The sequence below is a fragment of the Doryrhamphus excisus genome, chromosome 13 (assembly GCF_030265055.1).
Source record: "Doryrhamphus excisus isolate RoL2022-K1 chromosome 13, RoL_Dexc_1.0, whole genome shotgun sequence".
NCBI classification, from domain to species: Eukaryota; Metazoa; Chordata; class Actinopteri; order Syngnathiformes; family Syngnathidae; genus Doryrhamphus; species Doryrhamphus excisus.
Window position 1 is genome coordinate 4,698,175 of NC_080478.1, and position 115,786 is coordinate 4,813,960.

A 115,786-nucleotide genomic window follows, 5' to 3' on the forward strand; every position below is an offset into this window, starting at 1 on the left:
GAGTTTTGTTTTTTGGATCATTTCTGTGTTTCCGTCTCCCACCGTAGAAAGGCAAATACTGATCACATAGAATAATAATCTTTAAAATGATAATAATTATAGCAATCTCTGGTTAAAAAATACCATCATTTTAAGACAAACATTGTCCATCATTTCAGACATGATCTCGTTCAATACCTCTGATACTTATCGCCATAAAACTGCATTCATAATTACTTACATACATACGAAAATTAAACTTAGCGTAAAGTATTATTACACATATCACTCAGGAAACACGTCTCACGTAGAATATAGCATGGATTTGTAAGCATATTGCTGAATGGTTATTACATTCACAATTTTTTTGATAAATAAAAACATTGTGTTCATAAATCCTTCCGTGTCTGCATATTTTATTTTTTTTTTTTTACGCATACCGTCTAGAAAACCCACAAAAAACGCACCGCTCACACACTCTTAATTCGCTTGACGTGTTAAATGCGCCTATAAAATACAGTCATGTTCTAAAGGAGTACTTTTAATAAGTTAGTAAAATACATCCATATATATATATATATATATATATATATATGAAATAAAAAGGCCTGAGTCACGTTCCATTTATAGATGTCGGCCTCCTTTTGATCGCCCTTCAACTGGCTAATATCGACTTTTTATATTTCTAATATGGTTTTAGACTGGATCCTTGTTATGCGTATTATAGTCCCATACAGTACAAGAAAGTACAGAGTATAAAGAGAATATGTAAAAATGTATACAATCCACCAAACCCTGTTATGGTTCTGAAAGTCAAACTCTACCATTGGCTGTATTTTCCTCGTCATCTCAACCTGAGTCTTTTATCGTTTCATCGCCGTCGCACTCGTCATTGCACTTACCGAAAAAAGAAACATCGTAAACCAGGGGTGTCCAAAGTGCGGCCCGTTTTTGCAAAATTTTTTGGCATTTTTCATTGGCTCTTTGTATATGGATACAAGGATGATACAAGAGTCTTGAACCAGTCATGATGTGCTATATATATATATATCACTATATTGACACTTACTATGGTACCCATTATGGCATTGGATGCTCATATCACCGAGTACTTCGGTACGGGGTACATTATTAAAAAAAAAAACAAAAAAAACTTAAAAAAAAAAACTGTATTATGGAAAGCAGGAAGTGAACAAATGTAACAGTTAGTGATTGTAAAAGTACCAGATGGAGGGGTAGGATTTAATAAGCTTTGCTTCTTCCTACTCCTTTTGGACATGTGGAACTGGGAACTGATTATGGGATGCATTCAATTGTAATCTGATGCATGTTCAAATGAAATTAAACCATTAAAAAAACATTTAAATTAAAAAAACAAATACATTTTAATATGTTTAATTTAAAACATTTAAAAAAATAATTTTTTAAAAAATTAAAAAATTTAAAATTTAAATTAAATTTAAAAGTTAAATAAAAAACTTAAACTATATTAGGAAAGCAGGAAGTGAACAAATGTAGCAGTTAGTGATTGTAGAAGTACCAGATGGAGGGGTAGGATTTAATAAGCTTTGCTTCTTCCTACTCCTTTTGGACATGTGGAACTGGGAACTGATTATGGGATGCATTCAATTGTAATCTGATGTATTTTCAAATGAAATAAAACCATTAAAAAAAATTAAAAAAAATAAAAATCGAATGAATTTTTAAATTTAAAAAAATTAAAAACATTTTTTTAAATTAAAAAAAATATAATTAAATAAAATGAAATTATATTAGGAAAGCAGGAAGTGAACAAATGTAACAGTTAGTGATTGTAAAAGTACCAGATGGAGGGGTAGGATTTAATAAGCTTTGCTTCTTCCTACTCCTTTTGGACATGTGGAACTGGGAACTGATTATGGGATGCATTCAATTGTAATCTGATGTATTTTCAAATGAAATAAAACCATTAAAAAAAATTAAAAAAATAAAAATCGAATGAATTTTTAAATTTAAAAAAATTAAAAACATTTTTTTAAATTAAAAAAAATATAATTAAATAAAATGAAATTATATTAGGAAAGCAGGAAGTGAACAAATGTAACAGTTACTGATTGTAAAAGTACCAGATGGAGGGGTAGGATTTAATAAGCTTTGCTTCTTCCTACTCCTTTTGGACATGTGGAACTGGGAACTGATTATGGGATGCATTCAATTGTAATCTGATGCATGTTCAAATGAAATGAAACCATTAAAAAAAATTTAAATAATTAAAAAAATTTAAAACTATTTTTTTTAAATAAAAAAATATATTTTTTTAAATAAAAAAAATAGTTTTGTGCATTAAAAAAACAAGAACTCGAGACTGGTGTCTTGAAAACCGAGGTACGCACTAAAACTGATGATTGTGGCGTTGTACCGTTTGTCACATACATAAACGTAAATAAAACCAAGCTCTGACGCGGAGGTTCTCCTGAAAACATCTAAGCATTTCTTGACCTCCACCGGACGTTTGGACACCCCTGATGTTTGGTCATGTACAAATCACATTTTTTATGTAGCTTTATGTAGCAATAATGGAATAAGCTAGGTACAATATTAATAACATTCATGTTCATGTAAATATGATCGTTCAAGTCGTTAGAGAAACTCTACCTTTTTGGAACCGACTCAGCTTCGGCGTTGAAAAGCTCCATCCCGAAAAAGTGCTAGGTACTAGCCCGATGAGGACGAGGATGAGGAAGATGATGAAGGTGATGAGCACAATGGCGGGGGTGCGTACTCGCCGCCTCCACCAAATTCGGTTATCCTCGCCAACGATGTCACTTCCTTCTCCTTCCTGCTTCCCGTGCAGACTGACCTCTGGGCTGGTTTGAACTGCCATGTGACCTTCTTGGTCGAGGACGACAGCTCGCTCGGGTTTGATGCCGTCTCAGGCTGATTGGCCGATGTTGCCGTCGCGTGGGACGACCCGCCGGTAGCCGTCGTCATGGCTTTGCTGTTTTGGTCTTGATCGGCGAACGGCTCATCCGGGACGTTATGATCTGCGGTATCTCCAAAGGAGTCCCAACGCCGTTTGGGTCGCGCCGCCCCGGCGGCTTTGGGCCCGGCAGCGGCGACTCTGAAGGGGCGACAGGGATCCGAGTCAGACAGGTCTGAATCCCAGTCGCTGTCTCCTGCCACTGAAGCACAACCCAGTACTGACTCGTCAACGGGACCAGAGTCTGAGTCAGAGTCTGACTCCCTAAAAAAAGATAAGATAAATCAAACAAACCTTTGACTTTTCAGTTCAGTTCAAACTTCCTTTAAAGTCCCTTAAAATGATTCATGTCATTTGCTATGGCAATATACAGGATGTTGGAATGCTGGAACCTATCCCAACCATCCCAACTATCCCAACTGTCCCAATTATCCCAACTTGCCAACCAAAAATCGGTTTCAGATTTGATGGATTATATTGCCGGTGTAATCTGCATATGTTCTGCATATTCATGAAGGCAAAATGGACCACGATATTTCTTATTTGGTTGATGCCATCCTCGTTGTTAGTCATTTCTTATAATAATAATAATAATAATAATAATAATAATAACAATAATAATAATAATAATAATAATAATAATAATAATAATAATAATAATAATAATAATAATAACATATTATTATTATTATTAAGATTCATGAATAATAATAATAATAATAATAATAATAATAATAATGATAATAATAATAATAATAATAATAATAATAATAATAATAATAATAATAATAATAATAATAATTTAACAACAAATTAATAATAATAATTACAAATGATTATTATTATTAAGATTCATGAATAATAATAATAATAATAATAATTTAACAACAAATTAACAATAATAATAACAAATTATTATTATTAAGATTCATGAATAATAATAATAATAATTTAACAACAAATTAACAATAATAATAACAAATTATTGTTATTAAGATTCATGAATAATAATAATAATAATATAAAAACAAATTAATAATAATATTACAAATTATTATTATTATTAAGATTCATGAATAATAATAATAATAATAATTTAACAACAAATTAACAATAATAATAACAAATTATTATTATTAAGATTCATGAATAATAATAATAATAATGTAAAAAAACAAATTAATAATAACAACAAATTATTATTATTATTAAGATTCATGAATAATAATAATAATAATAATAATAATAATAATAATAATAATAATAATAATAATAATAATAATAATAATAATAATAATAATAATAATGATAATAATAATAATAATAATAATAACCACTCGATCATCATGCAGCCAAAACTAGATTAAATTCTGTATTATTTTTTACTGAAAAACTTTGTTTTCGGATTGCTCAGGCCTCACAGCTAGGAGACCCGAGTTCGATTCCACCCTCGGCCATCTCTGTGTGGAGTTTGCATGTTCTCCCCGTGCATGTGTGGGTTTTCTCCGGGTACTCCGGTTTCCTCCCACATTCCAAAAACATGCTAGGTTAATTAGCCATTCCAAATTGTCCATAGGTATGAATGTGAGTGTGAATGGTTGTTTGTCTATATGTGCCCTGGGATTGGCTGGCCACCAGTCCAGGGTGTACCCCGCCTCTCGCCCCAAGAAGACAGCTGGGATAGGCTCCAGCGAGGTAGAAAATGAATGAATGAAGAATAAACTTTCTTTTCTAAAAATGTTTCCTCATCACTTAAGCAAACATGAACCCTCTGAGTTCCAGCGAGGTAAAGAAAGCCGTTCTTGATCTGCGGTTGCCATGGTGAATCCTAGTATCCGTGCTTTTATTGTGGTCGTGCACACGCTTCACTCTGAGTCAACATACTCGGGATTGATTGAACTAACTCACATCAGCTGTGTTTCCATTCTCGGGGGGTCGATAATATTTACTGCATCTCCTACCCGAGATACCACCCACACGTTCATTCACTCACTTTCTACTCTTCATCCTGTTCACCGGCAAATCCACAGTGTCCAATTGATCTACTTCTTCCCTGAGATCATATTTCTCCTCTCTTGTATTGAATGACATTTTTAGCTAATTGCTTATTTTTAGCCTTATATAAGAAATAAGAAGTTAGTATGTTCTCTGTAGGCGGCATTATGAATTATCCTTACTGGCCTTTTTTGGAGTACATTTTCTTTTTCTTTTATGAAAAGATAAAAAAAATGTATCTTTTCATATTCCAGGTATTCCTCAAAAAACATGTTTTTGATCATGCCGTTCACAATTTTAACTTACCTTTTAGAAATTTTAAGAAATTTTAGTTTTTGTGTTACTACCCCAACCTTCTATAAGAGGGTCAAAAATGACCCGGTCAGGTTGTTTTCTTGAAATATCTTTGTAATGAAATTTTTTTATCATTTCATATTCCAGGTATTCCTCAAAAAACATGTTTTTGATATCATGCCATTCACGTTTTTAACTTACCTTTTATACATTTTAAGAAATTTTAGTTTTTGTGTTACTACCCCAACCTTCCATAAGTGGGTCAAAAATGACCCGGTCAGGTTGTTTTCTTGAAATATCTTTGTAATGAAATTTTTTTATCATTTCATATTCCAGGTATTCCTCAAAAAACATATTTTTTGATATTATGACATTCATATTTTTAGCCTACCTTTTTATACATTTTAAGAAATTTTAGTTTTTGTGTTACTACCCCAACCTTCCATAAGTGGGTACTTTGTCTTACTTTGTCTTCCTTTCCGATTCAATTTCAAACCTATTCTTATGTTTAGAATTAATCCTCCCATTCTGTGTGGAAGTGGTACATTTTTTAGCTTGTTACTTTGTCTTCCTTTCCGATTCAATTTCAAACCTATTCTTATGTTTGGAATTAATCCTCCCATTATGTGTGGAAGTGGTACATTTTTTAGCTTGTTAATTTGTCTTCCTTTCCGATTCAATTTCAAACCTATTCTTATGTTTAGAATTAATCCTCCCATTATGTGTGGAAGTGGTACATTTTTGGCTTGTTACTTTGTCTTCCTTTCCGATTCAATTTCAAACCTATTCTTATGTTTAGAATTAATCCTCCCATTCTGTGTGGAAGTGGTACATTTTTTAGCTTGTTACTTTGTCTTCCTTTCCGATTCAATTTCAAACCTATTCTTATGTTTGGAATTAATCCTCCCATTATGTGTGGAAGTGGTACATTTTTTAGCTTGTTACTTTGTCTTCCTTTCCGATTAAATTTCAAACCTATTCTTATGTTTAGAATTAATCCTCCCATTATGTGTGGAAGTGGTACATTTTTGGCTTGTTTCTTTGTCTTCCTATTCTTATGTTTAGAATTAATCCTCCCATTAAGTGTGGAAGTGGTACATTTTTGGCTTGTTTCTTTGTCTTCCTATTCTTATGTTTAGAATCAATCCTCCCATTATGTGTGGAAGTGGTACATTTTTGGCTTGTTTCTTTGTCTTCCTATTCTTATGTTTAGAATTAATCCTCCCATTATGTGTGGAAGTGGTACATTTTTGGCTTGTTCCTTTGTCTTCCTATTCTTATGTTTAGAATTAATCCTCCCATTATGTGTGGAAGTGGTACATTTTTGGCTTGTTTCTTTGTCTTCCTATTCTTATGTTTAGAATTAATCCTCCCATTATGTGTGGAAGTGGTACATTTTTGGCTTGTTTCTTTGTCTTCCTATTCTTATGTTTAGAATTGATCCTCCCATTATGTGTGGAAGTGGTACATTTTTGGCTTGTTTCTTTGTCTTCCTATTCTTATGTTTAGAATTAATCCTCCCATTATGTGTGGAAGTGGTACATTTTTGGCTTGTTTCTTTGTCTTCCTATTCTTATGTTTAGAATTAATCCTCCCATTATGTGTGGAAGTGGTACATTTTTGGCTTGTTTCTTTGTCTTCCTATTCTTATGTTTAGAATTAATCCTCCCATTATGTGTGGAAGTGGTACATTTTTGGCTTGTTTCTTTGTCTTCCTATTCTTATGTTTAGAATTAATCCTCCCATTATGTGTGGAAGTGGTACATTTTTGGCTTGTTTCTTTGTCTTCCTATTCTTATGTTTAGAATTAATCCTCCCATTATGTGTGGAAGTGGTACATTTTTGGCTTGTTTCTTTGTCTTCCTATTCTTATGTTTAGAATTAATCCTCCCATTATGTGTGGAAGTGGTACATTTTTGGCTTGTTTCTTTGTCTTCCTATTCTTATGTTTAGAATTAATCCTCCCATTATGTGTGGAAGTGGTACATTTTTTGGCTTGTTTCTTTGTCTTCCTATTCTTATGTTTAGAATTAATCCTCCCATTATGTGTGGAAGTGGTACATTTTTGGCTTGTTACTTTGTCTTCCTGGATGGATGGCGTTGTGCTGTGAAGGTAAGGAACATACCTTCCGCTGTACGACGTCGATCCTTCAGGCCCCAAGAGGAGGCAGGCTGGAGCAGCTAGGTAGACGAAGCTGTCCGTGCACAAAAAGTCTCCCTCCTCCGGTTTATGGGGGACAAAGTGAGACGGCCTGGCATCGGGTTCCATGTGTGATTTCCTCTTGTCAAAGTGTTGGTGCACGTTCTCTTGTTTGATGTCACGGGTGGCAAAATCCGTAACCATGGGGATCTCGCCAGGGGGTCCGGCGGACACGGCAAGGTAAACGAAGCTATCGGGTTGGACGTATGGATCGATGTCGCCACAGTCCAGTCCTGAGCTTCGAATCGGTTTATGATACGGATCGATAACATGCTTGACGTGCTGCTTCAACGGGGACGCGGGAAGAAGGGGGTCAGTCGCCATGACGGTAACTTTTCTGCTCGGTCGCGTTGCTTCATTTAGATTTGTGTCATAAATTGAAACCACTTCTCCTGTCTTGTCGTCTCTCCATCCATTCCCATCACTCTCTTCCGTGCCACAAGCATCCTCTTCAATTTGACTATTCCCGTCGACGTCATCGCGCGGGGAGGCGTCGAGGAGCGAGGGGTAGCACCACTGGAGGTCAGCACTCTCCTCCCTGCCCCATTCTTTTAAACTTCCGTCGTCCTTATCCAGTGACGTGCTGCTGCTACCGAGGTCGGAGCCGCTGATTGGCTGGTCGCTGTCAGACCCGCCTTCCTCCTGGCTCTGATTGGACGACAGGAAAATGCCGCTGGAGTCGGATTCCAGAGTTAGGTTGGAGTCTGGAGAGCTGTCCTCTTTATACGGGCTGGAAGAAAGATAGCATCGCTTACCGTCACGGTGACATTACATCTGGCCTACATTGCTGGGTGGAGGACTAGAAATTGCTTTTGTCCGCAATACCGCCGCGCCATTTGTTGGTTTGATGAAGACAGGAATTGAGTGGATTTACTAGCTAATCGTGTATATTACTGTATGTCAGTTGACTTGTCCGTCAGAAGCAACCGAGGGTGTCCAAACTTTTACCATATTCAGAAAAATTTTGATAATTTTTATATGGCCATTTTGATACATTGTAATGGTAATGGTTTAATTTCATTTGAACATGCATCAGATTACAATTGAATGCATCCCATAATCAGTTCACAGTTCCACATGTCCAAAAGGAGTAGGAAGAAGCAAAGCTTATTAAATCCTACCCCTCCATCTGGTACTTTGACAATCACTAACTGTTACATTTGTTCACTTCCTGCCTTTTTAATATAATTTAAGTTTTTTTTATTGTATATTTTTTTAATTTAATGAATTTTTTTTTTTTTAAAGTTTTTAAAAAATTTTTTTTTTTTTATGGTTTTATTTCATTTGAACATGCATCAGATTACAATTGAATGCATCCCATAATCAGTTCCCAGTTCCACATGTCAAAAAGGAGTAGGAAGAAGCAAAGCTTATTAAATCCTACCCCTCCATCTGGTACTTTTACAATCACTAACTGTTACATTTGTTCACTTCCTGCCTTTTTAATATAATTTAAGTTGTTTTTATTGTATTTTTTTTAATTTAATGATTTTTTTTTATTTTTTTTTATTTTTTAAAAATTATTTTTTTAAATTTTTTTTAAAATTTTTTTTATGGTTTTATTTCATTTGAACATGCATCAGATTACAATTGAATGCATCACATAATCAGTTCACAGTTCCACATGTCCAAAAGGAGTAGGAAGAAGCAAAGCTTATTAAATCCTACCCCTCCATCTGGTACTTTTACAATCAGTAACTGTTACATTTGTTCACTTCCTGCTTTCCTAATATAGTTTAAGTTTTTAATTTTTAATTTTTAATTTTCAATTTTTGATTTTTGTTTTAAAATGTTTATTTTATTTTTATTATTTTTTTTATACTTTATTTTTATTTGTTTTTATATTTTTATATATTTTTTAAAACGTCAACAGCAATACAAACACACTCAAAACAAAAAGGGGGCACTGGACATAAACAGCACACAATTTGGCTATCCCACATTCCCTGTCATGGTGCAATTTTAATTTTAATTTTAATTTTAATTTTAATTTTAATTTTAATTTTAATTTTAATTTTAATTTATTTTTATTTTTATGTCACGTACCAAAGTACTCGGTGATATGAGCATCCAATGCCATAATGGGTACCATAGTAAGTGTCAATATAGTGATATATATATATATAGCACATCATGACTGGTTCAAGACTCTTCATCCTTGTATTTAGCAAACATCAACTGCTTGTATTGTTTCTTGAATTGGCTCATCGTTGTGCATTGTTTGATGTCCTTACTCAATCCATTCCATAGTTCGTATTAAAGATGCTAAAGCTAATCCAATGTAGGTCAGTATATGCTAAGATATAGTATATGTATGTATCTAGGGCTATGTTATATCGAGTTAGGGGCTGTAGACACTCACACTGACCTTGTGCCAACAGAAGAAGCCACAGTAGAAGATTTAGTCGACCATCCCACGGGGTCGGGGTCGGTGTCAGTGGTAGGTAGTAGAGCTTTAGAGCTGAGCTCAAGATTGACCAGGAACCTGCTCCTCACTCCTAAATGACAAACACACATATTAAGCAAATCATGATTCTTCAATTAATGAATGAATATAGTAATTATGGTGGTGGTTTCTTGGGCGACTATAGCCTATTATAAGTAAAAAAAATATTGAAAAACAAGTCATTAATTTACATGACCTTAGCCTTGCAGCCATGGATTCTTCGAGTCCGACATGACTCGGATATGAAAAAAGTTATCCTCCCATTCTGTGTGGAAGTGGTACATTTTTGGCTTGTTACTTTGTCTTCCTTTCCCATTCAATTTCAAATCTATTCTTGTGTTTAGAATTAATCCTCCCATTCTGTGTGGAAGTGGTAATTTTTTTTGTCTTGTTACTTTGTCTTCCTTTCCCATTCAATTTCAAACCTATTTTCATGTTTAGAATTAATCCTCCCATTCTGTGTGGAAGTGGTACATTTTTGGCTTGTTTCTTTGTCTTCCTTTCCCATTCAATTTCAAACCTATTCTTATGTTTAGAATTCATTCTCCCATTCTGTGGGGAAGTGGTACATTTTTTGGCTTGTTTCTTTGTCTTCCTTTCCCATTCAATTTCAAACCTATTCTTATGTTGAGAATTAATCCTCCCATTCTGTGTGGAAGTGGTACATTTTGGGCTTGTTACTTTGTCTTTTTTCCCATTCAATTTCAAACCTATTCTTATGTTTAGAATTAATCCTCCCATTCTGTGTGGAAGTGGTACATTTTTGGCTTGTTTCTTTGTCTTCCTTTCCCATTCAATTTCAAACCTATTCTTATGTTTAGAATTAATCCTCCCATTCTGTGTGGAAGTGGTAAATTTTTTGGCTTGTTACTTTGTCTTCCTTTCCCATTCAATTTCAAACCTATTCTTATGTTTAGAATGAAGCCTCCCATTCTGTGCGGAAGTGGTACATTTTTGTCTTGTTACTTTGTCTTTTTTCCCATTCAATTTCAAACCTATGCTTATGTTTAGAATTAATCCTCCCATTCTGTGTGAAAGTGGTACATTTTTGGCTTGTTACTTTGTCTTCCTTTCCCATTCAATTTTAAACCTATTCTTATGTTTAGAATTAATCCTCCCGTTCTGTGTGGAAGTGGTAATTTTTTTGGCTTGTTACTTTGTCTTCCTTTCCCATTCAATTTCAAACCTATTCTTATGTTTAGAATTAATCCTCCCATTCTGTGTGGAAGTGGTACATTTTTGGCTTGTTTCTTTGTCTTCCTTTCCGATTCAATTTCAAACCTATTCTTATGTTTAGAATTCATTCTCCCATTCTGTGTGGAAGTGGTACATTTTTGGCTTGTTACTTTGTCTTCCTTTCCCATTCAATTTCAAACCTCTTCTTATGTTTAGAATTAATCCTCCCGTTCTGTGTGGAAGTGGTACATTTTTGGCTTGTTTCTTTGTCTTCCTTTCCCATTCAATTTCAAACTTATTTTCATGTTTAGAATTAATCCTCCCATTCTGTGTGGAAGTGGTATATTTTTGGCTTGTTACTTTGTCTTTTTTTCCCATTCAATTTCAAACCTATTCTTATGTTTAGAATTAATCCTCCCATTGTGTGTGGAAGTGGTACATTTTTGGCTTGTTAATTTGTCTTCCTTTCCCATTCAATTTCAAACCTATTCTTATGTTTAGAATTAATCCTCCCATTCTGTGTGGAAGTGGTACATTTTTGGTTATCCATACCTGTTGAAAGGGCCCCTTTCTCTCTCTGTGGCCCCGGGTGGGTTTGGTAGGTGTCGGCTCTCTCCTTTGGAGACTCCATCTGTCTCTGGTACTCATCCTGGTCGTCTCGACGGGGCTGAGAGAGATCCAGGTGCTCCAAGTCAGAATCCAGTTCTCTGGCTCTCCGCTCCAACTCCGTCAAGCTGAGCTCAGACGCCGCAGACGAGGGCGGATGGGAGCCCCCGAAGCCCACCGGGGGCCGGAGGAGAGGCCAACGTTGAAGAGAACCCGATAAGGAATCCGTATCACCGCCTACCGCTCCACCTTTTTCCCAGCCTTCGTCCCATAATGTGTTGACCATGTCCAGAACTGAATCCCAACTCTCCACTTCCTGTTGCTCTCCGAATGTTCCTCGGTGAGTTCCTTCCATGAGTTCTTCTTCTTTCTTGACTTCCATTGCGGTTCTCCCCTCTTTAAGATTTATTTTTTCAGTTTTCTCGCAGATCGGGAGATTTTCTTCCAGGACTCCACCATCTTGGACTTTTTCTTCCGAGCTTATTTTGATCTTCTCTTGTTTGATTTCTTCCACTGTTTGCTTCCCAACTTCTTCCTCGGCTTTATCGGGAATCTTCTCATTTTGGTCAATCTGTTCTGTTCCTCTTCTCTCCTCGTTATTGTTTATGTTCTCCTTACTCGTGTCTCCTTCTTTCTCCCTGCTCCTGGATCTCCTGGATTCTTCCTGGTCTCTGTAGACTCTCCAGTGTTCCAGGTTCTGCTCTTTCAGGGAAGCTCTTCCCACTAAATTTGTACCCTGTACTTGTTCCTGATGGGACGGCTCTTTCAGAGAACATCGGCCTGTAAAAATGGTGAGATCCGTACTAAGCGGGTTCTCCGAGTGGTGACCCGGGCGGGAATGGAGATGGGCGTGCGGGCGCCGCTTCTCCAAGGCTGATATCACAGAGGGAAGCGGTGGGAGGATTGGGAGGTTATGGATGGCACCACCCTGACGAACCGTCCTCTTTCTGACCATGATTCGACGAGGCCAAGTGGACTCAATGCCTTCATCGGGGCCGGTGGACTCCAGGTCTGCGAGACCTTTTCGAAGTCTCGGGCTAAGCGCCCCGGGTCTGAGACCTGTGGCTGTACCGGGTCGAATTCTGGAATGGGATTTCGATGATTTGGTCTTCTGGCTTTTGGATCCCTTTCCGACGGGGCCAGGTAGTATTTTGGAGTCCACAGGGGATTTCTGAGACGGTTCTGCAGGGGCGGTTTCAGTTTGATCCCCAAGCTCCACATTTACCGGAGTTTTATTTGTGCTTCTGTGGTCTTCAACGGTAGTCTCGGAACTCGGAATTTTATCCTCCTGTTCCTGAACCGACCCAAGGTCTAGAACTGGTTCACTTGAAGACACAAACTTTAACTCCGTGTCAAGTTTAGGTTCTGGTGTTGACGCTTGTGTTGAGCTAAAGTCCTGACTAGCTTGAGCTGTTCCGGGATCGTTAATCTCAGGTCCGGTTTTAATCTCTGGTTTCATTTCCGAATCAGACCCAGATCCGGGAAGGTTTTTGTCTCCAGGAACAACATCATGAAAAGTTGATGGTACCGCCTCAGCAATAGGTTCCGGTTTGGTGACACCTCTTAGGAGTTTTTCTCCACTCCTTGATCCCCCCCTTTGTCCTTCCCGGTTGGGAGCTTTAGACACATGTTCTACCTGGACTCCGGATTCCACTTTTCCTTCCAAATCCCTTCCTCCGGGTCTTGTTTTCACCTGTGAGCCCATTCGTTTTTCAGAGCCATTTTTAATACCAGCTTTGGATCCATTTTCGTATTTGCCCCAACTTCCGACTCGATTTTTCCCTTGCATTCCGATCATGATCTCAGCCTCGGATATGCTCCCCCCGCCGCTGACTAGTCTTGGTCCACAACCAGCTTTGCTGTCAACAAACCCCAGGCACATATTCCCGTTGTCGGTTTTAGAAACCACGCTACCGCCAACGGAATCCGAACCGACCTTTGACCCAGCTCTATTCCTGCCCACTGCGCTCGTACCCATTCTCGGGGCGGCGCTCGGTGACGGCGAAGGTCCGGACTGAGTCAGCAAAAGAGGCGTTGTGTCTAAAACGTGATCGGTTTCTAAAAAGACCGAATCTCTTTCCGAAGGAACCGGTCGCCCGTACCCGAAGGACCCGAAACTTGACGTGTCCCTCCTTTCCCGTTCTCTTGCTCGCTCCCTTTCCAGCCGCCCCCTTTCCCGTTCTCTTTCCCACTCTCTCTGCGCCCATCCTCTTTCCATTTCCCTTTCTCTCTCCCTTTCCCATTCCCGTTCTCGCTCACTTTGACCCCATCCGCCCTGGTCTCTCAAGTCCAGCTCAAGGTCATGAGCTGATAGTTGGACCAACGGTGCTCGGTAAGGGGAACGTCTGAGCTCATGAGGCGGGGACATTCTTAGGCTCTGCGTTTGGGAATAATGTCTGGGTTGGAGGACATGCGGAGGTGAGCAACGTAGACTCTGACTTTGACTCGGACGAGGTTTTGCAGGCGAGAAGAAGACCGGAGTATGGTAACCAGACGAGAGAGGCGACCCGGAGAAGGGTGATATAAGGGGGGATGTCAGAGACGAGGACTGGCCCCCGGGGTGTGAATAGTGGGCTGGGTTCAAATACCCTCCTGTTCCTCCTGTTCCTCCTCGGTCCATCATGTCATTTGTTGTGATGTCCAAACACTCCAAGTGTTTTGGAGGAGTGAGAACTTTCCACGAGTGGCGGCCATCTCTGCTCTTTGTGCTGTCGCCATGATGATGGTGATAATGATGTGGGTGCTTCTTCGATGACGTTGACGACACTCCTGGAGCCGAAAACGAGGACACGGCCGGAGAAACTGAACGGTTAAAATGTCCAGGCGAAGAGCATCCGCCGGTATCCGGAGCACCGAGATTTAGCGAATCGTAAATGGCGCGTTCGTCCAGACGGCGAACAAACGAAGGGTTCGGAGTCAAAGAACACGGCTGAGAATCGAACATTTCGGCCGGGGGGGCCCTGCTGACCCGCAGGGAGCCACTCGCGGAGTAAAAACTCCCTTCGCCTCCAACGTCTCGTCGCGTGGACCCCCCTGCGTGGTGGTGGTGATGGTGGTGGTTGTCTATTTGTTGATTAATGCACATGGTATCGTAGATGGAGCGTTGCGGAACGTAGCCGTCGCCGTATCCCGCTTCCATGAGGCCATCTCGACCTCGAACTCTTTCCCCGACTCCATGTTTCTCCAGGCAACAGGAGCTCTTTCGGAAACAGCCGGGACGACTAAGTGGTTTTCCCATGTTTTGTTGGATGGCCGACGGTGGTGGGAAGGGTGGATGGGAGACACGTGGGAAGTTTGAAGGGTCAATCGTGAAGTCTTTTGGGTGTCGGGATTTGAAGAAGGTTGTTAATATCGATGGGAGGAGCTAAACAGACTCGATTATGTTAGAGGGGGTCTTGTCTTTCAAACATTTTAGTGGCCCCCCCCCAAAAAAAACCCAAAATTTCTAGGTTCTTTGCTTATTTGCTAATAAAAAAATGCTTCTTGCTTAGTATTTTTTTTCAATTCATTACAACGAAAGCCGGTTGAGTTTGATTCCACCAGAGCGTTTGGAACGCAGGCACACAGTGAAGACGGAAGACTGGATGCAGTCAAAGCTTGTCTTCTGTTTGTTGGCCAAAGTCGCCCATCTGTGAAAAACAAATAACAAAAAATGGATGCAGTATAGCTTGAAAGCATCTTTTCACAATTCTATTTCCGTATAATCTAGATCAGGGGTGGGCAAACTTTTAGACTCGCATTGATATAACAAAATTTCCGGGGGGGGGGCAGACTATATATTTTACACGTAACAGTCCACCTGGTATTATTGTATCTGTAAAATTGTCATGCAATCTATTATTATTGCATGCATTATTGCTATTATTATTTATTATTTTATATTTATATTTAAATATTTTAAAAATAATAAAATATTATAATAATAATTTTTTTAAAAAATTATTTTTATTTTTTTATAATAATAATAATTATTGAATTATTATTATGTCAAATATGCAAATATAACAATATTATTATATATAATTAATATAATAATTATATAATATAATATTTTTTTTATATTAATATAATAAATATAATAATCATAATAGTTATAATAATAATATAATAATTATTATTTACATTTTTATTATTATTATGTGCTTGTGTCTCTTTTTTCAGGAGCACTTTGTAAACAACAGACCATGTCAAACAACGAAATTGATACAACCATCAAAAGGTTGGCTCAGGCCATGATGCCAGGTTGTATGTTGAGTTTAAATGAAATACTTTGGAAAGATTGGGCGGGCCGTATTCAAACACTTGGCGGGCCGGATGTGTCCCCCGGGCCGTAGTTTGCCCACCCCTGATCTAGATAATCTAATCTAGTATATACAGTAGATCTACTATATATTTTTTCTGTTACAATGACGACTAATGGGATGTTGCCTTAGTGACTAATCTCTTACTCCATTCTAGATATTACAATGAATTACACAATTGGTGCAATTGGAACAATATTGGGGGTCGAGTGGTTAGCATGCAGACCACACAGCTACGAGACCCGAGTTCAATCCCACCCTCTGTGTGGAGTTTGCATGTCCGTCCCCCCCGTGCATGCGTGGGTTTTCTCCGGGTACTCCGATTTCCTCCCACATTCCAAAAACATGCTAGGTTAATTAGCGACTCCAAATTGTCCATAGGTATGAATGTGAGTGTGAATGGTTGTTTGTCTATATTTGCCCTGTGATTGGCTGGCTACCAGTCCAGGGTGTACCCCGCCTCTCGCCCCAAGAAGAGAGCTGGTGACGACCCTTGTGAGGATAAGCGGTAGAAAATGAATGAACATTATTCCAACAGTAAAATATGGTGGTGGTAGTGTGATGGTCTGGGACTGTTTTGCTGCATCAGGACCTGGAAGACTCACTGTGATAAATGGAACCATGAATTATTGTTAATATGCAAATATGGGCTGCACGGCGGACGAGTGGTTAACTCGATAGCCTTACAGCTAGGAGAGCCGAGTTCAATTCCACCCTCGGCCAATATCTGTGTGGAGTTTGCATGTTCTCCCTGTGCATGCATGGGTTTTCTCCGGGTACTCCGGTTTCCTCCCACATTCCAAAAAAAAACATGCTAGGTTAATTAGCCACTCCAAATTGTCCATAGGTATGAATGTGAGTGTGAATGGTTGTTTGTCTATATGTGCCCTGTGATTGGCTGGCCACCAGTCCAGGGTGTACTCCGCCTCTCTCCCCAAGAAGACAGCTGGGATAGGCTCCAGCACCCCCGCGATGAATGAATGAACAAGCATAATAAATATGAAGTGCTAGTGACCACAGTACTATGAAATACGTATACATCCAAATATTGATTGACAGTATTGATACTTGAATCAATACTAGTGTCTAATATGCTTATACCTGAAATCTTGGGTAGATACCAAACTTTGCAGTATCGCCCACCTACTTTTCACAGTAATGATGTCACCGCGTTGTGTTTTATAAGTATTACTGGTGTGTGTGTGTGTGTGTGTGTGTGTGTGTGTGTGTGTGAGTAGGTAGAATAAGAAGTAAAACCAATAATTTCCAATTCATACTTTGGGGTTGGATGATTATTTTTGTTTTTCATCATAAAAAAAAACACAAAAGCAAACCGTGTGGAGTCACACATTAAAATGTCACATGATCATTCTATTGAAATATTGTTATTATTTTGTATTTAAACATATTTGGGGAGCTTAAAAAAATGAAATATAATAATTCTCCTCAGCGTATTAGTCGTATTCCACGCAATACCAACTCGTAACCAATTCCGCTAAGGCTTGGAGTACTTCGAGTTTAGGTGATATCTGGATTTGACCGCCATCAATGAACTTATAATTAAATTGGAAATACACAAAAAAAAACCACAAAAACGACACATAATATGATAAGCATATTTCATAGAGGAACATAAATTAGTACACAAATGAGTTGTCCTCCATCAATAAGCTGACATCTATTCATCATTCTGCCCTTCTCCGCATCCCTCTTTTCCATCACTTCCCCAGCCACCTGCTGTATTTTGCTCCGGAATATTTCCCATCATCCTGAATCCAGCCTCCATCCCATCCCGGGAGCAAATGGCTCCTTGTGGATTTGTTGTGCTTACCGGAATCGTGCCCAAGCCGTCCCTCGTCTCGTCTCACATCTTCATCTTGACCGTTGTTTTCCTCTCTTTCAGACGCTCGTACGGCTCTCCACCTACTCTCTCCTCTCTCTCTTCTCTCTATCGCTCCTCTCTCTCTCGCTCCGCTGTGAATCATGCCTTCTGTCAGAGGAAGGATTTTTTTTTTTTTTGACAAGCGTTCTCTCTGCCAACCAATACACCAACGCAAACCCTTCTCCTCCTCTCACATTTTCTCCCTCTCTCCCTCCATCCCCCCTCCCTCCCTCCCTCCCCGTGGAGCTGTTCTTCTCCTCCATTCAACCTCACTCGACTGCTCACCCTCCCTCACGTTACAGATACGTACGTATACATAAGTATACATAAGTATACATATATACATATATATACATATATACATACATACATATATACTTATATACATACATACGCTCCATGCCAGGCTTCACAGGTGGAAGAGATGAAACTTTTTGTCTGGTTTACCCATCGTCCATCTATCCATCCATCTATCCATCCATCTATCCATCCATCTATCCATCCATCTATCCATCCATCTATCCGTCTATCCATCCATCGATCTGTCCATCCATCCATCCATCTATTTATCTATCCATCTATCCATCTATCCATCTATCTATCCATCTATTTATCTATCCATCTATCCAGTATCTATCTATCCATCCATCCATCCATTCATCCATCATCCATCCATCCATCCATCTAATTATCTATCTATCCATCCATCCATCCATCCATCTATCTCTCATCCATCTATTTATCTATCCATCCATTCATCCATTCATCCATCCATCCATCTAATTATCTATCTATCCATCCATCCATCATCCATCCATCCATCTATCTATCATCCATCTATTTATCTATCAATCCATCCATCCATTTATCCAGTATCTATCTATCCATCCATTCATCCATCATCCATCTAATTATCTATCCATCCATCCATCATCCATCCATTCATCTATCTATCTATCATCCATCTAATTATCTATCCATCCATCCATCATCCATCCATCCATCTATCTATCTATCATCCATCTAATTATCTATCCATCCATCCATCCATCGATCCAGTATCTATCTATCCATCTATCCATTTATCCATTTATGTATCCATCCATCCATCCATCTATCCAGTATCTATCTATCCATCCATCCATCTATCTATCATCCATCTATTTATCTATCCATCCATCCATCCATCCATCTATCCAGTATCTATCTATCTATCTACCCATTCATCCAGTATCCAGTATCCATCTATCATCCATCCATCCATCTACGTATCTCTATCTATCTATCTATCTATCTATCTATCTATCTATCTGTCTGTCTGTCTGTCTGTCTGTCTGTCTATCTATCTATCTATCTATCTGTCTATCTATCTATCTCTCCATCTCCCACACAGTTTTCCTAGTCTGAGTCCCTCCTGTAGCCATCTCAGCTTGGCCTCTACCTCCCACTCTTCACCTCTGCATTAATGCAACATGCATCGCTGTGGAGGCGGCAAAGGTAGTTAGCACAAGTAGCATCAGCATCAGCAGCAGCAGCAGCATCAGCATCAGCAGCAGGAGGAACAGGAGCCCCAATGTTGGACACCAAATAACCAACCAAGCAGAAGGAGCTTGTTTGATTGACAACAGCAGTGAAATCACCACAGCACCATTTGTTTCACATGATTTACTCCAGGCACTAAAACGCATCACAGGGACGCCAGGCAGGATTGATGGGGTAGCTCTCGATCATGTCATGAAAAAAACGGATAATGTGCTTACAAGGAGAGAATAACGACAATGACGCACATCCAAGTAATACAAGGAAATACAGCTGGAATAGGTGTATATTCTGGAAGATCTAGAAAGTTTTCTGTTCAGGTTATTGTGTGTAGCTGCTCTATAGGAGTACACAATTCAATACAAAGCGTTGAAAAATGAGCATCATAGTTTACTTTAAATATTGGGGGGGACATAGGGAAGTGTCGGGGGGATCATTCCGGTTCATTCAGTAAAAAGATCCGTTCATTTCGTTCAATTCATTCATTTTGTTCATTTCGTTCATTTCCGTAATTTCGTTCATTTCGTTCATTTCGTTCATTTCATTCATTTCGTTCATTTTCGTCATTTCTGTAATTTCGTTCATTTCAATCATTTCATTCATTTCGGTCATTTCAGTCAATTGGTCGTTGGGATCATTCCGGTTCATTCAGTAAAAAGATCCGTTCATTTCGTTTATTTCATTCATTTCCGTTCATTTCCGTAATTTCGCTCATTTCATTCATTTCGTTAATTCGTTCATTTCAATCATTTCGTTCATTTCATTCGTTTTGGTCATTTCAGTCAATTGGTCGTTGGGATCATTTCGGTTCATTCAGTAAAAAAATCCATTCATTTCGTTCGTTTCCGTAATTTCGTTCATTTCGTTCATTTCCGTCATTTCTGTAATTTTGTTCATTTCGGTCATTTTGTTCATTCATTCATTTCAATCATTTCGTTCATTTCAATCATTTCGTTCATTTCATTCGTTTCAGTCATTTCAGTCAATTGGTCATTGGGATCATTCCGGTTCATTCAGTAAAAAGATCCGTTCATTTCGTCCATTTCGTCCATTTTGCTCATTTCGTTCATTTCTGTAATTTCGTTCATTTCGTTCATTTACATAATTTCGTTCATTTCTGTAATTTCGTTCATTTCAATCATTTCGTTCATTTAATTCGTTTCGGTCATTTCAGTCAATTGGTTGTTGGGATCATTCCGGTTCATTCAGTAAAAAGATCCGTTCATTTCGTTCATTTTAGTTCATTTCGTTCATTTCGTTCATTTCCGTAATTTCGTTCATTTCGGTCATTTGTGCATAGACCCGGTCAGCCGTATCGAGTCAGTTCGTTCACTCATGTTCACGTTCATTTCGACTCAACAGCGCAACAACACGTGATGACGTACCTTGAAATCTCCAGTCAATCAAAAAAAAAAGCATGAACGACTATTTCAGGGGCGGTGACCTCGGTCATTTCGTTCACAAAAAAGAACTAGTTCTTTTGAGCGGTTCGTTCATGACCGACACACCACTATTGTATGCTTTCAAATTCACTCTGCATAGTACAGATATAGAAATAGAAATACATTAGCGGTTTCTCATGTTGGAGGGGGGTGGGGGTGGGGGTGGGGGTGAAAACATTTCATGACAGAAAATAATTGACAAGCACCAGGCTGACAGTGATAGTGCCAAGGAGAAGCCAGTGTCATGGGAACCTCTTCTGTCGTTCAAGTGGACAACGACAAGTGGACAAGAAGAAAGCAGTATTGTTCAGTGGCGATGGGGAACATCTACAGAATCTACCTTTTGTCAGAGATGAGCATTTCACTCCTTTGACTGTCAAAGGTAACGCTACCAACTGTCACAAAAGTATCCTGCTGACTCACAACAAACTGTGTGTGATTGACAAAGGGAAAGACTGACTCATACTCTTCATTGTTGTATTTGTAGAGATATCGGACATAACTCCACTGGTGTTGATTCAGTGCAGACGGGATAGAAGATAGAATCCAGCAAACAGAAGCAAGAGAAAGCTCACTGAATGAAATGGAAGGCCTGAAGAATAGCAACGGAATTTGATAACAGTCAAAAAAAAAAAAAACGCATTTATTAAAAACAAAAAAAATTAAAAAACGTCACTTTGGTTCCGATTTTCTACAATAAAAGCTCTGATAAAACATTCCACTGTTCTCAAATATCTTACTTTTTATTTTTCTACACAAAATAAGATGGAAAATAAATAAACAAATCAAGAATAAAGAAAATCAATAAATCAGTAATAAATAAATATAATAATAATAATAATAATAAAACGGCAAATAATAAAAACTTAAGAAACCACATATAGTTGGTGGGTAGACAAATGATTTTTTTCAGATTATTTCATGCATGCATGAGGAGAACATGCATACTCCACACAGAGGGTGGCCGAGGGTGGAATTGAACCCTGGTCTAAATTTAAAATTTAAAATTTAAAATTTAAAATTTAAAATTTAAAATTTAAAATTTAAAATTTAAAATTTAAAATTTAAAATTTAAAATTTAAAATTTAAAATTTAAAATTTTAAATTTAAAATTTAAAATTTAAAATTTTAAATTTTAAATTTTAATTCCAAAAACATGCTAGGTTAATTGGCCACTCCAAATTGTCCATAGGTATGAATGTGAGTGTGAATGGTTGTTTGTCTATATGTGCCCTGTGATTGGCTGGCCACCAGTCCAGGGTGTACCCCGCCTTACGCCCGAAGACAGCTGGGATAGGCTCCAGCACCCCCCGCGACCCTCGTGAGGAAAAAGCGGTAGAAAATGAATGAATGAATTTAAAATTTAAAATTTAAAATTTAAAATTTAAATTAAAAATTGTTAAAATAAGATGAAAAATAAATAAACAAATCAAGAATAAAGAAAATCAATCAATCAGTAATAAATAAATAAATATAATAATAATAATAAAAGGGCAAATAATAAAAACTTAAGAAACCACATATAGTTGGTGGGTAGACAAATGATTTTGTTCAGATTAAAATGAACAAAGCATTATTAGAGCCCTGTAGACATGACAAAACACGACTATAGTCACATTTATACTCTTTTTATTTACAACATATTGCGCAACTGCAGGGTCTTGAGACACATGCTAACTCGCAAACTAGAGTTAGCTAGCGACCTAAACGGTAGCCTCCAAGTTATTTCCTTTCAACTTAAATAGCCAAAAACATACCACTTCCACACGGCTAGGGAGGATAACTATTAACAGTTATTTAACCTTTAACATGAACATGAATCAAACGTAATAATTTTTTTCTGGGTACATGATACCATACAGCATCCATATCAAACTTGCGCGGGCCGCACTAACATTAAACTTTCATATCAAGGCGGGGGCCTCAAATTAGTGTCCTGCGGGCCACATTTGGACCGCGTGTTTGAGACCCCTGTTTTGAGCCTCAACGTCTCATTCGCCTAAGTCAGCACAACAACAATCAGCATGCACGAGAGGAACCGGTTTTCTACATTCTGTCTCTCGCTCTTAAAATAAACCAACCATCAAATTATGGACTGTTCATGTCTTCAGAAAAGGATCAACAACTCCCACTTTATACCGATTCCGATATTTAAGCGGAAACTTTTCGCCAGTGAGACAGTCAAAGTTGTTCCAGTCTTGCTAACCACCGAGACCCCAGAAACACAAAACATGCCTGGAAGCAACCGTCGTCCAAACTGGTCCAAACACAGTGAATTGGAAATGTCGACTAAAATATGATGAGGGTACCGACAGGGTCATCAGAGAATTTTGTGTGTTTTGATTTTGAGTATGGCTGCACGGCGTAGGAGTGGTTAGGCCTCACAGCTAGGAGACCCGAGTTCAATTCCGCCCTCGGCCAGCTCTGTGCGGAGTTTGCATGTTCTTCCCGTCCGGGTACTCCGGTTTCCTCCCACATTCCAAAAAAACATGCTAGGTTAATTAGCCACTCCAAATTGTCCATAGGTATGAATGTGAGTGTGAATGGTTGTTTGTCTATATGTGCCCTGTGATTGGCTGGCCACCAGTCCAGGGTGAAGACAGCTGGGATAGGCTCCAGCAACCCCCGCGACCCTCGTGACGATAAGAAGTAGAAAATTTATGAATGTTTTCCTAGAGTGGCTGTACGGTGGTAAAGTGGTTAGCGTGCAAGCCTCACTGCTAAAAGACCCAAGTTCAATTCCACCCTCGACCATCTCTGTGTGGAGTTTGAATGTTTTCCTCGTCATTCCCCAGTTTCCTCCCACATTCCAAAAACATGCTAGGTTAATTAGCCACTCCAAATTGTCCATAGGTATGAATGTGAGTGTGAATGGTTGTTTGTCTATATGTGCCCTGTGATTGGCTGGCCACCAGTCCAGGGTGTACCCCGCCTCTCGCCCCAAGAAGACAGCTGGGATAGGCTCCAGCGGTAGAAAATGAATGAATGAATGATTTTGTGTAGTTATTAAACCCTCTTGCGTTAAATATTTCTAAGAAATGAATAGTCCTTCTCTGGTTTTATATTTGATGAATATAATTTGTGGTTACTGTACTTCAAAACACTGCAGCAGGGCCCCGTTTCACGAAGCAGGTTTAGTGAAAACTCGGAGTATGTTAACCCTGAAATGAGGGAAACTCTGAGTTTTCCGTTTCAAAAAGGGAGGTAAGTCAAACCAGAGACAGAGGAGTAACTCCAGCCTGTTTCACAGAGAGAGGTAACTTAACCTCGGTGTCAGTTACTATGGCAACAGACTCTGTGAACATAACCTGGTCGGGACCAGGTTTTCTTCAATGAACCTCGAGTTTCTTTCTGTCTCCGGTGTGATTCATTCATTGTCGCGACTGTTTAAAGCCAGTTTGGTCGTTTTTCATAATCACCATCACCAACAGCAGTAAAATAAGCAGAAAGACAAAAAAAAATTTATTTGGTCTTCTTTATTTCCTACAAATAAGAAAAAAAATGGTTTCTTACTTTTTAATTGTTACAATCATCAACACAATTCACCTATGACCATGCACCCACCTCTAACTTGTGTTTTAATAATTCAATTTCCAGATCCGTTTTAGTTATCTGGCGGTCCAGCAGCACCATTTCTTTTTCTGTTTTTTGTACTGTTTTTAATAAATGCACTTTGTAGATTTCTTTTAGTGGTAGCTGGGAACACATAAGGATGACATTATACAGTTGCACATGAATTCCACTGAATTAACCTCTGGAATTTACTGAATACGTATCTCACTGTGTCAATCTGTGCTGTGGAGGTTGAGGGACCCTCTTCCTGCTGCCCAGCCATGCTCTGCTAAAATGGATAAGAATCCGTTAATACTTCAGTGTAGGCTAAAAGTCACTATAATCCACATGTAAGCACATGTGAATGGAGAGGAAATCAGTAACATCAAGATTTTACCTCTGTAGGCCTCTCAGGCTCCCTCTCAGACACCACAGAGAAGGCAGCAGACATTGTGGTCCCATCATCTTCATCATCCTGTTTAGAGTGTTGTGTTTCACTATGCTATACTTTAAATATGGCATCATCTCTGGACTATTGGCTACTTACAGTTAAAGTGGCACATGGATCCACTAGACCAAGTACGTCTTCAGAATCTGTTGAGACAAAAGAAAAACACATGAAAGGGAAATTAACATTGAACTATAGGCCCAAAAGAAGTTTGAGGCCTAGGCCTATTGCATCTTATCAAGGCTGGTGGCTCCTGTGTAATCATGTCCGAGGATGAGGTTCCTCCAGGGATCCCCTCTGCGACTGGCCTCCCGACAGTCTGACTCATGGCCAGCTCCTCTGCCTCGGTCAGACGTGGTGGGGGTGGTCCTCCGCCAGTTTTGCGGGCAGATGCCCGCTTTCTGTTGGCTGAGTAGAAGTTAGATGTTGCTTTTCATATGTCTGATTTAACTGTATACAGGCGAGGACATTTATGTGTGTGAAAACAATATTATGTTGGAGATAATGCACACTGAAACAGCTGCTGAATCATATTTAGTGGTAAACATGATTAAAAAAGCACCCTGACTGTTATGCTGAGGGCTTACCTGTTTGAACAATGTTTTTATATTTCATCTTCAGCTGCTTCCACGTTCTTTTTTCGCCGGTGGGATTACATCTAAGTGACATAAATTGTAGCTGTAACACCATTCTACTTGTTTGCATCTGTAGCCTAATATTATTGTGATTGCATAAATGTATATAATAAATTTAAACTTACGCATTGACTCGAGCACTAATCTTCTCCCACGCCGACTCGCGTTCTTTCGCTGCTGCAGCCGTGTTGCTTTTCTTTTTAAAAACGCTTTCAATGTTGCTTTTCTTTTTAAAAACGCTTTCAATGTTGCTTTTCATTTTAAAAACGCTTTCAATGTTGCTTTTCTTTTTAAAAACGCTTTCAAATTTGCCGACCGCATTAATATATCCAGTTCCAGAGGACTGAAATACGACGATCTTTTCTTCTCACTCGTTGCCATGGTGAATCGAGGGAACAGGGCTCCATTGATCAGGGCTTTTTAAAGTTGTGGTGCACGCGCTTAACTCAGAGTGAACAAACTCTGTGTTGATTGAACCAATTGAAATCACCTGTTCTGAAACCCGTAAGTCAGAGTTTCCTGTCTCAGAGTAGATCAACTCAGAGTTCAGGGTTAGACTCCAGAGTTGGTTGAACCTGCTTCTTGAAACGGGTCCCAGAACACTGGCGGATTACTGTCTTGTTCAGTGTCTTTGCTCCACCCAGTGGCAGTTTACTGTAAGTGAAAGTACACAAACATACGCTGAGCAGAGCATGGTTCACTGCCGGTGGTGTTTACACAGGAAGCAGATGCTCACTGGTTAGTGTGGACGCGGGCATTGACTTTGACTAACCACACATGCATGACAAAGTACCGTATGTACTGTATACAGGAAATGACAGGACTTGACAGGAAATGGACCTCAATGACTTTTGACCATCTGTTTGTCAAGAATTAAAGGATTGTATCATGATTGCAACCTGAATAAAGTACACAAATATATTTGTGAACAATAAATACAGCAATATAAGGCAATGTAATAGTATCCATAAAATCATAAAACTGTACCCTTAGGTCACAGAGGTCACAAAAGACCCCACAATAACATCCTAACAACTGCAGGCCTCACTTGCCTCAGTTAAGATCCGTGTTCATGAATCCACCATAAGAAAGATCCTGGGTAAAAACTTCCAAAACAAACATCAAGAGTATTACGGGCGTTTTCAATTTTGCCAAAAATAACATCTTAATGATCCTTAAAGACCTTGGAGAAAATACTTTTCAGAAAATTTCAGAAAAAGAACATCATACCAACAGTAAAATATAGTGGTGGTAGTGTGATGGTCAGGGCTGTTTTGTTGCTTCGGGACCTGGAGAACATCTCTGTGTGACTTCAAGCTGATACCAACTTGGGTTCACCCTGGACTGGTGGCCAGCCAATCACAGGGCACATATAGACAAACAACCATTCACACTCACATTCATACCTATGGACAATTTGGAGTGGCTAATTAACCTAGCATGTTTTTGGAATGTGGGAGGAAACCGGAGTACCCGGAAAAAACCCACGCATGCACGGGGAGAACATGCAAACTCCACACAGAGAGGGTGGAATTGAACCCTGGTCTCCTAGCTGTGAGGTCAGTGCGGTAACCACTAGACCACCGTGCCACCGGGAATGAAAATCCATTCATTTATTTTCTACCACTTTTTCCTCACGAGGGTCGCGGGGGTGCTGGAGCCTATCCCAGCTGTCTTCTTGGGGCGAGAGGCGGGGTACACCCTGGACTGGTGGCCAGCCAATCACAGGGCACGTATAGACAAACAACCATTCACACTCACATTCATACCTATGGACAATTTGGAGTGGCTAATTAACCTAGCATGTTTTTGGAATGTGGGAGGAAACCGGAGTACCCGGAGAAAACCCACGCATGCACGGGGAGAACATGCAAACTCCACACAGAGATGGCCGAGGGTGGAATTGAACCCTGGTCTCCTAGCTGTGAGGTCTGCGCGCTAACCACTAGTCCGCCGTGCCACCGGGAATGAAAATCAATATTAAAAAAACTGAATGATTATATAACGAAATTGTACTTTTTTCTATAATATGCTTATATATTATGAGTAGATTATCCATCCTGACTTTAGGAATGTGCTGTGTTTTTCTTTTTTTTCCAACTTTCCAACTTTCCGAACCTCTCAAAAACCACTTTGGCAGAGAGAAGAAAGACGCCAAGTAAGCAAAGTAGATTATAATGAAGGCCGTAAATAAGAAGTGATGGGATTTAAATGTAAAATATAAAAGGAGGAGTTGGAAAAAGGAAGGAAGGGAAGAGTCAACATGGAATGGGCGTGCCAGAAAAAAGGGAAACATGAAGTTTTACATTCCACAGTGTGAAGTTGGACGCATCTGGAAACCTTTAAAGGACATGGGAGTGGAACAAGGAGGAGGAGGATCAGGAGGAAGAGGAGGAACTAGCAGCTTTTGAATATGCAGACCACATGACAGCAATGCTCACATGACCGCCCGTCGTCTTATATTTGGGTTTGTATTGTACTCATGGATGGTACAACAGGAAGTTGAAACCAGAGCTGACACATTGAGAATGATTTTTTTCCCCTTTGAATTACAAGTCGACGCAGGACTTAGCAGAGAGGAAGAACCAGGGAGGGGTGCAGAGGCCAGAGGAGGCGGGTTTTGGGTGAAGCTGAAAACCGAGACCGAGAGAGGAAGAGACATAGACTGTTCAGTCCGACAGTCTTAAAGACTCTACCATGGAAGCCAGCGTTGATTCTCAAGAAAAAGGGTGAGTTGGGTAGAAACTTTACTTGGGGGACTTTGCGAGAAAAGGAACCCGGGAACCGTATTTAGTGGAGAGCAAAGGAAGTTTGTGTCCTAGAGGGGGGGCGGGGGTAGTCGGTTAGCCACAGCAGCAAAAACAGATGTGAGTCACTTACTAATAAATAGGTCAGGGGCTAAGACAGGGGTGGGCAAACTTTTTGACTCGCGGGCCGCATTGATTTAACAAAATTGACGGGGGGGGGGGGGGGGGGCAGACTCTATAGTATTTTACAAGTAATAGTCCATTTTTACAAGTAAAAGTGTCATACAATCTGCTATATGTGCACTTTGAGATCATTTATTTGATGTAAAGTGCATTATAAATTACATTTATTATTATTATTATTAGGTTAGCGCGCAGACCTCACAGCGAGGTGACCAGGGTTCAATTCCACCCTCGGCCATCTCTGTGTGGAGTTTGCATGTTCTCCCCGTGCATGCGTGGGTTTTCTCCGGGTACTCCGGTTTCCTCCCACATTCCAAAAACATGCTAGGTTAATTAGCCACTCCAAATTGTCCATAGGTATGAATGTGAGTGTGAATGGTTGTTTGTCTATATGTGCCCTGTGATTGGCTGGCCACCAGTCCAGGGTGTACCCCGCCTCTCGCCCGAAGACAGCTGGGATAGGCTCCAGCACCCCCCGCGACCATCGTGAGGAAAAGCGGTAGAAAATGAATGAATTATTATTAGGTTAGCGCGCAGACCTCACAGCGAGGTGACCAGGGTTCAATTCCACCCTCGGCCATCTCTGTGTGGAGTTTGCATGTTCTCCCCGTGCATGCGTGGGTTTTCTCCGGGTACTCCGGTTTCCTCCCACATTCCAAAAAACATGCTAGGTTAATTAGCCATTCCAAATTCTCCATAGGTATGAATGTGAGTGTGAATGGTTGTTTGTCTATATGTGCCGAAGAGCTGTCTTCGGGTGAGAGGCGGGGTACACCCTGGACTGGTCGCTAGCCACTCACAGGGCACATATAGACAAACAATAATTTTTGGAGCCCAGTGAGGATAAGCGGTAGAAAATGAATGAATGAATGAATGAATGAATGAACAGACCACATCAAATAACAAACTTGATAAAACAGCCACTTCCACCATCAAAAGGTTGGCTCAAGCCATGATGCCAGGTTGTATGTTGAGTTTAAATGAAATACTTTGGAAAGAACAGGCGGGCCGTATTCAAACACTTGGCAGGCCGGATGTGGCCCCCGGGCCGTAGTTTGCCCACCCCTGGGCTAAGATTTGCGGGACTGATCTTAGTATGGTGCCATTTTGTTTTCATCTTATTACCCTCAAATCACGTTTGTAACGTGATCTGTGGCAACACTAGTGAATCCTCTTAAAGAAATTTTGGTTTAACATGTCGTGAAAGTATGCAACCGCCTGACCATGAGAGATGACAGACCAGGGGGGGTCCAAAAAGGAGGCCCCGAATGCCAGACCATTGCTTGTGGCATCATCAAAGTGTAAAATGTATGCTTCAATTTTTTCCTGGAAGTCGTCCTTGGAATAGGTTTGGGAAAAAAAAACATGTCTCTCACTGAGAGTGATGTACAGGAAAAATTCCGAGTGGTTATTAGATGACGGTCATGTGACTATCCCAGGTTATGGCTTCCCTTTCCATACAGATTTTGATGTCAGCGTTTTTTTCAAGGCACCCAAAGTGCTTCATAATGAAATGAAGCCACCTCACAACACTGGAGGCAAGATGAAGTGTCTTGCTCAAGGACACAACAACAGTGACTGAGTGGAGGGAGGGATGTTGACCATATTTTGATGATGCAGCACCAGCAATGCGCAAAGTTTGCTTACAATTTCACGGCATTGAACTCCGCCTCCTCGGTTTTAATACATCATTATTCATTCATTTTCTACTGCTTTTCCTCACGAGGGTCGTGGGGTATGCTGGAGCCTATCCCAGCTGTCTTGTACACCCTGGACAGGTGGCCAGCCAATCACAGGGCACATATAGACAAACAACCATTCACACTCACATTCACACCTATGGACAATTTGGAGTGGCTAATTAACCTAGCATGTTTTTGGAATGTGGGAGGAAACCGGAATACCCGGAGAAAACCCACACATGCACAGGGAGAACATGCAAACTCCACACAGAGATGTGGAATTGAACCCCGGTCTCCTAGCTATGAGGTCTCTATGCTAACCACTAGACCACCATGCCGCCGTTTACATCATTATTATAATACAAAATTTCATCTATAACCATTTTTACATCCTTACTTATTTTATTGATAAAAAACTTTTTGCAATTAATTGTGATTAATTATGAGTTAACTCTGGCTTGAATGTGATTAATCGTGATTTAAAAAATTAATCGACTGACCGCTCCATTAGCTAATTTGCTACCAATGACAGATGGATGCGTCCCCCCCCCTGCCCTCAAACGCCTGATCCCAAAGACTGATGTATACTTATTTGATGGGGTTTTTTTGCACAAGAGGCAAAAAGAGGTGACGACGCGAGTGCAAAATAGAAGTTATTTTGTGCAAAGCCATAAAAACTGCCACAAGGTGCGCTTGATAAGAGTTCGGTCGGGCTCTTTTTCATGTATTAGCACGCTCCTCACGCACACATCTTTTCACATAAAGCTGTTTTTCTTATCTTTTTTTAGTCGGTAACTGCTATTTTCCTGAGACTTACCTATGTTCTACTGCTGAGTACTAAAGAAGAGAAAACTAGTCTAAGATATGTTTGGGTATGTTCCATGTTGATATATCGCTAGAACACAATTCGTTTTTTCCTCACGAGGGTCGCGGGGGGATGCTGGAGCCTATCCCAGCTGTCTTGGGGCGAGAGGCGGGGTACACCCTGGACTGGTGGCCAACCAATCACAGGGCATATATAGACAAACAACCATTCACACTCACATTCATACCTATGGACAATTTGGAGTCGCTAATTAACCTAGCATGTTTTTGGAATGTGGGAGGAAACCGGAGTACCCGGAGAAAACCCACGCATGCACGGGGAGAACATGCAAACTCCACACAGAGATGGCCGAGGGTGGAATTGAACTTGAGTCTCCTAGCTGTGAGGTGTGCGTGCTAACCACTCGACCACCGTGCAGCAGAACACAATATTCTATGAAATATATTAATTCATTCATTTTCTACCGCTTATCCTCACGAGGGTGCGGGGGTGCTGGAGCCTATCCCAGCTGTCTTGGGGCGAGAGGCGGGGTACACCCTGGACTGGTGGCCAGCCAATCACAGGGCACATATAGACAAACAACCATTCACACTCACATTCATACCTATGGACAATTTGGAGTGGCTAATTAACCTAGCATGTTTTTGGAATGTGGGAGGAAACCGGAGTACCCGGAGAAAACCCACGCATGCATAATTAGTCTTAATAATGTACAGTAGATTAATTGTTTAGGTGAAGATTAACTACAAGAAAAATAGAGTCAAATGTGCTCTGAATAACAACCATGTCCCCGTGTTGACCGGAACACGATGTGACAAAGTAACTTTAACCCCGAAGCTTATGCACGGTAGCAAACTATTTTAGCAAAACATTGGGAATATCAGCGTCTTCCTGCTTCCTGAAACAATGGAGCACTGTGACGGAATACACACATGAGTGTTGTGTCTCGAGCCGAACTTGTCAGCATGGAATTTTACGACCTTCTGTTTGTCCTTCACAGCCACGGCAACAATCCGACGGGAGCACACACTCCTCAGTCGTCACCCCTCTCGCCTCCTTCCACGCCCTCCTCCCTTCCCCCTTCAAGGCCAGGCAGACCCAAACCGCCACCTCCGACCGCAAAGACCTCCCAGCTCCCTTTCCGACCTCCTCAACCTCCTTCTTGTCCGTCGCTCCCTCCTGCGTGCAAACCCAACCCGCCTCCGTCGCCTCTCGTCCCCGATACATCGCCTCCTTCTCTCCCGCGACCTCTCTCCCCCGTCCCCATCTCCGTGTCTCCCTCACCGACCCCGCAGACGTTTAACGCAGCCGACCTCCCACCCTGTTTAACTCCTCTTCCTTCACCCTGCAGCCCTCCCCCACTTGTCATCCCACCTCCTTCTCCAACACCTCCGCTGCTGAGCTTTGTAGATCGGCTGGTAGAAAGCGCTGCCGTGTGGTTGACTAAAGGACTGAACCAACAGCAAGTCATTTGCATCCTGGAAAAGGAGACGTCCGGGGTGAGAGATTCAAGATTTAAGATGGATTTTTGCTTCTTAAGACGTTAATATCTCGGGAAAAACAAGCTAGAGCAGGGGTGCTCACACTTTTTCAGCATGCGAGCTACATTTAAAATGACCGAGTCAAAATGATCTACCCCAGGGGTGCTCATTAAGTCGATCGCGATCTACCGGTCGATCGCGGAGGTGGTACTGGTCGATCGCTGGTCGATCGCGGCGTGACATTAAAAAAAATATCATCCCAGCATCAATGCCGTCACTTGATTGATATACAGGGCAGCCATTCAGATGACAACTGAATGTTGCCCTTCGGGTGACCAATCAAATCAAACAACGTCTCTAAGTGCAGCAGAACTTACGATGTCAGCCTATCATCCATCCCCGTTACTTGATTGACATACAGGACAACCAGTCAGATGACAACTGAATTTTGACCTTTAGGTCACCGCTCATGCGTAAACAACGATGCAAAGTGCTAAGCTAGTCGGCGAATTGCGTCAGATTTTAAGCCCTCGCTAAAGTTTATGGTCACTAAAATGAGTGAAGGAGCTGGACCAAGTAAAAAGGCAAAAACTGGACCAAGTAAAAAGGCAAAAAACATATCACTTCCATACGGATATGGAATATTATACGGATATTATGATACGGATATTATCCATGACTGATAAACATTTGGAAGTGTGCTTGAGGCTGGCTATCAGCAGCTACTGTCCGGACTATGCATCCCTGGCTGGTTCAATTCAGTGCAAGTCATCAAAGTAAACTCAGGTAATTACAAAAAATGTTAATAGTTAATTATGTGTGTTTTGCAATATTGGCTCATTTGGTTATGTAAGGTACATCAACATACATTGTACGTACAAATAATCCTCAATACATTTGAAAATAAAGAGATGTTTTGCATTTTTGTAGTGGGTAGATCATTTTGACTCGGTCATTTTAAAAGTAGCTCGCATGCTGAAAAAGTGTGAGCACCCCTGATCTACCCACTACAAAAATGCAAAACATCTATTTATTTTCAAATGTATTGAGGAGGACTTTAGCGAGGGCTTAAAATCTGACGCAATTCGCCAACTAGCTTAGCACTTTGCATCGTTGTTTACGCATGAGCGGTGACCTAAAGGTCAAAATTCAGTTGTCATCTGACTGGTTGTCCTGTATGTCAATCAAGTAACGGGGATGGATGATAGGCTGACATCGTAAGTTCTGCTGCACTTAGAGACGTCGTTTGATTTGATTGGTCGCCCGAAGGGCAACATTCAGTTGTCATCTGAATGGCTGCCCTGTATGTCAATCAAGTGACGGCATTGATGCTGGGATGATATTTTTTTAATGTCACGCCGCGATCGACCAGTACCACCTCCGCGATCGACCGGTAGATCGCGATCGACTTAATGAGCACCCCTGAGCTAGAGTATTTGTTTACGATATTGACTTCACTTTACTGTCACACCCGAGTTTATACTTTTAACATATACCAATATATTCTTCTTAATTTGTCTTTGGAACCTCTCACTCTGGTACTTGAAGGCATTCCTGGTTGAGAGTACTGACGACCAAAACATGACGCTGTCCGTGCACTTGCCGGAGAAGCAGGAGACATCGCCCGTGCAGCACCTGAAGGTCAAACAGCACAAGACGTGTATGTTACTGTTTTTGAACATATGAACTGAACTGCAAGTCTCGCTTATACGTACATAACAATAAAAACACTCTCTAATGGTTCCTTTACTCAGTTCTTCACTTGGACGGTTCCACCCTAGTTTTCGATGACATCTACAAACTTCTCTCCTTCTACTGCGTCAGCAGGTAAGACACGCAAAAACACACGATTCACATGGTAGAACGTGTACTTCCACGTGGAAAGAGTCACTGAGACACACCTCTTAATTAAGGCATTAAACAATAACAGGTTGGGCTCCATAGACTGGTACTGGTTAGTATTAATGGTACTGTTACTGCCCCAGCATGGCCGTACCACAGTCCCAAAAGCATGCTCGGATGTACGAGGGTCACCAGGGTGACCGAGGTTGGGTCCACCCTGGACTGGTGGCCAGCCAATCACAGGGCACATATAGACAAACAACCATTCACACTCACATTCATACCTATGGACAATTTGGAGTCGCTAATTAACCTAGCATGTTTTTGGAATGTGGGAGGAAACCGGAATACGCATTCACGGGGAGAACATGCAAACTCCACACAGAGATGTGGAATTGAACCCTGGTCTCCTAGCTGTGAGGTCTGCGTGCTAACCACTAGACCGCCGTGCCGCCGTTTACATCATTATTATAATACAAAATTTCATCTCTAACCATTTTTACATCCCTACTTATTTTATTGATAAAAACGTTTTTATCTGCAATTAATTGTGATTAATTATGAGTTAACTGCGGATTGAATGTGATTAATCGTGATTAAAAAAAATTATCGACTGACCGCTCCATTAGCTAATTTGAGATGGCCGGGGGTGGAATTGACCTCGGGTCTCCTAGCTGTGCTAACCACTCGTCCACCATGCGGCCGCTTGGTCGTATTTCATTCATTCATTTTCTAACGCTGGAGCCTATCCCAGCTGTCTTCTTCGGGCGAGAGGCGGGTTACCACCTAGATTGGTCGCCAGCCAATCACAGGGCACATATAGACAAACAACCATTCACACTCACATTCATACCTATGGACAATTTGGAGTGGCTAATTAACCTAGCATTGTTTTGGAATGTGGGAGGAAACCGGAGTACCCGGAGAAAACCCACGCATGCACGGGGAGAATATATATATCTCAAATCTAATATTTTTGTACTTATACTTACATGATGGACTTATATGATGTACTAGTATATGATGGACATTGTGGACTTACTTCCTGAAATCCAAAATCCATTATTGGTCACTTTCCGCAAACAAAAGTAAATACAAAAGTGCATGAATGGAGACATTGATTCCACAGCTGTCATGTCCTCATGGACCTACCCACTCAGGAACTGTGTCATTTTTTTTTTTTGTTGATTCCAATCAGGGACATCCTGGCTGCACCACTGAAGTTACCCCGAGCCATTACATTGGCCAAACAGAGACAGGAACTGGAGATCATTGCTGCTATGGGTACAGGTAAATATAAATAAGTTGTTTTTTTTTAAATGGGAATAATATTTGATAATAAGTAGGGCTGACAAAGTTAACGGAAGTTCCCTCTAAAGGCGGCAAATGTTTTGACGCGCCATTAGCGTTTCCTGTTTTGACCTTCGACCCCTACCGTAGTTTGGTTGAAGCACAGTAACTCTGTAGCTACAAGCTAAAACAAATATTGATGGGAAATTGAGAAAAAAAAAGAGTATTTAGATTGGTAAAGTTATCTTCAAAGCCCTGGCAGATGGCTCTTGTAGTGATAACCAAAGTTATTTGTATCTACTGTCGCTGTGTTTGATTTATCACGGATTACAATGGCCTGCCAGAGACCGGAGCAGTGCAGGTATTGTTTTTATTGTCATATAAGTGCTACCTTGGCATAAAAGTGACCCAACTAACCAGTGTTTTTCACATTTTTACATCTCTCTGATGATTTTTATATTGAACTGCTAGCTAAACTGCACTTCCGGCTGCTATTGACGGGCTGTGAATGTGATGACCGTGGCTAAGTCCAGTGTTTTAGCTAGCGTTAGCGATTTAGCATCGAACTACCACAATGATGAACATTAGCACTAAAAGTCATCAAATCTTACCTTTATGTATTCCCACATAGTATCAGCATTCGGGAGCAAGTATGAGGTGAAAGAAAAAGGGGGGAAATACAACCGAAAACATTCTAAAATACATCCATACAGCCCTCTTTGCGTCGGAGATCGGTGCGTGGGTGCGTTCAGTGACCGTCGAAAAAGTAGGACAAATCGGAAATCGCATTAAACATTCAAAAACTGTGGAAATAGTTCGAGTATTGTAATAAAAGAATATTTACTGTACTATAATGATTAATTTCTATGTATTTCAATGTGTTTTAAAAGAGAAATTAAATGACCTTATGTTTGCAATTTGGATGAAATGTTTTATGACTGTTGCCTTATGTTTTAGGTATTTTCATTTGTACATTTCATGAAGGAAAGGTGCATTTTTTAAATAATAATCATTTCTTAATGTTCCTAAATAGGCTTTTTACTCACAAACATTCAGAATTTAAAACCAGTATCATAAATAAACAAATCTTATTTTGAGCTGACACAAATAAACAAAAACATAGTTAGTGTGAGAGGTCTCACTTGCTCACATTTTGTATTTGCTGAACATTTGAGGGCGAGTTTAAGAGCTAATATGCTAATAATAAAGAAAAATAGTAATACAAAAATATGCTTGCTGACTGTATTTTTTTTTTGCAGACTTCTGGACATCAGATATGAATGAGAAGACGATGAGCCGGATTCTGGATTTGGATCAGAGCCACAATAATTACATGTATGTCAACGCAGTCGCTTTGGAGGAGAAACACAACAAGGAAACGAAAAACTGTGACGATTCCGCAGCAAAAATCGAAACCCCTGAAAGCATCGTATTCTCCTTGCTTAATGGAGAATCCCTACAGAAGGAAACCCCAGAGATGAAGACCGCGCCGAGCCGAGATTCTAAATTCAAGCGGCCTCCACCCAGGCCCCCCAGCTTGGGCACCGGGTCTGGCACGGGCCTCCTCTTTTCATCTCCTCCCTTGGACAAAAGTTCACCTTCTTTAACATCTGCAGCGGACAGAATGGAGGAAGGAAGAGTGGGAGGAGGCGACAAAGAAGAGAGGAAGTCAATGTTGACGTCACCTCCCCCGTTAAGGCCTCCTGTCCCACCGCAGAATCGAGCCGGACCCCCTCTGCCTCCTGCACCTCTCCGGCACAGCTCCTCCAGGAACAGTACTGATGGACTCGAGAAGGAACAAAAACGTGTGAGGGGAACAGAAACGGAAGGATCGAGAGAGGAGGAGAAAACACAGCAGGGTGACGATGCTGAACTATTGAACAACAAATACGTGAAAGTGAAAGATAGAAAGGATAAAGAAGGTGACAAGCAATCCAGCCCTCAGACTTCAGTGAAGAAACCCACCCGACCGGTACCTCAGCCAAGGAAAAAAGTCTGGTCCTCGGAGAGACATGGAAGTCCCAACCAGGCTCTAACAGCGTCAGCACATCAGAATGCCGGGATGAAGGGAGGCCCTCCCGCCCCGGCAAAGCGGCCAGATGTGTCACTGTACTCTCCTCAAGGGGGCACTGTCCTTGGAACCGACCCGGACTCCTACTCTAATAGCAGCACTGAAGAAGAAGGAGAAACCAACCAGGAGCAAGATCAAAACTCGAAGTAGGAGAATAACAACGATATTGTCATTTTTTACCGATTATCCGCACGAGGGTCGCGGGGGTGCCGGAGCCTATCCCAGCTGTTTTTTGGGGGCGAGAGGCGGGGTACACCCTGGATTGGTCGCCAGCCAATCCCAGGGCACATATAGACAAACAACCATTCACACTCACATTCATACCTATGGACAATTTGGAGTCGCTAATTAACCTAGCATGTTTTTGGAATGTGGGAGGAAACCGGAGTACCCGGAGAAAACCCACGCATGCACGGGGAGAACATGCAAACTCCACACAGAGATAGCCGAGGGTGGAATTGAACTCGGGTCTCCTAACTGTGAGGCCTGCGTGCTAACCACTCATCCACTGTGTAACCTTGATATCTATTATTCATTCATTCATTTTCTACCGCTTATCCTCACGAGGGTCGCGGGGGTGCCGGAGCCTATCCCAGCTGTTTTTTGGGGGGCGAGAGGCGGGGTACACCCTGGACTGGTGGCCAGCCAATCACAGGGCACATATAGACAAACAACCATTCACACTCACATTCATACCTATGGACAATTTGGAGTGGCTAATTAACCTAGCATGTTTTTGGAATGTGGGAGGAAAACGGAGTACCCCGAGAAAACCCACACAAAACTCCACACAGAGATGGCCGAGGGTGGAATTGAACTCGGGTCTCCTGGCTGTGAGGCATATAGAATGTTAATAGTATGGTGCAAAAACAGGTGCGTAGTAGTAGTAGTAGTACAGTAGTACGCATGGGTACTGGAGCCTATCCCAGCTGTCTTCTTGGGGCGAGAGGCGGGGTACACCCTGGATTGATGGCCAGCCAATCACAGGGCACATATAGACAAACAACCATTCACACTCACATTCATACCTATGGACAATTTGGAGTCGCTAATTAACCTAGCATGTTTTTGGAATGTGGGAGGAAACCGGAGTACCCGGAGAAAACCCACGCATGCACGGGGAGAACATGCAAACTCCACACAGAGGTGGAATCGAACTCGGGTCTCCTAGCTGCGTGACATGCGTGCTAACCACTCGAGCCCGTTACGAAATAACCGATTAATTTTGGTCCAATTTTGGACCAGAACTCGTGAAGATGAAGTGAGGGGGTAAGTTACTACTGATGCACTACACTGCTGATGGCGAAGTCATTCTACTTGTAATGTAAAAAAAATCGATCCAACCGATGAACCGCGCACATTTGAGGTTTACCAGGTTAAAGTGGCAGAAATGTACTGTGTACACAAAGCAAGTATTTTGTATTAGGAAATGTAAAAGTACTCATCATTCATCCTATTATTTTGATTTCCCCCAGAGTGACGCTTGGCCAACACTACACGTATCATAGAAAGGTGGGCAAGTCGGCGTGAGACATTGGACTTGACTGCACCTCTCTTATTAGTAACCTTTCAGAAAGCCGTGGACCCAAAGGAAAGCGAACATCAACCACCATCATGTTGGACAAAGCTCGTTCCCGCCTGTCGACTGTTATTACCGGCCTCATCAGTCACGATCGGCGCCTCTCACAACGCATCGTGGAGCTGGCCAGAGATCCTCTGAGCTATTTTGGTAACCTGGTAAGGAGGACTTACCTTTGGCTTGTATCTTGTACCGTCCTAGTTTTTAAACATCCAACGCATAGAATCAAAGATCGGGTTTTGGTGTGTGTGTGACTTGCAGGTGAAAGAGCATCGCACCTTCACCCTCGAGACCATGTCCAAGCACTCCACGTCCACTGAGCTGTTACAGGAGATGAGGCAGATGATGACTCAGCTGAAGAGTTACCTGCTCCAGAGTACTGAGTTGCAGGCCATGATGGAGCCACAGCATCAGTATTCACAAGACAAACTGGGTATGTAGTTTGTATTCAGCTCTGCCCCCCCCCCCCCCCAAATTTAGAAGAAAATGAGCGGAAATTCCCATCGGAAATTGCAATATAACCGCCTGACTCTTACAAAGAGCACTAAACTCATCACACAGCAACTTAACACTCATTTGCTCTGACCTATATGGACAAAACTACCCCCCCCCCAATTTAGAAGAAAATGATCGGAAATTCCCATCGGAAATTGCAATATAACCGCCTGACTCTTACAAGGAGCACTAAAATCATCACACAGCAACTTAACACTCATTTGCTCTGGCCTATATGGACAAAAATACCCCCCCCCAAATTTAGAATAAAATTATAAGAAAATAAAAAAAAATGTTGCAAGGCAGCCAATCATGAGCGATGAGAAAACCCCCCCAACGAGCTTGTCAACCCATCGGAAATTGCAATAACCGTCAGACTCTTACAAAGAGCACTAAAATCATCACACAGCAACTTAACACTCATTTGCTCTGACCTATATGGACAAAACTACCCCCCCCAAATTTATAATAAAATGATAAGAAAATTAAAAAAAAATGTTGCAAGGCAGCCAATCATGAGCGATGAGAAACCCCCCCCCCCCCCCCCCCCACGAGCTTGTCAACCCATCGGAAATTGCAATATAACCGTCTGACTCTTACAAAGAGCACTAAACTCATCACACAGCAACTTAACACTCATTTGCTCTGGCCTATATGGACAAAACTACCCACCCCCCAAATTTAGAAGAAAATGATAAGAAAATAAAAAAAAAATGTTGCGAGGCAGCCAATCATGAGCGACGAGAAAACCCCCCCACAAGCTTGTCAACCCATCGGAAATTGCAATATAACCGTCGGACTCTTACAAAGAGCACTAAACTCATCACACAGCAACTTAACACTCATTTGCTCTGGCCTATATGGACAAAACTACCCCCCCCCCCAAATTTAGAAGAAAATGATAAGAAATTTTTTTAAAAAATGCGGCAAGGCGGCACGGCAGTCTAGTGGTTAGTGCGCAGACCTCACAGCTAGGAGACCAGGGTTCAATTCCACATCTCTGTGTGGAGTTTGCATGTTCTCCCCGTGCATGCGTGGGTTTTCTCCGGGTACTCCGGTTTCCTCCCACATTCCAAAAACATGCTAGGTTAATTAGCCACTCCAAATTGTCCATAGGTATGAATGTGAGTGTGAATGGTTGTTTGTCTATATGTGCCCTGTGATTGGCTGGCCACCAGTCCAGGGTGTACCCCGCCTCTCGCCCGAAGACAGCTGGGATAGGCTCCAGCACCCCCGCGACCCTCGTGAGGAAAAAGCGGTAGAAAATGAATGAATGAATGACTGAATGTTGCGAGGCAGCCAATCATGAGCGATGAGAACCCCCCCCACGAGCTTGTCAACACATCGGAAATTGCAATATAACCGTCGGACTCTTACAAAGAGCACTAAACTCATCACACAGCAACTTAACACTCATTCGCTTCCAAAGATATATTTATACCGTACATCCTTAGCTTTTTTGGACGCATTTTATAAGAGCTCGGCCTGAATCTCTCCCAATGAAAAGGCACCATGCTATGTAATGCCAAGGAGACTACGCAGTGACGGGAAATTTTAACAATCATTTTGTGTGTTGTTTACGTTGTGGTATTGTTGTTTAGACATTTTGGCTAAATTTGTGTCATGACCCCCACAGAGAGCATTGTGGAAGCAGCTCTATGTAAGAGTGTGCTGAAGCCACTGAGGGAGCCGATTTACAACAGTTTGGAGAAACTGCACAGCAGCAATGGCAGCCTTAAGCAAATGGCACAGAACCAGGTATGGCAATATACATATATATACATATATATATTTCCATTTTGAAGTTGAAAGTCACCACGTGCGGACATAACAGCATGACTGAGGTCTGTGTCATTCCGTGTCAATCAGTCTATCGTTCTTGGAAGTACCACCACAGCTCTAGGGGTTACCACTGCCGTCCCCGAAGCCTCAGCAATGGAGAAGATTAGCATCAAACTTAGCAATCTCCATCTTGAATACTCTCCACAAAAGAAGATTGAACTGTTGCTGAAGGCCTGTAAGATCATCTATGACTCCATGTCTGTCAGCTCTCCAGGTAAGGGAACAAAACAAAAATAAGATCACAAAAATAATTTTCATTTGCTTGGAACTCTATGCAATTTACTCCATGAAGAGGAGGAATGTAATGAACAGTAAAGGGAATAACGTTACTTTTTTTCAGTAACTGGTAATCTAACTAATTACTTTTACTGTCAGCATAACGCCGTTACCATTTTCGACACCCCGTTACTGAAGCCGCTTAAAAATATATCCCAGACTTCATAACTAATCTGCAGCGCAAGTGAGAGTGTTGCAGAGGGACAAGGAATTGGCTTGGCTTGGATTGGCTTAGGTTTGAGTAAAATTGCGTCTTCAGCCAATCAGAGAACTTGAGTGGGCGGGTGTTTAGAGCACATAAGCGATGAGGATTCGCTAAAATTGAGTCGTCAGCCAATCAGAGAACTTAAGTGGGCGGGTGTTTAGAGCACATAAGCAATGAGGATTCGCTCAAGTTTTAGTAAAATTGCGTCTTCAGCCAATCAGAGAACTTGAGTGGGCGGGTGTTTAGAGCACATTAAGCGATGAGGATTAGCTAAGATTGCGTTTTCAGCCAATCAGAGAACTTGAGTGGGCGGGTGTTTTCAGAGCACATAAGCGATGAGGATTCGTTAAGATTGCGTTTTCAGCCAATCAGAGAACTTGGGTGGGCGGGTGTTTAGAGCACATAAGCGATGATGATTCGCTAAGATTGCGTTTTCAGCCAATCAGAGAACTTGGGTGGGCGGGTGTTTAGAGCATGTCCAAATAGTGTTTGCCAAACGGAAGTACAGACACTACTTTAACCTCGTTGATGTCAAAAGCTAAAATGTACATTATATCCCCGAAAAAAACTTTGTACACGTCTTGTGTGAGCAACTCAAACCCACAGAAACACACTTTTTTCGAAGTAGTTAAGTAGTTACAACAATTAACTATAACTAATGACTTTTTTAAGGTAACGTGCCCAACACTGGTAATGAAAGCATCTGTCCTCTATTGTGGAGGAAACATGACGGCTTGTTTGTTTAGGGCGGGCCCACGGAGCTGATGATTTCCTGCCTGTAATGATGTACGTCCTGGCTAGATCGAATCTGGCAGACTTAATGCTGGATGTGGAATACATGATGGAGTTGATGGATCCCGCACTAACAATAGGAGAAGGTACTATGTGTTCCCTTTCGGAACCTAATGAGCCATTTAGTTCCCTCATTGACTCTATATATATGTGTGTGTGTGTGTGTGTAGGTTCGTATTATTTGACAACCACCTTCGGGGCTCTTGAGCACATTAAGACGTTTGACCAACAGATGTCAGCACCACGACAGCTCAGTCGGGAGATTCAGGACTCCATCCAACGTTGGGAGAGACGACGTACGTTCAACCAGGACGGTTGTGCCCAAAACTCTGTTCAGGTACACGTGAACATATACTCAAAGTTGCAAAAAAATGTTTACAAAATAATAATAATAAACGATGCCAAAGCGTAAGTGAGACCTGAAAGTCCGGAAGTCCTCGGGAGCGCTTGGGAGCGTGACCAATCACAGAGGACGGTGGGTGCAGGAAATCAAACAAAGCATTTGAGTTGATGTGATTGTAGCAGGAAGTCCATGGAAAAACTACAGGAATAGGTGCACAATATGGAAGATCTAGAAAGCTTTTAAATTAAGCCTAATCCACAAATGTCGGATCCTGCGTGAGGGGTTGTTTGTTTTCCTTTATTATGCCTCAGTTCCTGTTTGCGCTTTTATTTTGTCATGACTTCCTTTCAAATGTACTTTGAGATCATATTTCTCCTCTCTTGTAGAGAAGTATTGGATGACATTTTTAGCTAATTGGTTATTTTTTAGCCTTATGCATGATTTTAGCTGTTTGAAGATGAACTATATCAGCAAGTTGAAGTATTTGTGATTTTAGAAATAATTAGTATGTTCTCTGTAGGCCGCATTATGAATTATCCTTACTGGCCTTTTTTTGCAGTACATGTAAAGTGTATGCAAGTTCTATTTGTATTACGTCTTGAGAAGATACATGAGATGTGTACTCACTATTGTGTCTCTCTCGTGTAGGACTTTTTGACAGTGTGCTGTCCTGAAATCGGAAGTAACCCCAAAACGTTGGGCGTCTTTCCCACCACTACGGTGCAACAGCTGGCTGAACAGTGTGCCTCACGCTTCCAACAAGGTAGTGTGGGGTTGGAAATGCTTGGATGGATGCAATCATGTAACCCAAATGTCCACTCCTTGCGGTGTAACATCCTCCCCTTTCTGCCCCCCGCCCCCCGTCCCCCTTTCCACACAGACTCGTACATGCTTAGCATCCACATAGATGGTGTCCTTCGGTCCCTGGACGATACAGAGCTGGCGCTGACTGTGAAGAACAACTGTCAACCGGGAGCATACTGCTTCATCTATCACCCCAGGGACCAACCCAGCAAGCCGTCAGGACGCACGTGCCCCACCGGTCCGCCCCCGCGACCGCCCCCGCAGAGCATTTTACCAACCCGGGAAGCAGAGCCAAGTCTGATTAGCTTGTAGCTGCAATCGGAAGATGTAAACCGATGGAACAAAGTCAGCTCAGGTGTACACTGAAAACATGACAATCAGTTGAATGTTCTTACAGCTAATTTTGATGCATTTGTATTTCTAAAGATGGAGTCTGGGACTCTAATCATGTTTGTCTATTTTTTAGTATTATTATTTTTTACTGTTGTTAAACTTCCAGTGGTGTTTCCGGAAACTATAGAAGGAGAAAATAATCCATCAAGTCAGTAATATAGCAACTCTAGTTCAGGGGTTGGCAAACTTTTGGACCGGGGGGGGGCACACTATATATTTTACACACAACAGTCCACCTGGAATTATTGTATCTGTAAAAGTGTCATGCAATCTGCTATATGTGCACTTTGAAATCATTTATTTGATGTAAAGTGCGATATAAATTACATTTATTATTATTATTATTATTATTATGTGCTTGTGTCCCTTTTTTTCAGGATCAAATAACAAAAATTGATAAAACAGCTACTTCAACCATCAAAAGGTTGGCTCAAGCCATGATGTTGAGTTGAAATTAAATACTTTGGAAAGAACGGGCGGGCCGTGTTCAAACACTCGGCGGACCGGATGTGGCCCCCGGGCTGCAGTTTGCCCATCAATGCTCTAGTTAAGCGAAAAGTCGATTACGCGATCACTCCTCACTGGAGTTGGTGGGGTCGAGCACTTAATCTATCACATTAAGATGCACTATGCGAGGAAGGCATGTTTATTATTACCGTATATGATTGATCTGCTTTATATTTATTTTCATTTTTTAAATATAGTATTAACTTGTTTAAAGGGACAAAGGGACCAAAGGTTTCGTTTCTGATCCATAAACCACAAACCGGAATTCATTATGTTGAAAATGAAGTGCCTTTGATAATTAAATTGCTTGCATTGAGGTCAATGGCTATTCTGTATGTGCTTTCTGGAATCTAATAATAATAATAGTAAAATGCTAAAAATGCTACATGTGGCTACTTGAAGGTACAGTAAACCTCGGATATATCGGATTCAATTGTTCCCACTGGTTTTGTCCGATATAAGCGAAATCCGTTATATGCATATACCGGAAAATGTCCGTTTTACGCATATATGGGATTTATATCCGGTATATGCGTAAATGGGATTTTATCCGTTATAAAAAGGCACTTCCTTGACTATGTTTCCAATGTACCTGGACGCACAGGCAACGCTGCAAACGCTGCAAATGACGTCGTGTAGCGGCCTGTCACGATTCGGCGAATCGGAACACCACGATGCGGCGATATATCCGATATATGCGAGGGAAATTTAATGGAAATGCATTGGAACGGGACTGGAGATTTTGTCCGAAATAGGCGAAATCCGTTATAAAAAATCCGATATATGCAATGAATTTTATTGGAAATGCATTACAGAAAAATCGGTTCTTTTTTATCTGTCCGTTGTGAGCGAATTTCCGATATATCCGAGTCCGATATATCCGAGGTTTACTGTATCAACATTGTCCCATTCCAGGTTAAAAGTGGAAAGGAGATGCGTTAATAGCACCCATACTATTTTATTTCCATGTCATTTATGGTGTTCTACACAGTACACACACCATTTTTGGGGTGTTTTTAGTAGTACATTTGTTCTCCAAACAAATCAAAACAGCCATTACTACTTTCATTTTCACAGTCATACATCATTATGTACCACTACATGGAAAAAAAACAATATTGCAGTGCGGTTTGAACATAAAAAAGTGAATTAGACCTACCCAACATGATGTTTACGGTGGTATCAGCACCACTTCATCCAGCTTTCCAATCATGTCCTGCAGCTGCATCCTATTGGTCAGTCTCTGTCTGTCCCGCCTCTTCAGCAGCTGTCTCTCCATTTGATGAAACAGTCGTGCAACCTGAGATGCTGACATTTCCTCCGCCTCCTCCTCCGCCGGACGGTTGTGATGCTTGACTGGCCTTTGCGCTTGGAATCTGGCTCGGTATGCCTGGGACAGGGCCAGCGGGGTGGACGAAGACAAGAAGGACGCCTCGTCACGGGCGTTGTCTCCTTTGTCTTCAGCGTCCCCTTTGGCTGCTTTTGGTCCTTTCTGGGACAAGAGCTGTAAACCGTGTACATAAATAAACAAGGCAATAGTATATTATCATGTACATATTGTATAAAACATACAGTATATATGGTATACAATTGAAGCCGTTTAAGTCCTATGGTAATTTGTTGACATTGGACCAGACCATTGGGCCTGTCACAACTATATTAGCCAACCATATTAGCGGAGCGTCATCACGTCACGCACAATTCCTACTCCTGGTGTCAAAAGAACTACACACACACACACACACACACACAAAGAAAAGCAATAGGTGGATAAAAACAGACAATACACTACAAACATATAATGCAGAATATATATATTTTTTTAAAATATTGACATATTAAAAAAATATCGATATCTCCATCATCGTGACAGGCCTATCGACCATATATGTCCACAATGACTTTTTAAAAATAATAATAATAAGAAAGCAGTGGAGTTAACAGGAATAACATAAGCGGATTTCTCAGCATCTGACCAATTAGCCGCCTGCTAACTTAATTGGCGACTCCAAATTGTCCATAGGTATGAATGTGAGTGTGAATGGTTGTTTGTCTATATGTGCCCTGCGATTGGCTGGCCACCAGTCCAGGGTGTACCCCGCCTCTCGCCCGAAGAAGACAGCCGGTGACGACCGTCGTGAGGATAAGCGCGTAGAAAATGAATGAACATTATTCCAACAGTAAAATATGGTGGTGGTAGTGTGATGGTCTGGGACTGTTTTGCTGCATCAGGACCTGGAAGACTCACTGTGATAAATGGAACCATGAATTATTGTGAATATGCAAATATGGCCTGCACGGCGAGCGAGTGGTTAGCGCGCAGACCTCACGGCTAGGAGACCAGGGTTCAATTCCACCCTCGGCCATCTCTGTGTGGAGTTTGCATGTTCTCCCCGTGGGTTTTCTCCGGGTACTGCGGTTTCCTCCCACATTCCAAAAACATGCTAGGTTAATTAGCGACTCCAAATTGTCCATAGGTATGAATGTGAGTGTGAATGGTTGTTTGTCTATATGTGCCCTGTGATTGGCTGGCCACCAGTCCAGGGTGTACCAAGTATCAACTTGCACGAATCCACACGCACCTGCACTGTAGTCAGTCTGGAGCGTATGCCCTCCAGTTTGTCTGCACACAACTTTCCAGGGTGGCACGCAGCTGCTCTCTTCGTGAGCGTGTGTGTGGGCCTCTCAGCGACGGCATCTGTCACATGGCAAATCACCACACTGTCCTACAAGAGCACACCACACAAATGAACACAGGTTTTTTGGGATGTGCATGTGTTACATTTAACTTACCATCCAAGTCCAGAAAACAGTCTCCACCTGCTTCCAGTTTAAGTACAACTCAAAAAGATCACAAAGCTCCTGCACACGGACACAACTCTAAGAGAAAAACAAAAGGAGTACATTACATTTGATTTCAAGTAATGGTTTAATTTCATTTGAACATGCATCAGATTACAATTGAATGCATCCCATAATCAGTTCCCAGTTCCACATGTCCAAAAGGAGTAGGAAGAAGCAAAGCTTATTAAATCCTACCCCTCCATCTGGTACTTTTACAATCAGTTTACTGTTACATTTGTTCACTTCCTGCTTTCCTAATATAATTTTAGTTTTTTTATTTTATTTTTTTATTTTAAAAAATGTTAATTTTTTGAAATTATTTTAATTTTTTTATGGTTTGTTCACTTCCTGCTTTTCTAATATAATTTAAGTTTTGTTTTTTTTTTTATTTAAAAAATGTTTTTAATTTTTTTTTTAATTGTTTTTAATTTTTTTTTATTTTTTTAATTTTTTTAATGGTTTGTTCACTTCCTGCTTTTCTAATATAATTTAAGTTTTGTTTTTTTTTGTTTTAAAAAATAATTAAAAAAAAACATTTTAAATAGTTTTTAATTAAAAAAACTTTTTGTTAATTATTTTAATTTTTTTAATGGTTTAATTTCATTTGAACATGCATCAGATTCCAATTGAATGCATCCCATAATCAGTTCCCAGTTCCACATGTCCAAAAGCAGTAGGAAGAAGCAAAGCTTATTAAATCCTACCCCTCCATCTGGTACTTTTACAATCAGTAACTGTTACATTTGTTCACTTCCTGCTTTCCATAATACAATTTAAGTTTTTTTTGTTTTTTTCAAATGACATTTTTAGCTAATTGCTTATTTTTAGCCTTATGCATTATTTTAGCTGTTTGAAGATGAACTATATCAGCAAGTTTTAAGTAAGTTGGAACAAAATCGGTCAGCACACACCTCACTCAGCACAGTACAGCGTTGACCCGAGGAAGAAGACGATCCAGGAAGTTCGCTAGCAGAATAAACCTGAGAAATTTGTAGGAAAATAATTTTATAATGAATTCTCAATGTCGGCCACACCAGCAAAATTCCAAACCTTCATTCAACTCAAACACAACATGAAAACTGTAATCTTCTGTTTATGTGAAATATGAGTATGACAACAATAATTCAATGCGTTACTATATTTATGGTACGTTATTTCAACATTTAAAGTTGATATTTTTCGTATTAAATCTCGTTTTTTTTCCGTATAAAATGGAAATAGGCTGCATGGTGGTCTAGTGGTTAGCGCGCAGACCTCACAGCTAGGAGACAAGGGTTCAATTCCACCCTCTGCCATCTCTGTGTGGAATTTGCATGGTCTTCCCGTCCGGGTACTCCGGTTTCCGCCCACATTCCAAAAACATGCTAGGTTAATTAGCGACTCCAAATTGTCCATAGGTATGAATGTGAGTGTGAATGGTTGTTTGTCTATATGTGCCCTGTGATTGGCTGGCCACCAGTCCAGGGTGAAGACAGCTGGGATAGGCTCCAGCAACCCCCGCGACCCTTGTGACGTTAAGCAGTAGAAAATTAATGAATGTTTTCCTAGAGGCGCTGTACGGTGGATAAGTGGTTTGCGTGCAAGCCTCACTGCTAAAAGACCCAAGTTCAATTCCACCCTCGACCATCTCTGTGTGGAGTTTTCCTCGTCATTCCCCGGTTTCCTCCCACATTCCAAAAACATGCTAGGTTAATTAGCCACTCCAAATTGTCCATAGGTATGAATGTGAGTGTGAATGGTTGTTTGTCTATATGTGCCCTGTGATTGGCTGGCCACCGGTCCAGGGTGTATGTGGACCTAGTTGATTTACTGACACAAATTGATAATATAAATTCATAAACGCCAAAAATGGTCATTTCCTCACAGCATGTAGCAACGAGGTCTGCTCATCCTGCATGGAGAGCAGCATCTGGCCTTGATGTCTCAAGAAGCCGATGAGCCACTGAAGTCGTCGCAGGTCAGCGGACTCGACTCCAGGCTGCGAAGAAAGCTCAAGTTCCATCTACAGGCACAGAAATTCATGTATTAAATACACTTCACTAAAAATATAAAGTACACCTGCACTATTTAGTACTTTAGAACTGGAAGGGGTGGATGGACAGGAACCGGTAGGTCTTTGTCCCCCTACTGGGACACCTGTCCTTGCAACCCAGACATTGATAAGTTGAAGAAAAGGACGGAAGTGTTCTGCAGGTCGGATATTGGTGACTTACGACGATGGGTGCGAGTAACGTTGTGTCCAGTTGTTGTACTCGCTGTGTTAAAAGTGTCTCCATTATTCCCGAAGCCAGCTGCCAGCCGAGTGCCAGAAGAAGTTCCCTGCTGGAAACTCCTTCCTCCTTCCGGTACATCCAGCTAGCATAGTAACCGCTCTGCCACAGGCCTGCACTCACCAGGGTCCTGCACTCGGAGGCTACAAATACAGCGGAATTGATTCTGACAGCTCCGGTAACCATATATATAGTATATATTACGTGCTAACGATGGATCTGCGCGATCGATTGATAGCGCTGCGCCCGAGATGGATCCATCGTTAGCGCACAAATCGATCGATTTCTGCGCTAACGATGGATATAACTGCCTTGCGCTGGAGACCGATGCTTTGACACTGCGCTGACGATATAATGACAATAGTTGTTCTGCTAATTGCATACAATGACAGGGTTATGGTTCACACTCCCCCCGCCGAGAACGGTAACAAAGTGAACTGCTTGACAATTAATCAAATATTTGAAATTTGCCTGCATCGACTTCTTGTTGATTCTCGTAAGTAACAACGCTCAGCGCTGCCATCTGTTGGCATCTAAACAAACTACACACATCCATCCCGGGCGCAGTAATATAACATCGATCGTGAGCGCAGAAATCGATCGATTTGTGCGCTAACGATGAATCCATCACGCAGATCCATCGTTAGCGCGTAACATATACAGTAAACCTCGGATATATCGGACTCGGATATATAGAAAATTCGCTCACAACGGACAGATAAAAAAGAAGCGATTTTTCTGTAATGCATTTCCAATAAAAATTCATTGCATATATTGGATTTTTTATAACGGATTTCGCCTATTTCGGACAAAATCTCCAGTCCCGTTCCAATGCATTTCCATGAAATTTCCCTCGCGTATATCGGATGGCCGCATCGTGGCGCTCCGATTCGCCGAATCGTGACAGGCCGCTATACGACGTCATTTGCAGCGTTTGCAGCGTTGCCTGCGCGTCCAGGTACATTGGAAACATAGTCAAGGAAGTGCCTTTTTATAACGGATAAAATCCCATTTACGCATATACCGGATATAAATCCCATATATGCGTAAAAAACGGACATTTTCCGGTATACGCATATAACGGATTTCGCTTATATCGGACAAAACCAGTGGGAACAATTGAATCTGATATATCCGAGGTTTACTGTACATTATTTCAACATGAAGTCTGTAAAAACATGAAATACCATTTTGAATCTGTGTAGTTGAGGAGACAGTTTTGGTTGTTTGAAGAATGTTGGCTAGCAGCTGCCAGAACTGGTCCTCCTGGAAAACAGTAAGGAATACTGATATTAGGAATATACATATGCATATATATATACACACACACATATACATATATATATATATATATATCTCACAAAATCATGGGGCCAACATTATTGGCCCCAGGAGCAAAAATCCAAATGATTTGAATGACCCAGTATTAGTTTTTGCTTTGTGTTTTTCTTGTATTTACTTCATTTTGGATTGTTTGTCTATACGCGTCCTGTGATTGGCTGACGACCAGGCCAGGGCGTACCCCGCCTCAAAATCAGTTGGGGATAGGCTACAGCACACCCACGTGACCCTACGGAAAAGTGCCATTGAAAAAGATTCGATACTTTTGTTCAACAACTGTATGTAATAAATAAAACAAATATTTTGATTATTTAGTTGATATTGTTACATTCTTATATTGTTATATAGTGTTGAATTTATATTTATATATTGCGACAACAGTCTCTGAGGGTCCGTACTTGGAACCTGAGAAAGTACTGTAGTACTGTAGTTCTTTAGCAAAGAAGCGGTTTAAAAAAGCCGCCATATTGTAAAACACACCACAGCATTCTCGTGTTAAATACTTCGTGTGTAACTTGACGGAAGAGAAGATGGCCTACCGCATTAACTTCACCGAACTTCGCCAGTCTAAAAGTCTGCGGTGTTGGAACATGGAGTCCGACGGCAGCCAATAATCTACACAAAGTTCCAATCACCTCCTTTACTTCCACAGTCGCTTTACCGCGCGGCATTCCTAGCAACTGGGTTTGTTTATGTCACCGATGCCCTCTTCTTCTGTTTTCATATTGTGCCTAATGGATACTAGGCGGCGTATTACTGCACCCTGCTGGACATTTTGTGAAACGTCATCTACGCCCCTTCTCAGTTAGGCAACGGTACTGCAAAATTAATTTAAAATTTAATTATTAAATAGTTTAATAATTTATTTTTTATTTATTTTTTTATATAATTTTTTACATAAATTATTATTATTTATTTAATTTAGTAATTAAATAATAATTATTACTACTACTACTACAATAATAGTAGTAGTAGCAGGCTAGTATTAGCCTGCTTATTTGCTTGCTTATTAGTCTGCTTTTGCCCTAGTATATGAAATTTGTCAGAGATTTTTTTTTTGCAAAAAAATCAATTAAAAAAATCTAATTATTTAGGGGGGGGGCCTTAAGAACATTTTAGGGGGCTGAAGTCCCCCTAAAATAGGCCTAATGACGCCACTGATATATAGACATTGTAGTAATAACCACACCAAAAATTAGAGCACGTGCAAACTCCACACAGAGATGTCTGAGGGTGGAATCAAACTCGGGTCTCCTAGCTGTGTGGCCTGCGTGCTAACCACTCATCCCTATTATAACTTAACTATGATATTTAACAAAAAATAATGTGAATGTGTGTAAAACTTAAAAAATATGGTAAATATGGTGAATATTAGTGTGATGAGATCAGTACTTTTCGGGTTTCAGTGTGTTGTGTTATGTTTACAAAGAAAATGTCTCCAGGGTATTAGAACATTTTGCATGAATAATGAGATGTGAGAAGTGTCGTTTTTGCTTTTATTGAGTTATTTTTCACAATAACCAATATAATCCACATAGATCTTGTAGATATAGACAACATTATCACTTACTTTTGGATGAAATTTTGTAAGAAAGGTTAAGAAATGACTTGTGTCAAGCATTGTCAGATGTTTCATTTCGCTTAAATATCACATTTTCACATCGGCTGTTTAGGATGGTAGCAGAATTCCAGCAACTGGTTGCATGGAATAACCAAAGGGATAGAATGAAAAATGTCAACAAAGATGGTGACAACAAAGTCGTGAAGCCACTCAGCCGTCTTCATCATCATCCCCTCCTTGTTTGATGACAGGGATCCCTGGAAAGACCAGAAGATTCGGGTTGGGACCTGGGTTTGAGTCGGGTATGCATGCATGCACCGTGCACACCTGACATCTATTTTTTTTACTCATTTTTATAGGTCTGTGTAATATACTGTATGAGGACATTAGTGGTGCTGAAATTCTTACCATCCAGTTTTCTCAGATTGGGCAACCTTCTCGAAGCTTCATCCATCCATGATCCATCAGGCGTGTGTTTCTCTTCTAGAGGATTTCCTACAAACACCAGGTCTACAAGGCACGGCAGATCAGCCAGCTTTGAAAACTCTCCTGCAGAAAAACAACCATTTTTACATTCTATGTTATGAGCGTCTGTGCAAAAAAAAGCTACTATTATCAATTAATCAATAATATCTTATGAACAAACATTATGAACTAACGACTCTTGCTTACCCCAATCTTTCACCAGGTTGTTGGACATGTAGAGAACACGGAGTTTTTTCAAAATGTGAACTCCCTTCATCTTCTCGATCAGGTTGTAAGAGATCCACAATTCTTCCAATGTGTCCCCTACCGGATCCTACATGATCCATAAACGCAACCAACTTAAGCATTTTTGGTATTTTTGGCACTTTTGTGTATGTACTCACCAGACCAGTGAAGGCCTTGATGTTATTTCTTCCTAATGACAAAATCTTCAGGTTTTCTGAAAGGACAAAAAAAAATTAAAAATTAAAAATTAAAAATTAAAAATTAAAAATTAAAAATTAAAAATTAAAAATTAAAAATTAAAAATTAAAAATTAAAAATTAAAAATTAAAAATTAAAAATTAAAAATTAAAAATTTCATTTATATTAGGGTATATATTTATATATATATATCATATATATATCACTATATTGACACTTACTATGGTACCCATTATGTCATTGGATGCTCATATCACCGAGTACTTTGGTACGAGATACATTATTTAAAAAAAAAAACTAAACTGTATTATGGAAAGCAGGAAGTGAACAAATGTAACAGTTACTGATTGTAAAAGTACCAGATGGAGGGGTAGGATTTAATAAGCTTTGCTTCTTCCTACTCCTTTTGGACATGTGGAACTGGGAACTGATTATGGGATGCACTCAATTGTAATCTGATGCATGTTCAAATGAAGTAAAACCATTACCATTACCATATTATTAAGTGTAAAATGTGTTTAGGCGCACATGTGTGTATAAAGTACTTACTCAGGTCACCCAGATTGGTTATTTTATCAATGCAGTTGGTGGACAGACACAGCTTTCTGTCGATGATACAGTATAGACACCAGGCAGTGAGTAATACATACAATACTACATAGCATTTATTTGCTATTAAATGAGCTACGGACAAATAGGGGTGCTATATCATATCCAGAAGGCTCTAATAATGTTAAAAGCCATATTTTGAAGGTTGTAAACAGGTTTTCTATGGTCTAACTACAAATATTCAATTCAGACATAAGGAATCGTACTTGAGTTCCTACTTTCTTTCATGGTCTAAACCCAGATTGGAACCTAGAATCTTCTGGATATGAGGCAGCCGTGTTCACCAATAACCACATTATGCCAATTTCTATCTATGAAAAGTGTGTGATTAATATCTGCAACAATGTTTCAAACGATTCAGTGAAATGACTCACTCGCATTTGGGTATTTTGCTGAGGGTGTTATCCAGCTTTTCCAGAGGGGGGATTTGATTATATAGCTTTACAACCGTGGCCTCACCGCACTTCTCCCCGGTTTTCTCCTCCTGGATACAGATACAGATATACAAACGCAGTACAGTATGCAGTACAGGATGTAGTATGCTACAGTATGCTTGCGTACCACATACCCATTTGGCCAGTGCTTCCTTTAATGTTGTTGCTTTTCCCTGTAAACATGAATAAAACACTTATAAGAGCAAGTTGTATGTTATTATACTTAATACACAATATTTTTTCTTGAAAGTACTATCATAAATGGACATATTAGGAAAACAGGTATTTTGGATAAGGCACTCACCACCATGTTGATCGGCGACTCCGGTTGCTATGACGATAACAGTCCACACAGTTCGCGCATGCGCAGTTCCAGGAAGTGTGAAGGCAGGTGGGTAAATACTTATCCTGTATTTAAATTTCACTTGAATAGACTGTGACGAACATATCAATCGGTTGCCTTTACAGAGAACAAGTATAGTACTCTTTGAAGTACATTTCTGTTTCTATTTGATGGATTTTATGATTTTATGTTACGTATATGATGCGATAGCAGGTCGCTAGCTCAGGGTCACAACGAAAGTATACGAGAAACATACGATACACACTCACGTGCACATTTGGGGTGGGCGGAGTCAAGTAAAATGGCGCCCTGTTGCCAACATTCCAGCAAGAAAACTGGTTATTTGTTGTCCTATAAGTCACGTGATGACGCTATAGTTGAATTAGCATATCATTTATATGGCGTACGATAGTGTTGTACCAAGCTGCTGTTCTGTGTGCGGGCTATAGAGGGCAGTCATGAACTAGAATGCAAATATATTTAGTATTTAGTATATTTAATATTCTCCACGAGTCATGTGTCAATAAAATTACATTATGTTACGCTGATGACACAATGATGACATAAAAAGTACTACAGAAAACCGGAAGTAAAAAACAAACAACAAAAAATTCAAATGCTAACATGTGTGAGTCTATATTATGTCTTATTTTCTTTTATTATATCGACTATATGAGTAATATGAGTGTAAAAATGTTATTTCATGTCTAGAGTGCTCTAATAATGCTAAAATAAAACATGATTAGAAAGTTGTGAATATGTTTTCTACATTTTATTTCTGATTTTATTTGTAACTTTGTAACTTTTATTTGTGTTTGCCTTTCGACTTTTTCCCATCAGGGGTTGCCTTCGGTTTTATGCCCACACCGGACATTCCTAATGGCTGGGTGTTGGGTCTGGGATTCAAACCCATGGCCATCTGCACAAAGGCACCAGACTGTACCATAACATCAACACAAATGACTGTATGGAATAAAAAAAATAAAATAAATAAAATAAGTTATAACATTGTCACATTACACTGTCTTATGCTGTCATATTTACTAGTAAATCTATATTCTGTGTTTAAATTTGATTATGAACACAAATAACAAATTCATATTAAAAAAAAAAACATAACATTTCAAAATAAAAGTATCATCTGTACCAGCAAAGCTAACATCCTGTATTAAGTTGGTATCGGATAGATACAAGAATTTGCAGTATCGCCCACCGCTGACAAACAGCTAACTTTTCGAGTACTTTGTGTGTTTTTATTTTAAATGACAGGTGAGTGACACAACCTGTGTTTTATAGTGTCGCAGTTGATCTGTATTTGACATAAAAAAACACGCATGAAGGCAAGCTTGACACATAAACACAACACCGGCAATCGTGCTTCAGAGGCGGCGCGGTAGCTAGCATTGTTTCTATATATATACTAGTATATATATATGTATATATTTATAAATATATATATGTATTTCTCTCTCTATATATATATATATATATATATATATATTTATTTATTTATATAAATATATACATATATAAATCTAAATATATATATATATATATATATATATATATATATATATATATATATATATATATATATATATATATGCTGTCACAGTGCAGACAGGGGTTGTAAACATGGCGACGGACGGGATGGTGCTCACCAACCACGACCATCAGACCCGAGTGGGGATCCTCACAGGTAAGAAAGTGAAAGGCGATGAAATGCGGATGATTTTTTTTTTACAATCTTGTGTCGTTTGTCGGTGTCACGATCCGAGCTACAAGAGCTAGCCGTGGTTAGCCAGCGTGATAACCGGTGCAGTTGACTGTCATTGGGACTAACGCTAGCTGCTGCTAGTAGCCGCCTGACAGGTCGGACAGATGTGGGGAGAGGCTTTGAAACGACGGCGGTGCTGTTCCGTGCGGGTGTTTAATTGTCTTTATTAAACATTTATGTGTTATTCGGTAGCATTTTACATACATATAGCATACAGGTTTATTTTAACTAGCGTAAAGCCGCAGAGGGAAAGCGGACGTGTGGTAAAATCCCTTTCGAAATGAGAGGCTATTCCCCGCACAAGCTAGTTGTTGAGTTGAGCTGAAAATGTAATAACGTGCTTTTATTTTGACGTCGAAGGCTGAATTTCCTGTGAATGTGTTTTTTAATGGCTACCTTGACGCTGCTATGTGGTATAATTTCTAGCCGTGTAATAACGATCGTCTACATGAGCTGCATAATTCATGTATTTTTGCAGATTCGTTGCCTGCCTTTGCGGGTGTATTTGGTGGTTCCCACTACACCTGTTCGTCCGACATACATTCCGACGGCCCTGCCTTGCCTGCCTGTGTCACATTTAGTACATAAATTTAAATCTTTTAAATCATAATGCATTTATTTAGGCGAGGCGCGTCCAATTCATTCTCTTCTGCAGGTTGTCTACCAGCTCCACTAATTTGCTTAGCTGACGTTTTCCTTAAAGTCGTGAAGAGGAAGATCTGGACCAGTCACCAGTAGGCCTGCTGCCTTCCGAGGCAGGAGGAAACGTGAGAAAAATGCTCAAAGAGGATGCAAGCCAGCAGCTGACGAAGAAAGCCCAAGTAGGGATTTTAAGGGGTTGCCTTTAGGATGCAAAACCCTGCTCACCGTCCACTTCGTTTAAGGCGCACACATGTAGTCCGGTACTCTGGTCCGGACCCAAAATTAACTCAAAGATACTTGGTGTGCACCTCAGAGAGTTCACACTTTTTATCATGTGCAGGGCTGCACGGTGGACTAGTGGTTAGCGTGCAGACCTCACGGCTTGGAGACCAGGGTTCAATTCCACCCTCTGCCATGTGTGTGTGGAGTTTGCATGTTCTCCTCGTGCATGCGTGGGTTTTCTCCGGGTACTCCGGTTTCCTCCCACATTCCAAAAACATGCTAGGTTAATTAGCCACTCCAAATTGTCCATAGGTATGAATGTGAGTGTGAATGGTTGTTTGTCTATATGTGCCCTGTGATTGGCTGGCCACCAGTCCTCTTGCCCGAAGACAGCTGGTGACGACCCTCGTGAGGATAAGCGGTAGAAAATGAATGAACATGATTCCAACAGTAAAATATGGTGGTGGTAGTGTGATGGTCTGGGACTGTTTTGCTGCATCAGGACCTGGAAGACTCACTGTGATAAATGGAACCATGAATTATTGTGAACATGCAAATATGGCCTGCATGGAGGATGAGTGGTTAGCGCGCAGACCTCACGGCTAGGAGACCAAGGTTCAATTCCACCCTTGGCCATCTCTGTTTGGAGTTTGCATGTTCTACCCGTGCATGTGTGGGTTTTCTCTGGGTACTCCGGTTTCCTCCCACATTCCAAAAACATGCTAGGTTAATTAGCCACTCCAAATTGTCCATAGGTATGAATGTGAGTGTGAATGGTTGTTTGTCTATATGTGCCCTGTGATTGGCTGGCCACCAGTCCAGGGTGTACCCCGCCTCTCGCCCCAAGACAGCTGGGATAGACTCCAGCACCTCCGCGACCTTCGTGAAGATAAGCGGTAGAAAATCAATGAATGCAGAAAACAATGTCAAATAATTATAATGTTCTTAAGCCCCCCTAAATAATTTGATTATTGAGTTGATAATTTTTTATTGATTTTTTTTTTACCAAAAAAATCTCTGACAAATTTCATATAATAGGGCCCCCCTAAAATGTTCTTAAGCCCCCCTAAATAATTTGATATTTTTTATTGATTTTTTTTACCAAAAAAAAATCTCTGACAAATTTCATATAATAGGACCCCCCTAAAATGTTCTTAAGACCCCCTAAATAATTTAATATTTTTAATTGATTTTTTTACCCAAAAAATCTGACAAATTTCATATAATAGGGCCCCCCTCTAAAATGTTCTTAAGCCCCCCCTAAATAATTTGATATTTTTTATTGATTTTTTTTTACAAAAACATCTCTGACAAATTTCATATAATAGTGTCCCCCCAAAATGTTCTTAAGCCCCCCTAAATAATTTGATATTTTTTATTGATTTTTTTTTACAAAAACATCTCTGACAAATTTCATATAATAGTGCCCCCCTAAATAATTAGATATTTTTATTGATTTTTTACCAAAAAATCTCTGACAAATTTCATATAATAGGGCCCCCTAAAATGTTCTTAAGACCCCCTAAATAATTTGATATCTTTTATTGATGTTTTTTTTAGAAAATGAATGAATAAATGCAGAAAACGATGTCTAATAATAATAATAATAATAATAAAGGAAAAATGGAATATAAATAGTCAAATGACTCGTCAACTAAAAATAATTTAGGGGTGTCCCAACTTTTTCACTTCCAATAAGATACCGATATTTCAGACTTGAAAATCATCCGATATCGATATCAATCAATGAGCACGGTATCCATACATACCCTACCTACCCCATGATGACTTGTGTGATAAATATACATGTAGTAGCTGGATTGTCAGATTTGTGGCTACGCTATAATACATCCTGTCTACCTGGGTTACCCAAACAACGTAATGGTCTTCAAACTGTCCTTCTATTCCCCGTAAATTGCACACATACTTTGTGTGGTTTTCCCGCTCTGACTAACTTCGCTTTGCCCTTGTCTAAAATGTCCTCCTCAGTCAGTGACAGTTGTTACAAGAACTTGGCTGAGGACAGAAGCGGCGTCAATTTGAAGGACCTGGTCCACGATCCATCACTGTAAGTCTCCACGCACGTACTGTGGTAGCAGCATACATGTTTACATTCAGCATCGTTTACATTTACGCTCTCCATCACCGCCTGCAGGTTAGGCGGAGTCATCACGGCCTATAAAATAGTTCCGGATGAGATCGATGAAATCAAGGTATCTGACTTGGCTTCGTGTCCGCGTGTACGCACGGCGTCGCCATTCGTTTTGTGTGTTTTTGTGTGTACAGGACACTCTTTTGGAGTGGTGTGATGAACAGGAGCTTAATCTCATTCTCACAACTGGAGGAACTGGATTCGCACCCAGAGATGTTACACCAGAGGTACACGCGTTTGGCATGTGATGGCAATGATCTTTGCTAACCGCTGGAACCGTTTAGGTGTCTTTTGCCGGGACGTCAGTCGGATATTTCTCATGGTTTCGCAGTCAAATCCATCTTCTGGTTTGTGTCGATCTTGAAAATAAAAGTGGTATCATTAGGAAGCCCCCCTGGAATGTTCTTAAGTCCCCCTAAATAATTTTGATATTTTTATTGATTTTTATTTATTTAGTCATTTATTTTACAAATGAAATCTCTGACAAATTTCATATAATAGGTCCCCCCTAAAATGTTCTTAAGCCCCCCCTAAATAATTTCATATTTTTTAATTGACTTTTAATTTTTAAAATTGATTTTTTTATTTTTACAAAAAAATCTCCGATAAATTTCATATAATAGGACCCCCCTAAAATGTTCTTAACACCCCCTAAATAATTTGATATTTTTTATTGAGTTTTAATTTTTCTTATTGATTTTTTTATTTTTACAAAAAATATCTGACAAACTTCATATAATAGGTCCCCCTAAAATGTTCGTAAGCCCCCCTAAATAATTTGATATTTTTTATTGATTTTTAAAAAAATGATTGTTTTATTTTTACAAAAAAATCTCTGACAAATGTCATATAATAGGATCCCCCCTAAAATGTTCTTAACACCCCCTAAATAATTTGATATTTTTTATTGATTTTTAAAATTTCTTTATTTCAATTTTTTTACCAAAAATATCAGACAAATTTCATATAATAGGGCCCCCCTAAAATTTTCTTAATACCCCCTAAATAATTTAATTTTTTTTATTGATTTCCTAATAGATTTATGTTTTTCCCAAAATAAATTTTTGACAAATTTCATATAATAGGGCCCCCTAAATAATTTTATATTTTTTATAATTTTTTAAATTTTTTTATTGATTTTTTAAATTTAAAAAATCTGACAGATTTCATATAATAGGGCCCCCCTAAAATGTTCTTAAGTCCCCCTAAATCAATTTGATACTTTTTATTGTTTTATTTTGTATTGATTTTTTTTTTACAAAAAATCTCTGACAAATTTCATATAATAGGGCTCCCCTAAAATTTTCTTAAGTCCCCCTAAGTAATTTGATATTTTTTAGTATTTTTTTTATAGATTTTTTTTTATTAAAAAAAAAATCATATAATTTCATATATAATAGGGTCCCCGTAAAATGTTCTTAAGACCACACACTCAGCCAAACAGAAATGATTTCTCTGTTAAAATGAGTGTATCATCATAAAACAAGACATGTGATCCACATGTGAGACTTGTGGAATTCCACTTTAATAGTCCACAGACCACTTTTTATTGGGCCACAGCACATCCTGAAAACAATGGCTATTTAATAATCCGTGTGGAAGTGGTAAGTTTTTGGCTTTTTTAAGTTGAAAGGAAATAACTTGAAGGCTACCGTTTAGGTCGCTAGCTAACTGTAGTTTGCGAGTTAGCATGTGTCTCAAGACCCTGCAGTTGCGCAATATGTTGTAAATAAAAAAAAGAGTATAAATGTGACTATAGTCGTGTTTTGTCATGTCTACAGGGCTCTAATAATGCTTTGTTCATTTTAATCTGAAAAAAATCATTTGTCTACCCACCAACTATATGTGGTTTCTTAAATTTTTATTATTATTATTATTATTATTATTATTATATTTATTTATTACTGATTGATTGATTTTCTTTATTCTTGATTTGTTTATTTTTCATCTTATTTTGTGCAGAAAAATAAAAATTAAGATATTTGAGAACAGTGGAATGTTTTATTGTAGAATATGGGAACCAAAGCACTAAAAAAGTTTGTATATTTTTCTGTTTTTAATAAATGCGTTGTGTTTGAGACCCCTGATTTAGCCCCGTTTTGTGATGTAGGCGACCAGAGAGGTGATCGAGAGAGAGGCTCCAGGCATGGCTTTGGCCATGCTGATGGGATCCCTTAACGTCACACCACTTGGCATGCTCTCCAGGTGACCATTTCAATGCCAATTCTCCGCCTGCTGTACTGCAACGTAGTTCGATTCCACCTCATGTGTGCTCATTGTAACGTTTTGATCTCAGGCCCGTGTGCGGTATCCGTGGTAAAACTCTCATCATCAACCTGCCAGGAAGCAAGAAAGGATCTCAGGTGAAGTTGACTCCACTTTTTTCTCCCGCACCTTTTTAAAATTTACGCAACTTCATTAAATGTAACATTTCCGCTGTTTCCTTCAGGAGTGTTTTCAGTTCATCCTTCCGGCGCTGCCCCACGCCATCGATCTGCTCCGCGAGGCCACGGTCAGGGTCAAATCCGTCCACGCCGCACTCGAGCAGCTACCCTCTCCGTCCTCCCTGCTGGCCAACGCGCACACCAACACGCACGCCCACTCGCACACCATGGAGCGTGGCACCCAGTGTGAAGAGGAGGACAACGACGAGGAAGAGCGGCGGAGAGGTCGACATGCGCACCATCACCATCATCACCATCACCAGCATGGTTCTTCCCACATCACCGCGGCTGCTATTGCCGCAAAGGTAACAAAAGCGGAACCTTTGTCAAACCTGGGGAATCGAATCATTGCAGTGTAGAGTCGGGCTGTTGGTTCGAATGAGATTAAATTAGATTAAATTAGATTAAACTTTATTATTATTGCTCATGTCACTGGTACAGGGCAACACTACTACCCCAACCTTCCATAAGTGGGTTAAAAATGACCCGGTCAGGTTGTTTTCTTGAAATATCTTCATATTTATCATTTCATATTCCAGGTATTCCTCAAAAAACATGTTTTTGATGTCATGTCATTCATATTTTAACTTATTTTTATCCATTTTAAGAAATTTTAGTGTTTGTGTTACTACCCCAACCTTCCATAAGTGGGTCAAAAATGACCCGGTCAGGTTGTTTTTTTGAAATATCTTCATAATGAAAATTTTTATCATTTCATATTCCAGGTATTCCTCAAAAAACATGTTTTTGATATCATGCCGTTCACATTTTTAACTTACCTTTATGCAACACACAATGGATCCTCCCATTTTCTATTGTTGTACGGGGTCATTTTCTTTTTCAAAGATGTAAAAAAGTGAAAAATGAAGATGTTTCTAACATGAAATGATTCTTGTGTGGTCCTAAATATAATACTAAATATCATACAAGTGATTATTCCTAACCAAAATGGCAAAATTGTCATAAAAAGGCATTGATTCTAGTATGGGTGATTTTTGACCCCCTTATGGAAGAGTGTAGGGTCCAGTCACTCGTGCATCTAAGGGTTAAGGATACCAACAAGGAACACCGGAGCAATCCCACCGGAGTTTCGGACTTTCATGTCATTCATCCATTCCATCTTTTAGCCACATAAGTCTCGTGTGTCTCTCGCTTGCATGTTTTTTGTGGTCCATCAGACAAGCCATGCTGTGGTCATGGCTAAAGGGGGTCCCTATCTGCCCGGCAACACGCCTGCCCCTCCCACTCATTTCACCTGCTCCTGTAGCCATGAACAACAGGTGAGACCACTGCATGCCCCCTTCCTCTCATGTCAGAACCCATCAATTCATATTTTCATTGATTTAGACCAGTGGGCAAATATTTTGACTCAAGTTAACAAAATTGTTAACATGCTATTTTATGCTTATAATTTTCCTTGTATTATTTGTGTAATTTTATCTGTAACTATGTATCGTATTTTCCGGACTATAAGTGGCACTTTTTTTCATAGGTTGGCTGTTCCTGCGACTTATACTCCAGAGCGATTTATGTATGTTTTTTTCTACCTAATTATGCATTTTTGGCCCTGTGCGACTTATACTCCAGTGCGACTTATGTATGTTTTTTTTTCTACATAATGATGCATTTTTGGCCTTGTGCGACTTATACTCCTGTGCGACTTTTGTATGGTTTTTTTTCTACCTAATTATTTATTTTTGGCCTTGTGCGACTTATACTCCAGTGCGACTTATGTATGTTTTTTTTCTACCTAATTATTTATTTTTGGCCTTGTGCGACTTATACTCCAGTGCGACTTATGTATGTTTTTTTTCTACCTAATTATTTATTTTTGGCCTTGTGCGACTTATACTCCAGTGCGACTTATGTATGTTTTTTTTCTACCTAATTATGCATTTTTGGCCTTGTGCGACTTATACTCCAGTGCGACTTACGTATGTTTTTTTCTACCTAATTATGCATTTTTGGCCTTGTGCGACTTATAGTCCAGAAAATACGGTAATTTATTTTTACAGTTTTGTTGTTGTTGTTTTTTTTTTACCGAGTACGACATCTGACTTGCAAGTCATGTTGCCAGTTTGTATGTTTAAAGTTGAAATACTCAGTAAGCAACTGGCAGGCCGGATTCAAACGCTTGATGGGCCGCATGTGGCCCCCGCCCCGGAGTTTACCCACCCCTGATTTAGAGTCACCTCAAATTAAGTATAGATAGTAAAAAAAGAAAAAATTGAGGGGCTGCACGACGGACGAGTGGTTAGCATGCAGGTCTCACAGCTAGGAGACCCGAGTTCAATTCCACCCTCGGCCATCTCTGTGTGGAGTTTGCATGTTCTCCCCGTGCATGCGTGGGTTTTCTCCGGGTATTCTGTTTTTCTCCCACATTCCAAAAACATGCTAGGTTAATTAGCGACTCCAAATTGTCCATAGGTATGAATGTGAGTGTGAATGGTTGTTTGTCTATATGTGCCCTGTGATTGGCTGGCCACCAGTCCAGGGTGTACCCCGCCTCTCGCCCCAAGAAGACAGCTGGGATAGGCTCCAGCAGCCCCCGCGACCCTCGTGAGGAAAAAGCGGTAGAAAATGAATGAATGAATGACCATGGATGATGCTAATGTCTATTCTCTCTTAACCTGCAGATTCCGGACTCGATCATTTCTCGAGGTGTTCAGGTGCTTCCTCGAGATTCTGCCTCTTTGAGCTCCACCCCTTCTGAGTCACCACGGGCCACACAGGCGACCTCCCGCCTTTCCACTGCATCGTGCCCGACACCCAAGGTACGGACACGCATTCACTTGTCAACAGTTAACGTTTCCAACTGACGGACCTTGACATAAACGGCTTATCGTGCATAAAATCCAACAGTTGGCTAAATGTGACTAAAACGATGAATAAAGAGTTAAACCCATGTCCCCCCCCCCCCCAGGTCCAGTCCCGATGTGGCAGCAATGAGAACATTCTCCGAGCCAGTAAGTCATCACTGCAGTTTAGCCTTTCCCAAACCAACGTGTTGCAAAGTGTAACTTGTATTCCGTGTGTGTGTGTGTGTGTGTGTGCGCGCACGTGCACATGCTCAGGCCACAGTGCGGTGGACATCAGCAAAGTGGCGCGCCGCCATCGCATGTCCCCGTTTCCATTGACATCAATGGACAAAGCCTTCATCACTGTTCTGGAGATGACTCCCATTCTAGGAATCGAGGTCATTAACTACAGAGGTCAGTGCAGAATATGATCTGTACTTCCATCATCATACGCACATTCGTATTGATGCTTTAGATCAGGGGTGCTCATTAAGTCGATCGCGATCTACCGGTCGATCGCGGAGGTGGTACTGGTCGATCGCTGGTCGATCGCGGCGTGACATTACAAAAATATCATCCCAGCATCAATGCCGTTACTTGATTGACATACAGGACAACCATTCAGATGACAACTGAATTTTGACCTTTAGGTCACCGCTCATGCGTAAACAACGATGCAAAGTGCTAAGCTAGTCGGCGAATTGCGTCAGATTTTAAGCCCTCGCTAAAGTTTATGGTCACTAAAATGAGTGAAGGAGCTGGACCAAGTAAAAAGGCAAAAAACATATCACTTTCAAACGGATATGGAATATTATACGGATATTATGATACGGATATTATCCATGACTGATAAACATCTGGAAGTGTGCTTGAGGCTGGCTATCAGCAGCTACTGTCCGGACTATGCATCCCTGGCTGGTTCAATTCAGTGCAAGTCATCAAAGTAAACTCAGGTAATTACAAAAAATGTTAATAGTTAATTATGTGTGTTTTGCAATATTGGCTCATTTGGTTATGTAAGGTACATCAACATACATTGTACGTACAAATAATCCTCAATACATTTGAAAATAAATAGATGTTTTGCATTTTTGTAGTGGGTAGATCATTTTGACTCGGTCATTTTAAAAGTAGCTCGCATGCTGAAAAAGTGTGAGCACCCCTGCTTTAGATCTTTTCCCCCCACTTGCCGTGTTTGTCTTGTTGTCCGATTTCAAATTTGGATACGATTCTCACGCTGTTGTCTCCTAGATGGTTTGGGTCGAGTGCTCGCTCAGGACATCTATGCCAAAGACAACCTTCCTCCATTTCCAGCCTCTGTTAAAGATGGCTATGCTGTACGAGGTAGGCCGTGGCAAATATACTAAGTATACGTACAGTATACTCATAAATATACACGCTTGTGGTCAGAGCTTCACAAGGTTGCTTCACAAGGTCGCGTCTCAATTTGCACACTTATGGTAGCGACTTAGCCTTTTGAGTGCATAAGTGCCTGCACACTCACGGTAAAAGTACGGCAAAATGGAGTGCATGGTCAGTTCCCCACACAATGCCCTCAAAATGCCTTTTAATGGTGCGTATGGAGTGATGGGCGAAGCGGAGTGAATACATTATACGGTTAAAAAGCAGAGGAGGAGAAGAGCGAAGGTAAATATTGCGTAGGAAAAGAGATTCACATCCTTACTTATGATAAATACAGACTTCTTTTTATTTGTGATTAATTGTGATTAATTTTGGGTTAACCGTGGTCAAAATGTGATTAATCGTGATTAAATCTTGAATTAACATGTTTAATATTTTGAGAGGACCGCACATTTCTACACTGACTACAGTGTTTCACACGGTTGTTTTCCCATGAAAAGCTATTGTTAAATTTATTGATTTGTATTAATTCATAACTAAAAATTAATCAATTAATTTAATTAATTAATAAAATAATAAAATAAATTTAATAATAAAAATGTACGCATTAATAAAAATAAAATCATAAAATCATAAAATCATAAAATCATAAAATCATAAAATCATAAAATCATAAAATCATAAAATCATAAAATCATAAAATAAATTAAATAATAAAAATTAATTGATTAATTAAATAAAATCTTAAAATAAAATAAATAATAAAAATTAATTGATTAATTAAATAAAATAATAAAATAATAAAATTAAAAATAAATAAATTTATAGTTAAAAATATATTTTTTAATTAATTTATAGTTAAAAATATTAATTAATTTAACTATACATAATTTATAATTCTAACATAAGTTATTTGTACAAATGTGAAGGGTGCACGCGGCTTTTGTGATGCGCCGCCATGTACCAAGGGGTGCCTTCACACTTGTCATGTTTGGTTTGGTTCAAACGACCAATAGTCTATTTGCTCTGCCAGGACGAGCAAAGTGTGAACGCTAACCGAATCCCACTCAAGTGAACATCAAGTATCTTTTTTTTGTGTGTGTGAAGAAAGCAGAAATGTCAATTCATGAATTAAATAATGTCCTTAAAAATTACTAAAATAATTTTAAAAATGTTAATTCGGAGCGCTGAATGATTTATTTAAATTGTTTTTTTTTCTCCTGATTTTACACTGGAAATCTGTATTAATATAAATATATAATTACATTGACTATGTATTATTGTCCTGTAGCTGCTGATGGCCCCGGAGATCGCTTCATCATGGGAGAATCACAGGCTGGACAGCAGGTTAGCCCTTCTACATTCATCATGTAGGCAGGCTAGGTCATCGTGAAGAAAAAAATACATACATTCATTCATACACCCTGGACTGGTCACCAGCCAATCACAGGGCACATATAGACAAACAACCATTCACACTCACACTCAATTAACCTAGCATGTTTTTGGAATGTGGGAGGAAACCGGAGAAAACCCACACAGAGATGGCAGAGGGTGGAATTGAACCCTGGTCTCCTAGCTGTGAGGTCTGCACGCTAACCACTTTCCACCGTGCAGCATACAGAACTCATTCATTCATTCATTTTCTACCGCTTATCCTCACGAGGGTCGCTGGGGGTGCTGGAGCCTATCCCAGCTGTCTTCGAACGAGAGGCGGGGTACACCCTGGACTGGTGGCCAGCCAATCACAGGGCACAATATAGACAAACAACCATTCACACTCACATTCATACCTATGGACAATTTGGAGTCGCTAATTAACCTAGCATGTTTTTGGAATGTGGGAGGAAACCGGAGTACCCGGAGAAAACCCACGCATGCACGGGGAGATCACTCATCCACCGTGCAATTTAACAATAATTCATGGTTCCATTTATCACAGTGAGTCTTCCAGGTCCTGATGCAGCGAAACAGTCCCAGACCATCACACTACCACCACCATATTTTACTGTTGGAATAATGTTCATTCATTTTCTACCGCTTATCCTCACGAGGGTCGTCATCAGCTGTCTTCTTGGGGCGAGAGGCGGGGTACACCCTGGACTGGTGGCCAGGCAATCACAGGGCACATATAGACAAACAACCATTCACACTCACATTCATACCTATGGACAATTTGGAGTCGCTAATTAACCTAGCATGTTTTTTTTGGAATGTGGGAGGAAACCGGAGTACCCGGAGAAAACCCACGCATGCACGGGGAGACCACTCATCCACCGTGCAATTTAACAATAATTCATGGTTCCATTTATCACAGTGAGTCTTCCAGGCCCTGATGCAGCAAAAGAGGCCCAGACCATCACACTACCACCACCATATTTTACTGTTGGAATAATGTTCATTCATTTTCTACCGCTTATCCTCACGAGGGTCGTCACCAGCTGTCTTCTTTGGGCGAGAGGCGGGGTACACCCTGGACTGGTGGCCAGCCAATCACAGGGCACATATAGACAAACAACCATTCACACTCACATTCATACCTATGGACAATTTGGAGTGGCTAATTAACCTAGCATGTTTTTGGAATGTGGGAGGAAACCGGAGTACCCGGAGAAAACCCACGCATGCACGGGGAGATCACTCGGCCACCGTGCAGCCCATATTTGTGAACAGTTTAACAATAATTCATAGTTCCATTTATCACAGTGAGTCTTCCAGGTCCTGATGCAGCAAAACAGTCCCAGACCATCACACTACCACCACCATATTTTACTGTTGGAATAATAAGCGGTAGAAAATGAATGAATGAATGAACTCTTATGACCTTAACCAGATGATTTGTGACGACGTCTCTAATATTGAGTGTGTGTCTCTGCAGCCCACCCACACAGTGATGCCAGGCCAAGTGATGCGAGTGACCACCGGCGCTCCCATCCCTTGTGGTGCTGATGCTGTCGTCCAAGTGGAAGATACAGAACTACTGCGGGAGTCTGAAGATGTAAGCACACCGCAATTTGTTTGAGGGGGGGGGGTGACCTTGTCATTTAAATCTGATGTGTTTCAGGGCACAGAAGAGTTAGAAGTGAGGATTATGGTTCAGGCTCGACCTGGGCAGGACATCAGGTAAAAACAAAAAACATGAAAAACTGCATGCTCGTCAAATTACCAGATGGTCGAAATCCTTTGTTGGACCACAGAAAACCTGTTCACAACTTTGCACATATGGTTTTTAATATTATTAGAGCCCTCTAGAAATAGAATAACACCCCTATATTCCACCGGCAGGAGTTCAGAGTTGATTATTATTATGATTTATGAAGATAATGATTGTTGATGTTATTGGGCCTGATCATTCATTCATATTCTAGCACTTATCCTCACGAGGCTTGCGGGGGTGCTGGAGCCTATCCCAGCTGTCTTCACAGGGCACATATAGACAAACAACCATTCACACTCACATTCATACCTATGGACAATTTGGAGTCGCTAATTAACCTAGCATGTTTTTGGAATGTGGGCATGCATGTCGAGAACATGCAAACTCCACACAGAGATGGCCCAGGGTGGAATTGAACTCGGGTCTCCTGGCTGTGAGGCCTGCGTGCTAACCACTCGCCCGTCGTGCAGCCCCTCAATTTTTTTACTACCTATACTAATTTGAGGTGACTCTAAATCAGGGTTGGGCAAACTCCGGGCCGGGGGCCACATGCGGCCCATCAAGCGATTGAATCCGGCCCGCCAGTTGCTTTCTAAGTATTTCAACTTTAAACATACAAACTGGCAACATGACCGCTTATCCTCACGAGGGTCGCGGGGGGTGCTGGAGCCTATCCCAGCTGTCTTCGGGCGACTAATCCCCAGCCAATCACAGGGCACATATAGGCAAACAACCATTCACACTCACATTCATACCTATGGACAATTTGGAGTGGCTAATTAACCTAGCATGTTTTTGGAATGTGGGAGGAAACCGGAGTACCCGGACAAAACCCCACACATGCAAACTCCACACAGAGATTGCCGATATGGGAATTGAACTGGGGGTCTCCTAGCTGCGAGGCCTGCGTGCTAACCACTCACTCCACCGTGCAGCCCCTGAAACCTGCAGTAATAGTAACTACTGACACCTTGTGGCCAGTTTAGACTGTAGTTCATCACCGTCCTTTAAACTGTATGTGTGTTTTATTTCATTGTATCGTCTTCATGCTTGAAAACGCTTATTAAGCACATTTTCCGAATATTAATTCATTTTTTACTACAAATTTCAAACCACAAAGTGCTTGAGAAATGGTCACCACGTGTAAATTGTCTGTTCAGGCCAATAGGTCATGACATCAGGCGGGGGGAGTGCGTGTTAGCCAAAGGAACACACATGGGCCCGTCAGAGATTGGTCTGCTGGCCACGGTGGGAGTGACTGACGTCAGCGTGCACAAGTTCCCAGTGGTGGCTGTGATGTCCACTGGTAATGAGGTGTGTGTATATGTGTGTGTGTGTGTGTGTGTGTGTGTGTGTGCATGCAAACACACTTACACTTGTTCCGGATTTGACCTTGTTTATATTGTTGCTATAAATACACTGACTTGATTTCATTGAAAAGCTGCTGAATCCGGAGGATGACCTCCACCCTGGCAAGATCAGAGACTCCAACCGCTCCACTCTGCTGGCCACCATCCAGGAACATGGATACCCAACTATCAACCTGGGCATTGTTGGAGACAAGTAAGACGAGTCTGCTCCTCTTTTTCTGCTCCACATAGCATTTCAGTATGTGGAATCAAACTATGGAATGGATTGAGTAAGGAAATCAAACAATGCACAACGATGAGCCAATTCAAGAAACAATACAAGCAGTTGATGTTTGCTAAATACAAGGATGAAGAGTCTTGAACCAGTCATGATGTGCTATATATATCATATATATATCACTATATTGACACTTACTATGGTACCCATTATGGCATTGGATGCTCATATCACCGAGTACTTCGGTACGTGACAAAAATAAAATAAAATTAAACATAAAAAAATTAAAAAAATAATAGTTTAAAAAAATAATATAATAATTTTTTATAGATTTTATAATAATTATTTTATAATATAAAATAAAATAAAATATCAAAATAATGTATAAAATTTAATTTAATTTATAAAAAAAAACAAAAAAAATAAACTATATCAGGAAAGCAGGAAGTGAACAAATGTAACAGTTACTGATTGTAAAAGTACCAGATTTGCATGTTCAAATGAAATAAAAACATTAAAAAAATTAAATTAAAAAAAATTAAAAAAAAAAAAAATGTAATTAAAAAAATAAACTAAACTTACATTTGTTCACATCTTGCCTTTCTAATCTAATTTAACAGTTAGTGATTGTAAAAGTACCAGATGGAGGGGTAGGATTTAATAAGCTTTGCTTCTTCCTACTCCTTTTGGACATGTGGAACTGGGAACTGATTATGGGATGCATTCAAAACTATAAAAAAAATATAATAATAAAAAGATTTTCTTTACTCCTTTGACGTTACAAAAATAAAATAAAATGTAAAAAAATAAAATAATAATATAAAAAATAATGTTATAATGTTAATGTAATAAACAATAATTTTATAATATAAAATGGTAATATAAAAAATCTAAATAATGATAAAAAATGTATGCATTTATAAAAAAAAAACTTAAACTATATTAGGAAAGCAGGAAGTGAACAAATGTAACAGTTACTGATTGTAAAAGTACCAGATGGAGGGGTAGGATTTAATAAGCTTTGCTTCTTCCTACTCCTTTTGGACATGTGGAACTGTGAACTGATTATGTGATGCATTCAATTGTAATCTGATGCATGTTCAAATGAAATTAAACCATAAAACCATTTTTTTTTAATTTAAATAAAAAAAATAAAATAATAATAAAATAAAATTTCTTTCCCGCTGATGTCCAGTCCAGTCAATTGGGCCGGGATGGGACCATTCTTAATGATTGTATCATTTCTTGTTGTAGTTGAGACTAGCCCAAAACAACATGACTTCACTTTTTGACTGGATGGTAAATGAAAACATTAGCAATTAGCAACGACCGAGCTAATGCTTCACAAGAACTCAGTCATGTTGTCTCAGCGGTGCTCTTCATCCTTCAGCTATTTTTGCTTTAATGCATCATAACCGTATGTGCAGCCCCGATGACCTGCTCTCGGCTCTCCATGAGGGGATCAGTCGGGCTGATGTCATCATCACCTCGGGGGGCGTGTCCATGGGAGAGAAGGTAACGTCTGACATCGCCATTGCTTATTGTATTGTATTGTATATCATTCAGGGTTAACCACACTTTGTATTTACCGTGTCTAACCAGGACTACCTGAAGCAGGTTCTGGACATCGATCTTCATGCTCAGATCCACTTTGGGCGCGTCTTCATGAAGCCAGGGTAAGCAATATTGCAGTTGGATTATTGCTCTATTGTGTTTTTACAGAAAAAATATATAATAAATTATTGCTGTGTCATGGCAGACTAAAATCTATTATAAGTCAAAACAAAACATAATGCAAGTGATTTGTAGTATTCTGGTCACTAGGTGGCAGTAATTGACCTTACCTTACATTATATTACCTTAACACTGCATAAAGTCCCATGATCCATTCATTCATTCATTCATTTTCTAGCGCTTATCCTCACAAGGGTTGCCGGGGTGCTGGAGCCTATCCCAGCTGTCTTCAAGCGAGAGCCGGGGTACACCCTGGACTGGTGGCCAGCCAATCACAGGGCACATATAAACAAACAACCATTCACACTCACATTCATACCTATGGACAATTTGGAGTCGCTAATTAACCTAGCATGTTTTTGGAATGTGGGAGGAAACCGGAGTACCCGGAGAAAACCCACGCATGCACGGGGAGAACATGCAAACTCCACACAGAGATGGCCGAGGGTGGAATTGAACCCTGGTCTCTGAGCCGTGAGGTCTGCGCGCTAACCACTAGAGCACCGTGCAGCCCTGCACATGAAAAAAAAGTGTGAACTCTCTGAGGTGGACACCAAGTATCTTGGAGTTAATTTTGGGTCCGGACCAGAGTACCGGACTACATGTGCACATATAGACAAACAACCATTCACACTCACATTCATACCTATGGACAATTTGGAGTCGCCAATTAACCTAGCATGTTTTTGGAATGTGGGAGGAAACCGGAGTACCCGGAGAAAACCCACGGGAAGAACATGCAAACTCCACACAGCGGAATTGAACTCCGGTCTCCTAGCTGTGAGGCCTGCGTGCTCACCACTCGGCCGTCATGGCAGACAAAATTGTATTATTAGTCAAAACAAAACAAAATACATACAAGTGATATTGTAGTATTCTGGTCACTAGGCGGCAGTAATGACACAAAACATTGACTTTACCTTACATTATATAACCTTAACACTGCATGAAGTCCGGCATTATTAAGTGACAAAAGATTCTCCTCCGATTCCGTGTGGAAGTGGTGAATTTAACTAGCTTGCTAGCTGCTCTCGAGTCCCTGCAGCATAAGAGCCGAGCAATGTGTCGTCAACAAAGAATGATAGTCGTGTCAAGCTGACTATAGGGGTGTTATTTCACGTCTGTAGCTCTCTAATGATGTTAAAAGCTGTATTTAGAAAGGCCCTAAGTGGTTCTGTTTCTGTTTTTCAGTCTTCCTACTACCTTTGCCACTGTTGACATTGATGGAGCACGGAAACTCATCTTTGCTCTGCCAGGTACGACGCTTATATGAGGAGGAATAAGGATTTTTTTTATGTTTGACCGCCTTACCAAGAGTTGAACAGTCTGGAGTTTTTATGGTAGGTTTTGGATCAGAGAAATCAAATCAAAAATCAACATTTTTGGAAGAGGGTATGTCAGGGGTCTCAAACACACGGGCCAAATGTGGCCCGCAGGACACTAGTTTGAGGCCCCCGCCTTGATATGAAAGTTTAATGTTAGTTTGATATGGATGCTGTATGGTATCATGTACCCAGAAAAAATTATTACGTTTGATTCATGTTCATGTTAAAGGTTAAATCACTGTTAATAGTTATCCTCCCTATCCGTGTGGAAGTGGTAAGTTTATGGCTATTTAAGTTGAAAGGAAATAACTCGGAGGCTACCATTTAGGTCGCTAGCTAACTCTAGTTTGCGAGTTAGCATGTGTCTCAAGACCCTGCAGTTGCGCAATATGTTGTAAATAAAAAGAGTATAAATGTGACTATAGTCGTGTTTTGTCATGTCTACAGGGCTCTAATAATGCTTTGTTCATTTTAATCTGAAAAAAATCATTTGTCTACCCACCAACTATATGTGCTTTCTTAAGTTTTTATTATTTGCAGTTTTATTATTATTATATTTATTTATTACTGATTGATTTTCTTTATTCTTAATTTGTTTATTTATTTTTCATCTTATTTTGTGCAGAAAAATAAAAATTAAGATATTTGAGAACAGTGGAATGTTTTATCAGAGCTTTTATTGTAGAAAATCGGAACCAAAGCACTGAAAAAGTTCTATATTTTTCTGTTTTTAATAAATGCGTTTTTGTTTTTTTGGAAAACCTGATGTGGTCCAGTCTCACTCAGACCCTAGCTCCAGTGGCCCCCAAGTAAATTGAGTTTGAGACCCCTGATTTAGCCCCTTTTTGTGACGTAGGCGACCGGAGAGGTGATCGAGAGCGAGCACATTTCCGTAAAAAAGCGACTGTTATTGCCTTTGTAGAAGGAGAATTTTTCATTGTATACGTAAGAAGTATATGTAAGAAGAAAGGTATAATGATGCATGTGGTCATTCCTAGTTTCTCCTTGTGTAATACTGTAAGCCTGTGGACATTTTCTTGTTGCAGGTAACCCAGTGTCTGCAGTGGTGACATGCAATCTATTTGTGATTCCTGCACTGAGGAAGATGCAAGGCATTCTAGACCCCAGACCTACGATTATTAAAGCCAGGGTAGGACACTTTCTCTTTCACACACACACACACACACACACACACACACACACACACATTGGCCATCGGTCTGTTATGCTAAGAGTCCACTGGGCCAACCATTCACACTCACATTCATACCTATGGACAATTTGGAGTGGCTAATTAACCTAGCATGTTTTTGGAATGTGGGAGGAAACCGGAGTACCCGGAGAAAACCCACGCATGCACGGGGAGAACATGCAAACTCCACACAGAGATGGTCGAGGGTGGAATTGAACTTGGCTCTTTTAGCAGTGAGGCCTGCACGCTAACCACTCATTTGTGAACAGTATAACAATAATTCATGGTTCCATTTATCACAGTGAGTCTTCCAGGTCCTGATGCAGCAAAACAGTCCCAGACCATCACACTACCACCACCATATTTTACTGTTGGAATAATGTTCATTCATTTTCTACCGCTTATCCTCACGAGGGTCGTCACCAGCTGTCTTCTTGGGGCGAGAGGCGGGGTACACCCTGGACTGGTGGCCAGCCAATCACAGGGCACATATAGACAAACAACCATTCACACTCACATTCATACCTATGGACAATTTGGAGTCGCTAATTAGCCTAGCATGTTTTTGGAATGTGGGAGGAAACCGGAGTACCCGGAAAAAAACCCACACATGCACGGGGAGATCACTTGTCCACCGTGCAGCTCATATTTATTTGTTCCATTTATCACAGTGAGTCTTCCAGGTCCTGATGCAGCAAAACAGTCCCAGACCATCACACTACCACCACCGTATTTTACTGTTGGAATCATGTTCATTCATTTTCTACCGCTTATGCTCACGAGGGTCGTCACCAGCTGTCTTCTCGGGGCGAGAGGCGGGGTACACCCTGGACTGGTGGCCAGCCAATCACCGGGCACATATAGACAAACAACCATTCACACTCACATTCATACCTATGGACAATTTGGAGTGGCTAATTAACCTAGCATGTTTTTGGAATGTGGGAGGGTGCCTGAGGGTGGAATCGAACTCGGGTCTCGCTAACCGCTCGCCCTACCGTTGTAGTCCTACTCCTATATTTTAGTAAATGTTACTCAGAGGAGAATAACTTCGGTACAAGCCATAAATATTTGCTTGTGTGTTTATGTTTAGCTTTCATGTGACGTGAAGCTGGATCCGAGACCGGAGTACCATCGCTGTATTCTCACCTGGCATCACCAAGAACCACTGCCTTGGGCCCAAAGCACAGGTGTGAACATGCGCACATACACACACACACACACACACAACCATCATTCTTTCCTTGACTAAGTACCAATTCAGGCATATACAGTAAATGACACCCCTCCATGAATCGCCACCTTATCGGGGTGGAGGGGTTTGAGTGCCCGAGTGATCCGAGGAGCCATGTTGTCTGGGGCTACATGCCCCTGGTAGGGTCTCCCAAGGCAAACAGGTCCGAGGTGACGGGACAGACCAAGATTGATTCAGAAGACCCGTATGATTGAAAACAAGAGGAGGAACCGTGGGACACCGGGGCCTCACCCTAGAGCCAGGCCCCGGGGGAGGGGCTCGCAGGCAAGCGCCTGGTTGTCGGGCCTTCCCCCGTGGAGCCGGGCCCAGCCCGAAGAATCCACACACGATCTCCCCCTCGTAGACCCACCACCTTATCGGGGTGGAGGGGTTGGAGTGCCCGAGTGATCCGAGGAGCCATGTTGTCTGGGGCTACATGCCCCTGGTAGGGTCTCCCAAGGCAAACAGGTCCGAGGTGACGGGACAGACCAAGAGTGATTCAGAAGACCCGTATGATTGAAAACAAGAGGAGGAACCTCAAGGTACCTCGCCCGGATGTGGGATACCGGGGCCTGACCCTAGAGCCAGGCCCGGGGGAGGGGCTCGCAGGCGAGCACCTGGTGGTCGGGCCACACGGGATCTCCCCCTCGTAGACCCACCACCTACGGGGGCAAGCATAAGGGTCCGGTGCATTGTGTGTTTGGTGGCAGTCAAGGGTGGGTGCATGGGCTGACCTGGTCTTCGGCGGCCAAATCTGGTTCTTGAGACATGGCCCGGACGCCTCCCTGGTGAGGTGTTCCGGGCATGCCCAGCCGGGAAAAGGCCCCCAGGGGCAGACCTAGGACACGCTGGAGAGGGACTATGTCTCACAGCTGGCCCGGGAACGCCTTGGTGTCCTCCCTTGGTGGAGCTGGAGGAGGTGGCCGGGGACCGGGAAGTCTGGGCAGTCCCTACTAAGACTGCTTCCCGGACCCGAATAAGCGGAGGAAAATGGATGGATACCCCTCCCTAACCCAAAGTAACTCGCCGCCCCCCCCCCCCTCCACAGGTAACCAGGTGTCCAGCAGGCTAATGTCGATGCGCAGCGCCAACGGCCTCCTGATGTTGCCTCCTAAAACAGAGCAGTATGTGGAACTGCACAAGGGGGAAGTGGTGGACGTCATGGTCATCGGACGACTATGATGCAGGTACTTTTTACTACAGGTATTGAACACACTATACTGGGGGTTTGGGGTCGGGGGGGGGGGGGGTAAGAAACCCATTCAACCCCTTGTTTTCCCCAGATTTTCACTTGTGACGGTGGTGCTCGGACCTCCTCGGGGGCAAGAATTAAAGCATGTCTACCTGGCCGCTATTAGCTGTGATGTCATATGCAACAGCCAATTGGAGCCAGCAGAGGCTGAATTCTCATATGTCTGCATTGAGAAACAACAAAAAAACAAACAAAAAAATCATTGTATTTCAATGAAAAAAATATAAATATGAAATTTATTCTGTAATATGATATAATTCTCCTGATTAGAATGATTATTAATATTCTTACTTCATATTCTATTATTATTATTATCATTATTTTGGTATTGATGATCATCTTGGTAGTACTCACGTTCTCATATTTCCCGTTCATTTACATTGTGCATTTTTCCTTAATAGATATATAGATATAGAATTATTTTTTTTGTCATAATCCATATATGTAGATACCCCCCCTCTCGCTTAATCCACCGACCCCTGTGACTTTTTTTTTTTTTTTTTTTTTTTTACACCCCCTTCCAGGCAAGAACTGCTTTTTATGACACGCTACAAGTCATGCCGACTATCCTCAATGAAAGCCATGCAAATACTGTTTTTAAGGAAGTCCATTTTATTTATATATATATATATATATATATATATATATATATATACGTATATATATATATATATATATATATATATAGCGGCAAATTTACAGCATCGATTTATGTCCAGGCACTTTACACCTGAAGAAGGTGGAGAAACGCAAATGGATGTCCAAAGATTTAAGGTCAATCTAATATTAGCAAAGCCTTACCGGAATGACATTAAAATAGATACTTTTCCAAGTTAAAAAAAAAAAAAAAAAATTGGACAGATGTAATATTTCCTGTTCCGGGGTCACCTGCTTGTAGCACGTGGAATATTTTTGATAAATTCCACTTTTATTATTGAATAATTACGATTATTTATATTACTAGGGGTGTAACGGTACATTTGTCAACAGGTCTTTCCGTACAGATGTTTTGATATATCCCGATTCCATGAACTAGTCTTGTGGAGTTCCTTAAATACCGTGCAACCCGGGATTTGGTTTAGCGATAGTGCCAAGGACAATCCCGAGCCTGGAAGCCATCTTGTTCTGTTCGGGAACACTTTTCCGTGAAAAAGGTGCCGGTGTTGTTCGGTAAAGATAAGGAACCCAATGATTGCAAATTTAGACAATAATTGTTTAAATTCTTACAAATGCATCTTTGCACTTTCCTCGCACTTTTGTAGCTTTTTATTGTACCCTAGCATATTCTAGAATAACCTATAACCTATACATTCATATTCTATGTCGCTTATACTCACTCGGGTCGCATATATGGTGGCCAGCCAATCACAGGGCACATATAGACAAACAACCATTCACACTCACATTCATACCTATGGACAATTTGGAGTGGCTAATTAGCCTAGCATGTTTTTGGAATGTGGGAGGAAACCGGAGTACCCGGAGAAAACCCACGCATGCACGGGGAGAACATGAGCCGAGAATCGAACCCAGGTTTTCCTGACTGCGTGGCTTACATGCTAACCGCTCTGCACCGTACCATGCTAACCATTCGGCCATTCTAAAACAAAAAGCTAAGATGTGACATTTTGACCTTCATTGGATTAGTTAGAATATCTTTTAATGCAAAATTGATTATTCATATTTTTTTTAAATTTTTTTGTAGATATATTTTGTTATGAGAATTTAAAATTACAATATTGGAGAATTACTTTTTTTTATGTTTCATAAAAAAAAAATTAAGCTGCTTACACGATAGCTTAGCAGGTTCATATTTAGCATTTTGAACCGAATTGTGGCTGCACAGTGGACGAGTGGTTAGCCCATAGGCCTCACAGCTAGGAGACCCGAGTTCAATTCCGCCCTCGGGCATCTCTGTGTGGAGTTTGCATGTTCTCCCCATCCGGGTACTCCGATTTCCTCCCACGGTCCAAAAACATGCTAGGTTAATTGGCGATTGAAACGGTGTACCGAGTGGTTAGTGCACAGGCCACACAGATAGGAGACCCGAGTTCGATTCCACCCTCGGGCATCTCTGTGTGGAGTTTGCATGTTCTCCCCATCTGGGTACTCCGGTTTCGTCCGCCATTCCAAAAACATGCTAGGTTAATTAGCGACTCCAAATTGTCCATAGGTATGAATGTGAGTGTGAATGGTTGTTTGTCTATATGTGCCCTGTGATTGGCTGGCCACCAGTCCAGGGTGTACCCCGCCTCTCGCCCCAAGACAGCTGGTGACGACCCTCGTGAGGATAAGCGGTAGAAAATGAATGAATGAATGAACCGAACCGTGACCTTAAACCAAGGTATGGATCGAACTGTGATTTATGAACCGAACCGTGACCTTAAACCAAGGTATGGATGGAACTGTGATTACGGCGTACCGTTACACCCCTTTTTTTATGTGGCAAATTTCTGTTGGAAAATAACATGCGGTTACCAAGGAGGCGTGGCTTCACCCACAAATGGTCAGGGAAGAATTATTTAAATTAACATTAAAGGTGCCCTTTCCTTAAAATAAATGTGATTACTTCGTGTTAGCCACTAAAACTCTTTTTTTTTTAAAAATTATTTTATTTAAATTAGCAAGCAGTTTTCTTTGATGGAGACAAACATGCAAGTACATTCTTGTCGCGTAAAACTATTTACGGGAATATAATAATAATAATACTAACATATTTCTTTGAAACCCATTTCTTTTATACAGGTCAAATACCACATCGTCACAAATACAATACAGGGCTAGTATTTCTGATACTGATATCGATAACGTTTTACTTGAAATTTTCCAAGCTCATTGAATGATTTTGTGATTTTTGCCTTTTTTTAATGTGTCCATCGGGATTAGAACCAGAATAAAACACAGGTCCCAGATTTTAGGCAAACAATTTAACATGATATAAATACATTATGAGAATGTAAATTATTTATTTATTACTTTTATAATTATTTTTATTTTTATTTTTATTTTTATTTTTATTTTTATTTTTAGCAAATAAGATTATTTTTGCCCAATAACCGAAGCAAAAGCTTCTATTGGCTCTTTCTCAAATGCTTTGGCTTTTTGCCCCCAAAGCCCTCCGCTGTCCAGGTACTTAGTTTGCAAATGCAGTAAACCTGGGATATATCGGACTCGGATATATCGGAAATTCGCTCACAACGGACAGATAAAAAAAGAACCGATTTTTCTGTAATGCATTTCCAATAAAAATTCATTGCATATATCGGATTTTTTATAACGGATTTCGCCTATTTCGGACAAAATCTCCAGTCCCGTTCCAATGCATTTCCATGAAATTTCCCTCGCATATATCGGATATATCGCCGCATCGTGGCGCTCCGATTCGCCGAATCGTGACAGGCCGCTATACGACGTCATTTGCAGCGTTTGCAGCGTTGCCTGCGCGTCCAGGTACATTGGAAACATAGTCAAGGAAGTGCCTTTTTATAACGGATAAAATCCCATTTACGCATATACCGGATATAAATCCCATATATGCGTAAAACGGACATTTTCCGGTATACGCATATAACGGATTTCGCTTATATCGGACAAAACCAGTGGGAACAATTGAATCCGATATATCCGAGGTTTACTGTAATATAAATGGAAAAACATTAATTTTCTATGCCGCTTAACCCTCCCTCATTATGATGATTGAAAAGAACTGAAAAATATTCATCTCATCTTTGGTATTAATATTTATATTGAGCTGCCCGCCCCCGAAAGTTATTTCATTGTCTTTTATTTTTGCTTAAGGGCACCTGGACGGTGCTCGGGAAGCCGCGTAACGTGTCCCCAACCACCAGTCCCAGTCACGAACACATACGGGATAACAAGCGTTCACAATTTCGAGAATTCCATGAAGCTAACTTGCTTGCATGCTTTTGCGATGTGGAAGGACGGAAAAATAAAAGAGAAAAACACTCGTGCACACACACACACACACACAGAGGCTGACGTGCCCACCACCAGTCACAAACTCGATTTTTTTTTTACCCCCCCCCCCCCCCTCTCAACCGCCCCCCTCGACTGCATGCGAAAGTCATGTCAAATCCCTTCTTGTTTATAATCCAGCAGCATCTTTGTTTTTCTCACACAGCGTCATTTTTCAACGCATCATTCAGGTTCTTTAGAAAAAGCCAAAAAAAAAAAACCTCAATCCTTTAAAAAAAAAAAAAAAAAAAATCCTTCTCTCGCTGTACTGTATGCAGTCCAACAAAATGTGAAAAAGAAAAGAGTACTAGTATTTGACCTGTGTTTTTTTTTTTTTTTTTTTTGCTATATATATCTAACATGTAACCAACCCAAACAAGATCCGTTTCGGTCTAAAAATAAAAAAAAGTGGACCCGGTTAGCCGCGGTGTTTTCATAATTGGAAACAAATCGTGATTGGCCAAATAAAATAAAATAAAATAAAATAAAATAAAAACAGCATTCGATCAACTAATTATGTTTTTTCTTTTTATCGAAACAAACAATGCTGCGTTCGAGTCATATCGGAATTACAAGTTTGTTTCGCTGATACTTTTAACCCATAAGAACCCAGACTTTTTTTTTCTTAATGCTACGAATTATTGTAAAAAATGTGCGATATTATACATGGGGCGTTTATGGTAAACTTGATACTTTTTTGTGCTTAGTATCACAAATGTACTTTGAATTTAATGAAGGAACATATATCGATCCAAAACAATTAAAAGTGGCTTTATGGGTCACGTCAGGAACATACCAAAATATGTACGTGAATATTCTCCTTTTTATCCAGGTTGTTGTTTTTTCCTGGCTTGACTCGAATGCAACTGGACTCTTAAGGTTGTCTTAGGAGACGGTTGACCTCCCATGCGAGCGGCCTTCATCAGTTCATGCTCAAAGACTACGTAGGACACATCATGTTTGATTGACTGAGGCAAGAGCATTGAATTTCTCATCTGAGCGAGATTCATGAGTTCACGCTCCATAACTAGATAGGACAGCTCGAGTCTGACGGCGGTAGCCTGACTACTATATGAGCTGTCCATCTGTTCACGTTCAAAAACTATACTAGTTTTGCCTCTCATCTGAGCAGGATTCATCAGTTCATGCTTATTGACTAGATAGGACAGCTTGAGTCTGACAGAGCGGGAGCATTGGGTCTCTCATTTGAGCAGAGTTCGTCAGTTCATACTCAAAGACAACATAGGGTAGATGTAGTCTTGACTAGAGCTAGAACTATCCACAGTTCATGCTTATTGACTAGATAGGACAGCTTGAGTCTGACCAGAGCTAGAGCATTGGGTCTCTCATCTGAGCAGAGTTCGTCAGTTCATACTCAAAGACAAGCTAGGACAGATGCAGTCTTGACTAGAGCTAGAGCTGTTGTTCATCAGTTCATGCTTATTGACTAGATAGGACAGCTGTAGTCTGACCAGAGCTAGAGCATTGGGTCTCTAATATGAGCAGGATTCGTCAGTTCATACTCAAAGAAAAGCTAGGATAAATGGAGTCTTGACTAGATCTAGAACTATCCACAGTTCATGCTCAAAGACTAGATAGGACAGCTGTAGTCTGACCAGAGCTAGAGCATTGGGTCTCTCATCTGAGCAGAGTTCGTCAGTTCATACTCAAAGACAAGCTAAGGTAGATCTAGTCTTGACTAGAGCTAGAACTATCCACAGTTCATGCTCAAAGACTAGATAGGACAGCTTGAGTCTGACCAGAGCTAGAGCATCGGGTCTCTCATCTGAGCAGGATTCGTCAGTTCATACTCAAAGACAAGCTAGGACAGATGTAGTCTTGACTAGAGCTAGAGCTGTCGTTCACAGTTCATGCTCAAAGACTAGATAGGACAGCTTGAGTCTGACCAGAGCTAGAGCATTGGGTCTCTCATCTGAGCAGGATTCGTCAGTTCATACTCAAAGAAAATCTAGGACAGATGTAGTCTTGACTAGAGCTAGAACTATCCTCAGTTCATGCTCAAAGACTAGATAGGACAGCTTGAGTCTGACAGAGCGAGAGCATTGGGTCTCTCATATGAGCAGAGTTCGTCAGTTTATACTCAAAGACAAGCTAGGGTAGATGTAGTCTTGACTAGAGCTAGAACTATCCACAGTTCATGCTTATTGACTAGATAGGACAGCTTGAGTCTGACCAGAGCTAGAGCATTGGATCTCTCATCTGAGCAGGGTTTGTCAGTTCATACTTAAAGACAAGCTAGGACAGATGGAGCCTTGACTAGAGCTAGAGCTGTCGTTCATCAGTTCATGCTTATTGACTAGATAGGACAGCTTGAGTCTGACCAGAGCTAGAGCATTGGGTCTCTCATCTGAGCAGTATTCGTCAGTTCATACTCAAAGACAACATAGGGTAGATGTAGTCTTGACTAGAGCTAGAACTATCCACAGTTCATGCTCAAAGACTAGATAGGACAGCTGTAGTCTGACCAGAGCTAGAGCATTGGGTCTCTCATATGAGCAGAGTTCGTCAGTTTATACTCAAAGACAAGCTAGGACAGATGTTGTCTTGATGATAGCTAGAGGTGTTGTTCATCAGTTCATGCTTATTGACTAGATAGGACAGCTTGAGTCTGACCAGAGCCAGAGCATTGGGTCTCTCATCTGAGCAGGGTTTGTTCATACTTAAAGACAAGCTAGGGTAGATGTAGTCTTGACTAGAGCTAGAACTTTCATTCATCAGCTCATGCTTATTGACTAGATAGGACAGCTTGAGTCCGACCAGCGCTAGAGCATCGGGTCTCTCATCTGAGCAGGGTTTGTCAGTTCATACATAAAGACAAGCTAGGGTAGATGCAGTCTTGGCTCGAGCTGTCGTTCATCACTTCATGCTTATTGACTAGATAGGACAGCTATAGTCTGACTACAGTATGAGCTGCCCATCTCCATTCATGTTACATATACATAGAGTACATAGAGTACATAGAGTACATATAGTCCGTCTCTAGTCTGCATGGAGGTAGAGCTGTCCTATCTAGTCGTTTAGCATAAACTGATGAAGCCTGCTGGGATGGGAGGCAATACATCGCCTCGACAAAAAACTTCACGTCAGGCTGTTTGTTAGCAATTTTCAGGCTAAAACCCGATGTTGATATTTTCCTAGCTTATTTTATACGAATAAATTAAAGAAATATGGTAATTTTAATATTGTACACTTAGCGTATTAACTAAACAGTATGGCTAAATGGGTTTAAAATGACAATAAACTGCAAAAAAATACGCTTTTGTTAGTGATTTATCTCACACGACACACTGCCATTATGGAGAAGCCATATCCAAGGATAGTCACATGACTGTCACATGACAACCACTTCAAAATATGTCCTATACGTCACAAATAAGCACAAAGCAGTATTATTATTATTATTATTATTATTATTCAAGTTTCTGGGTTCTTATGGGTTAAGGGGATTATGCGTAGAAGATGTCGGGCCATGCATTTTGTGTAGTGTGTAAATTTAGAAATTCCCCGTTACCTTAAATGCATCATCATTCTATGTGTGCGGCTTCGTGCTGCATTCACGTCACACCCATACAAGTGAAGGAACATGAGTAGATTAACATCTCATATTATCTCGGTCCATAGTTGTGTGCTATAGGTAAATAGAGGTTTATTACATTCAAATAATTAAAAAAAAAATCTATAATGACTTGCCACATGTTTTGTGCAACGTATATTTATGGTAAATCCATTATGATCTAAACACAACATAAGAGCTCTTCCAGGCAGAATCAACCCCAGATTGATTGATTGATTGATTGATTGATTGATTTTGAGTTAGAAGAAGCAGGTTATTACTGCCTTTGTTATCGAGTGATTCTTAACACTGGACTGAAATCAGTGTCACATTGCACACACTTATAAACTATGACCAGCACTTGAAGCAATTACACAGCATTCTACTACAACTGTATAAAATATAATGTAAAGGATGGGTTTTTTTTCTGTAATGATATTATTGAAACTGAAGAAGAATTAATAAAAATTCATCCTGATTATTCTGTACACCGTGTCTGGGTTCTGTTTTGTTTTTCTGTTAAATAAATATTGCTTTTTGCCTATAAACAATGTAAGGATATAAACAACATCACGTGACTCTTGATGTGATACCGATACTACCGGTATCGAAACTCTTCATATTTGCATCCACCTCAAGCTCTTCGGATATTTTTTATTTTTTATATTAAATATGAGGTTTATTGGTTATAATACCAAATCACAGCATACTTAAATAGCGGATATGATACATTACTGACTCATTTTGATTCATGCGATACAAACTTACACACAGTGTTATATGCTGAGTGCTGACGTAAGAAAGAAGTCTCATTTGATTGGTCAAGCCAAGATTCCTCTTATCACTCTATCCAATTATCTTCCTTGTTCTATCTGGTTGGATGCGGTTTGTTCCCTCCCCCCTCCTCCGCCTGGCTGGATGTGGAAATGACAGTAACGAGAGACTCGCAAGCCGCCGAGTCGCACCAACGAGCTGCAAACTTGCCAAGAGCGAAACTGTCACATATCTCCATCAAACCTCAAGTGGGATCGGTTGGATTAAAGTTGTTGTTTATACGCGGACGTCCTGGGATACGGCGTGAGTATTTGCTGTGCTTTTTCGTCCGGACTGAAGTGGCTTTGTTATCAACAGGTGCCACAGGAAGACGCCAGAGAGCTAGCTAGTTCACTGCTAACATTAGCCTAGTAACAATAAGTGTGGGGAAAAAACGCACTCGGTTCATTTACTAAGCTTTTCTGAGGGCGCCGACTTGTAACGGTAATTTAATTAAGTCATACCGAAATAAACATAGTTGGGGGAGAATAGTTTTACTAGCAGTAACAAGTTACTTTGATACTGGTACTGATTATCCAAACAGTTGTCTCAGTTAACCCTATGTTAGCTAACCCAAGCTAGCTGTCACCGCGTTTAATGTTATTAGAACATAATTAACATTTTACATTTAATGAGATATGTATTTTAGATGGTGGTGTTTACATTAAATACTTTTTTTTATATATTTGTCGTAGACGTGTTGTGTTATATCGTTAATGCTTGTTTTGTAAATGCCTATTTTTAACCTATTTTCAAGCCTTTCTATTTGATAAACTAGACATAATTATTTACTCTTTCAATTATAAAGATTTTAATAAGCATCAGAAGTGACACGCCCCACTGAATAGTAAACAGTCTGTTAGGGCTCCTAATATTATCTATAAGATTAATTTAAAGATCCTAATTCACATAAGGAAAATTCAGGAAAAACCTAAAATGCACTACTTACCTTAAAAGTGAACTTAATTTGACCATCTCTGAACTTTTAAATGCACTTATCCAATTGTTCAATGTTTCAGAGCTTTTCCTGTTCTCTAACAAGCAACTGACCGGAATAATTCATAATAAACCTGTGATCCATATATCGACTAATACAGTAAACCTCGGATATATCGGAAATTCGCTCACAACGGACAGATAAAAAAGAACCAATTTTTCTGTAATGCATTTCCAATAAAAATTCATTGCATATATCGGATTTTTTATAACGGATTTCGCCTCTCGCATATATCGGATGGCCGCATCGTGGCACTCCGATTCGCCGAATCGTGACAGGCCGCTATACGACGTCATTTGCAGCGTTTGCAGCGTTGCCTGCGCGTCCAGGTACATTGGAAACATAGTCAAGGAAGTGCCTTTTTATAACGGATAAAAAACGGATAAAAAACGGACATTTTCCGGTATACGCATATAACGGATTTCGCTTATATCGGACAAAACCAGTGGGAACAATTGAATCCGATATATCCGAGGTTTACTGTACAATTAAAATTGGTATTTAAACAGTCCTCTTCATGGTGTTATTCAAAGACGTAGAAGTGGATGTCATTCGGTCACATCCTTGTGACTTGAACTGGATGATGCCACTCAGCTCCAGGAAGGAAGTGAGAGGCACACAGGTTTCACAGTTAGACCATCGGAGAGGTCTGCTGGCGAGACGACCTGTCTTGCTGGACGAGGGACCAGCGGACCTCGGAGCTGTTCTAGTTGATTCACGTTGAGCAGAAATGATTGCCAAGCTGTTACAGAGCGGGTAGGTGTGTCTAGTCAATACAGGACAGCCCATACTCCCGCAATAACATTGCTAATCTTATCATTGCGCCACTGCATAAACAACACAGACCTAATTTCATCTTCATGGACTACAGTGTTCCAGTTGCATCATTACTAGAGGACAGTTGCTTGAGACTAGGGGAACCTCAAATGGACCATAGAGTGCCATAGAATACTCCAGTTGAGGCACTATCTTGAGGTTACTAACTCTGTACCCCAGAACCTCAATGACCTGACGGCGGCCCTTCATGGCTTCGTAAGTGTACATTACAAAAACATAGAACAAAAATGCTTTTTTAAAAAAAAAAAGTAAATGCAAGAAAAATGTACATTATTGTAACAGACTGGATTATGGCAGCAACTAGCTATTTATTGACAGTTACTATGTACCCATTATGTCATTGTATGGTCATATCATATTTTATTATTTAAAAAAAAACTGTATTTTGGAAAGCAGGAAGTGAACAAATGATGCATGTTCAAATGAAATTAAACCATTAAAAAACATTTTAAACTACCAAAAAAATTAAAACATTTTTTAAAATTAAATTAAAAAAAAAAACAAAACTTAAATTATATTAGGAAAGCAGGAAGTGAACAAATGTAACAGTTACTGATTGTAAAAGTACCAGATGGAGGGGTAGGATTTAATAAGCTTTGCTTCTTCCTACTCCTTTTTGGACATGTGGAACTGGGAACTGATTATGGGATGCATTCAATTGTAACCTGATGCATGTTCAAATGATATTAAACCATAAAAAAAACATTTTAAATTACCCAAAAAATTTAAACATTTTTTTTAAATAAAAAAATAAAATTAAAAAAACTTAAATTATATTAGGAAAGCAGGAAGTGAACAAATGTAACAGTTACTGATTGTAAAAGTACCAGATGGAGGGGTAGGATTTAATAAGCTTTGCTTCTTCCTACTCCTTTTGGACAAACCATTACCATTTAGCTATGTGTAGGTACCTAGGACTGTAGTAATAAACAATGACGACCGAAGCAACATCCTCTAAAACTCATGTATTATAACAACCTGTTAGTGTTGTAGCATGGATGTCCTGTATTCCGGTGTTCATGAATGCACCTTGCTGTTAATGTCTTTGGTGGGTGAGGAGGAAGCGTTATTGCGAGTGCGGCGAATGAGGAACAGATGTGTGCACGAGCTGAGCTGAGCTGCATACTTTGTTGGAATCGAGCTTAAGGTTGGAAATAAAATGTAAAAAGAGCATCATATTATCAGGTATTATATACTATGTGTTCATATTTGTCATCCCCTTATTTTGTTTACACAATTAGTCGTTATGTGGCGAACAGCGCTCTTATGTGTATTGACTCAAGATGAACCGGGAGCTAGAATAAATGTGCATCTCGTCCTTATTTCTCTATGAATTTTTCATACGTCAGCAGGCATCGTAAAACACTCGAGTGCATTAACAAGCAGTAAAACACTGTGTAAACACGGTAATGTGTGTTAGAGCTGGCTCTATTCCTAGCCATGTATTTAGTCGCATCGATGCGGTGATGCGGCCAAAGCTAATATTTATTGATATATATTACATATTAAGCTAGTGAGGACGAGCGCGTGGGACACAAGCCAGGCCAATACACACATCCACTGTTCTGTGGAATTCTCTGTCATCCTCTCTCACTCTGTCTCTGTGACCTGAGAGGGACTCAAAACTAGGCCACAGACAAAGCAAAATGTGCCTCCAAATATGTGTTGGACTGACGGTAATCAGTGCTTCCCCTACCATCGTATTAGACCAGGGGTCTCAAACTCTATTTACTTGGGGGCCACTGGAGCTCGGGTCTGGGTGAGACTCGGCCGCATCAGGTTTTCCCAAAAAAAAACCAAAAAAAACAAAAACATTTAAAAAAACGTTGTTTTTTCTACAATAAAAGCTCTGATAAAACATTCCACTGTTCTCAAATATCTTAATTTTTATTTTTCTACACAAAATAAGATGAAAAATAAATAAACAAATCAAGAATAAAGAAAATCCATCAATCAGTAATAAATAAATAAATATAATAATAATAATAATAAAACGACAAATAATAAAAACTTAAGAAAGCACATATAGTTGGTGGGTAGACAATGATTTTTTTCAAATTAAAATGAACAAAGCATTATTAGAGCCCTGTAGACATGACAAAACACGACTATAGTCACATTTATACTCTTTTTATTTACAACATATTGCGCAACTGCAGGGTCTCGAGACACATGCTAACTCGCAAACTAGAGCGCTAGCGACCTAAACGGTAGCCTCCGAGTTATTTCCTTTCAACTTAAAAAAGCCAAAAACTTACCACTTCCACACGGATAGGGAGGATAACTATTAACAGTTATTTAACCTTTAACATGAACATTAATCAAACGTAATATTTTTTTCTGGGTACATGATACCATACAGCATCCATATCGCACTAACATTAAACTTTCATATCAAGGCGGGGGCCTCAAACTAGTGTCCTGCGCGCCACATTTGGCCCGCGGGCCGCGTGTTTGAGACCCCTGATATAAACTTTTCCGAAAACAGCACTATAGGAAAAGTAGTTGATTTAGTCCAGATAGTTCGCTTCTTCTGTCTGTCTTTTGGGTTGTTTTTGCTTAGCTTGGTACTGAGTGGTACAGCCTTGTTTTAGGAGTGTATGTGTGTGTGTTTCATGTGTACACTGTCCAAGGCATGATAAGGTCAGGTTACATAGCTGCAGATTTGTTCAGTCTCTGTCCTAAATTACTATTTTCATTGTTTAATTTTGTCATACAACACAGTAGTCGTGTCGTTTGACATGTTTTTTTATTATTATTATTACAATACAGAAAATCATCAAGTAAATCATTATTGTAACTGTGCCTGAATGCGTTTAGCATATGTTATTTTAGTTCCGGTGACATTATCTACAGAAACATCCCTCGTACGTCTTTCGAACGATCATTTCACTGGAATGTCCCTCTTGTAGCGAGAAGTAGCTGCTTGAGAAGGAAGTTGAGGGGAAAGGAATGTGGAATTTCGGCTGACCTTTACATGACAACAGTCTTCCTGAAAATTGTCCTCCTTTACGCTAAAGACGGATTTAACGTTTCTCTTGTGTTAGCTTTCTGGTATCATCTCTTATGTTAACGAGTCGGTTTTGACCCATGTATTAAATCAGCTATAAAATGAAGCCTGTAAAATTAGATAATTAATTTAAAAAAAATTCCAAAAATTGTTACAACTATAATGATGAAAATGGTAATATTAATGATGATTACAAAGATTATAACAATAATGATAATAACAATAATAATATTACAATGATAATAATAACAGTGGAAAACAAGACAGTGGCATGAACATGATTATATAAAACGTGTAGTATCGAGAATATTTACATAATGTGACATAATTTATTTTCTTCTTTTCTATCCCCTCCTGCTCCGATCCGGCCAACCCAAATTTGCATAACAACAAAGCATCAGATAATAATCTATACCATAGGGAAAGTATAGTCTTTTCCCTGGCAGAGAATATCTGTTTAGCATGTAAGGGTGTTTGGATCAATAATACTAGCGGCATTTTGACCTGCATTGGATTAGTTATAATATATTTTAATGCACAAAATGTATCAAAGTGATCCCTCGTAATTTTTTTTAATTTTTGTAGATAGATTTTCTTATGAGAATTAAAAGTTACAGTATTGGAGAATTACTTGTTTATGTTTCATTAAAAAAAAATTTAAGCTGCTTACACGATAGCTTAGCAGGTTCATATTTAGCATTTTGAACCAAATTGTGGCTGCACAGTAACCGAGTGGTTAGCGCGCATGCCTCACTGCTAGGAAACCCGAGTTCAATTCCACCCTCGGGCATCTCTGTGTGAAGTTTGCATGTTCTCCCCGTGCATGTGTGGGTTTTCTCCGGGTACTCCGGTTTCCTCCCACATTCCAAAAACATGCTAGGTTAATTAGCGACTCCAAATTGTCCATAGGTATGAATGTGAGTGTGAATGGTTGTTTGTCTATATGTGCCCTGTGATTGGCTGGCCACTAGTCCAGGATAAGCGGTAGAAAATGAATGAATGAATTTTGAAGGTCTCATTTTTATACTCTGTTTCGTGCTCTTCATAATTGTTAGTTTAACGTTTGTTATCATAGGAACTTGTCCAGCCCCCCCTCTAACCCCCCAACAGGAGCTGCCTAAATCCTCCTGAATGTCTGCTCAGGGATGTCTGATCCACAGACGTGGACCAGTCAGACTCCCTTTAGCACTTTTATGGCTCCACCACCTTTCATCTAGAACCGTTTCAAACAGAGCTGCTCGTCCTCTCACCTGTTAGGCAACACTGGTGTGACTTGATTAGCAGAGGACCGGATGCAGGTAGACTGTCTCACAGCAAGTGTTTAAAAAATGTTTAAAAAAAAAAAGATATTCCATTGTTGATATATGTTGAAATGTCTCAGTCTCAAATGAAATTCTTCCCTGACAGGAGATGAGATGGAGCAAGGAATGCCGCAGCATTTGCTATTGTTTTGTTCTGTCTGCCAAAGATGGTTGGATCTTTCAATATGTCTGTTAATTACAGAGCTTTTGGTTTGTTTTTTTTTCCTGCTCTGTAGTGGCTTAAGGTGGTTAGCATATAGTTAACATCCATGAAACGTGTGATTTTAATCTTCTAAGATGAACCTCTGGCTGTGGCTGTAAACCTGAGAAAGTGGATTTCTGGACAGGTGTCCAGTTTGGCTTTGCAATGAAATATGGTAATGGTTTAATTTCATTTGAACATGCATCAGATTACAATTGAATGCATCCCATAATCAGTTCCCAGTTCCACATGTCCAAAAGGAGTAGGAAGAAGCAAAGCTTATTAAATCCTACCCCTCCATCTGGTACTTTTACAATCACTAACTGTTACATTTGTTCACTTCCTGCTTTCCTAATATAATTTAAGTTTTATTTATTTATTTTTTTAAATGTAATTTTAAAATTCTGTTTTTAATAAAAAATTTAAAAAATTAAATTAAAAAAATATATTTATTTTTTATTAAAAAAACATTTTTTAATGGTTTTATTTCATTTGAACATGCATCAGATTACAATTGAGTGCATCCCATAATCAGTTCCCAGTTCCACATGTCCAAAAGGAGTAGGAAGAAGCAAAGCTTATTAAATCCTACCCCTCCATCTGGTACTTTTACAATCACTAACTGTTACATTTGTTCACTTCCTGCTTTCCTAATATAATTTTTTAAATTTAATTTTAAAATTCTGTTTTAAATAAAAAAATAAAAAATTTAAATTAAAAAAAAATATTTCTTTTTTATAAAAATTTTTTTTAATGATTTTATTTCATTTGAACATGCATCAGATTACAATTGAATGCATCCCATAATGAGTTCACAGTTCCACATGTCCAAAAGGAGTAGGAAGAAGCAAAGCTTATTAAATCCTACCCCTCCATCTGGTACTTTTACAATCACTAACTGTTACATTTGTTCACTTCCTGCTTTCCATAATACAGTTTAAAGTTTTTTTTATTTATTTATTTGTAATAATGTACCTCGTACCAAAGTACTCGGTGATATGAGCATCCACTGCCATAATGGGTACCATAGTAAGTGTCAATATAGTGATATATATATATAGCACATCATGACTGGTTCAAGACTCTTCATCCTTGTATTTAGCAAACATCAACTGCTTGTATTGTTTCTTGAATTGGCTCATCGTTGTGCATTGTTTGATTTCCTTACTCAATCCATTCCATAGTTTGATTCCACATACTGAAATGCTATTTTATTTTGTTTACCTTCAGTTTTGTCCTTGGTTGAGTTAATATTGTAAAGTATGCGTGTGTTGATCACTCATCGTCTTGTCTACGCACACTCCCCTCCCCCAGCCGTGGAATTTTGTTCCCAGGACTGCCTGGCATTCCTCACTCCTGCATCATGGGGTCTGTTTGTGTGTGTGTGTGTGTGTGTGTGTGTGTAGGTACACAGTCCTGCCGGTTAAGACATAGAAATCAAATACATTGTGACACAACGAGATAAGCAATCAATTCATTGTAACGTTTACATCCTCTTCATATGTTGACGTCCATTGTTGTTGTTAATCCTCTCTCACTTGTCCCAACCACCCACTGAGTGCTCTCCCACAATTGTATATATTTCTGTGGCCTGTATGTGCATACTAGTAGTAGTATGTGTGTAGCTGGTGGACCATCTAACTGTGGGAAAAGTTGGTGTCATGGGAATCATGAAAAGTGGAGGCCTGAGCCTGATTATTGAGCATCTGAAGAGCAAGAGGTGACTTGGAGATCAGTTTGTCATTTGCAGTCAATTTCATTCATTTTCTACCGCTTATCCTCACAAGGGTCGCGGGGGTGCTGGAGCCTATCCCAGCTGTCTTCGGACACACTGGACTGGTGGCCAGCCAATCCCAGGGCACATATAGACAAACAACCATTCACACTCACATTCATACCTATGGACAATTTGGAGTGGCTAATTAACCTAGCATGTTTTTGGAATGTGGGAGGAAACCGGAGTACCCGGAGAAAACCCACGCATGCACGGGGAGAACATGCAAACTCCACACAGAGATGGCCGAGGGTGGAATTGAACTCCGGTCTCCTAGCTGTGAGGCCTGCGTGCTAACCACTCGAACACCGTGCAGCAGAACACAATATTCTATGAAATATATTCATTCATTCATTTTCTACCGCTTTTCCTCAAGGGTCGCGGGGGTGCTGGAGCCTATCCCAGCAGTCTTCGGGCAACAGGCGGGGTACACCCTGGACTGGTCGCCAGCCAATTCCAGGGCACATATAGACAAACAACCATTCACACTCACATTCATACCTATGGACAATTTGGAGTGGCTAATTAACCTAGCATGTTTTTGGAATGTGGGAGGAAATCGGAGTACCCGGAGAAAACCCACGCATGCACGGGGAGAACATGCAAACTCCACACCGAGCGGAGAATCAAACCCAGGTCTTCCTGATCTCCTGACTGCGTGGCTTGCATGCTAACCACTCGGCACCGTGCCATGCTAACCATTCGGCCGTTCTAAAACAAAAAACTAAGATGTCACATTTTGACCTGCATTGGATTAGTTATAATATCTTTTAATGCACAAAATGTATCAAAGTGATCCCTCGTAATTTTTTTAAAATGTTTGTAGATATATTTTGTTATGAGAATTTAAAGTTACAGTATTGGAGAATTACTTTTTTTATGTTTCATTGAAAAAAAAATAAGCTGCTTGCATGATAGCTTAGCAAGTTCACATTTAGCATTTTGAATTGTGGCTGCACGGTGGACGAGTGGTTAGCGCGCAGGAGACCCGAGTTCAATTCGAGTCTCGGTGCATTTCTGTGTGAAGTTTGCATGTTCTCCCCGTGCAGGCGTGGGTTTTCTCCGGGTACTCCGGTTTCCTCCCACATTCCAAAAACATGCTAGGTTAATTATTCATTCATTCATTTTCTACCGCTTTTCCTCACGAGGGTCGCGGGGGGTGCTGGAGCCTATCCCAGCTGTCTTCGGGCGTAAGGCGGGGTACACCCTAGACTGGTCGCCAGCCAATCACAGGGCACATATAGACAAACAACCATTCACACTCACATTCATACCTATGGACAATTTGGAGTCGCTAATTAACCTAGCATGTTTTTGGAATGTGGGAGGAAACCGGAGTACCCGGAGAAAACCCACGCATGCACGGGGAGAACATGCAAACTCCACATAGAGATGCCCGAGGGTGGGATTGAACCCTGGTCTCCTAGCTGTGAGGTTTGCGTGCTAACCCCTAGACCACCGTGCCGCCGCTAGCCACTCCAAATTGTCCATAGGTATGAATGTGAGTGGGAATGCTTGTTGAGGAAACCGGAGTACCCGGACAAAACCCACACATTCACAGGGAGAACATGCAAACTCCGGTCTCCTAGCTGTGAGGTCTAACCACTCGTCCACCGTGCAGACCCTGTGTTCTTATTATGAATAATACTTTATTTTACACGTTATGATTGTTTCTTGTGTTTGTTTGTAATAATAATCTTCATACAATAAATATGCACACCTTTGTTCACTGGGCAATTTGCTCTCTCCACAGGTAAAGGTGACATGGCTGCCTTGTTTACTGAGCTCCCCTCCTAGACATCCTCATTTAGCGACACACAGCTACACAACCCTGGGATCCACACACAAGTCACACACACTTGTGGCTCTGAGTTGCGTCAGGGATGACAACCTCCTACCTGAATGGCCACGGAGGAGGAGATGAAGAGCTGAGGTTAGGACAGCAGCACAGGGAAATGGCGGTCGACTGTCCGGGAGAGCTGGGGAGCCGAACGCTGCCGGTCCGACGATCTGCACAACTGGAGAGGATACGACAACACCAGGCAAGCTAGCACACACTGACCAAATACGCTGTTGGAAACATGAAAGTTAGAAAAGCCATCTTGTAGACTACTTGTAGTGTGCCATTGCTGCTGAAGTTCGATGCCGTTATGGCGAGAGCAAGCCTTTCAGAGCTTGTTGAAGCCGGCAAAATTATTGAGTTCACTTTCATTTATTATGTTATTCATTCAGGGCGGCACGGCAGTTGAGTGGTTAGCGCCTCACAGCTAGGAGGACCAGTGTTCAATTCCACCCTCGGCCATCTCTGTGTGGAGTTTGCATGTTCTCCCCGTGCATGCGTGGGTTTTCTCCGGGTACTCCGGTTTCCTCCCACATTCCAAAAAAACATGCTAGGTTAATTAGCCACTCCAAATTGTCCATAGGTATGAATGTGAGTGTGAATGGTTGTTTGTCTATATGTGCCCTGTGATTGGCTGGCCACCAGTCCAGGGTGTACCCCGCCTTACGCCCGAAGACAGCTGGGATAGGCTCCAGCACCCCCCGCGACCCTCGTGAGGAAAAGCGGTAGAAAATGAATGAATGAATGTTATTCATTCAGGGCGGCACGGCACTCGAGTGGTTAGCGCCTCACAGCTGGGAGGACCAGTGTTCAATTCCACCCTCGGCCATCTTTGTGTGGAGTTTGCATGTTCTCCCCGTGCATGCGTGGGTTTTCTCCGGGTACTCCGGTTTCCTCCCACATTCCAAAAAAACATGCTAGGTTAATTAGCCACTCAATCCACCGTGCAGCCTCACTCCTAACATTCATTCATTCATTTTCTACCGCTTTTCCTTACAAGGGTCACAGGGGTTGCTGGAGCCTATCCCAGCTGTCATTGGGACAAGAGGCTGGGTACACCCTGGACTGGTGGCCAGCCAATCACTGGGCACATTTAGACAAACAACCATTCACACTCACATTGATACCTATGGACAATTTGGAGTGGCTAATTAACCTAGCATGTTTTTGGAATGTGGGAGGAAACCGGAGTACCCGGAGAAAACCCACGCATGCACGGGGAGAACATGCAAACTCCACACAGAGATGGGTGGGATTGAACTCGGGTTTCCTAGCTGTGAGGTCTGCTCGCTAACCACTCGTCCACCATGCAGCTTTTCTGAGCGAGAAATCTTGTACCGCTCCTGCAGACATAGCTATACTCTCATCCACTCGTCTTTTCTGCGGTTGCTAGGAGGACCTTCGTCGGCGCAGAGAAGAGGAGGGTCGGCAGCTGGATCTGAACGCCTCTCTCAGGCTCAAGAAGCTCTCCCAGAATCCCCACACCGGCATTGACAACCCCACGTTCCTCCAGGACACAAACGCACCACAGCAGCCGCCACTCAGCAACCAGCACCCTTTGCTAGGTACTGTATAAACACACAACAAATAATGAAACTACAAATAAAGTCGTCAAATGTTCCGAGAGTATGTCGGCGAAAGGGAATGCCGTCAAAGAGGAAGTCAAGCCGATGCTGTAGTGAAAGGAATGCGATGGAGGGAGGGAGGGAGCGACATACTGTACACGGGGGCTCCTGGAAGCCACTTTATTAAAACTGTTGGGGACGCTGATGTTTATACTGTGAAATTAAATGGTGCACATGTTAATCTGCAGCCTGGATAAAGAGTCTCTTTGGTGGGTAAACATGGTCGCTTGTATGTGCCGTCTTTTGTCTGCAGAGTTGGAGGAGTTGCTACTGTCACTGAAGCAGGTCCAGGGCTCTTTGTCGGACCAACAGAGTCAGAATGACATACAACTGGTTCTTGCACTACTAAACAAGGTAATGGATTAGCTACCGATACTGCAATACTGTATTTGTTTTTTTTATTGTACTATGCTTAATAACAAACTATATTCAACCCGTGCAAGAAATATTCTGGTCCCCTGAAGGAAGAAATGAAATTAGCATGACTTAAGTTATGCAATCCTTCAAACACGTGTACTGCAATAGTATTTTTCATTGTTCAACACACAGCAGCACCTTGCAAAGAGTTCACAGCAAAGTTTGGAATGACCGCCGTCATTCCTCAGGTTTCTTCCTAGTGATTCTTGACATTAAGAACTACTGTGATCCTTTTGAAAAGCGTTGATTCAAACGCCTCTGGAGACGCGTTGCAGAAATTTTACTCAGCTTTTCCCTTTTGTATGTAAAGTAACACCACACATACTCTACTGCAGGGGTCTCAAACTCAATTTACCTGGGGGCCACTGGAGCTAGGGTCTGGGCAAGGCTGGGCCGCAAAAGGTTTTCCAAAAAAAAACAAACAAAAAAAAAAAAACACATTTATTAAAAACAGAAAAATATACAAACTTTTTCAGTGATTTGGTTCCGATTTTCTACAAGAAAAGCTCTGATAAAACATTCCACTGTTCTCAAATATCTTAATTTTTATTTTTCTGCACAAAATAAGATGAAAAATAAATAAATAAATCAAGAATAAAGAAAATCAATCAATCAGTAATAAATAAATATAATAATAATAAGGGCAAATAATAAAAACTTAAGAAAGCACATATAGTTGGTGGGTAGACAAATTATTTTTTCAGATTAAAATGAACAAAGCATTATTAGAGCCCTGTAGACATGACAAAACACGACTATAGTCACATTTATACTCTTTTTATTTACAACATATTGCGCAACTGCAGGGTCTTGAGACACATGCTAACTCGCAAACTCGAGAGCTAGCGACCTAAACGGTAGCCTTCAACTTATTTCCTTTAAACTTAAATAGCCAAAAACTTACCACTTCCACACGGATAGGGAGGATAACTATTAACAGTTATTTAACCTTTAACATGAACATGAATCAAACGTAATAATTTTTTTTCTGGGTACATGATACCATACAGCATCCATATCAAACTAACATTAAACTTTCATATCAAGGCGGGGGCCTCAAACTATTGTCCCGCATGTTTGAGACCCCTGCTCTACTGTATATTAGTGAGCTACTGTGCTACAGTCAGGGCCGTGTTTAGTCATTGGGGCCCTCTACATCCTGGTAATTGCACTGACAAGTTTTATCCTATTTTCCTGAGCAAGTTCAAGTCCTTAAACTCCTCCTGAGGGATTATTATTATTATTATTATTACCTAACAAGTGAATCATCTCAATGCTTTTTACTATAAATGATAAGAAGCAACATTTAATGTAGTTTACTGCTTTAATACTTTAATATATCTTTGTGATGAAAAGCATCAGTCGCAGGGTCGGCTTCGTCCCGAGAACACTGACAACCGTGCTGCTGTCAAGAGCATCTGGCTCATGTTTGTACTATGAAAAAGGTTGACACCTTCAGGTTTGGACAAAAACTGTCTCACCTTCTCCGCTTCATCTTCTACACCAGAGGTAGGGAACCTATGGCTCGGGAGCCAGGTTGGGCTCTTTTGATGACTGTATCTGGTTCTCAAGCATTTCTTACCACAATAAAAATGTATTTTTGCTAACATTTTAAAGTAAACATCACAGAAATCACTGTTAAAAATAATATTAAAAATCAAAACTTTCTTATGCATTTTAATTCGTCCATCTATTTTCTACTGCAATATGGCCGACCATATCCATCTTTCCTGATGATATTTTCCAGGTCAAACACCAAAACTTGATTATTACTGGGTAATGCGGTAGTCTACCTCGGTCATTGAGATGTCAACATGTAAATATAAACTTTCCTCCTTTAGTCAAATAGTCACCTAGCTAAAGCTGCAGAACCAAGCCTTCTGGTGAAGATGGCCAAAAGAATGAAATACGTGTACTGAATACGGTGCAAAACCATGCAGCAGCAGAAGTTGCATTAATGGCAACAAGTATTTGATTTATTATTAGACACTGCGCTGCTCACGAAAGTGTGCTGGCCACACCCCCTTGGCGTGGGGTAGTGTGCCTGGTCTACGTAATTAGAGCCCATTATATCTAAAACTGTTGGTCTAACATAAAAATGCACACATTTTATTGCATTCAATGTTTAAAAAAATGTATATGGCTCTCACAGATACACATTTTAAAATATCTGGCCTTCATGGCTCTCATAGCCAAAAAGGTTCCCGACCCCTGTTCTACACCACGCCAACAATTTAGTTTTTTCCTGCAGTGGCATATTGCGCAATGTTAAATTGAGTATTTAGTAGGCTTTTGCATCGGATTTGAAGGTTTGTTCCCACCCTAGATACAGTATCTGATGCAGTAAATTAGCAAATTGGACAATTCCTAGTAATAACGTTAGCGTACCAGATTTTATTACCTCCAAAACCAAATGGACTTAAACCATGAAAGTTTTGCTTCAAAAGGAGGTCAAGTCCAGCGTGTATAAACAGCACTGCTATTGTTCCTGTATTAAATATTTCCTCAGTGTACTAAGCTAACCTCGTACTTACTCATTTCAACATAAAGCACATTTTAAATAAGTCTCTCAAGGATTTTGACTGTAAGCAACATTGCTAGGCTAGGTCAACATAGGGTCAAGTCCGCTGCACAATTAGCCACTTAACGAGCACATGCAATTCTCTTCATTTTGATGTCCAGTCAACAAGCAGTTTGAATTTGAGGTCAGTGTAAATATTCTGTAGGTAGAACCTGGTTTGTCGTCATCCTCCTCCTCCTCCTCCTCGCTATCCCAAACATCCTACAGTAGTTCTTTTACCTCCAAGCCGGTCTTGTTTTTTAACACTATGGGAGGGGTGGGCAAACTACGGCCCGGGGGCCACATCCGGCCCGCCAAGTGTTTGAATACGACCCGCCCAATCTTTCCAAAGTATTTCATTTAAACTCAACATACAACCTGGCATCATGGCCTGAGACAACCTTTTGATGGTTGTATCAATTTCGTTTTTTGACATGGTCTGTTGTTTACAAAGTGCTCCTGAAAAAAGAGACACAAGCACATAATAATAATAATAATAATAATTATAATAATAATTATAATAATTATTATTATTAGATTATTATAATAATTATTAGAACTATTATGATTATTATAATTATTATATTAATGCTAATTATTATATTAATTATATATAATATTATTGTTATATTTGCATATTTTACATAATAATAATATAATAATTATTTAAATTTTATTGTAATAATTATAATATTTTATTATTTTTAAAATATTTAAATATAAAATAATAAATAATAATAGCAGATTGCATGACAATTTTACAGATACAATAATACCAGGTGGACTGTTACGTGTAAAATATATAGTCTGCCCCCCCCCCCCCCCCCTTGTAAATTTTGTCATATCAATGCGGCCCGCGAGTCAAAAAGTTTGCCCACACCTGCTCTATGGGCATTAGTGTTTATTGATGAAGGTTAATTTGCTTCTTTTTGGGCTTTTGTCCGCAATTGTATGCTGGAAATTATCTTTGAATGAAATTTTGTAAGCAAAAGACACGTCTTCTCAGAGCTAGCCATTCAAGTGTAATGTGCTGAGTCACATGACGCGTGTCTCACACCCTGTGTAATGTAAAAAAAAAAAAAGATTTTTTTAAGAACACACATTGCTTATGAATTTTTATTCAATTAAATTTTCAGCATAATTTGATGTAAAAAAAAAACACAAAATTGAAACAGAAAAAAAATCACTTGCATGAATTGAGAGTCTAAAAGTCTTTGGTAATAAAGAAACATTAACCTTCATATCTGCTTTTATGACGCTTCAAATCGCTTCAAATGTCGAACTGTTCATTTTTTATAACTTTCAGTCAAAGGTAGCATCAATTCCAATATTGTACATTTTGTATTGCTTTGTGCTTATTCTGTATTTTACCCGTTTTTTATTTGTTTGTTTGTTTTTTTACCAGTATTTCTCCTCCAGTCGTGTGCAGTCTCTTCAAATGTAAAGTCTGTTTACTTCAAGTGAACTTCAAAGTATTTACCATAAGTATATTTTTTAGGGAAAGTTGCATGAAATACTCATACTGATACTGAATAAAGTCAAAGCTCTCCTATGTCACATATTCCCTGAGGTGACATTTTGTTTGTTTTTAATATGTAAATGTAACAATATCGGTATTATAATCATATGAAAGACACATTGGGAAAAAAAACAAAGATATTTGTGAAAATATATTAATGAAAAATATCACTCTAGTATTGACCTGGTACTGATACTACCCTTAGTATCTGTACACACTAAAATAAATGAATTGATTACCTTCCCTTCATCGGCTTTTGAACAAATTATATATTTTGAAGTTCACTTGTATAATATCTCCATATTTCTAATGCTAAACATTTTGTACCCTGGCTTGCGTCTAGTCTGATTTCCAGTCTGCACTTAAAATACATAATGCGGTGGCGAGCAGCATGCACCGACCCTCCCCTCCGTACCCCCACACACACCAGGCACTACAACTGGCACTGGAGGTAATTAATACAATTCTTTTATAATGTAGATGTAATATTTCTTCTGACGTTATTTCATGTTGTTGATTCAGGTCAGAAATCTCAGCCAAACAAGTCATAACAAAGAAGGACTGGAACTCTCCAGCCTGCTGTCGGACACACACATCCAGGTAAAGATTCACATCCATTGACACTTTCAATACACTAAAGTATTGCTCCGTGTGATGTTGTGGCTATCATATGTGTCTTTATGCCTTTATATGTCTCTATATGAAGAGCTTGCAACCAAAAGGCGCTAAATCCAATTTTCACTAAGTTGCATTTTTTTCATGAGTTTAATAGACCTCTGTCATGTGTATCCAAATCACATATTTTGGTCTTGAAATCATTTTTAAAAATATGAAAAAAAGTGATAATTTTGAAATTTATGCTTTCAACCAAAAGGCGCTATTTCCATTTCAGATTTCAACCAAAAGGAGCTAAATCCCTTTCTTTATCTTTATTCTGATTGGCCCAAGTTTCCCATCTATTGATAACCTGACCAATCAGAGAGAAGAATACAATTGGCACTGCACATACAGAAAGCCAGTATCAGTGCGCATCCTGTTTTGTTTGTACGTACATTAAGTACACAAACAGTAATTGTTATTTTTCATGTGTCGCTCTACTGCAGCCTACAGGTTGAATGCACCTGCAATGTATGACATGTTTTGTATCATTGTCTTGTATAATTGGGTATGTTGAGTTGTGTTAAAGCTGATCATCATGGAATGTGGATGATGTTAATGTGTGCTATAATATCTTAACAAAATTTTATCAGTAACAGTGTACTAGTGGTAGGTTATAACATTTTGTTTCTGTAATGTGTGAAGGTGAACGAGTGCATGTGTGTGTGTGTGGGGGGGGTGTATTGTATGTTGAGAATGGCTTCTGTGTTGTAATTATTTTATTAGCATAGCACATTAAAGAACATTACATTCTTTTATAACAATGCCATTGCAGAAGTTAAAGGTGACTTCAAATTTATTTCAGCCAAAAGGCGCTAAATCCGAAAAAAATAATTAAAAAAAATATATAAAATACATGGTGTGTGCAGGATTTTATAGCATGCATTTTTATGACCTATATTGATAACTCTTTCATTTACAATATAGACTTGATGACCAAATAGATTGATATGTGCGTAATTAAAAATCATTGATTTTCTCAAAATCAGTCAAAATGGATTTAGCGCCTTTTGGTTGCAAGCTCTTCATATGTCTTTATATGATATGTGTCTTTATGCTCGCCCGCGCTGCAGTCTTTGCTTGTGGCACACGACAGCATAGCAGAGAGAGAAATGGAACCAGAACCACTGAGCAGCCAAACGGAGACCCTGAGACAGTGGGGCGGAGAGCCTGTAAAGATTGTCCAAATAGAGAAAGCCCGAGACATACCACTGGTAAGTCCGGGGGATATAAGTCTGCTCTCACATTCATTTTGGTCTTCATGGAGAGACTGGATCACGTGACACAAAGAGTCTTACTGTGGTTGGGTGAAATGGGTCCGTATAGCTTCCAGCACATTATACCAATGAATGTACAATCAATCCCGTTTGACATATATTGTGGACTTTGTGTATTTTGAATCTATAGCGCGCAGACCTCACAGCTAGGAGACCCGAGTTCAATCCCACCCTCGGTGTGGAGTTTGCATGTTCTCCCCGTGCATGCGTGGGTTTTCTCCGGGTACTCCGGTTTCCTCCCACATTCCAAAAACATGCTAGGTTAATTGGCCACTCCAAATTGTCCATAGGTATGAATGTGAGTGTGAATGGTTGTTTGTCTATATGTGCCCAGTGATTGGCTGGCCACCAGTCCAGGGTGTACCCCGCCTCTCGCCCCAAGACAGCTGGGATAGGCTCCAGCACCCCCCGCGACCCTCGTGAGGAAAAGCGGTAGAAAATGAATGAACATTATTCCAACAGTAAAATATGGTGGTGGTAGTGTGATGGTCTGCGACTGTTTTGCTGCATCAGGACCTGGAAGACTCACTGTGATAAAGGGAACCATGAATTATTGTTAAACTGTTTGCAAATACGGGCTGCACGACAGACGAGTGATTAGCTCGCAGGCCTCAGGAGACTCGAGTTCAATTCCACCCTCGGCCATCTCTGTGTGGGTTTTCTCCGGGTACTCCGGTTTCCTCCCACATTCCAAAAACATGCTAGGTTAATTAGCCACTCCAAATTGTCCATAGGTATGAATGTGAGTGTGAATGGTTGTTTGTCTATATGTGCCCTGTGATTGGCTGGCCACCAGTCCGGAGTGTAGGAAGACAGCTGGGATAGGCTCCAGCACCCCCTGTGACCCTCGTGAGGATAAGCGGTAGAAAATGAATGAATGAAAGAAAGAAGTATTTGTAAACAGAAGTATTTATTATTTTTCTAAACATTAACGTTGAAAAGATCTCAATCTGGCATAACGGCCATAAGGAATTTTAAGCTTTCATTATTATTATTATAACTCCTTTTCTCACGCTACAATGCACAGAAAAGAGAAAGAAATATGTATTCATGTGTCACATCAGGATTGTGAAAGATGGGCAGCGTGATCAGTCACTGACAGTAAAGGGGTTGGCAGTGTTGTGCATCATTCACAATTGTTGTATCCGTGCGTTTGGCAGGGGGCAACGGTCCGTAACGAAATGGAGAGCGTGATTATCAGTCGAATTGTTCGAGGTGGAGCAGCCGAACGCAGTGGACTTTTAGCGGAAGGAGATGAAATACTGGAAATTAACGGCGTTGAGATCAGAGGGAAAGATGTCAACCAAGTCTTTGACATCCTCGTAAGAACATACACATATTACAATTGGAATTGTTCTTTTGATGTCATGACAGACATTTTATTGTGTCGACGTCCACAACACAAAACGATTCTGTGCCGATGTCATTTTTTTAATTTTGTTTCAGGCGGACATGCACGGCCTTCTGACCTTTGTACTTATTCCGAGCAGTCAGAGCAAACCCCCACTCGTCAAAGAGTCTGTGGTAAGTACTGAAGCTTTTAGCCTTACTTGATATTACTGAATACTATTAGTATTACTATTGTAATTGAATGTATCGTACATATAAAACAAAACAGCTGTACGCCAAAGCAGTTTTAGAATTGCAATAATATTTATGTCAGGGGTCTCAAACTCAATTTACCTGGGGGCCACTGGAGCTAGGGTCTGGGCAAGGCTAGGCCGCATCAGGTTTTCCAAAAAAAAACAAAAAAAAACGCATTTATTAAAAACAGAAAAATATACAAACTTTTTCAGTGCTTTGGTTCCGATTTTCTACAATAAAAGCTCTGATAAAACATTCCACTGTTCTCAAATATCTTACTTTTTATTTTTCTGCACAAAATAAGATGAAAAATAAAGAATAAAGAAAATCAATCAATCAGTAATAAATAAATATAATAATAATAATAAAACGGCAAATAATAAAAACTTAAACCACATATAGTTGGTGGGTAGACAAATTATTTTTTTTCAGATTAAAATGAACAAAGCATTATTAGAGCCCTGTAGACATGACAAAACACGACTATAGTCACATTTATACTCTTTTTATTTACAACATATTGCGCAACTGCAGGGTCTTGACACACATGCTAACTCGCAAACTCGAGAGCTAGCGACCTAAACGGTAGCCTTCAAGTTATTTCCTTTAAACTTAAATAGCTAAAAACTTACCACTTCCACACGGATAGGGAGGATAACTATTAACAGTTATTTAACCTTTAACATGAACATTAATCAAACGTAATAATTTTTTCTGGGTACATGATACCATACAGCATCCATATCAAACTAACATTAAACTTTCATATCAAGGCGGGGGTCTCAAACTAGTGTCCTGCGGGCCACGTGTTTGAGACCCGATTTATGTCTTAGCAACATAATAGTACTGTATATCTCATTTCCTTCTCTGATCCCTTTAGGTTCACGTAAAAGCCCATTTTGATTATGACCCATCCGATGACCCTTACGTGCCATGCAGAGAGCTGGGCCTGTCCTTCCAGAAAGGAGATATTCTTCACATCATTAGCCAGTCAGACCCTAATTGGTGGCAGGCTTACAGGGATGGAGACGAGGATAACCAGCCTCTCGCTGGATTGGTACCAGGTAATATTTAAATACTGGGGGTGTCACTAGACACCCAGCAGCCATATAAAGGGGGAAAGTCAGGACAATTCTAAGGTTCCTTGGCTTCCCCAAAAATGTAAAAATTAAAAATAGCGGCATAGAAAATAGATGGATATTAGGGAAGCTACCAATCTGTGAAAATGTATTATATGATTAAATAAAAAAATATATATATACAAATTTAATAAATATAATTATATAATTATAAATATATAATTATAAAAATATTATATATATATATAATTATATTTATTAAATTTTTTATATATATTTTTTTATTACAATCTGTGAAAATGTATTATATGATTAAATAATAAAAAATATATATACAAATTTAATAAATATAATTATATAATTATAAATATATAATTATAAAAATATTATATATATATAATTATATTTATTAAATTTTTATATATATTTTTTTTATTATTTAATCATATAATACATTTTCACAGATTGGTAACTTCCCTAATATCCATCTATTTTCTATGCCGCTTGTCCTCAGACTGATTTTGTATGAGAGGCGGGGTACACCCTGGACTGGTGGCCAGCCAATCACAGGACACATATAGACAAACAACCATTCACACTCACATTCATACCTATGGACAATTTGGAGTGGCTAATTAACCTAGCATGTTTTTGGAATGTGGGAGGAAACCGGAGTACCCGGAGAAAACCCACACATGCACGGGGAGAACATGCAAACTCCACACAAAGATGCCCAAATGGAGACTCGAACCCAGGTCTTCCTGATCTCCTGACTGATCTCTCCTCCCCTATTAAATACCAATATAAAAAAATGTCTACACTATATATATTTACATATATATTTTTTTCTATTGTTACAAATGCTTTCCAGGAAGTACAGTACACCACATGGGCCTCATTTATTGTTGTTTTTTTCCCCCCCAAAGGTAAGAATTTCCAGCAGCAGAGAGAAGCCATGAAACAGACGATAGAAGAAGACAAGGAACCTGAGAAGTCAGGTGTGTTTAACTTCTCTGGAAATGTAAACATTATGTCAGGCTTTTCAGAGCAATGTTAGATTCCAATGAATTCAATCAAGAAATATTATAAAAACACCTTAGCCGAGTGTTAAATTGCTTTACGAAGACCTTTTTAATGGAAAAAAATTAGCTTTTGGAAAATAGTAGAAACACTGCCATTTTGGGAAAGCTATACTCTGGGATAGTCACATGACTTTCACATGACAACCACCCCAAAATGTTGTCTGTACGTCCCTTTAGGGATTGTATCTGAATTTAAAATGCTCAGTAACATTGTCAGTCTGTCTCCACGGTCCTTTAATGTGTCTCTTTGCTTTCAGGAAAGCTGTGGTGTGCCAAAAAGAACAAAAAGAAGAGAAAGAAGTTGCTTTACAACAACAAAAACGATGGTACAACATCATGAATGTACTTTCTCAGTATGTAATACATGAAGTACTTGAAGCTGGATGGTCATTGTCCGTCTGTGCATTCATCCAGATATCGATGAAGAGATTCTGACCTATGAGGAGATGGCCCTGTACCACCAGCCGGCCAATAGGAAGCGGCCGATTGCGCTGATTGGCCCAACCAGCTGTGGGCAGGCGGAGCTCAGGCAGAGGCTGCTGAATAACCAACCAGAACGCTTTGCCGGAGCCGTGCCTTGTAAGACGTCAACACAAGCGCTCACTGCAGGGTTTGTAACGCATGGCGACTGACATGTTGACTGTGTGTTGCAGACACAACGCGGAGCCGGCGAGATGGCGAACTGATTGGTCGAGATTATCATTTTGTTTCTCGTCAAACGTTTGAGGCAGAGATGGCTGCCGGTAAGATTTAAATACTCAGATATTTATGGTGTATTGGAATGCATTTGGGTGGCTGCACGGCGGTCGAGTGGTTAGCGCTCAGGCCTCACAGCTAGGAGACCCGAGTTCAAGTCCACCCTCGGCCATCTCTGTGTGGAGTTTGCATGTTCTCCCCGTGCATGCGTGGGTTTTCTCCGGGTACTCCGGTTTTTCCTCCCACATTCCAAAAACATGCTAGGTTAATTAGCGACTCCAAATTGTCCATAGGTATGAATGTGAGTGTGAATGGTTGTTTGTCTATATGTGCCCTGTGATTGGCTGGCCACCAGTCCAGGGTGTACCCCGCCTCTCGCCCAAAAGACAGCTGGGATAGGCTCCAGCACCCCCTTGTGAGGATAAGCGGTAGAAAATGAATGAACATTATTCCAACAGTAAAATATGGTGGTGGTAGTGTGATGGTCTGGGACTGTTTTGCTGCATCAGGACCTGGAAGACTCACTGTGATAAATGGAACCATGAATTATTGTAAATATGCAAATATGGGCTGCACGGTTGTCGAGTGGTTAGCGTGCAGACCTCACAGCTTGGAGACCAGGGTTCAATTCCACCCTCGGCCATCTCTGTGTGGAGTTTGCATGTTCTCCCCGTGCATGCGTGGGTTTTCTCCGGGTACTCCGGTTTCCTCCCACATTCCAAAAACATGCTAGTTTAATTAGCCACTCCAAATTGTCCATAGGTATGAATGTGAGTGTGAATGGTTGTTTGTCTATATGTGCCCTGTGATTGGCTGGCCACCAGCTGGAATAGCCTCCAGCCCCCCCCCGCGACCCTCGTGAGGAAAAGCGGTAGAAAACGAACGAATGAATGGAATGCATTTGAACTCACCTTTACTCCCGTGCAACCAGCAGGTTACATATTAACTTGTCTCAACTTTATGTCAGTTCATGTCATTTATTTACCTTTTATTTACCTTGAATACTTTTCTTAGGGAAGCTGATTGAATCCGGCGAGTTTGAGAAGAATCTTTACGGGACCAACACCGACTCAGTGAGGCAGGTCATAAACACTGGAAAAATATGCGTCCTCTGTCTTCACACTCAGGTTGGTGTATTCAGGCGTGTCTTCTCCTTTGTCGCCCGCCACAGTGGGGAAGTATAAACAAACGTGTGTTTCTCTTTACAGGCCCTGAAGGTGCTGAGGAGTTCCGATTTAAAACCTTACATCATCTTCATAGCCCCGCCATCCCAGGAAAGACTCCGAGCGCTGTTGGCTAAAGACAACAAGAACCCCAAGGTGCTGCTCGAACACGTTTTTTTTTTTATGTTGTTTTAAGAATCACATAACATTTGTTTATTGCATCAAGGCTTTTTGACTTTGTCAGGAAACTCTATTTCAACAAAATAAAAACAAAAAAATAATTTTTACTACATTTTAAAATGGTCTAGTTGAAATTATGACCACTATATTGTTAGGGTCGGTTTCGACCATAATATGTAATATGACCATAAAGCAATATTTTGAGCCAAAACTGAAATCATAAGTGTACAATTAGCCAACACAATGACAACCAGCTCCTCTTCTCATCATGGAAGCTTCAGGGGATTCTCATTTTCATCACCGCTTTTCCAGAATACCAGCAGAAAAACAGACATGTGAGGTGAATTCACTCACTTTGAATAATACATTTTATTTCAAAGCGCAGATCTTCTGTACAGAAGATATAAAAAACATGAACAACTATAGTCACATTTATACTCTTTTTATTTACAACATATTGCGCAACTGCAGGGTCTTGAGACACATGCTAACTCGCAAACTAGAGAGCTAGCCACCTAAACGGTAGCCTTCAAGTTATTCCCTTTCAACTTAAATAGCCAAAAACTTACCACTTCCACACGGATAGGGAGGATAACTATTAACAGTTATTTAACCTTTAACATGAACATTAATCAAACGTAATAATTTTTTCTGGGTACATGATACCATACAGCATCCATATCAAACATTAAACTTTCATATCAAGGCGGGGGCCTCAAACTAGTGTCCTGCGGGCCACATTTGGCTGCGGGCCGCGTGTTTGAGACCCCTGCCATAGATGTTTCTTTCGTGATTAATACTAAAATGAAAAAAAAATAAAAGTAATTGATTTAAGAGATATGTTCTATAGCCCTCAGTAATAACCAGGTAATAAAAGAACCTTCAATTTCTGAATATGATTCTTTTGAGGTTCATTTTTACCATTTTTGGAAATAGAAATGGAGGGGTATAGTGACAAAAAAAGGCCTACATGCCCACACCAAAAGTATTAAAATCAACATTTTCATTGGATGAGGAAGCCTAAGAAGGTAACCAAGACATGAGAAGCAAATTTGATGGTAACTTATTGTTTTTAGTGTATTTTTTTTTTATTTGGGCAAATATATGAAACATTTGTATTCAACTATCTGATCACAAGCCCAAAAGGAGTAGGCAGAAGCAAAAGGTTATAAATGCCTACCCCTTTTTTGCAAGATATAATCATGTTCATGCCACTGTCTTGTTTTCCCCTGTTATTATTATCATTGTAATATTATTATTATTATCATTATTATAATTATTGTTATAATCTTTATCATTATTACCATCATTTTAATCATCATTAATATTACCATTTTCATCATTATAGTTGTAACAATTTTTTTAATTATTAATTATTTAATTTTACAGACCCGTTAACATAAGAGATGTATAATTATTTGTACAAATTACTGTTTACGCTGTACATTGTTGTTCATATTTGATGTAATCTATTTATTCTCCACATTATTTATTTATTATTTATTATTTATTATTTATTATTTATTATTTATTATTTATTATTTATTATTTATTATTTATTATTTATTATTTATTATTACACGGGAGCCAGGCAACAACATTTCGTTGGCAATTTCACTGCTGTGTTATTGCGCAATAACAACAAAGAAAGTCTATGTCTATGATACCAGAAAGCTAACACAAGAGAATGAGGTTACGTCTGTTTACTTAAATAATTTATGCGTTGTGGACAGCCAGAGGAGCTACGAGACATCATTGAGAAAGCGCGGGAGATGGAGCAGAGCTGGGGTCACCTGTTTGATGCCATCATCGTCAACACGGACCAGGACAAAGCTTACGCCGAACTGCAAAGACTCATCAACAAGCTGGACACAGAGCCTCAGTGGGTGCCCAGCTCCTGGCTGCGCTGACGCATACACAGTGTTCGTAGTGGGTACACACCATCCACGCCAAAAAATCACATACTTCTGTCAGTAGTACACTCGGGTATGTATGCTGCACACACTGGGGACTTGGTTCCTGAATGTTGACTGTTTCAAATTAATTACTGTCATTGCACACTTACCGAATATTTACCTTTTTTTTTTTTTTCCTTCACTACTTTCCACCGATTTCCACTTTCAGACGCCTTTATTTCAAGTTAGTCCCTCCTCTTCTGCTGCATAGCCAAGACTAGCAACTCACTATTTTAGCCTTTTTTTGTGTGCAACATCCGCGTACTGACATTATACTGCATTTTTGTCGTACAGTATACAACAGGGGTCTCAAACTCAATTTACCTGGGGGCCACTGGAGCTAGGGTCTGGGCAAGGCTGGGCCACATCAGGTTTTCCACAAAAAAAAAAAAAACAAATTTATTAAAAACAGAAAAATATACAAACTTTTTCAGTGCTTTGGTTCCGATTTTTTTACAATAAAAGCTCTGATAAAACATTCCACTGTTCTCAAATATCTTAATTTTTATTTTTCTGCACAAAATAAGATGAGAAATTAATAAATCAAGAATAAAGAAATCAATCAATCAGTAATAAATAAATATAATAATAATAATAAAACAGCAAATAATAAAAACTTAAGAAAGCACATATAGTTGGTGGGTAGACAAATTAATTTTTTCAGATTAAAATGAACAAAGCATTATTAGAGCCCTGTAGACATGACAAAACACGACTATAGTCACATTTATACTCTTTTTATTTACAACATCTGTTATTTTTGAAAAGCGCCATACAAATACATTTTATTATTATTATTATTTAACACTAATGAGGATTAAGCGGCATAAAAAATGAATATATTAATGTCTACTATATTGCATAATACGTTTGTAAAGGTGTAAAAATGCTAACAAAAATGTATCTAGAAGATTCTAAACAGTTTTTCCATGCTAAAACTACAAAAAATATAATTATAAAGGAATCCTACTTCATGGAAATTCACTTATCACGGTCTGGTCTGGAACCAATTAACCGCGATTAAACCCCGATTGGAGCACATGGTGTGTTCAAGAAACCGCCGAACAAATCTCAAAATAAATTTCAAAATAAAATGATCACTGAAGAATAAAAACAAAATCATATAAAACTTGACTTAAGTCCCGAGCGCTCATAATTAATGAAGCTCATTTTTAGGAATAAATATGAACGTCAATGCTGAGATTTATTAATACGCAAACAACCACGATGAGGTTCATGGCTGGTGGGGCACTGACCCGCGGAGGTTTTTAAGAGAATAATTAACTTTTGTTAAAAAAATAATTCTTCAACTTGTTGTCAAATATTTTAGTCCGCTTTATTTATTTTCTATTAACTGGAAAAAATTATGTTTTTAACTTTTTTTATTTGTATATGAAGTACATGCAGCCTTTTCTTGTCCAGGACACGTTCTCATACTTTGTTGTAAAAGTCAGATCGCTTCCTGGTGAGCTTGGTTGTATAATCCACCATCTCCACAGTCAGATTAATTAATTCATTCAGGATTTTTATTTGACTTTTTGCTAGTTAGCGAGTGCTGCTGTTGTTAAAAAAAAAAAAAAAGGCTTTTCCTGTATGGAAAAACAGCAGTGACAAGCACCTTCCAGCTCACACAAAGCGCCTCCTGTATGACATTTTAGTCACATTTTAGTCACATTTTAGTCACATTTTAGTCACATTTATATCAAACATGGACTATAGAAAGTAATGGTGCATAATAAATATTTCATGCTGACAAAAAATATGCTAGCAAGCGCCGTGATCAAACTCAGCAGCGTCCTATTCGGCACGTGTTGCTGATGGAATAATATATTTTGAGTGTCTGTACATGAGTGGACGACTGTGTGTGTCCGTGTATTTACACACAATGAAGTATTACGACATGAAGTACTAGTATGAAGTGGTATCACTGACTAGAGCATTGATTATATTTGTAATATTCAGAATAGATATATGAAGTCCAATGGGACCGCAGGTTTCACCTGCCTCACCTCCGTACCATTGGTCCAGGAGGAGGTGAGGGGGCGGGGCAAAGTGGAATTAACTGTATTGAATGTAAAGTTAATCAATACCACTTAATGTCAATTTTGACCTTGCATCTTTCTGGAAAATTTGCCTTTTTTTTGTTGTTGTTTTTCACAATAAATTGAAGAAAGAATTGGTTTCTGTTCTTGTTTTGAAAATCTGTTTCAAATTAGGTCTGTAACTAATGATTATTTGCTGAGTTAATTAATCTATAGTTGGTGTTTTGGTTATTGCATCATTGCTAAATCATTCATTCATATTCTCACAAGGGTCGCGGGGGTTGCTGGAGCCTATCCCAGCTGTCTTCTTCGGGCGAGAGGCAGGGTACACCCTGGACTGGTGGCCAGCCAATCCCAGGGCACATATAGACAAACAACCATTCACACTCACATTCATACCATTTGGAGTCGCTAATTAACCTAGCATGTTTTTGGAATGTGGGAGGAAACCGGAGTACCCGGAGAAAACCCACGCATGCACGGGGAGAACATGCAAACTCCACACAGAGATATTGGAACTGAGGGTGGAATTGAACCCGGGTCTCCTAGCTGTGAGCTCGTCCACCGTGCAGCCCATATTTGCATATTAACAATAATTCATGGTTCCATTTATCACAGTGAGTCTTCCAGGTCCTGATGCAGCAAAACAGTCCCAGACCATCACACTACCGCCACCATATTTTACTGTTGGAATAATGTTCATTCATTTTCTACCAATTATCCTCACGAGGGTCGTCACCGGCTGTCTTCTTGGGGCGAGAGGCGGGGTACACCCTGGACTGGTGGCCAGCCAATCACAGGGCACATATAGACAAACAACCATTCACACTCACATTCATACCTATGGACAATTTGGAGTCGCTAATTAACCTAGCATGTTTTTGGAATGTGGGAGGAAACCGGAGTACCCGGAGAGGGTGGAATTGAACTCGGGGCCTCATAGCTGTGAGGCCCCGATTTAGCATACTCGTGCGCCGTGCAGCCTCGTTGCTAAATCAATATGAGACAAACACAAACGGTAATTTGCTCCGCAACATATGTTGATCGCTGTCAAAAATGATTAATATTTTAATAACATTAATATTTTGTTTTGCCTTAAAATAATTGGTAATACTCTTGTATGATTATTTGCCTCCACATATCGAGCATACAGGTAAGCACCATGAACACTATCCTCATATTGACAACCTTTATTGGCCAATTGCCGCTTTGCATGAAAGTCATATTTGTAGTAACAATAAGCCTCCACGCGGTGGCGGTGCTGCACACTTTTCATCTTCCTCAAAATTAGGCGTTGTTGTGATGTTGTTTTAAGTAAAACGGTGTACTTATATTTTATTATAATATTTTCCAAGTGAGGCCAATCATTTAAGTTTGTTTGGTTGATGATTCTCAACTTTATTTTCATTTTTTAATTGCTTAATTTAACCTGGGGTCGTAGAGGAAGGTGGGCGGTTCAGAATGTCGAAAGTGTCGATAGGAAGCGTAAGATGAGATCGATTTATTTCAGTTTCTTTCCGTTTGTTTTTACAAATCGATTATTTCTCTTGTTCGTGGTTTTACTTTTAGTACTCTTTTGTTTATTATGATTATAATCCTGATCATTAAATCAGCAAAGTCAATGAG

At 40.1% G+C, this 115,786-nt stretch overlaps 6 protein-coding genes across 14 annotated transcripts in view; 3 read left to right on the forward strand and 3 right to left on the reverse strand.

Annotated features, from left to right (window-relative positions):
- LOC131140627 (uncharacterized) overlaps window positions 1-18,016 on the reverse strand; it is an 18,293-nt gene extending 277 nt beyond the window's left edge. Inside the window, exons 1-5 of one of the 3 annotated variants that reach the window (XM_058091231.1) lie at window positions 17,788-18,016; window positions 11,602-15,284; window positions 9,796-9,925; window positions 7,354-8,157; window positions 1-3,202 (exon numbers count right to left, since the gene is read on the reverse strand). The exon at window positions 1-3,202 is cut by the window's left edge and continues 277 nt beyond it. In XM_058091231.1, coding sequence (XP_057947214.1) covers window positions 2,674-3,202; window positions 7,354-8,157; window positions 9,796-9,925; window positions 11,602-14,893 — 4,755 coding nt within the window. In that variant the 5' untranslated portion in view covers window positions 14,894-15,284; window positions 17,788-18,016 and the 3' untranslated portion in view covers window positions 1-2,673. Of the gene's footprint in view, window positions 3,203-7,353; window positions 8,158-9,789; window positions 9,926-11,601; window positions 15,285-17,787 lie in introns of all 3 variants that reach the window. The other 2 variants (XM_058091232.1, XM_058091230.1) reach the window with 2 other exon arrangements.
- A 9,804-nt stretch (window positions 18,017-27,820) lies between these two features.
- LOC131140476 (ras and Rab interactor 3-like) lies at window positions 27,821-45,273 on the forward strand. Of its 3 annotated transcripts, XM_058090945.1 has the most exons (15): window positions 27,821-27,921; window positions 28,011-28,183; window positions 31,893-32,391; window positions 33,922-34,033; window positions 34,128-34,200; window positions 35,414-35,505; window positions 36,765-37,722; window positions 39,139-39,313; window positions 39,417-39,588; window positions 41,287-41,408; window positions 41,520-41,706; window positions 42,720-42,851; window positions 42,936-43,102; window positions 43,757-43,871; window positions 43,989-45,272. In XM_058090945.1, the coding sequence occupies exons 2-15, from the start codon at window positions 28,152-28,154 to the stop codon at window positions 44,222-44,224; spliced, it is 3,072 nt and encodes a 1,023-aa protein (XP_057946928.1). In that variant the 5' UTR covers window positions 27,821-27,921; window positions 28,011-28,151; the 3' UTR covers window positions 44,225-45,272. The 3 variants fall into 3 exon arrangements, with proteins under 3 accessions (XP_057946928.1, XP_057946927.1, XP_057946926.1); XM_058090944.1 differs by having other exon boundaries at window positions 27,899-28,183; XM_058090943.1 differs by lacking the exons at window positions 27,821-27,921; window positions 28,011-28,183 and having other exon boundaries at window positions 31,472-32,391; window positions 43,989-45,273.
- Window positions 33,530-51,967, reverse strand: LOC131140477 (tubulin epsilon and delta complex protein 1-like). 2 transcript variants are annotated; one of them, XM_058090947.1, is made up of 9 exons: window positions 51,807-51,967; window positions 51,114-51,192; window positions 49,870-50,069; window positions 49,521-49,658; window positions 48,568-48,636; window positions 47,606-47,692; window positions 47,395-47,538; window positions 45,972-46,316; window positions 33,530-34,008 (listed from the first exon to the last, which is right to left on the reverse strand). In XM_058090947.1, the coding sequence occupies exons 1-8, from the start codon at window positions 51,936-51,938 to the stop codon at window positions 45,984-45,986; spliced, it is 1,182 nt and encodes a 393-aa protein (XP_057946930.1). In that variant the 5' UTR covers window positions 51,939-51,967; the 3' UTR covers window positions 33,530-34,008; window positions 45,972-45,983. The 2 variants fall into 2 exon arrangements, with proteins under 2 accessions (XP_057946930.1, XP_057946929.1); XM_058090946.1 differs by lacking the exon at window positions 33,530-34,008 and having other exon boundaries at window positions 45,558-46,316.
- Window positions 51,968-52,850: 883 nt separating this feature from the next.
- LOC131140268 (dynein axonemal light chain 1-like) lies at window positions 52,851-56,889 on the reverse strand. Its single transcript, XM_058090532.1, has 9 exons — window positions 56,785-56,889; window positions 55,085-55,188; window positions 54,915-54,953; window positions 54,721-54,830; window positions 54,287-54,342; window positions 53,698-53,753; window positions 53,501-53,627; window positions 53,237-53,377; window positions 52,851-53,085 (listed from the first exon to the last, which is right to left on the reverse strand). The coding sequence occupies exons 2-9, from the start codon at window positions 55,088-55,090 to the stop codon at window positions 53,039-53,041; spliced, it is 582 nt and encodes a 193-aa protein (XP_057946515.1). The 5' UTR covers window positions 55,091-55,188; window positions 56,785-56,889; the 3' UTR covers window positions 52,851-53,038.
- Window positions 56,743-86,165, forward strand: LOC131140266 (gephyrin-like). Of its 4 annotated transcripts, XM_058090530.1 has the most exons (24): window positions 56,743-56,822; window positions 59,754-59,832; window positions 59,920-59,977; window positions 60,051-60,143; window positions 62,027-62,121; window positions 62,213-62,279; window positions 62,366-62,665; window positions 63,539-63,640; window positions 64,997-65,134; window positions 65,284-65,326; window positions 65,435-65,572; window positions 66,410-66,502; window positions 67,812-67,867; window positions 69,399-69,518; window positions 69,585-69,643; window positions 70,838-70,991; window positions 71,119-71,240; window positions 72,692-72,779; window positions 72,867-72,940; window positions 74,190-74,254; window positions 75,370-75,473; window positions 76,609-76,705; window positions 77,798-77,936; window positions 78,033-86,165. In XM_058090530.1, exons 1-23 carry the CDS (start codon window positions 56,759-56,761, stop codon window positions 77,929-77,931), a joined length of 2,343 nt encoding a protein of 780 aa, XP_057946513.1. In that variant the 5' UTR covers window positions 56,743-56,758; the 3' UTR covers window positions 77,932-77,936; window positions 78,033-86,165. The 4 variants fall into 4 exon arrangements, with proteins under 4 accessions (XP_057946513.1, XP_057946514.1, XP_057946511.1 ...); XM_058090531.1 differs by lacking the exon at window positions 63,539-63,640; XM_058090528.1 differs by lacking the exon at window positions 56,743-56,822 and having other exon boundaries at window positions 59,193-59,832.
- A 296-nt stretch (window positions 86,166-86,461) lies between these two features.
- On the forward strand, window positions 86,462-114,294 carry LOC131140446 (protein PALS1-like). Its single transcript, XM_058090876.1, has 17 exons — window positions 86,462-86,627; window positions 96,238-96,526; window positions 97,718-97,889; window positions 98,203-98,303; window positions 102,789-102,896; window positions 102,968-103,045; window positions 104,176-104,316; window positions 105,540-105,701; window positions 105,826-105,903; window positions 106,844-107,027; window positions 107,969-108,040; window positions 108,382-108,450; window positions 108,539-108,703; window positions 108,778-108,867; window positions 109,835-109,947; window positions 110,029-110,139; window positions 111,897-114,294. Exons 2-17 carry the CDS (start codon window positions 96,368-96,370, stop codon window positions 112,071-112,073), a joined length of 1,980 nt encoding a protein of 659 aa, XP_057946859.1. The 5' UTR covers window positions 86,462-86,627; window positions 96,238-96,367; the 3' UTR covers window positions 112,074-114,294.
- The last annotated feature ends 1,492 nt before the right edge of the window (window positions 114,295-115,786 follow it).

Coding starts and splice junctions, on each gene's coding strand:
- LOC131140477 (XM_058090947.1), bottom strand. CDS start 51,938: ATGCCGCGCGGTAAAGCGACTGTGGAAGTAAAGGAGGTGATTGGAACT. Junction 47,693..48,567: donor GCTGTACTGTGCTGAGTGAG/GTGTGTGCTGAC, acceptor TTTTTCTCTTAG/AGTTGTGTCCGTGTGCAGGA. Junction 47,539..47,605: donor CTGTTTTCTGGACTTGGATG/GTAAGTTAAATG, acceptor GTGCTCTTGTAG/GACAGTGTGGTGATTTGCCA.
- LOC131140476 (XM_058090943.1), top strand. CDS start 31,825: ATGAGTGTTGTGTCTCGAGCCGAACTTGTCAGCATGGAATTTTACGAC. Junction 34,201..35,413: donor TCCTTCTACTGCGTCAGCAG/GTAAGACACGCA, acceptor GATTCCAATCAG/GGACATCCTGGCTGCACCAC. Junction 43,103..43,756: donor GTGCCCAAAACTCTGTTCAG/GTACACGTGAAC, acceptor TCTCTCGTGTAG/GACTTTTTGACAGTGTGCTG.
- LOC131140268 (XM_058090532.1), bottom strand. Junction 53,754..54,286: donor AACCAATCTGGGTGACCTGA/GTAAGTACTTTA, acceptor TTGTCCTTTCAG/AAAACCTGAAGATTTTGTCA. Junction 53,378..53,500: donor CAACCTGGTGAAAGATTGGG/GTAAGCAAGAGT, acceptor GTTTTTCTGCAG/GAGAGTTTTCAAAGCTGGCT.
- LOC131140266 (XM_058090528.1), top strand. CDS start 59,546: ATGATGACTTGTGTGATAAATATACATGTAGTAGCTGGATTGTCAGAT. Junction 65,573..66,409: donor CGAGGTCATTAACTACAGAG/GTCAGTGCAGAA, acceptor GTTGTCTCCTAG/ATGGTTTGGGTCGAGTGCTC. Junction 70,992..71,118: donor TGATGTCCACTGGTAATGAG/GTGTGTGTATAT, acceptor TTCATTGAAAAG/CTGCTGAATCCGGAGGATGA.
- LOC131140446 (XM_058090876.1), top strand. CDS start 96,368: ATGACAACCTCCTACCTGAATGGCCACGGAGGAGGAGATGAAGAGCTG. Junction 105,904..106,843: donor CACTCGTCAAAGAGTCTGTG/GTAAGTACTGAA, acceptor TGATCCCTTTAG/GTTCACGTAAAAGCCCATTT. Junction 108,704..108,777: donor CTTTGCCGGAGCCGTGCCTT/GTAAGACGTCAA, acceptor TGTGTGTTGCAG/ACACAACGCGGAGCCGGCGA.